Genomic DNA, 144179 nt, shown 5'->3' with positions numbered 1-144179 from the left:
ACCTAGTTTCAGTAGTATACAAGTTCTCTATCCCATACATCTCTGTCCCTGTCCCTTAATATTTATATTAGCTCAGATTACATCCTTATATATGCTAAGCCCATTAATGGAGATTTAAAATGTTATTTTACACATTTGCCTGTTAAATCATATGATAGGGAAAAAGCAGTAAAAACCAAAGAATTTTTATATGTACCTACGTTGTTACCTTTGCCAATGTTCTTTATTTCTCTTATGGCTTTGAGTTACTATTGAGTAACTTTTATTTTACTAATTATTTAATTTGAGCTAAGGCTCGTTTCTATTGACCATAAATTGCCAATCCTAGTGGAAACTTACGCGTGTCAGGTGAAAAAGCTGTTCTCATGGAGTTCACCTCATGTTTGGAAGAGTAGAATTCTAAAATCACTGTGATTATTTCCCCAGTTCCTAGCCCTATGCTGGAATTCATTACCTCATCAAGTGGCCAAACCTCATGTTAGCTTCCACATTGCGGCACAAGGGTGATGGTAATTTATAGTTCCAGATGGAAAACGTTAGAGTTACAAAAGCTGGTGGACATCACTGTTCATGTAATACTCAAATCAAGAATCTGATTCCGGGGAGGAAATAATCTTGATAATTCTATCCTTATAAACACAAGTATTGGATGGGAAAATAACACATATAATGTTTAAAATTTAAAACTAGCTATATTCTTTGCAAATTTAAAATTGATGATGTGTACTCAACTGTATTTGAAGAGGTATGTTTATGTTATTTTTCTTCAGTTAATGTGTACATACCAAAGAATAATTTCTAGCTATTGTTTTATATAAATTATCTCCCCTTATTTAAATATTTACATTAAAAATAATTAGGTAGGTAATAATATCTATAGTTCTCCTGTATAAACTTTCTTCTCATTTAATATTCATAACAATCCTGAGAAAGAGGTGATGTACCCATTTCACACTTGTCAAAAAGTGCTCAGAGAGGTTAATTAACTTTCCCAAGGTTAATCAGATGGTAAGCAGCTGGATTAAAACCTAAATCCCAAAAGTCCTGATCATGGTAAACACTTGATGCTGCCTCTGACTTACATAGTTATTATTCAAGGAGTGAGAAATATTTGTTTTATGCCCTTAAGATATTCTGCTTCTTAAAAACACACATTTTGGAATCTAATAAATAAAATAAGCTTCAAACATTGCTTTCAATAAAATGCTTATATAAACAATGTAGGAAATGCAAAAGTGCAACCTCATAAAAAAGCTCATTTCCAGATCCAATCTATTTGCTGTCCCCAATATTAATCATTGTAGAACTAGCTCAAAGGAAGAAGTAAATCCAAAATACATATCTGCAATCTGTTCTGGAGTTTTTAATACCACGCATAAGGTAGTACAGGTGCTGGTTTGATAATGACTTTGCTCCCTACCAAGATATGAGAGGTTGTTGAGAAACCAGTTCAGGCAGTTCAAAGTGGGAGCCTGTGATAGGAGTAGGGAATCAGAGGGAACTATCATAGATGTCAGTGGTGCAATGGGAAAATAAAGGGAGGTGAAGAGCAGAAGGAGGAATGAAGGAGGGATTTTTTTTCTAGCATCTAATGGGTGAAAGGTATTAAATCAGAAGACCGCATAAAATTGCCTTTCATTTTCTCTCACACTAACTGGGGATTTCAAATCCAAAGTAATTCGCAGCACTTTTATTGTACAGCAGTGGTTTCTAAACCCGGCTGCCCCACATTAATATCTGGAGAGTAAATGCTAAAAAAATACTAATTCCCAGGCTCTACTTCTAGATATTTGATTCAGTCCAGTTGGGGACAGTGCAAAGAAATCTGCTTCCTGGATTATTTTAATAGTGGCCATTCCACATATATTTGATCTTTTTTTTTCCCCCTGATGGTCTGGGAAAGTTAACATCTGTGTTTTTAATATTCTGGGGACTGAGAAAGCAATCATTTTACTATCCCAGGATACTGTGCTTTATGGTCTATCACCAGAGAACTGTGCCCAAACTTTATTGTGGAAGTAGGGTAAAACTGAGGCACTGTTTCCATGTCAAAGTAACATCTTAATTGCCTGTACATGTAATGACTAAACACTTTTGGTTTAATTAAATTAATCAAATTTGCCGAATATTGTGGCAAACAATATTGATTACAACCAATAGACATTTCTCTTTTTCTACTGTGTTAATAATCCTTCAGTTTTGTTAGTTACATGGTGATAATGTTCTGTGGGAATTTAGGTGTGGGAATTGATCCATGAACTAACTAATCATGTAAACCAGTTAGGATGATATCATTCCCTTTTGTCAATGGTTAGTTTGCAGTTGGACACCTGACCCATTCCTGGCCAGTGGAAATAAAGGAAAACAATCAGCATTTCTGAAACAATTGTTCCTCCATGGTTAAAAAAACAGGGATCTGTGAGTAAAGCCAATCTCTCCCTTACCTGCTTTTATATGTTCTGTGAGTTTTATGATGCTGGTAATTTGTGATGTTTAGAATTACTGCAACCATGTTGACATCATGGAGGATGATGTAGACAGAGCATTGAGGGTACAAAGAAGAAGGATGTAAGGCGTTTGATCCCTGGGCACATTATACAGCCTGTGTGGCAAGGCTGCATCTGCCTGTCTCTGAACCTTCTATCATGACAAATAACATATGTTATCATTGTTCAAGTCACTTTCAGTCAGGTAGTATTGTCTTGCAGCCTATAACACACTGATTTACTCCTTTCCCTTTCCAGCAAGATATTTTTACTTAATTCTTGTTCAGAATTTCAATGCTACAGGGTACAGCTCAAATCACTGCCATAGCACGAGTTCCTTTGGTTCTTAAGTACTGCAGCATTATCACACTCACCTTACAGTGTATTTCCCCCAAGGGTCTCAACACTTCCAGTGGATGACTTCAGCAAAGATTATTTACATTTTCTTCAAGAGGACTAGATTTTTCAAAGTAAGAGTCCTGGTGCTTTCCATATGTGTTGATTAAAATGAGCAGTCACCTAAGATGAGGTTATTAAAAACAGCAAGAATTGTAGCATCGAAGGAAAGGCCAACAGTAGGGAGCACCACAAAATTAAAATTACAACTTAACCAAGCTGTGCTGTCAAAATCCAGTGATTTCTGTCTCTTAGCTCCAGTGTGGAAAAGTGAGGAGGCTAAGGTGAAAAATATTCTTTCTGGAGTCTGGAGACTAAAAGAGGCAAAGCAATTCCTGGCTTGAGGAAATTAGTTCAGTTCAGCAGGAACTTTATGCAAGCTGCTGGGGTGGCAAGAGAGAGAAAGAGCAGATAGCTGATTAAGATGATCCATCATTCCTGCACTTGACATCACTGTCTTGGAAAAGACCAAGAGTGCAGGGCTAGTAAAATTCAAGGCAGACATACAGCCAGCTCTGAAACAATACCAGCCTATGTGGAAATCTAGGTACAAATCATCCCAGGGTTTCAGTTGCCTTCCAAATTAGAGGAAATAAGAGGACTGAATTAATAGGGTCATAGAGGGGATTAAATGCAATCACTTAAATAAGTGTGCAACAAATGTTACATATTTAAAACAAAACAAAGCAAAAATATATGCATATTTCTCTAGAGTTGTATGTAGGGTAAGACGATGATAATTTGGGTCTCAGAAATTATTGAATAATCAATCATTTGATTTTTAAAAGGAATGATGACCAGTTTCTGATTTGATCATCATGCTTACTTCAGTAAAGAGAAAAAACATATTCAGAAAATAACTATAGTAAGTCAATTTGTTAATTGAAACTATTAGAGAAAATCTAGTGTAATTAAAGTACAAGGAGATATTAGGCTTATGGTATTTTTCTAAAACTGTAGGGCATCCAAATATTTCTAATTGTTATTCTGATAGTTAAATATTTGACAGACACCATCCTTAAAGCAGTGATTAATTTTGCCCACCCAGAGGACATTTGGCAATATCTGGAGAAATTTCAACATTTTAGTTTGTCACCATTGGGGGTTACCTCTTGCATGCGGTGGGTAGAGACCAGAGAAGCTACTAAACACCATTCATTGCACAAGGCAGATACACTCCTCCCACCCCCAAAGCATCATCCATCCCAAAATATCAATATTGCCAAGTTTAAGAAACCCTGCCCTGAAGTGATCCAATTTGTTTTTAAAAAGAAGTATTACTGTATGTTTTGTGTATTCATGTGGAAGGATAAAGGCTTGTGGAAAACATAAATACTCTTTCTGTAGGCAAGCAGTGGGAAAGAGGAGAAAAAAGGAGTTTTGCTAATCATTAAGTGTTGTCTGTACTCCAAAGCCTATTACTTACATAAGAGAATTTATTTCCTGAGTAGTTAATTACATTGACTAAATCTATGGGGTTTACCTGGCAGATTCAGGAGTAAAATCCAGAATTTAGAGCTCTTAAATCAATTCATATTCCCTGGAATCATCTGTTAAATATCAGTATCAGGATTAACTATTTTTGATCCATTGGAGTTATGGCAGATACATTCAACTTTTAAATATATCCTATCATATGGAATAATATTTCATATTTATGAATATTCTACAATTGAGCCACTCTTGGATTTACAGGCTTATGAAACAAGCATATCATTGAAAACATAACGTATCTCTGCCTTTATGTGATTTCTCCTGAGCAAACATAACAAAGGGTGGTGTACTACTATGAACACAAACAAAAATCACATCTTGACTGTGTTTGCAATTATGGTCACTCTGTAAGAGAGAAGGCATTTTCTTTAACTCTGTAAGTCCAACTCAGTGGCAAAATTAATCACTAGAGGAAATATAACCATGACCTTATTAAAAGTAAGTAAGTGTCTGCATTTGCCAGGGCTGCTGGAAGATACAACACACTGGTTGACTTAAACAACAGGAATTTAGTGTTTCACAGCTTTGGAGGCTAGGAGTCCAAAATCAAAGTGTCGGCAAGTCCACGGCTTTCCATGGCTTTTTCCAAGGTCACATGATGAGCTCTCGCTCTCTTTCTGTCCCCTCCTCTGATTCTTACTTCTGTGCCCAATTTCCTTTGCTTATAAGGAATTCAGCCATATTTAAGGCCCACCCTACTCAATTGGGCACACCTTAATTAAAAACATCTTCAAAGGTCCTATTTACAAATGGGTTCATACCAGCAGGACCAAGGATTAGGACTTGAACATGTCTTTGTGGGAGACATGTTTCAATCCCTGTATTACTCAGTGTTCTCCAGAGAAACAGAACTGATATTTATTGAGAAATTTGTTACAGGAATTCACTCACAAGACCATGGGGATTTGGAAGTCCAAATTCTGTAGGGCAGGCTACAAGTTGAAAACTCAGTGAAGGTGAATTCGCCAGGAGAAGTGGCCTGGCTGAAACAGACATAGAAAGTCTTCTTTATGACTGCTACAATCCTCAGTTCTGGTTTCAGGCCTCCAACTGCTTGAATGAGGATATTCCTCTTATTGCTGAAGGCAATCTCCTTTGTTGATTGTGGATGCAATCATCTGTAGATGCAATCAAAAGGTTATAGATACAAATCCACCTCTGAAATACCCTCACAGTAACACTCAGGCCACTGCTTGCTTGCCCAAATAACTGGAGTCCATAACCTAGCCAAGTTGATGCATATGATTAACCGTTTAAAAAAGCAACAGTATGTACTTTTAAGGTATGTTGTTTCAAACTGTACAAGATAGTAAGAAGTACTCCCCACATTGAGATGCATCCTGACAAATTCAAGCCTCTTGAACTGCAGTGAAACAATGCCTTCCTCTAAACTCTTTTCCTCATGTCTTTTCCTCATGTACCACAGCAAAGAATTGCAGGACTAGAGCTGGTGATCTCACAGCATCTCGGTGAGCACATGTTTCTCATTGGCTCCCAGGGGCTACGGTCTGCTGAGTCTGTAGGAAATTGGAAACAAGCATTCAATTTGGGTCTTCCTTTCCCAATCTGTCAGCAAAAATTGCAAAACCAGGCAAAGCTACAGAAGCAAAGTTATGTCTTCATTCTTGAATGCCCACAGATTTGACTACCCATTAACTCCCTTGTGAGCTTCCCATAATTGCAATATTCAAACATGGAATAATATTGATGTTTTGAAAGAGAATCAAGCATTGAATGAGTGGCAGGCACAGAAAATCTCTAGAATTTCTTCCATGCTTGACATTTTTAATCAATGTTTTATGCTACTTATTTTTCATTTTATATGAGGGGAAACAAATATCACTAGCAAAAATGAATAGGAATTACCAAAAAAAAGAGTACCTTAACCTGTTCTTATATAAAATTTGTGATTAATGTGAATTTTCTAATTGCTTTTATGAGAATACATTGTACTTTTGTCCTGATTTCTCTTAAGATATTAATAAAGGAAAATTTTTTCCTGTCTGGCTAAAATTATAAATATATATAAATCCACTTTTAATATTATTTCCCCATTATTATTTAAAGTTTGGTGCTTTGACTAGGCAGAATAATGGCCCACCAAACATGTCCATCTCTAGTCAACTGTACTTGTAAATATTTTACATTAAATGGCAAAGGGGAATTAAAGTTGCAGATACAATTAAGTTTGCTAATCAACAGACCTTAAAATGGGGAAATTATCCTGAATTATCCAGGACAGTTCAATGTAATCACAAGGATCCTTAAATGTGGAAATTGTTGCAGAAGAAACAGAGGGAGATTTGAGGACAGAGGAAGTCAGAGTAGGGCAATGTAAGAAAAACACAACCAGCTATTGCAGGCTATGAAGACGAAAGAGAGCCATGGACCAAAGAATGCCGGCAGCCTCTAGGAGCTGAAAGGACAAGAAAATGATTCTCCCCTAGAACCTTGCTTTTGGTGCAGTGAGCCCAATTTCAGAATTCTGACCTCCAGAATTATAAGAGAGTACATTTGTACTATTTTCATCTACTAAGTTTATGGTAATTTTTTATAGTAGCAATAGGAAACCAACACAGTGCTAAATGAAAGCCTCAGTCCTGTTGTATCACTCTTATATTTTTGGTGCAAGTTAAATGTGACTCAAGATAACTTAGGCAGTCCCTCATAAGGGGAAATGTGGTTCAGCCTCAGGACTGACTGGAATCATGGATTCAAACACTGAGGTGTTTTTCTCTCCATCTCAAGTCTCTGCTTCTCTCTGTGCTGTCTTCATTATCTCCACACCTGGAGGCATGACCACAGGAAGAAAGCAGATCCCAGACACAAAGCATTTCCAAAAATAATTTACAATTGAAAAAAGAAAATACCCCAGATAAGTGCCCATTGGGCCTATTATGGTCCCTTGTACAGACAGTATGTATATCATGTTTGTAGGCCTCCAATAAAAGAAGGATGGAGTAGGGGGGCAGTGGGGATATTTCCCTAAGAGGATGTGTTTGTTAAATATAACAAGGGGGAAGGGTGCTAGCAAATAAAAGTAGAATCTACTACATGGAGCTTCATGAATCCTCAGTATACAGAATAAAAAAAAGATCAATACTGCAATTCCAAATTATAGCAATGTTGGTAGGAAGTCAAGTGATTATATAAACTGTTGGAATAAGAAAAGAAATATATGTGGGTTCCAGAAACTGAAATTGTCTTTAAAAATTGATTTAAGTGTTGAAGGAAATGGAAGTAATTAGAAAGTCAAGGTTTAACACTAAGCTTTGGGCTATTATGAGTATTGTGTTTTGAGGTACTTCTTATAATGAGTAGCTAGTGTTTTGGAAACATTAGGTTACCAAGATTTAGTGTCATCTGGTATGGAAATGATTGCAATGGAGATGTAATTTAGACAGCCTCATGTGCCCCATTCCATTTCTTTGCCCAAATGAATTTCATTAGATCTGTATTTGGTTACCCTCAGAGAGTTATCATTACTTTTTTTTTTTTTTTTTTTTTTTTAATTGTGTGAGCTGTTCCTATGATTAAGGTCTTCTAAGAAGAGTAGTCTGGCACATTTAAAAGTTTTGTTTTTCAAGATCATATTTTGAAGAGTTTTTTTCTTGACAGCTGTTCGACTTATCTGCCAAACAGGCCCCAGGGTGTTGTGCCTTTTTAGTGTTTGAAGGTTTATCTTGGAGACAGGTAGAGAAAGACAATCTTAGTAGATTTTCAAGGTTGCTTTAAGGCTCTTTGGCAATTACTCTTAACTGATACAACTTTGAACTACAAAGAGAATTATACAAGCCCCATTTACTGACGATGAGTATTTCTATAGGATTCCCTGTAGAATAATCATTTTGTTAAAACCTTTATAAAAACATGATACATTACATTCTTTATTCAAATGTCTGAATATGCTCAGTACACTAGATATAAAATAATTCCCTTTAGAAATTTTAAGTGTTTTATATGGAATTATTGTTGAGAAGCAAACTTGTTCCATGTCTTCAGCATAAATCAGTGTTTATGACTATGAAGTATATATTCAGTTTGCTCATTTTCAAAGAGAAAATACTGCTTTATTATTTACAACAATATATTTCAATTTGAAGTTTGATTTATAATTTTATATTAGCCCTCCTATATCTATAGAGTACTATAGTTTTTACCTGAATTTTGACTTTCTTTTATGTTGTAAAATTAATAATGAAATTCAGAATTTTAAAAAATGTTGTTAAAATTTGCTTGAAAAAAAAAAAAAAATATATATATATATATATATGTATGCAAAGTCCACTTGAGGGACTGGGGAAAAATGTAGAAATACTAAACTTCCCCACCTGCAGAATTCCTGATATTCTTGCAAGCATTAGAGACTCCCAATTTAATAAGTCAATAAAACAAAATAAAGTCTCAGGGGCTAAAAGACTGAAAACAGATTTGAGAGGTCCTTCTGGAGGTTATTCTTATGCATTATAAAGATATTCCTTTATAGTTTCTAGTGTATTAGAATAGCAAGAAGGAAATACCTGAATATGTTAAACTGTAATCCAGTAGACTTGATTCTCGATGATGATTGTATAACTATATAGCTTTTATCGTGTGACCATGTGATTGTGAAAACCTTGTGACTGACACTCCCTTTATCCAGTGTATGGGCAGATGAGTAAAAAAACAAAGACAAAAAATATGTATAAATAATAGGGACAGATAAGGGGTATGGGATATTTTGGATGTTTTTTTTTTTATTTTTATTTTGTTCTTTATTTTGGAGTAATAAAAGTGTTCTAAAATTGATTGTGGCAATGAATGCACAGTGAGCCACTGATTGTATACTTTGGATGGATTATATGGTGTGTGAATATATATCAATAAAATTACATTAAAAAAACAAGATCTGCTTGAAAAACATATATATTCTAGTAATCACACTATGAAGAGTCTAGATATATTTTTGAATCTTTTAAAAATACAATATATGTTTTAAAGTCAGTATACTGCTAAATTTAAATCCGAGAGCTTTTCAGGGAATTTTATTTTAAGGGATATATTTCACAATCTAAGTTGATACTGCTGTAGTAAGAACAAATGAAGAAAAACATGAGATTTTTCTTTTCTTCAATAATATTGCAAAGAAGTACACTTTAGATATAAGTAGAGAAATTTGCCATAGAAGTTTATTATTTTATTTAAGGTCATTTCGTAGATACATATGAGTAATTTGCTCAGAATTACTGTGTATACAGAACCTGTGTCAATTTGGTGAACGACTCACCAAGTAAGTGGTAAACAGTATGCTTTGACCTACAGGAATTATAGATGTGGTTAATTGAACTCTGGGTCCGCAAGAATAAAGTAGATATAGAGCATACTAAAGTATTATTTTATCTATATAGCAGGAAAATCTAAAGTCCTATTGAATAGAAAACAGAATTAAATTATTCTCTTCTTTAAAAGTTCAAATTGAAAGCCCAGAACTTTCTTCCAGTTTCCAGATTTAAGGAAATTTATAGACAAGTTAATTAAAGGCTAATTTGATTTCCTTAAGGGGTACTTCTCAAAATGTGGTCCTTTGTCCAGCAACATCAGCATCATCACCCAAGAACTTGCTAGAGATGCAAATTCTTGGGACATATCAAAGAGCTGCTACATCAGAAACTCAGGGGGTTGACCCAGATATCTGTTTTTTTAAAAGCCCTCCAGGTGATCCTGATGTATGTTACAGTTTCAGAACCATGGATCTCAGAGAAGAACCTCCAAACTCTATCTACCATGATCTACAAATTATAGATTTTTTTACGAGCTCCAAAGAAAACTGTACCCATTTATCAGGATGATGGTATACCAGGAAATGGATATTCTCACCTTTTTTTTTTTTTTTTTTTTGAGATATTTAGATATCGATTTTAAAAGAACTTGGGTTCTTGGTAACCAAATATCACCCACTGGTCAGGATGGGAAATTATGGAGGTTAGATAAGAAATGATGTTTTCTTCCAAAAACCCTTTCTGGTTCTTGAGGGCTTGAAGAAAAATTTAAATTAGACATACTTGTCAAGTGGTATAATCTATACTTTGGTTCCTTGACCCATTATGTGAGGGCTAGAATTGCTGAAAGGGCCAAGTGGAAACCCCTGGAATGGCCCATCCATACCAAAAAAGTAAACCAAAGCAATACCACATCTTTGGAAATTTGTAGAGATTTGTAATATCTTAAAAGACTTTAGAGATGCAGAAATGATGTTCTTATCACACCCCCTTTTACAATATCTTTATGGTACAATTACAGGTGGTAACTGCAATTGCAGCTGAGGCCAGAGAAGTGGTGTCTTTGCTAAAGTAAATCAACACAGTCCCTGGCAACTGGTATCTGTTTGGACCCAGCAAATTCATTTTCTCAATCCCAAGCAAAAAGGATGTCACAAGCAGTTGCAAGGATAGAAGGATATAAATGACAGGGACAGAAATCCAATTTCCAACTTCAGTGTCTTTCCCATAACTAATTTAACTCCCCTTTTGCCTGCCATTATATATTCTTCTAGGATCTTTAATATTTAGACATCTTACATTACATCACACTGGCCTAATATATTAATGGCATCATACCATTGGATCCAGTGAGCAGGGAGTAGGTGGTACTCTAGACACCTAAGTAAGATGCATTTGCTAGCTAAAGTGTCAAAGATAGACCATGAAGAACATTCTGGAGCTGATCACAACTGAATGAATTTTCTGTGGTTTTAATGGTGAAGAATATTGAATATTCTTTTTGAATAGAAGACAAGATGCCCTGTTGCTAAGAAAAGGGACCCAGTACTTGCTGGGGACAAAACAAGTATATTTTTACATTTAGGTCTCCATTTACTAAAATCAACTGGATCTTTATGGCTGGTATCAGTAAGATACTGGAAGTAAAATTATCTCTTCCCTTCTCTTTTTACTTCAGGTAACTTCTCTAGCATCAGTTGTTTCCCCTTTATGGCTTCTATTCCCACCAGACAAGGCTGCCAGAATTCTTGCTCCTTTCAGTTGACCCAGGCTCCTGGCATACAGAAACACCATTATCTATGCTTGTCTTTCAAGAAAAGGCTCAGGTAGTGGACTCTGGCTGTTGGATAATTTTACCAACACTGGAGCATTCAGATTATCCATAAACTATTTAATGCAACCATTCCCTCTGTTAACAATGTGGTTTCCATTTTCCTAGTTAGACCGCAAGAGATAGAGATCTTGAGGAGAATTGGCATTTCCCTTTAAAGTAACAGCTTCAGGTAAAGTCATTACAGATTTTCAGACAAGGAGAGCCTAACCTGCAAACTGAGACAGAGACAGTAAGAGGGATTGGGGACCATTTAATGTCCATGGGGTAAGCTTCTTTGAGCTATTGCCTATGACTGCTGCTTTTATTATGGTAATAGTTGTTTGAGGGTTCATGTATTCCTCTTGTCTTGGACAGGAATTAATATATAATGCTTTGCCATTCAAAAACTGATTTTTTAATAAAAATTGAATGTCTGAAGAATATATATTATGAACATGTATGCATATTTTATATTTATACTAACAGAAATTATGTCTTAGTTCATTTGTCTTATCAACATAAGAAATATTTTCAATGTTTTGTAGGAATCATTTCGTTTAAAATAAGAACACAACCTGCTCGCACTACAATTGGCACAAACACTTATTCTGATATTTTTTTGTCTTCTGTATGTAATGGAGACAGCAATTGTTCTATAGAATCATATCCCCTTCCATAGCAAAGAATAATCCAGGGACTATGTTATCTAGCCCACTCCACTCCTCACTCTTGCCTCTTGTGTGGCCTTATAAGTAGTTCTTGGCAAAGGAATGTTAAACAGAAGTGATAGGCACCATTCCTGTCCAAAGTTTATAAGAAATGGTTTATACATTCTTTGTTCTCTTTTCCCCATTCTTCTAGCTGGAATGTTTGAGTGAAGAGGCTCTATCTAGGGGATTTGGAGCTACCAGAAAGAAAGAGCTCCAGTACCTTACTCGTTGTATGGAGAAAAATCAGCCCACAACCAGGAACACTGGCACCTAAAATTGCAACAGAAAGAAGCTTTCAACTCCCATGGAATTGGTCACTGCAGATGTTATCATGAAGGATATTGTGACAAGAGGAAACCTACAAAGTATGGAACCCAGTGCCATAGAGAATGATGGAGATCCTGAGGTTATTCAAGGGAATTCCTACTCTAACAAGGTAGAAGTTCTTCACAATGTCTGGCCAGCAGTTCATTATTGTCAGGGAGCAGTGCTTGCTGTGTGTCTTTTATTTTCTCTGTGTTTAATGTAGGATATTTTTTTTGAGGTTTTCCTGTTCCTGGTTCACCATTGCATATTGTAGAAGTTGGGTAAGGGGCAGCTCATTCATCATAAAGTGAATAAGTTTTCACATCATGATGTATCAAATGTGGACATGAATGATGTGCTCCAGTTGAGTTACTGGACTTTGAGATACATGCAGTGCCTGGTAAGGACTTTGGGTTTTCTCCTTTGAGGAAGGGAGAGAATATAGGGAGGTCATGTCAGAGAGTTTCAGTCAATAGGATTTTGTTAGAAGTTTTAGATTTAGATAAAAGCCTTCCCACACAAAATTATCTAAATTCTCTCTCCTTTCTCCAGTTGGATATTGACTCTCAGTGCTTTTGGCAGCTGTGTCCCTGAATTTTTGTAACAGTCACCCTACCTTTCCTTTTATGACAACCAATAGCTACAAGGGGCTTCTATATGAGAGAGTAATAACTTTTATTTCATCAATCCCCTGGAATGTGGAGATTCATTAGAGTAGCTAGCATATCTTCATTATAACACTCATTTTTGTCCATCACCCTCTATTACCAGTATAAAAGTAGTGTTCTGGGACCAAATTTAATGATTTCCTGAATGTTGCCTATTTTTAGAGTTTTCACTAAAAATCATTGATCAAATTTTATATTCTTCAATGTGATTTTTTGAGACTAATGATTACTTTATGTGATGAAAAATGTAAAGAGGGTAGAAAACTTAGATAGAAAAGAGAAATAGCTAAAGAAGCAGGTAAGAAGCCCTGTCAAAGTCTGGCGGTTCCTTAGAAAATTAGATATCGAGTTACCCTTCGATTCAACAATTTCACTTTTCGGTATGTACCAAGAAGATCTGAAAGCAGTGACAAGAACAGATATTTGCTCACCAATGTTTGTAGCGGCATTATTCACAATTGTCAAGAGATGAAAACAATCCAAATGTCCTTCAACAGATGAGCGGATAAACAAAATGTGGTATATACACACAATGGAATACTAACCAGTAGTAAGAAGAAAAAAAGGTCGTGAAACATATGACAACATGGATGAACCTTGAAGACTTAAGCTGAGTGAAATAAGCCAGACACAAAAAGAGAGATATTGTATATTACCACTACTGTGAACTCAGTGAAAAATGTTAAATAAATGTTTTATATTGTAGAACGTAGGGGATCTAGAGATAGACAGCAACTAGTGAAGGGGGAACGATAATCTAATAAGAAAAGATAAGCTATTGAGGGTAATCTTAATGTTGTGGGAATGCTCAGGAATGATTATGGTTTGTAAATTTTCTTGCATATGGTAGGAACATGTTGGAAGCAATGTAATAATTTTAAGTTATTTGTTTTTCTTATTCCTTTGTTTTGTTTTGTTTGAGATTTTTAAAAAAAATTTGATAAGTAAAGGTAAAAACAAAACAGAAGTTCTGCCAAAGAATTCTGTTTTTCTTTCGGGTCTATGTGGCTACTAGCTACCCACTATTTCAGTAACAGAGAAAATCCACTCTTATCACCTCACTGTAGAAGTTTTCCTTCCACCATAATGTATTTGACAGGAGAAAAATGACTAGATCTGAGGTAGTAGCTGTCTACACTGGGTCTGCCTAGCCATCAGAAAAGGCAAAGTAGTGCATGCATGGATCTCATGTAAATAGATAAACAGAATAGGTTTAAGAATATGCTCCATATGTCTTTCTTGGTGCCTCTATCCTTCCAAACTCTGGCATTCAGCTTGCCATAGTAATATCACAAGACAAAAATTCATTGGTGACAATGCTTTAGAGAAATAGTCTGCCTTTTTTTTGCTAGAGTTAATTTTATCCTTCAGTTAAACATATATTAGATTATCTTCAGTACTCCCTCTATCAATATTTTGGACCCCCTAGAACTTGCACCTGAAATTCTCACTGTTAGAGAGCCATTTTTTCTCACTGAGAAAAAAATAATAAAAATGAGTCTCATATTAAATTGAATCCTGTTTCCCACAAATATTGAAGTACTAAATTCCAGTCCTGTGAGTATAAACTCACTTATAAATAGGAACTCTGAAGACATTCAGAGGTCCTATTTGGGTAAGGCCAAATTGAATCAGGGTGGGTCTGGCTGATGTTCTTATAAGTAGAAGAAATTTGGACATAGTTAGCCAGTAGAGGCCAGAGAAGGAGAGAGAGAGAGAACACCATGTGATGGATGGCAGAGAATTAGCCACCATCAGAAAGCGATAGACTTCAGAGAATACATGGCCTGCTGATACCCTGATGTTGAACTTCTAGGCTCCAAAATCGAGATAATAAATTCCTGTTGTTTGAGCCAACCAGTTTTGTGGTATTTGTCATAATGGCCCTGGCAAACTAAGACAAATTCGAAATTCTTGCCTCTACCTGTAATGCAAGAACCCCACCTTGTTATATTTTCTCAATTATTTCTGGGAGGCTTCATGATGTCTGATCTTTGATCAAAAATGCCAAGTCTTCTCATAGTTGAAGCCCTGATTTTCCTTATCTCTTCTTTCTCCCATTTCTTTTACCATTACCTGAGCAACTTGCAAGTTTTGCTGGGTGTCACCACCCCCACCCCCAGACTTTCCCTCTATGGGACATTGCTAATGATGCTGCAACTGCTGGGCTATAATCACTGCAGTATTACAACAGTGCCCTATCATCTAGAGAGACTCAGTGTGCAGAAACACAGTGTGGTTCACATGGAAGTAAGAAGGATGTCACATTAATCAATGTACATATTAAGTTTTCCAAAGGAAAGCTCAGTATATTGGCATGTGCTCCCAAGTGCTTAGAGGGGCTTTAGAGAAACATTTCTTCAAATATTTATTTATATTCACCTTTTCTCCCAATCAGGTGATCCATATTTAAAGAAAAACAATATCTTTATTTTCTTTACCTTGGTATTATACCAAAATATTGCTTAACTCATATGTTTTTAGTCAAGTAAAATGTTTATGGAATGCATCACTCCTCTGTCATAGTACCATGTGTTATAGATTATATTTTTGATTTTGCAGATCAATAATTCCAAGCTAGAGAAGTGATCTGATTTGCCTAGATTAGAATCTGTCTGAGTTGCAAAATAATGGCATGACTTAGTGGCAGAAAAAAAGTAGAATGCAAGGCATCTGCATCCATGTTTACTAGTCTGTATCTCCAGAAAGCTTATTTAAAAAGCTATTTAGGCAGTGGCTGTAAAAAAGCATATTTCAAAGGTTACTTCTTTCAGTGATCTTGTTTCTTCCTCTCAAAATTAATGCAAATAAATGTAGTATAACAATTTCTGTCTTTTCTCTGCAAGGAACAGAATGTTGTTAGAATGATTACAGCATCAATTTCTGTTCAGAGAGTATATGTCAATGGAAAGGCATTCACACACAGGATAGATTCTCTGGAGGTGAGGTTGACACATCAAAGAACAGATGAAGTAGAAACTGCCTAAATCAAAGAGTTTCATGTTTTTACAGAATGGGGTATTTTTTATTCTCTATGTATTGTGTTTTGACATAAATGTTTATTATAACTATAATATTTCAAACATTCCTATTCACCACTAGTAACTGTGGTTGAATGATAAGGATTTTGATATTTATTATGTATCTACAATTTAAATGTTTGAAGGTTTATGCTAAAGAAATTCTCCATCCTTTGTTTTGCTCTGAACAAACTAAATTTAGGTGATTCAGTTCTAAATAGAAAGAACTAATAGCTAATGTTAGACACTGCTAAAATTCTGCCTTCCCACATATAAGCTTATCATCAATGATGAAACTCATTTAAATTTAGAAAATCTTATAATAACACCAATAAATTCTTAGCTTCTCAGAGGCACAATCAATTCACCTTGTTAACTTTTCCTAACATCAGCAGTAAACTCCAATAAGATTCTATTTTCTTTCCAGTAAACTAAAGGGAAATAGTTCTTCCAGTTTTATTCATAGATGTTGGACAACCACAAAATAATTGACTCCTAGAAGTTATAAATTACATGTGTAATACACAAAACAGCTAAAAATCAAAATTAAATAAAAAAGTGAATAAGACTAAGCCACAGCTCTTCAGACTTCATATTTGCATCGTTTCAGTGGAAAGAATTGTGAAAAACAGACAGGTTGCCATGGAGATGTTTGTGGAGTGTGTGTGCCATAGGTAGAATTGAAGGATTCCTAAGCATTCTGCTCAGAATTTGGAGTTACATCAGTAACCACCTCCACCCTCATGAGGGGATCATAAAAAATTGCTATGTAATATGATCTTCTAATGTTCAGTGAAATCATATCTAAGGGGATATTTTCTATGTTAATTAAAGTGATATTAAACCTTATTTTTCTAGTCATATAATGCAAAGGCAGTGATATGCAAAGTACATTTCTACCTTCTGTTCAAGTTCTATGTGTAGCTGGCTTATGCTTCCAACAATAATCTAAGCCTTTTACGGCAAGGCCTTGCTCTCAGTGAGCTTCATATCTTGTACAGTATCCACGAAATTCCTATTTCTAAGTAAATTTCTTTTCGACGGAAAATTGTAAGCACTGTTTAGCTGCAAGCTGATGATCTTGAAAAATAATGGCCTGTGCCACAAATTTTCATGGCAAATTATGAAAGACATATTAAGTTGTATTTATTCAGTCCAAGGTGCACCTTAATTAATAATAATTAAGACCTGCATCTATATGGAGTGATGTGGTATAGAATGGGCCACATGTTCCCAGATAGACTAACAGGAAAAATTATAAAATGCATGACCTGCTGAGCAAAAACTGTTAATCACATTTTACATGTTTTATGAGAATATTATTTTATATTTTTTGCAACTCAGATGAATATCATGTTAGTTGAAGAGAAGCAGTTTCAGACATGCATACACAGGAAGCACAGCTTTTTTTAGATCAGCACAACCCATTTTGTTTTGTTTTGTTTTCTCTCTCAATGAGGAATGTTCCTCCTTGCCTTCTTTTATATCTCAGCATAAAAATCTCCTCTGAGATCTAACTTAAGACCCTATCTGTGGTAGTTTGGAGCCTTTACGTAGCCCAGAAAAGGCCGTGCTTTCTTAATCCTTCCTTGTGGGGTCAGACCTATTGTGAGCGGGACCTTTTGATTAGGTTGTTTCAATTGAGATGTGACCCAGCCCCTTCAAGGTGGCTCTTAATCCTTTACTGAAGTCCTTTATGAGAGGATAAAAGGCAAAAACACTGATAGAGAGAGAGAGAGTGCCCTCAGAGAGAAACATCCTGGAGGTGCTAAGAGGGAACCTACAGCTGCTCAGAGAGAATGGCACTGGAATCAGAAACTTTAACAGTGAAACCCAAGATCAAAGGACCAGCAGGCACCAGCCATATTCCCTGCTATCTGACACAGGAACCCTGGATGCCAACAGCCTCTCTTCAAAGAAGGTATCCTCTTGTTGATGCCTTAATTTGGACGTTTTCATGGCCTTAGAATTGTAACGTAACTTAATAAATACCCATTGTTAAAAGCCAACCCATTTCTGCTGTATTGCATTACATCAGCTTTAGCAAACTGAAACACTATCTAAAGTAACTATATTACTTGGTTTTCTTTAAAGTGCTTGTAAAAACCTAAAATCATCACATACATTTGGCCTGCTCACTTTTTCTGCCTTTTCAACTCTGAAGATAATGGCAATTTCTTTCTTTTATCCTTATATTCCCAGTGTCTAACACAATGGCAGGCATGAAATAAGTACTCAACAAATATTTCTTGAATAAATGAATATTGTCAGTTTGTCATGTTGTTATTCCTACATTGCAATGTTTGGTTTTGGCGGTTTGCTTCTCCTAGATTTCCTCCAGAAGCTCTTTATCTTATATTCATTATCTTCAGCTCAGACCAAACTACTTTTTCTCACTCCCCTTTCATTTCTCCCCCACTATTTTTTTCGCAAGACTGCCACCGCTTCAGTGCTGCTGACCAGGGTTAATTGCCTTTCTCAACTTCAAATGACCTAGAACTCAAATGATTTATATGTAGTAGAGAAGAGGGTCATTTGTTTTTATTTGGAAGAATGAAACATATACAAAAACTAAATTCTTATATGATGGAGAATGTAGATAATTGACTTTTTAACATATAACTCTGCTCTCTGCATGTTTTCGAAAGATTTCTTTACTTTCACAAAAACTGAGCCAATGGCTACCAGTTTCCATTGAACGTTTGATTATCATAACTCAGTATTGAATTATCTATATTTTACCAAAACATGGTAAAATAATGAATAGATAATTGCATGTGATTTCCATGCCAAAATATCAAGTTGTTTATTGTTGCTATAGTGCCCTAATTCTTTCAATAACAAATGCGTATTTTATGACTTTCATTGTATTGCCTCTTTCTGCTCAGTAAGATGCAATATGCATGTCTAGTTATCTTCAACTAATTGCTGGGTAGTTCTTGGGTTGTCTCCATACTTTTCATATATATGTGTATATATACCACATTGTCATTCATGTTCACACAAGGGAACTGTGATGAAGGTACAGCATATGATTCCATCCATGATTTTAAATATAAGACATCCAGTGTTCTGGTTTGCTAATGCTGCAATTATGCAAAATACCAGAAATGGATTAGCTTTTATAAAGGCCATGAAAATGTCCAAATTAAGGTATCAACACAAGTTACCTCCACCGAAGGAAGGCCAATGGCTTCTAGAAAACCTCTGTTAGCTGGGAAGGCACGTGGTGGGTGTCTGCGGATCCCAGGTTGTGTTCCAGCGCCTCTCTCAGCTCCTGTGTGTTCTTCAAAATGTTGCTCTTGAGGTGTTTGTTCTCTCGTAGTTCTCAGGAGCAAAATGTCAGCAAAAGTCTGCTTTCAAAGGCCATCTCCAAAATGTCTCTCTAAGCTACAGCTACTCTCCAAAATGTCCCTCTCAGCTACTCTCTGGTCCTTCTGTTTGTGAGCGCTTTTATAGGACTCCAGAGATTAAATCGAGACCCATGCTGAATGGGTGGGGCCACACCTCCATGGAAATAATTCAATCAAATGTTTCACCCACAGTTAAGTGGGACACATCTCCATGGGAACAACTTAATCTAAAGATTCCAACCTAATCAACACTAATACCTCTGCCCCCCAAAAATTGCATTAAAGAACATGGCATTTTGGGGGACATAATATATTCAAACCAGCACATCCAGGTTGTCTTTACCTGATAACTGAATACTCACTGAAGAGTGAAAAAAATTAATCAATCCTTCTAGTAATTGGCTTATCTGAAAATAAATAAATACTTGAATTTTTTCATTATTTCTTACTTATTTTGTGGGCACTGTCTTCCTAAGTTATATACTTGTTCATATTACATATTCATTCACATATACTTATATTTACCAGTCCCTTTTCCTACTCTGTATATGGGAGAAAGGAAAACATCAGTCAGAGCTTTATGTTGTTGATGTATTTCTACCATAAGAATATCCTTTAAGTTTCCATAGTTAATATTTCTTATTTGGAATCATCCTGCACTCCCACCTCTACTTTAATTTTAATTTTTTCTCCAGTTTTTAACTTAATCCTTCCCCAGTTCTCTTTCCTTCTCTCCAAAGACATGCAGTGATGAGTAAATTTAATTATGAAACTACCAAACTCTTAAAACTTAATGACTATATATTACCCTTAAGAATAGGCAGTAACCTGCCTTTTTTGAAAATGAGCTCATATACAAGACCTTGGTAATCATTTATTTACCTTAACTGCATTCAAAACACCAAGAAGGCTGGCCTTGACATGAAAAAATCATTGATTTGAGTATGTTGGAAAATGTTGCTTTTTAAAATTACAGATTTTGTTCAAATAAAGAACTCCAGTATATTTGAATTTAATACTAAAGAAAATAAATCCCTGATTTACTAAACAAGAAGAAAAAAATGCTTAAATCACTTGAGAACTCTTAAAACCACCTAATGATTAAAGGTTTCAGAGATATGCAATATGCTGTCCTTTGGAAGAAATAGGCTTTCAGCCTTTGCTTATATTTTGAGCACTTCATAACATGCAACTACGCTGTATTTTTCGGGTCTGTGCTGCATATGACCTCTCTAAAGTTAATCAACTTGAAATGCTTTGGCAAGGATAATTAAAATTATAGGCTGTGCTTTTATTAACATTTCTGTTCACCAATAATTTTTTTTTCCATTTCTTCACATCTTAGTGTAAGTTAATACATCAAAACCAACTTCGTAAGGCTGGAATTGTGACAAGTTACATGGTAGTTTACTTTCAAGTCTCGAAGCATTTTAGATTTTAAATCCTATTTCATAAGTGCAACTGATAAGGTCAACCACCATCAAACAGAGAACAGAAATGTCAGCATGGGCTAAATCTAACAATTTGCTCATTATTCACTGTCAAGAACTACATTATGAACTTTTAATGATAATTCCTAATGAGACACCCCCAAAAAAGAGAAAATGAAATAATTACAATAAATGAGACCGGTCTAAGTGACTGAGTGATGCATTTCACCTCTATGGCTTAATGATTTTTTTAAAATAACATATATAAGTTTTAAAATAACCCATTTATAATGATGTCCATGACCCTTGTAATTTCTATCTTTTATAATCTATATACTTCTTTATGTCACTATTTTCTAGGTCAAGATGAGTTAGTCCAAATATAACAAGTATAATGCTAAGTTTAAAAATAAGAAACTCTTATTGAAAACAGTTATTTCTTTATTAAATTTGCTTATTTTTCAAATTTTCTGCTGCTTTTCAACTCTCTATAACCTTTCACTTAATGCTGCTGATTCTTGGATGTTCCAGGGGTCACACCTGTTCTTAAAGAGATGTGGAAGGGAGAGGGTTGCGATTTGAGAGAAACACGTGGATGAACTTTGCTGTAAATGATTGTATATATTGCTGAGTCTTTTCACCTGCTGCCCGAAAGCCCTCTCTGTTGTCAGCAGCCCTCTTGCTGCCCCTTGGGTTAAGATTCTTCCTTACAGCGAAATAACAGCAGACAGCTCTACCTACTGTAAGAAGAACACTGAGCAGGTTCTTTTTCTTTTTTTTTTTTTTTTTGCTTTCCATGAAAATCTCAATAATGAAAAGACAAACATAAGGAAGGAGTTTTGTTATAGAATGGTAAATAAACATTGAAGCAAAGCATATGTTACTAGGGGTAGGTTACCTAGGATTTATATTTGAATCTGCTTGATGTAGGAAGGAGTACAACCTTCAGACAATTACTTATTCTATTGAGATACATTATCTTTATCTATCTATCTATCTATCTATCTATCTATATATATATATATATAAAGGTTTGACTAGATGATATGTTATTTTCTATCCAACTGTTTTAAATAATGATACATTATTTTCTATGACATTGCAATCTGTATGAACTCATTTGCTTCTAGGTGATTCTCTCAGATCTACTTCATCTCACCTTCCCCAAAACATATGATTGACTTTGCCATTATAAGGAGGATGAATAGAATAATACTGTTAGAGAATCAGAGGCTAGAAGTTTATAAAAGAAAGAAGTAGTTATGAATTAATTATATGTACATAAACAGATCCTGGGAAGCCAGAACATGCCACCTGCCTACATGATGGTAGCATCTAACTAATAACAATCTTACACTGCCTAAAGTTGTCTGCTCTGCTCTAGTAATCTGCTTGACGTTACATCAATTAGATAGGCATTCGAGTTAACAAAACTTTATTTAAGCACATTCTGAAAAACGGTTGTAATACTATATGGGGAAGAATGTTTAGCATAACTGTTTGCTTGACTTCAAGAGATGGGTGGTTCAAAGGGTAAGAATAATGGATTTACCACCAACTAAAGTTTGCCAAATATGTATAATGTGCCATGTATTGGACAATGTATTTTGCAAATATCATTTCACTGAAAAACAGTACTATTCAGAGAGTGGAAACAATTATCTCCATTTTACAGGTGGTTAAACTGAAGATAAGTATATTTATAAAATTTGCCCATGGTTACACAGAGCCAATAAATAATATATACAGGCTTCAAATAAAAGTTTAAGTGTAAACCCCATGCTCTTAACTGCTATGAGATATTAAAGTTTCCCAAAAGGAAGGGTTGAGGATTGAAGGTAGTTTGGGCAATTTCATAACCCTTTCCTTAAGCTGTCTATAATTTTTGAACTTGAATTCTGTGATTTTATCTTAATATTTTATTTAAAAAGTTCACATCATTAAAACTCTTTTTAAATATACTTTAATTGACATCTCTATTAACTTACTTTTGCTGCCATAGCAGATTACCAAAAACTGGTGGCTTAAAACAACTCATATTTATTATCTCACATTTCTGAAGGCCGGAAGTCAAACACAATCTTACTTGGCTAAAGTCAAGGTGCCCTCCTTTCTGGAGGCTCCAAGGAAGAATTTCTTCCCTTGCCTTTTCTATGTTCTAGGGGCTGCTAGCATTCTTTGGCTGGTGGCCCCTTCCTCCACCTGCAAAGCTAGCTGCAATAGATTAAACCCATCTCATATCACATCAATCCAACCTACACTTCTGCCTCCTGCTTATACTTTTAAGGATACTTGTGATTACATTAAGCCCTTTGGATAATCCAGAATAATCTCCCTATTTTAGGATCAGTTGATTAGCAACCTTAAATTCATCTGCAGCCATAAATATTCTTTGTCATAAAACCTAACTTTCATAGGTTCTAGTGATTAGGACATGGCCATTTTAGGGGGTCGTCATTCTGCCTATCACAATGCCTAATATTATATTTTAGAACAGTCTCTGACTATGTTGAACTGCCATGACTGTATCTCTCAATAAGGTTTTTATCAACATTGAGATTATTCCCTTAGAATAGCTTTCTTAAAAATTACACATACATACACCACATTTTATACTAGTTTCCTGCCACACATTTCCCTTTTCTTGATTTCATAATTTTGTTTCATGGGTTAATCATTGGAATATGTCTTCAACTTTTATCTTTAAAATTTTATTTTTAAGGTATATTTCAGGATCCTGCACATCTATGAATATACTTCAGTTGCTTTTACAAATGAAAAATTGTGTATATAATCCTTGGTTGCAATTATTCCCTATTGAATTTTGTTAAGAATGCCATTTTTTCTTGTCATAAAGTATGTTCATTATAGATATCTGAGGCTAGCTTAATAGACTAGTATAAGTTCTTCTTTGATGTAGGTTTAGAGAATTTACACACATATGCACACATGCACACACACACACGTGATCAACAGAATGCTTTTCACCCAAAGGTGTCAGTGTCCTAAGCTGTAACCTGTGAATGTTAAGTTACATGGAAAAGGTGACTTTGCAGATATGACTAAGGTTATGGACTTAAAATAGGGAGAGTATTCTGAATTATTTGAGTGGGCCCAAACTAATCCCATGAACCCTTACAAGCCAAGAATTTTCTCCAGCTGAAGTGAAAGTGACAGAGCAGAGGAGAAGTCAGAGAGATTAGAAGAGTGGCAGGAACTAAAGCCACCATTGCTGGGGGGCACCACATGGAAATCATGAAAAGAATGTGAGCAGCCTCTAGGAACAAAGATGGTGCTAGCCACAGGGAGCTGAATTTGGCTAATGACCTGAATGTGCTTGGAAGATGGTTCTTCCCAGAGCCTCTAGTAAGGCATACATCCTGCTAATCATTTGACTTCATCCTTGTGAGAACATAGCATTGGACTTAGACTTTGACCTGTAGAACTGTGAGACAATAAACGTGTGTTGTTTTGAGCCCCTAAATTTGTGTTAGTTTGTTTCAATAGCAAGAGAAAACCAAGTAGCATAGTTTTCTTATATTGTAGCCATTTAGTAATAAGTAAACATATATTGAAATTATCAAAAATGCTTTTTTACCAATCAATTTGGCAAAAATAAAATGTTCAGTCTCATGTGGGGTTAACAAGGACACTTTCGCATGCAGCTTGTTAAAATATTAATTGGTAGTAACTGAGGACAGCAATTTGGCATAATATGTAAAAATGAAAATTCACATACCATTTGATTCTGTAATTCCATTTATATAAATATATCTTATAAATATACACACACTTAAAGCATAAATGTGTACAAGAATGTGTGCCCATTTCAGAAGAATTTGTGAGGAAGAATAGTAGAGTGTGCATGAATGCTGTTTAACATTGTACATCCACACAATGGAATATCAGGCAGCAACGTTCATAATAAGGTGTATTTATATTGGCTTCCATAAAGCAATCTCAAAAATGGATTTTTTAAGTGAGAATAAGTTGCTGATGAGTGTTATTTCACAGTCCTATTTTTATATATCATTTACCACAATGCATAGAAATTTTTTAGATGATATCTAAAAGCAGGTCAGCTTGAGTATCTCTTGTCAGGAGGATATGGACAATGTGGAATCTGGGCTGAAAGGGAGACATTTTTTACTGTAATTATTTTATATTCAAAATATATTGATAATTCAAATGAATTTTACCATGTGCATGTAGCACTCTTTAAATCACTAAGGAGTAATAGAAATCCTTTCAGGATCTGTCTAGGTATGGATCATTTCTTATTGCTATTACCTGGAATAGGATCATCACAAAAATGTACAAGCACAGTTAATTTTGTTTTAGTCTGTGAAATTATTATTTTTCTACTCATTGTTTCTTTGCTTATTGCTTTTTTCCCTTTTTTTTCATATGTGTTTCTTACTCAGGAACACTTTTAATTCTAAAACTAGACCTTCTTTATTATATTTATTGTTTTCTCCTGTAGTAGTTCTTATTATTTTTACTTTTCCTTTCTATTAGTGCGAGGCTCTCAGATATGTACTCTACCTTGGATAATTCTGTTTGCTTTTACTTCAGTTTTCTTATGGTCTCTCCTAATTGTATCCATGTTTCCTTTTTTTCATATCATCCATTTAAAAATATATATTAGCCCATATTTGCCTTGGAAAAAAAATTCTTTTTGCTTTCTTTCATACAATCCATGTTTCTTGTACATTATAAAAATTCATTTCTAAAATCTCTAAAAATAACTTTTCAAAAGCTTCTTTTTGTTAGGCTTGGAATGATGCTATCAACTCTTCTGTTTTGCAATATTTTTTTTTTGATGTACATGTGCTATTGTATTTTTTCCTCCATATATACATTTTAGACTAGTGTTTGATCAGAATGAACAAGTGCTCCACGACAGCAAGCGTTTTGTTATAACTGGTCTCATGTTCTGCCCACTGGCACTGGTGTGGATCAAATTCCCTTCTTATTTACATTTTGGATGACAACTTAATGTACGCCATTCATATGCTAATAATTTACAATTTACATTAGTATAGTTTTGCTCTAAGGATGTGGATGCAATATTAGAATAAGTTAATTTTTAATCATTAACTGTCCATTCTTTTAAAAAATATCATAAATATGTATTTTTCTACCAAGTACAATATATGGCATATTCTATTATAAACTCCTTATTTTCAGTTAAAATATGGCTTACACATTTTAAAATGCACATTGTTATTCTTCTACAATATTCATTTTTTCCTACTTTCCTGCATTATGTCCCTACTTTTAAATATACCTCATATTTCTAACCAACTTATTATTTTTGATTATGTAAACAGTCCCTAATTTTTGCTATTCTAATTATATTGTGATAAATAACATTGAAAATTTTTCTTTATATCTCTTTGTTTCCTTGAAATAGAGGTATTGAGTAAAAATTTATTAAATTTTCCATTTTTTTCCTGCTTATAATAAAACTGCCTTCCAGAAATTTTGCAATGATTTATATTCTCATAGGAAGTTTGAATAAAGCTGTTTTCTTGTGGTAAGGTTTCCTGTCTCCCACATCGTTGATGCAAACATACCTGAGTGTTAATACACACACTGAATATATGTGCGAGGATATGGGAGATACCACATAATCCTATTTCTACACAAACTCAAAGTCGTAAACATCCAACAGGGTCGTTGGATAATAAAGATCTTGAAAAAGTGATACCAGTAGCAGGTTCCTTCTGATAGGTGTTGTTTTAATGTGTAAAGCACTGAGGCAGGAACAGTAGATTAACTTACTAATAAATAGAGTTGGTAATGGGAGAGTTCCCTGTTAATAAAACATTAATGTCCTTTTAATAAGGTTTTATTTCTAATGGAATCAAATTTAGAAAATGTGCTATAAACTATAAGACTAAATGGGAAATGCATTATATGCAAAATGTTAAGTGACTGATTATTTGTGGTAGAATTTGGAGAAAATTTATTTTCCTTCTTGGTGTTTATGTTTTCCATATTTTATAGAAAAAATATATACACATACATCTCATATAATAGCATCAAAGAAAAATATTTTAAACAACATAAACATACCCAACAAATGCCAGTCCAGTAATCTGTATTCACACAGTTAAACTGAGTTCAGATAATAGATTCTATTTAGATGTGGATAACATGGATGGGCAATTTATGGTGTTTTTTCATTCTGGTTTCATAACACTACTTTGATAATGTCATTTGACATTTTCTCTCCATGTGTTTTCAAAGGCATGTTAGGTTAAAGTTGATAGATGTTCACAGGTGTTGCTAACCACCCACTGTTCTGAAACATGTACTTCTGATTCCCAATGGCAAATTGATTTGGGTTTTTGAATTATGTACAACATAAATCTCCCCCCAAAGTAGAATGTGTCCTATTAAAAAGAAAACTAATTATGGGATATTGCTCGTTTTCCTGAATTGCCAACTTTTGGTTTCAGAATCAACACAACTATAGTAGTCAGGTGGAATCCATTCAGGCTTTTATTTGTCCCCTGCAATAATAACTCAAAGATTTATTTAACTCCATATCTCACTAACAAAGTAAAAATATTTGTTGTAAATGTTGTAAATGTTTGAAGCTGTTATGTACCCCAGAAAACACCATGCTCTTTCAATCCATTCTTGTTGGTGCAGACCTATGGAGGTGGGACTTTTGATTAGGTTGTTTCAATTGAGATGTGACCCACCCAATCCAAGGTGGGTCTTAATCCCTTATTGGAGTCTTTTATGAGGGGATAAAGGACAAAAAAATAAAAAGCTGAGACCAGAGAGAGAAAAACACCTAGAGAAGCTTAGAGGAAAGCCCCAAGAGGAACTGAGAGAGCCACTGAAGCCAGGAGAAGAAAGCAACAAAACCGAAGAGAGAAGGACTAGTAGCCACCAGCCATGTGCCTTACTATCTTACAGAGGAATTCTGGATGCCAGCGGACTTTCTTCAAAGAAGTTATCCTGTTGTTGATGCCTTAACTGGGACATTTTCATGGCCTTAGAACTTTAAGTTTACAAACTAATAATCCCCATTGTAAAAGCCAACCTGTTTCTGGTGTATCGCATTCCAGCAGCTTTAGTAAACCAAAACAAATTCATAGATCCATACCAGGGAATGAAAAGTAATATATATATATTTATCCTGCAAATTAAAATTAAAGATTTGGTTGGATTTGACATTAATTTTCAATTAATCTTTACAAACACTCATGAAAGGCATTTATCTAAGGGATGTGTCTTCTTTTTCTTTCTGGTCCATTTCAATTTCTCTTCTTTGTTTCAGTACTGTTAATCTTGTGTTCTTGTACAACACTAATGAGATCTGAGGTATCACCTCCCTGTATGAATATTCTTATTCATTCATTGCAATTCTAGATTTCTACATCTATTATTGCTTAAAATTCACTTTGAGTTTTTCATCTTCAGATATTATTCTCCTAGGAGAATTAACTTCCTTCCAATGTGTGTCTCATAATGCCTGCCTCTAGTAACTTATTATTAGGAACGTGTTTTCTCTCTACATTATCCTGAAGCTTCTTGCACATCTCTGAATTTGAGTTTTCTCTAGCTGCTGGTTCCTACTCTGCAAGTATTTTTTTTTTATTTTTATTTTTTTGTTTTTTAGAGAAGTTGTGGGTTGATAGAACAATCATGCATTATACACTGGATTACCATACACCACCTCACCACCAATATCTAGCACTGATGTAGAATATTTTTTATAATTTATGATAGTATGTTTTTGTAATTGTTATACTTAATTAAATTACATGGTTTAACTAAGGGTTTAATGTTTGTGTAGTATACTACCATGGATTTTAAAAAATGTTTGTTCTGTTAACATAAATACACTCAAATATTTCCCCTTTTAATCATAATGAGATATACATCTTAAGGCTAATTGCATTCATAATATCATGTGACCATAACCACTATCTATTACCAAATAATTTCCATCATTCAGAATAGGAACCTGGTATATTTCAAGCCTTAACTTCCCATTCCCTATTGCCAGTCAGTCCTCTGGTAATATCTGTTCTAGATTTTGTCTCTATGAGTTTGCTTATTCTAATTATTTCATGTCACTCAGTTCATATAATATTTGTCAATTTAGTCTGATTTATTATACTCAACATGATGTCTTCAAGGTCCCACTATTCTTTTTCTGTTCTTTTTTTTTTTCTTTTTTTTCCTACCTGTATTTTTGAGCTGGGAATAGTCTTGCAAACCCTTCTCTTTTTAGAAAGAATAGTAACTGTGTTGAAAATCAATCCTTTTCTTTTGCTAAAATATGGTCATCATGACCCTACATTGTGAAACAATTATGCTTCTTGACTATCTGTTGCAGTTTAAAATTAAAAGGCCATGTGCATTATCAGGGCTGCTTTACAATTTTGCCAGTTGTGCACTATCTTCTTAGGGCTATTCATAATATAGACCTCATTGATTGGGATACTTTTTGTGAAAAATTTTTGGTCATGACAGGACAATATTTTGTTGCAACAAACTTAACAAATTATGACAGTGTTCTCATAGATAGACACGTCTTAAGGAAGAGACACCTTTTTAAAATTTGAATGAAGGGTCATATGAGCTAGCATTGGCCCACATAACAGGAAATCTGGGAATAACATTCATTCAAATATCTTTAAGCAAACAGTACACCAAAGTGGTTAAAGCATGTTCTTTGGGGTCAGAAAGACCTGATTCAGATCCTGATTTCTTCACCAGTTAACTGTGTGACTTGGGCAAGTTATTTAAACTTTAAGAAAGTTGATTTCCTCATCTAGAAAAATTGGAATGGATAATGAAATTTTTGTAAGTTGGATATGATATTGCTCTTGAAATATGAGAATAACTGGTAAAAATGGGCAATGAGTAAATGCCACTGGGTCAACGAACTGAGGGAATGAGAGAATTGACTATCTTGAATTTTTATTGCATGCAATTGTATTTAAATAAATAAATCAGTAAATAATTTAAAAATGATACTATATTTAGAGTGCTATTCAAAGTGTCTAGTACATGGTAAGAACACAATAACTCTTAATATTAGTTACACATTTGTGGTGGTCTGGAACATTGACCCAAATAACCAGAGCTGGTGGATGATCAGAGGAATATGATTCAATAGTGGGACTAAGGGCAGGAGTCAGCATCATAGGCTTTGGATGCAAAACATCCTACAGAATGAGCTTTTATGAATATAGGAAGAGTCCTCTGTTTCCTTCAAGCAGAAGATGCAGGTGTTCTATGCAGGATGTTGAAAAAATTGTTCTCAGAAGAGTACCTAGCAAAAGATACATTCTATGACATTCAGATGAGGGGTGCCCGCTTAAAAAAAATCCAAGGAATTGCTGAATCAGAATATTCCCCTCTGGTGTATTCTCAAATGAATTTTGTAACTCTTCCTGGATGTGACCATAACACACCATTGAAAAGATATCGGCAAGAAGGAGTACTAGAAGGGAACAGTACAGGGGCTTACCTCAGGTAAATTCTTTTAAGTAGAGATATTATGTGAGGAGCTCTAATCTTTTGGTGCCCAGGAGAAAAAAGTACAGAATACATCTAGCAAAGGATATTTTAAACTCAGAATACCCACGAAGTTCTTGAAGCTGAATAGCTGATTGCGAGCAGCTGTGGAAATCTGGAAACAGAAATTGGATGAGGCTTAGCGTGAATGTGGCTACTGTGTACAAAACCAGGTCTCTCAAGAGATTTCTTTGTTTTAAATTTTTAGTGCTTGTAACGCTGTGTACTTTTCTATCCTGTTTTCTCAAAAGTTTCCATGGACCATCGAAGAGGGGGTGGATCCAGGGAGAAATATTCAGTCAGAGCCCAATGTGGGTCTAAGGAACCTTTTAGAACTGGATGTGTGAATGTCTGTGTGGCAAGTTGGGTTCTCCAGAAGCAGATACTGAGATGAATTTGGAGGCCAAACTTTTATTAAGAACTGTACCTGTGAAAACCGGAATAGAAAGAATGAGTTGAGGGAGAGGTCAAACTATGATGCATCTCTGACTGGCAAAGCTTTGGCCAGCCAATTAGGGAGCCGTGAAGTGAGCACTACCCAACAAAGTTGTCCCAAGTTGGGCTGAAATGGCCTGGCCTTTATATCCCGCCTTGCTCAGACCTCGGGCAATGTGTCTCTCTGCCTCTGAGATAGATCCCAAGAAGGTGAAAACTGGAGACTGTCTTTTGATCACATTCCTACAGCTGAGCAGTTAAGTCTTTCCTTGAGACGTGATCTATGCAGGACATCTCCATGTCCACCACTCTTACACAAGCATTCTAAAATGGCTTTGATAGACAAAAACTCAGCCAAATGCTGGACTTCTAAAAATCTTTACTCTTTGTTCATATTTTAATTCTCCAGTGCATCGGAAAACTTATTCATTTTCTTTAGTAAACCCAACAAAGTGTTCATAATAGCAGTATATGTCTAGCAGGTTTATATGATCTATGTTTTCATTCCAATATTTAGACAGAGACTTTAGAATGTTTCTTTATTTCTCGTAATACTATAGTATTTATTTTGCCATTTTTCATTTATTCCTCTAATTAAATAGATATATAAATTTTTTGAACTCACACTTTTCCAAATGATACTAGGAAGGGTGATACTCTCTATAACATCCTTGTTTTCTTCATATATATTTTAAGGACAAACTGAATTTGCTATATTGGAAAGAATCTAATATTATAGAAATATGGTAAATAAGTCTAGAAAATAAGTGTTATGGATATGAAAATCTAAAAGTAAACTACAAAAATTCTATATGCTGTTTTAAATTTTAAGGAATAGTTTTCTAAATAATATGTGAAGGGCTTATTTCTCAAACTGAAGACTTCTTTCCCTAAAAAAAAAATTATTTTATCTCTTAATAAACAGACGTTTTCACCTAACACATGGACAGGTGATATCCTCAGTTTAGCATGTGTAGTATACTTAAGAAAAAAAGAAAAGAAAAAGATTATTGACTGTAGTGATGTTGACAGCTTTTTCCTTGACTTCTTCAATTGCAGTTTTTGACAGTCCCTTGACCATTCTAAACCTTGATGAGACCCTTCAGTCAGGAGCTTTACAGGAGTAGGCAAGCATGAAATTAATTTTCCAATGTGAAGTAGTTACAGATGCCAGAAGATTACATAACTCTGTAATGCTGGTAAATCCCTAAATTAGTTCTTTAGCTTCTTGGTTGTTTTATTTTTTCTTACTGCACTTCTGGTTTAACTGGATGAATTCCTTCAGTTTATGGTTTCTTATACAGAAAGAGTGGATTACATATCTTCCGAACAAGGAATCTATTTTTTATTGTTTTGTGCGTCTGTCTGTTTTAATTTTCTGGATACAATCTTTCTTGTTATGGCCTAGTTTATCCAGGCATGCCCTCATTTTTAATATTACTAAGAAATTTTGTCCATTTGTGCATTTAAAAGTGTTCTAATCCTTTGGTTATGATGCTGAGGACAAAGTAGCATGTACAGTTGATAGCCCTCTAACTGTAATCCTATTCTAAGGAATGCAAATTCTCACCTCTGTAAAATCTTGGAAGATTTCATGGAGGTTTTTGTAATATGCTGTATAGGTTTCTCACTTACAGCTAAAAATATTGGGCTGACTACATTAACGTGAAATTTTTGATAATATAACCATTTGGAATGTAACTTTTAAAGACTTTGCAGTGATTTAAATACAGTTCTTCATTACAATTATTGACAAGGAATTGTTATTATTTTAAATGAATCCCATTCCATCATCAAGAATAGTGGGGTTTTGTTTTGTTTTGTATGTGTAAGCAGAGAATTTGCCAGTGGTTCTTGGCTATAGTGATTAAATTGGGGGTTATTTGTCAAGCTTCTTATTGCAAACTTCCTCTCCGCTCCTGATTTACATAATATCGTCTGCAAAACCCTGACAGAAATTTTGTGTAATGTAGTGCATCATAGATTGGACATTTGAACTAAGTTGGGAATATCAATGCCTTTTCCCTAAAAATTTATAACAAATCACCCCTTCTACCATTTTAAAACACTTCAACAACTCTTGTTAGAATTCAAGTAAATGGAGCCTAGGAGATAAATGGCAACCCAGTCCAAGTCCATCTCACAAGGGTACAGATGGGCTATGGGCCCATCCTATGTTCATTAACCTTGTCCCTTAGTATGCAATTGGGATGGATCTACTTAGCAGTTGTCAGAACTTTCATATTGATCCCTTGGTCTGTGGAATAAGAGCACAATGGAAAATCCAAATAAAACCTTAAAACTACATTCCTCTACTCAAGTCAAGGTAATAAGTTGAAAGCAACATCACATCCAGGTAGATGGTAGAGATTAGTGCCATCCCCAAAGATTTATAGATGTAATGTTAATGGTCTCCATCATATCCTAGTTCACTAACCTCAGTCCAGAAAAAATAGCAGCAGATGGTTGTGGAGTAACATAAACAACCATATTGTAGTCCCAACTGCAATTGCTGTGCCGAATATAGTGTCTTTAGTAGAACAATTCAATAGTGTCTAGCACCTGGTGTGCCCTCTATCACCATAACTCCTAGTGACAGAATTAGGCAATTTGTAATTCCCATCTACAATATTAGGATTTGCTGGGCTAGAATTCCTAGTTCCCATGGAGGATACTTATACCAGAAGACACATTAAGACTTCAAATAGATGTAAAATTATGGCTGCCACCTGAATTCTAATGTTGATCTTGTTTACTTTGCCCTTCATCACCATCTGTTGTCAGACTGTGGTCATGGTAATTGCCCATTTGGTTATCACCAAGCATGGAAGTACCACAAGTTAACTAGTGAATCTCTGATTTTCAGGCACACTTCTTTCTCAGATTACGTAGTAACAACCTATCTTCTAATGATGACCAGTGAGTCTTCCGCAATGAGAGAATTCAATTTGCTGGATTTAGTCCAATCAGTTGTAGACTTTTAAGGGAGAAGAGAGAGAACCTTTTCCTCTTCAGCCAGCCAGTGTCTCCTGGGGAGTTCATTGAAGACCTTCATCAGAGTTGCAAGTTTGCTGCCTGCCCTATGGAGTTTGGACTCGTGCATCCTGCCCTACAGTATCTGGACTTGTGCATCCCCACAGTTGTGTGGGACACTTTTATAAAATCTTGTATTTACTCCTGTTAGTGCTGTTTCCCTAGAGAACCCTAACTAATACACTTAGTATCTCTTTATATGAATATAGTGCTATAGTATTATATAATATGTAAGTGATAATATAATTCAGTTATATACAATAATATATAAGTATTACACATACATATCATGTATAATTAAGTACAAATCACATATATAAGTAATTACATAAAAATATATATATAATTATACCTAATGTGTAATAATCACAAAATATTATGCATAATGTCAGATCATTCTATATGTTATATATCCCTAATATAATTCTTTAACCAAAGAAAGCAAGTTAAGTATTTTATATGTTGCTATTTTAATTATATAAACATGTACATATATTCCTAAATATGTAAAAATTCTTATTCCTATGATTATATATATTTAAAATTCCTAATTCCTAATTTTAATATTTAAGAAGAGAGTATAAGTACTTTTTTTAATGTATTTTCCTTGAGCAACATCCTGACTAGTTTATTGCGCATGACAGGTCCTTAATAAACCTTTGTTAATGAACTGAAGTCTAATCTCCAAACATGCTAGTGTCTTCATTCCTGTCAATCTAATGAATTTATAGCAGCAGCTGTCTAAAAGGGCAGGTTAATGATTGTTGCTGAAATAAGCCAGATTCTGTTACAGCTGAATGTGTTAGTTAGTTTAAGTGAAGAGGAATGTTGGATGTCAGTTTAGGATACAGGAAAAAAGCTGAGAACCCACTGGATTTCATAAATCTTGTTTTCTAACATGCAGGAGACGAAAACACCACCACATAAAAGACAAACCTGGGATGCCAAAGGCGATTTCCGATATCAAGCTGTTTCCCAATGTTGAAAGTGGAAAATGTGTCAATCCCTTATAACTTTATTTTGGTCATTCAGTTAATTTGGCAATAATCACAAGTTTAACCTCAAGACTGTTTTCATATCAGTGTTTTTCTTCTAGAATTCTGAATTTGAAAATTAATTTAATAGTTTTCATCAGTGTATTCTTGATAAAGCAAAAATAATAATAAATAAAAAGCAATAACTACTTCTTTTACCAAAAATTCTTTTTAAAAAAGTAATTGCTTTTAAAAAAAGAAAAGGAAGAGAGGCAATAGGAAAATGAATTTATGCATGTAAAGTCATATAGGTCTATAAAAATCATAGGCAAAATGGTCTAGACACTAGCAAGGAATTTCTAAGTGAATATAAGGAAATAACTGTTTCTAGTTACAGGTGTTGAAAAGTTTGCATGTGCCAGAAACTTTGTGGCTCATAAAACATGCATTAGGTTATACTGAGTTTCCTTAAAAATGAACAAAACAAAAAAAAACAACATCCAAACAACTCTGAGTTAGACAGTGATCCCATTTTACAAATTCAATCAACCAAGATCACACAGTCAGTGAGTGGTGGGGTTCTTATTCAAACCCAGGTCTTTCTAATCCAGAACCTGGACTCTAAAACACTGTTTTTATTGTGTCACTGTGAAGAGATGAACAAATGCACAGATTACCTTATATGTCATTGTGTCTTTATGCAGTGAGGAGTAGAGTCCACCTCTCTGTGATTGAAGAAAATGCATGCACAATAGACTTGTAGCCTCAGCTGCTACCAAAATGAGACTGTAGGGCCTGTTGCAAGTCAGCCGTGATACCTATGCAGAGGTATATAAACCAAATGCCCTTATTGGTTTCCCATACAGAGAATAAATGGGCAGATCAGACTATACTCCCTGACACATTGGGATGACATGCTGCATAGCTCTTTCTCCTGGAAGCAAGTTTAAATGGAAGGCAAAATATATTCACATTAGGGGGTCTAATGACTCATTTTATGCACCATCTTTAGTGAATCCAGCTCTCCTTGGAGTCCAGCATGCAGTGTTTCTGAAACCTTAATGCTCATTAATATCAACTGCTACCATGCATGTAGACTGCTCTGCGAGTTATCCCCCACTTGACAGAAAAGCACTTTTATTAGACAGTTCTTTCATTCCTTCATGAATTAACAAATACTAATTAAGAACGTTACATATATTGTGCCCAGGCATTGTTCCAGGAATTAGGGATGGAACAATGAACAAAACAATGTCCTTTTCTTCTTAGAGTTTACATTCAAGGGGAAAGAGAGAAGACTGGTAGGGAATGAAATTAAAGAAATAGCCAGAGGCTGGTTGGGATTTCATTGGAACTGTGATGGTAGGCCTTGGCGGCTTTCAGCAGGAAAATGATCAGACTTTGCATATAATATAAAAGGATTATCTTGGCTGTTGTATGACATGGACATGCACTCCTCTCTCTGTGGTTAGGTTAGTCTGCATGGCCCCAGATTAACAGCTCCCCAGAGCCCTGCTGCACTGCCATTATATTACAGCATGCTAAATAAACAAAGATTATCTTCAAGATTATGACACATATTACATACACTCCAATACATATACACCAGTGTTAAACATGCACTGAAATTTGGGGACTATGTTCTCAAAGATAGGCATAGGCTAGTCCAGAGCCTATTTGCAATACTAACAAGAAAGCTTATACCTTTGAAGATACTGCAGATTTCACGTACTAATTTTGGAAAGAAGTGTCATAAGAAGCAAAGGTGATAACCTGAATCCAAAGATAAGGACTTTTCTTCTGTATTATTTCAATGCCTCTCCAATTCCTTTGCTATCTGCCACTATGTTGGCCATTCGTGAACAGTGCATAGTACAAAGGAGGTGTTCGATAAATGTTTTTTAAATAGTAGAATAAATATTGACAATGAATCAACCTGCAATTAAATACTGAATGTTCTCTATCTGTAAGGCAATATGCTAAGTCTTAAGGGTGATGCATGTCAAAAGAAGACATGCTTCCTCTGTTCAAATAGCTTGTAATTTAATTTGGTTTGAGATTAATCACATGACTATTAACCTGATTGTGCCAGTTTGAATATATTGTGTCCCCCAAATGCCATTATCTTTGATGTAATCTTTTGTGGGCAGACATTATCAGTGTTGATTAGATTGTAATTCTTTGAGTGTCTCTTTGGAATGTGCCCCACCCAGCTATGGGTGATGACCCTGATTGGATAATTTCCATGGAGGTGTTGCTCCGCCCATTCAGGGTGGGTCTAAGTTGATCACTGGAGCCATATAAATGAGCTGACATAACAGAAGGAACTCAGTGCATCTGTGAGTGATGTTTTGAAGAGGAGCTACAGCCAAGAGGGACACTTTGAAGAAAGCACAGGAGCTGCAGATGAGAGACAGTTTGAAAACAGCTGTTGAAATCAGACTCTTGCTCCGGAGAAGCTGAGAGAGGACAAATATCCCAAGTGCAACTAAGAGTGACATTTTTGAGGAACTGCAACCTAGAGAGGAACATCATTGGAGAAAGCCATTTTGAAACCAGAACTTTGGAGCAGATGCCAGCCACATGCCTTCCCATCTAACAGAGGTTTTCTGGACACCATTGGCCATCCTCCAGTGAAGGTACCCGACTGCTGATGTGTTAACTTGGACACTTTGTGGCCTGAAGACTGTAACTGTGTAACCAAATATACCCCTTTTTATAAAAGCCAATCCATCTCTGGTGTCTTGCATTCCAGCAACATTAGCACACTAGAACACTGATGTTAGTAAGAATTAGCACTTGCTAAATGTTCATTCTGTACCAGATTGTATACTGTGTGCCTTAGACATATTTTCTCCTTTAATCCTTGCAGCAAACCAAAGAGGATGCTAATATTATGATTGCCATTGTGCAAATAAAGAAACTGAGTCTTGGAGAGTTTAAATAATTTGACTAAGGTCCCAGGACTGGAAAATGAACCCACATAGTCTGACCTGACATCTAATCATAGGTAGCAATTTTTCTAAGCAATTAGTGATGCCAAGCTCTGTTATAAGTCTTTAGAAAAGGAAGAGCCATGAGGAGAAACTTTATGAAGTCGGCACACAAAGCAATATACAAAAGAGGAAGGAAGTCATGCCAGAAGCACACTATCAGTGCTAAAGTTGAAATAGTTTGCAACTGCAAGGCTTGTGGAAAAGAACATAAAAAATCAACTGCAGCTTTAAAATTCCAGTTAGGTTTTGGGTATCTGTATGGTGTGTATCATTCTATGTATATGATTATAATTTCATTACTTAATTTTGGTTTTTAAATCAGACATGTAGCTTGTATAATTAAAATTTGCATGTATAAGTTATTGTAGCTGATATAATTTCATGGATTCATCTCTTTTCAATAATTACTTTTTTTTTTTTTTTTTCCTAACAAAAGGACGTTTAATGCCAGGAAATTAGAAAGATCCTGAAATGTAAATCATCTTTGCATCCATTGGAAAAAGTGAACATGTGGGAAATGAGGAGTGGGGAAGAGAGGAAAGGTAGAAGTGGAAAGGAGAGAGGAGTAAAGAGAGAAAAAGATAGAGATGAAGCAGCAGGAGTTGGAGAAAAGGGACTGGGGAGAACTAAATTTTCAAGTTTTATTGTCAGGAAAACAGTTGCTAAAAAGGGTGTTCTGTATTAATACCAGTTCAAGCAATGTAATTATTTTAGATGAAACTGGTCCTGCCATGATCTCTTTTATAGCATATTATATCAACACAGAAAATGCGGTCAATGAATATTGTTGTTGTTTTTAATTCTTCAGCTGAACCCCAAGGCTCTTCTCATTGTGTGCCACTCAGGAAGACTTGTCTTCTTGCTGCCTCTCTCTTTTCCCTTTTCTCTCCCTACTCTTTTCACTATGCCTTCCAATCTCCTACAGAGCACAGAGAATAAGCCCAATATATTGCATGCTGTGAGGACTTTAAATGACAAGATAAATGCCAAGAAAGTATACCAGCATTGGCAGGGTATTTCCAGATCTCAGGGTTTAAATGCTTTAACCTTTAGATGCAAGTAGCTTCTTGTCTCTGATTGGCATGTGTTCTTTAGTCTTGTTGGTTTCTTCCAGGTTTTTTTTAGCAAGCACTTTATATTTTTCCTTAAAAATACAGATGGTATTATTTAGTACATCTCCCCTTCTTTTAATACATATTTTTTTTTTAAATGGAGCTAGATTACAAAAAAGATAGCATTGAAAAGAGTAGGCCTACCAGTAGCTATTCATAACTGGAATTCATCCTTATTGCTTTCTGACTTTCAATATATCTATTTACACTTACCTTAATTTGCTATTTACCAAAATTTACTGTATAATTTACAAAATGCATTTTGCTGCTAATAATAGATATCAGACACAAATGTTCAAATGCAACCTGATTTATTCTCTCTCATAAAAGAACCCCAGAGGCAGTAGTAAGGGGTGGTTTTGTGGTTCTGTGCAATCAGCGAGGTCCGAGTCTTCTTCTACATTTCAGCTCCGTCATCTATAATGTATGGCTTTATCTACAAGTTTACAGATGGCTACCACAGTTCCTTCTAGGATTTGGGTTTCCAGAAAGGAGACAGGAGGAAAGGGAGAGCAGCATAAAGAGACCCATGCCAGAATGCCTGTCCCACATTTTATTAAGGAACTTTGCCAGATATACCACTCAGCTTGCATCTCATTGGCAAGAATTAGCCATAATGTCACACCAACATGTAAGAGAAACTTGAAAATGTTATCTTTTTCCTGGGTGCATTGCTCCTCTGAATGATATTAGGATTCTGTTACTAAGGAGGAAAAGCAGAATGGAAATAGTGCTGGCAACTGCCAGTCTCTGACACAATGACATAAACCTTAATCCTTATTCTGGATTCATAAAGTTGAAAGTGACTTTAGAGGCATCTTTGATGAATTCTCTGATATGAGAGATGAAACCATTTTCTTGTTAACATTTAATAAGTGATAACTATGTGACAGAAATTATGCTAGTTGCTTAGGATTTTGTGTGTAATATCGTATACCATGTCTTCACCATGTCTATGAGGAGAGCTTCTCCACTTACAAGCTGTTATCTTATTTTAAGACATAACACTAAGCCTCCATCTCCACACAGAGTCATGGAGATAGTAAATATAGAATCATAGACATTGTTATCCATGAGCCTTTGAGCTCCATGTGAATAAGGATTGTGCAGTCCTATATATACCATGCTGAGGACAATGGTGATGGGAGGTGCCTAATTAAAATTCTTGATTAATAAATCTAAGGTCAGACTGCTGGGGTGATTTGAAATGATTATATCTGACTCCAGAGGCTGAACTTTGAATCATACTGCATTGTCTTACTTATTATTTGGCAAAATGTCTTGGTTTTCTTCTTATTTATTCATCACTTTGTGTTTTTTCTGTAGTACCTAACTAGTCTATTTGAAAATCTCATGGTGTTAGAATAGTTTTTAATGCAAGTGACAGAAACCAATTCAAATAAGCTTAAATCAAAAGGGTAATATATTGCAAGGACCCTGTGGTTTGTCAAGGAATCCAAGAATATCAGTTTGTTTGCACCTCAGAAACAACTAGAAAAAAAACTATTCCATAGAGTCAGCACTTTTTGATCCATACATCTGCTCCTCTCTATGCACCTATATCTTCCCCTCTCTCATTCTGCATTTTGTCATTTTATGCTTTGCTGGCCTGCAAAACAGAAGACAACACATCTGTCAGCACCTAAGTTTTGTATCTCATATCTCAGCAATTCGAAAGAAGCAAACTCCTATGGTTACATTTTCAAAGTTTTCAGAGAAGGATTCTGAATGTCAAAGACTGGGTCAATGTCTCCCTCTTTAAAAATTTGAGATGAAGGCAGTGTGATAGTTTTATGTGCCAACTAGGCTAGAGGAGAGTTCCCAGTTATTCAATCAAATACTAATCTAGGTGTTGCTGCAAAGATAATCTGTAGGTGTCATTAAAGCCCCAAATCAATTACCTTTAAGCTTCAGAGATCACCTAGATAATTTGAATGCACCTGATTCAGTCAGCTGAAAAACAATACAGAGGTTTTCCTGAAGAAGACGAAATTCTACCTGTGGCAGCAACTTCAGCTCTTGCCAAAGAGTTACAGAATGCCTTTCCTGATGACCTATGAATTTTGGACTTGGCTTGCCAGCCTTCACAGTCATGTAAGGCAATTCCTTGCAATAAATCTATTAATATATATCTCCTACTTGTTCTGCTTCTCTACTTGTACCCTGACAGATGCAGGGACAGAGTCACATTTCACGAAATGCACTTCTTATTGGGAACCAAATTGTAGAAGGGAGCAGAGAGAAATTTGAAAAGAAGTCAAATAGTGGGAGTTTGAAGAGATAAAACTAGGCACCTGGTCTATAGGTTCTTATTATGGCATCTGTACTGAGCCTGCAGTCAACATTCATGGTGCTTCATACTGTGTAGAAAATTCTGAATACATGCTGTGATCTTTTTAACTATATTTGCACTGTCTATCCTTTTTTCCTTCCTACCAGATTCTCAAATTCTTCACATTATTTTTTAATGTAGCAGAGTAAGGATGAGATTACAAAGATTTTTAAAAAACCTCAAATCTTGGCTCACCCTTATTTTTCATTCTCATAATCTCAGAATTTTGAGATTTCTAGCTGATCATTTAAAACGCTATTGCAGTCTTTATAATACCTAGGGACATACTCCAAAGAACTGAGTTATTTTTTAAAATATTTAAGTTTTGACTACATGTCCTCCTAAATCTACATTGTCTGTATTTTTGACTCTGGGCATTGCAATATACACTGTAACCATTCACCCGTTATTTTCTAAGCTTTTTCCTCTTCATGTATTTCTTTTTTCTTTACTTTTGTTGGAATAAAATAGCTGCTGAATTGTCCATTAACTTTTCTTAGCAACTGCACTTCCATTAAACAAAAAAGTCTAAGCTAGCTCAAGGCAAAACAAGCAGAGTTTGCCAGTGTTTTCAGCAGCTCCATTACATAACAAACAGGGAAAGAAAATTAAACTTAAAAAAAATTAAAGGACTTGCAAAATAAAGACTTTTGCAGGAATAAAGGAATATGCTTTTCTGAAATAATGAGTTTGGTTTACTAATACAACTCTGCCTTATAATTAAACATCAATGAGACAATTAGTATAATAATGCTTTTGAAGAATATATCTTTAGGAAAATGACTAAAAAGAATGAGATAAGAGAGTGAAAGAAGACTTAGCAGAAAGCAAGCAAAGGAAGCAAAATAAGCAAAAAAACAGAAACCTTAAATTCTTTCCACATATCTGTTCCTATTTTTAAAAAGTTTGGAGAGAAAAAAATTCTTGAAATAGTAATATTCAATCTTTTGCAACTAATTGCTTAATGCAGGTTTTCTCACAATACACTATCTGATTCACAGGTACCATTTTGAATGTTATCTTCTCAAACAGCAATTTTGTCATTTGGAAGCTAATTTCAAATAGACTAGAATGTCTCCTCCACATTCAGTCAAAAATAACATAATGGCAAATAATGAATAGAAGGAAGGAAGAGAGGAAGGAAAGAAGGAAGGAAGGAAGAAGGGGAGGGGAGGGGAGAGAAAGAAGAGGAATAATGGAGAAGGAAGGAAGAAAAGATGAAAAGAAGGATGAAGGGAGAGAAGGATGGAGGAAGAAAGGAAGGAAGGAAGGAAGGTTGGTTGCAGATTCTAAGTATTTAGGTCATGTGCTCTGTTTGAATTTAATTTGTATCTTCTATAATCATACATGTTTCATCAACTTCAATATAGTAATATCTCTCTTGGAAAATGAATCTAAAGAAATAATAAAAGATTGAAAAATATACAACCTTTAAGATGGTCATTACTGCAGCCTCATTTTGAATACAGAAAATTTGGAAGAAAATTGATTAAGAATCAGGGAACCCAATTTAATAAGTCAAGCCCTAGATCTTGGAGCTTGCCTTTATGAACCTATTCCTCCAAAGGAGAAGCCAAGCATACTTAGAATTATGCCTGAGCCACCCCCAGGAAACTTCTGTTGCTTAGATGTGGCTTCTCTCTTAGTCAGCTCAGCAAATAAAATTACTACCCTCCCCACTATGTGGGATTTGACTCCAAGGGATGACATCGTGGGATTGAGAATGCCTTCTTGACCAAAAGGGGGAAAAGAAATGAACCAAAATAGAGCTTGAGTGGCTGAAAGATTTCAAATAGAGTTGAGAGGTCATTCTGGAGGTTATTCTTATGCATTACAGATATTCCTTTGTGGTTTTTAGTATATTGGAATAGCTAGAAGAAAATACCTGAAACTGTTGAACTGTAATCTTGTAGCCTTGATTCTTAAAAATGATTGTGTAACTATATAGCTTACACTGTGTGACTGTGTGATTGTGAAAACCTTGAGGCTCACACTCCCTTTATCCAGTGTAAGAACAGATGAGTCGAAAAATGTGGACAAAAGTAAATGAATATAGGGAGTATGGGGGGTTGGAGTGTTTTAGGTGTTCTTTTTAATTTTAATTTTTTTTTTATTTGGGAGTAACAAATTGTTCTAAAATTGATTGTGGTGATGAATTACAGCTATATGATGATACTCTGAACCATTGATTGTATACTTTGGATGCATTACATGGTATGTGAATATATCTCAATAAAATTGCATTACAAAAAGGATTAGGGAACAGTTATAAATTGTAGAGCCCAAGTTCAGTGAAATATGTCCTTATTAAAGTGATTATTATAAGTAGTATGTCAGACAATATTATGGTAAGTTGAGTGGAAAACTCGGAAAACAAAATAAACTTCTATCATACTTGCAATTATTAAAAATGCAGTATGAATATGGAAATGAATATAAGGGGACATGAACTTATAACAACTGGCATGTTTGAGTAGTGGAAAAGTGTATAACATTTCAAAATTTTCTTTTTTACAATAAATGAAAATAAAGAAGTTTTAACTCACTTTTTTTTTCAAAATTTTAATTTTTGGAAAATTATTGGTAACTCTTATGACATTTAGTTTTACAAATCTCTGTATTCTATATTTCTATTTCTCCTTCACTTTATTCACATCTTTTCATCTCCTGTCTCACTGTCAGTATCTCTAGTTTGATTTTTTTATTTTACTGATTTTTGGACTCTCTGATTCAGTAACTATATCAACTACTATTTTGTAACACGCAATCTTTATATCCAAAGGTTATTATCAGGGAAGGAAGAAAAAGGCTGGAATGAAGGGAAAGAGAGAGAGAGAGAGAGAGAGAAAAAAAAAGAATGAGAATACTATGATACAGTCTCTTGAAAGCACAAAATTGAATTAAGATGGACACAATCCCTGTCCAAAATGAGGTGTTGATCTCTTAGAGAAGATAAACATGAAAAGATGCTTACTTAGAGTAGATTAGCACTGTGAAAAATTGTAATAAATAAGTAAATAAATATAATTTTACATATTCTATATAATTAATATATTGTATATGGTACACATTTTATATCACTATATATCTATAGTAAGTACACATAATCTAGTTTGGGGCTCAGAGAAAGCATCCACAAATATCTGACATTTAAGCTCAGTTATAAAGGATATATGGAGATTATCCAAGTTAGCAAAAGAAAATGAATTAAAGGCGAAAGGAAATCTCTGGTGTGGCAGAGATATAAAAAGAAAAAAGAAAAGGCAACCAAATGAGGTCTTTCGGAGCTTAGCAAATATGACAGTGGTCAGGACATGGGCATAAGGGAGACTGTTCTAAGATAATGCCAGATACTTTGGCACAGTTCCGCATGACACAGTAAGAAATTAAGATAGTTAACGTAAGACCAAGGAAGACCACTGAAATATTCTGTGCAAGACAATAACAACAGACTGGACTCAGATATTAAAAGGACTGTGTCTGTTTGTAGAGAATGACCTGGAGGTGAGGCGGAGTGAATGTGCAGAGACCAAGTAGAAGGATACTGCAGAAGATGCATTAGAAATCATAATGGCTTGGACTGGGGTGCTGCCCGGAAGTTAGAGAGAAGTTTGTTATTCAAGGAAATTGCTGAGGTAGAGTTCTTATAACTTTGTGATTGATGTGAAAGCAAAGGAAATAGGGCCAAAATTGAGAAACTTTAACATTTTGGTTAATAACCATAAATCAAGTGAGGAGACTGGAAGCTGTGGAAGAGCTATAGAAATAAATGTTTTTAAAGGTAATCCTGTCAGATAAGTGAAGGGAACATATAAAGAAGAAGAGTTGTGTATAACCCAGGTGCTTCTGCCCACAGCTTCCCTCTGAAAGGATGACTCCAGCTAACTTACAGAGTGCTAGCAAAGTTTGCTCTCATGTTACTTGCTTTGTCTTTAGAGACCTATAGTTGCAGGACATTGGAGTCTCTTCCTTCCCTTCTCCTGCCACAGGATTGCTCATGAGCCTCTCCTCATAGGAATACATGGTACTAACTTCAGTGGAGGTAGAAAGGGCATAGGGTACACAAGGCCTCTCTCTCCTTGGCTGCCCTCTGCCAGTTGTTCTCCAAGAGAACAGTATTCCAGAAGCAGAGTTCTGTGCAGAAGGACCAGGGCAATGTCAAATGGGAGTTCAAACACAGGGGGAAAGAAAAAAGCTTGAAGTTCTAGTTAATTTGGACTTGGACTTGCGTAGCACTGGAGAAATGCCTTACACTTAAGCTTTAGGATTTTGTGTGACCCCAGGAAGGCTTTCTCCAGCAGACCTGGCTCTTCCAGCTTGCATATCCATTCACGGGTAGACCTCCTTCGTTTTGTTCTTCAGTGCTTCAGCCTCATCTCTTCTCCCACATGAAAAGACCTCCTTTGAATTCTCTCTGCCCCTTTCTGCAGGCTTCAAATTGGGAAGGTGCTCTAGTCCATGAGTACAAGCAAGAACACCTCCTCCCTTTCTAGTTTATTTTCCTGATTGTAAAGAAGTCAGGGCCTATTGTTTCACTTACTACATATCCCACTGAGAAGCATGTCTCTAAAAGATAGCAATTTCCCTTAGAGAAAACACATACTGTATCCATTCTAAATAAATAATAATTTTATTAATAGTCCCCAGTCCTTCTATTTTAAAATTTATTTGTCCACATTTATGGCTGAGGATAATTAGGTTATTTTCTGCTACTTTGGGTCTAAAGACCTCTCAAAAAATAATTGAAAACACTTCATGACTACATTTTGTTGTTTTTGGTGTCCTCTCACATTATAATTTTTTTAAAGTCTTCCTTTATTAGAAATAAAGACTAATGAAACGTTGCTGAGTTATTGATACTGATAGGACTAAATTGTTTTCATTAAATGGATCCTGTTAAACTGACTTGGAGCTATTTTGGTGGTGTCTTATGGTAGATGCTAGGCTTGAGTGGATTGGGAGTAAATATGAGATGAGCAGGAGGAAACAGGGATTAGAGACAGTATATAAAAAAATTGGCTGTGAAGAGGAGGAAAGAGTTAGAATGGTTACTGGCTAGTGTAAGCTCAATTCAAGAATTTTTAATTTTAAAGTAGAAGTCATATTCTATATATATCATGATGAGAAATATAAAATGCATAGGAAGAGATAATGATAAAAAATTGAGATAATTAAAAGACTAGAGATGCAGAAAAAAAATAGAAGAGGAAGGGATTCAGAGCACAAATGGAAAGATTGCCTTGATAGGAAGAAAAACACAATCTTTACAGTCTTTAAAATAAGTGTTAAAATAAAGATGATGGAGACTTCACAGAGAGGTTTGGATAATCTGGACCAGGAATTTAAAACAATTTTTGTTTTATGTCTTTTATTTTCATGGTGAGATATAGCCTAATATCAAATACCGATAATGGATACAATTTTAAAAGTCATTGCAGATATTATTCAAGTATTGGAAAAATCCAGTAGGATATTGAGGGATTACTGAGGGTCAGTTTGAGATTGATGAGTGTGAATGCTTAGGTTTAAATTCTGTCAGATTTTGTGAGATTCTACAGCAGCCCTCAGCTACTCTATGCCATGCAGAGAAAATGTATTGATTACTAATGTTAGCAAAGGAGTGAGTTTGATCTGTGCCAACAACTAAATATAAATTCTGCTCTATCACGTTTTACTTCAAAAAATATACATTGACTAGGAATCTGAAGCATGAATCCTTGAAGATATGTCTAGTCACAGATATTGTCCGGATAATGATGAATCTGTATATGTCAATATAGCCCAGGTAACAGATTACCTTTTCCTAAAAAATGATCGTGTCCCCAAAAAGATACATTCAAGTCCTAAACAATGCGACCTTATTGTAAGTGGGATCTTTGAAGATGTTATTAGTTAAGATGAAGTTGAATTGGATTAGGTAGGGCCTAATCCAATATGTCTGTTGTCCTCAAAATGACAGGTAATTTGGGCACATAAAGAGCGAGAGGGACAGGGAGAGAGACACGTGTGATGCAGCAGAGATTGAGTTATGCTGCCTCTAGCCAAGGAACACCACGGATTTCTCGCCACCCGTCAAGTGCCAGGAGAGAGGTATGGAATAGAGTCTCCCCTTTAAGAAGAAGCATGGCACTGCTGACACCTTTTTTTGGAGTGTTCAATTCTAGAACTATGAGATAATAAATTTCCTTTGTTAAAGGAATCTATCTAGTCTGTGGTGCTTTGTTACAGCAGCCCAGCAAACTAAGACGATGATATGTATCTTTCAAAATAAGGTAAAATATATGTTTGGTTGATGAGACTTAACACTGATACCATCTCTTGAGAACCTCTTTGTGACCACGGAAAGTGCCCGCCATTGTGGTTTCTCCATATACATTCTGCATACCTTATTATGGAACTCATCATAACATATTATAATTACCTTTATCTTTGCTCCACTTACTATTTGAGAGTGCATTTCTTAATCAGGAAACTCTTCTTCCATTTCTGTATCCTTAGTACATACTGCAGGACCTAGTTTTTCAAGAAATGCTTGTCCAATATGTGCTTGTTATGGATTGAATCACATTCCCCACAAAGACATGTTTAAGTTCTAACCCCGGGTCCTGTGGATGCAAATCCATTGTAAATAGATTTGAAGGTGAGGACAAATTGAATCAGGGTGGACCTTAATCTAATATGACTGACTCCTTATAAGCAAGGACATTTCAACACAGTTGGAGGAGACAGACCTAGAGGCCGATGACCATGTGACGAGACATGCGGTCGGGGTTACTGCTTCTAGGGGGAGTGGCGGCCGGTAGCCGAGCCCTCAGCTCTCGGGGCTGCTTAAAGGGTACCGGCGGCGGGGGCTCTTTCCCGGAGGCGAGGGCGAGGCGGAGGACGTTGGCCAGAGTCCTCGGCGAGAGGCGTGCAAGGAGGGCGGCGATAAGGACAAAAACACTCTTCATCCAGTAGGGGTATGCGCCAAAGAGATTTATTCAGGGGTGATTACAGGTTATATAGGCTGGTAAGAGGGGCAGGGCTGGAAAGGAGGTGAAGTAGCCTAAAATGGCAATACTGAAGGAAGAGGGGCTAGGATTGGTTCTGAGAGGACACAGGAGCCGTTGCAGCGGGCGGGGGTTGTTCTGGCCACGGTGCATGCGCACTGGCGGTGGCAGGAGTGGCCTTGGCACCAGGGAGCGAGTGGGTAAGATAAGGAAGTGGGGAAAGGGCAGTTGGGAGAAAGGCGGTTTCCTCCGGCAAGCCTCCCCTGCCAGTGGCATTTTGGGTGAGGAAAAGGGAGCTGCCTTGACCTCGCTCCTCAGGCTCGGGGGGGCTGCAGAGGGCACTCACGCCCGTACCTACTACCCTCCCCAGGGGGTGATCAGGTCCCCTGGCCCAGGCCTGGCAAGCCGAGGTACAAGCTCAGTCCCCGCAGAGACAGACGGTGAGTCAGGGATTGTTGGCCAGCTACTGCGACAATGCACCAGACTTCAGAGAACATGTGGCCTGATTTTGGATTTCTGGCCTCCAAAACTGTGAAACAATAAATTCCTGTTTTTAAGCCATTAAGTCCGTGTTTGTTTAGCAGCCCTGGCAAACTAAGAGAACACTATTGTTGTCTACAATAGCGCTACAATAGTACTCTAAAATTTAAATTCCTAAATCAGAATTTTGTGGTTAAAATAGTATGTCCTTTCTTCTTTCTTGTAAAATATACTAATTGCCAAAAATTTAAATATAAATAATTTTATGTAGTGTTATATTATGAAACTACCATGCATGTAGGTAGATGTACTGCTTAATAATCTTTTCCCTTCTAGTATATCTTTTATAACTAAACATAAGTATGCACTATCATAAATAATTTAGAAAACAGTTATCAGTTTCACCCACTATGTCAGATTATTATAATGAATCTAAAGTAGTTTTTACAAATTATATTAATTTTAAGCTGGTCATGAAAATGCAAAATACTTTGACCTTATTCAGATAAGAAATATACAATTCTATATTTCCATAAAAGTAAGTAAGATACTGGCTCTATTTGTTCAACATGCCCACATGCAAATCATGTAGATTGACACATATTCCCAAAAGTTGAATCTCTGCAATTTTGTTCATATTCTTTTACTGGTATGTGTGTGTGTGTATGTGTTTGTGTAAGACAATAATTAACAAGGGAATATTGACAGAGTTTGATTTGTTGGAAGACAGACAGAAATACAGAAAAGAAACTACTTGTTTGCAGATGAGTTGTATTAAAATAAATATTTACCTCTGCCACAGAGCCACAATGTGTGCATTCTTTTTCTGCTTCTGCTTCTGCTTCTAGCCATCTTTCTAAAAATATTGCTTTAGAGGCGGCATATTTATTCTATATTTTGAGGAGAATAACCCTTATATAGGAAGCATATGTAAGACCCCTGCTTTGGGGTCTTCCTAAATAGAGAATTCTTGACTGTTAGTGATCTGTAAGGATCATTGCTCAGCAAAAACAATTTTAGACAGTGGGAAAATAAAAGTCATGCTTCCTTCCCTCCAGCAGACTTCATAGCTTTCACACTAACAGAAGGAAGGGGACTGCAGCTGCACCCCTCAGGCTAACTGTCATTATCTGGAAGTTCAGAAGGGTCATCTGGGAATGGTTTTGGGGCTAATCCCAAGAAATGGCAAGTGGATGTGCAGAAATTGACGCTAGTGGCTTATATGAGGTATCCTCTCTGCCAGAGAATTGCAGGGCTGCTTGAAAGAGAAATTACATGAGAGTATTTCTCAGAATATTCACAGCAAGTGACCTCAGAAACTAGAGACTGAAGAGGTATTGGTGGCAGTCGACAGGCACTTTAATCATACTCTCTGAGGATGAACACATACATTCATCTGAGGAATAGTAAGATTCCATAATTAAATGTTTTTAAAGAATTATATTATGGTGCGAAATATTTTCTACTTCTCACACATTTAATTGGTACTATTATATCTTTTGGCTCCTTTTCTTATTTTTGTTCTCAATCCACAGAACCTTGCTGACACCTTAATGTCAGAAAGGAACATAAATTTTTTCAGGAAAAATCATTTCAATTTATTTTATAGTTAATACAATGTTTTCAAATCAAAAAACAAATTTCAGAATATTTGAGTATATATACAGCTCATGCATCTATTAGAAGCTCAGTTGTGAGACAGTATTACAAATTGTTTTCTCCTGAAAACTGCAAAAGGTGTTGCAGTTTATTTTAGTTATAAAATTCTACAGTAAGGACAATGACCTTTAACAAAATTGTGATAATATAATGATCTGTACCTGTTTTGTCAAAATGTTTAATGTTACCTAATTGGCAGTAGGAAAGGAGATCAAAAAAGAAGAAAAATATGGAGTAGGCTTGTTTTTTTCTCTTTTTGATTTTGCTCGGAGTTTAACCAAGAAAATGTTTGGAAAGGAAAGCTCTTCTGGAAAAAAGGAATAGTTCCATAAATGTTTTCTAGAAGATTTCCTCTTGAATTAAATCCTACAATATTGTGAACCAGATTTCAATAATCCAGGATAATAATTTTATGAAAGAATGTTTTTTTCTAAAATCTGTATTTAAAACAATCTGCTCATATTGAAAATAGTTTATTAAGAGACAAAAGCATGTTGCTAATAAATAAGAAATGTAGCTATTAAAAGAGCAAGAGGAAAAAAAATAGCATAGTTATCATTTGGGCACTTATGGTGTACTAGACTTTAGGCTGTAACTTTAACATAAATTATTTCTTATTGTTATATTCTAGAAGAATAACCAGAGGAACTATTGTGAAATAATTTCCCAGAATCACATATATAATGTGTGAAGAATTGGAGATCTCAACCCCTTAAAGTTGGGCTTCCAAGTCAATTCCGCTACATATATATTTTTCCTTGGTTCTAAATGAACATTGTTTTCATTGAATAATTTATAAATAACATTTTCCAAACAATTAATTTGTTATGTACTTGTTTAGAGAACAAACAAAATCATAATAATACAATAATGATAAACTCTTAAAATCCCTGTTTGGCATATTTCCTCATTATCTGTTTTAGATATGATCTTTCCCTTATTGTGACACAATTGCCTTGTGTTTAAAATATAACAGAAAAAATTAATTTTAAAGATGTGTATTCTGAGTTCCTCCATAAAGTAAGTTCTTCTTAAGTTTGGATTTTTATCAGTTGAGCTTTGTGAAAGTGAAGGACATCAAAACTTCTATTTTAAGAATTGGGAAAACAATTCTCTACTTGAAATTATTTTTTCACCTTGTTCTTCAGCACAGTAGCTGCTTTTATTCATTATATTTTAATCATTTAACCTATTATATAATAAATCATTTATCAGCTTCTCATAACAAGAACCCTTCCCAAACTTTACTAATAATTGTTTTTAAAAATGACATGGGCTCCCCTTTTATTCATTTTTGGTCACTGGCTAAATCAGAATAATGCTTTATGTAATAGCTGTTGAATTTGTCAAAAAAATAACAATATCTATTACATTTTCTCTCACATGACAGATGTATTCCAAGAAAAATTATCTCTGCTTAGAAAAACTACAAAATGAAGATAAATTATCTTATATTAAGTGCTTATGTTTTAAAGTAAGATTTAAAATTTTCTTGTGAACTTTTCCTGTATGCTTTGCATGTTGAAAAATTATTTTTCATATGCTTATCAAATATAGACAGAAAATATCATGTTAATTATAGCTGACAAATCCTTTGTAATCTCCATACACTAAAACTGGAAAGATCAGCTTATTACTTAATGTTTTTGCAGTTATATAGAAATAAACTGAATCTTAGCTTCCCATTTGGCCTTGACAGGTAATATGGCAACAATAAAAGTTTCTGGACTCCCTCTTTTCAACTCACGCTGTCATATGACATCACCTTCAGGTTCTAATTTCCCTTTTAGTTTGCTAACACTTTCAGAGCTACTGGCACATAAAGGTCTTATTCATATACTGCCTCTGTTATTACCAAAACTCATCTGCATCTCTATTCATTTGCCAAAGAAAATCTCTCCTACGTATAATAGCAATGCAGTTAATGAAATAATTGGGTTAAAATGTTACTCTAATGTTGTACAGTGTATTGACTTTTGCAGGCACTATAGCTTTTAGGGTATCATTTAGAATGTCATTTTTGAAGTGTACTGTTTTTTAGAACAAATCACATGACAAATTTTATGCATTTGGTATTTCTCCTTGACATTAGTACTATGCATATCTGTTCCCTTATATTTTTTGGTATTGAAAAAAAAAATAATCTTCCTCTCTTCTTAGGTAGAGCAGCAATCTGTTGCTGCGGCTAGAGCTCAAGCTTTGGAGTCACACAAAGCTGGTGATGGTGGGAAATTCATTACTTGTAGCCCCAGTTCCCTCATCTCTTCATGAAAGGTCTAATATCAACTAAAAGTATTTAGTGGAGGATTAAATGTGTTCATGTAAACTTGTTTCATAGAGCAAGTGTTTTCAGATTTAATCTTACTATATTTAATCTTCTATTTCTCTCCATACTTGTTACATAAATAATGAAAAATTGGCAATTTACATTATCCCTATATTTCAAGATGACAGCTTAAAGTTTATTGCAATTAAGAAACTTTGGTGTAGAATTTTAAGAACTGCTGCAGGAGAAAGAAAGCAGAATTCAAAGCCAAGTCTTAATTCTGCCAGTTATTGGTTTTGTGTCCTCTGTCAGGTCACATATCCTCTGAGTTTCAGTTTATTCAGTTTATAAAATGGGCATTATTTATAATAATTAATTTTATTATAGTAAAGTTTACATAGTTGAAATATGTAAAGTTCCTGGGATGTTAACCAGACACAGAGTATATGTACTAGAATATTAACTCTCCCTTTCTCTTAATTTTCCAGAATCTTGAAATGTGTCAGCATTGTAAATAATTTCTCCTCAGTATATGTCTGTATGTATCTGTATATTTTATTTTTTGTGCTTAAATTCAAAAAAGAAAGATGCCAGAAACATAGTGTGAGCTTAAAAACACTTTACATATTTTGGTAAAAGAGCTGATATGAAACTAATACTTACCTATACTGTGGCTGGACTAGGGCATTGCAAGCAGTCTAGCTGGAAGGAATATTTTATCACAGACATTGTTTAGAATTGCCGGCATGTAGTGATAATAACAAATACACACACTTTTATTCTGTTTTATTGTGTTTATATTCTCTAATGTGATGCACCCCTGTATTGCCTTCCTCTTCTGATAAACTGTTGACTGAACTGGTTGTTAATGGCTTTTGTCCAATCTGAATTGGTGGGTTCCTGTGGTTTCTTCTGATAGTCAATGGCAATGTTGTCCTGGGATCAAATACTGTTACGGTCATTCCTATTACCAAGAAAATATACATAAAATCAGATATTAGCATAATTATAAGAATACTGAGGAATCCAGGTGCTCTTCATATATCCTCCATATCTTTTAAGATGCTATATTTCTGATTCAATTGAATATAAGTAATATAAAAAAATGAGTATTTTTAACAGTAAGTAAGAATCGCAGAGAGAAAAGATTCTTATAAAAGCCCTTGATTCTTCAAACACAAAGAGTAATTCTTACCACTTTTCAACTTTTACCAACATCCAGACTATTAAATATACTCTAAAGGAGGACCTTTAGGTAGAAGATAAAAATGACTTTGAAAAGCTAGAATATGCATTTCTTTCTTTAATCAACTTCAAAGTTGCTCTTATGCCTTTCTGTCCAAATTCTCAAAAAAAAAAAAAAAAAAAAAAAAAAGCTTTGGTTTTCTTTGTCCACTTCTGTGTCTCCCATTCGCTATTCATTCTGTTGTAGCCTCTGGCTCATGCTACCAACAGTCAGTTGAAATTGCTAAAAATTATGAAGGTCATCTAGGAGTTCTTAATTCCCAAATCTAATGGACATCAGTGCCTTAGATATTACTGAAGCACTATTCTAATATTTCTGTGCTTCCTCATTTTTATTTATACTTTCTTTTATGAGCACCCTTTTCTCTTCCCACATCCTACATATTGGTGTTTTACAGAATTCCCTAGAGCCACAGCTCTCTTCACCTTAATATCACCCAATTTTGTGGCATCAGTGACCTTATGAATGTTGATTCTCAAGCCTGTTATTTTGAGATCAGAACTCGAGGAAAAACATTAAAGTCAAGATTTGAATATATGACCTTGAGTTTCCTTTACTTGACCTCTCCTCCTAGATGCCCTACAGGTACATTAAATTAAACATACTTCAAAGTGCTTAAACAGTCCTATATTTTCTGAGTTTATACTACTACTATCCATCTATTTTCAATCCTAGAAAGTTGGGTATTATTTTTAATCATCTTTCACCTTATATTTAATGAATAATACATGCCTAAGTTCCCTTTATTTGCATCTCTAGTTCAGCTGCCCAAGATCAAGCCTTTCCTCTTTATTATTAGATATAACTATTATAGACGACTCTTAGCTGGTTCTCCTATTTTTAGTCTTATTTCACTACCCCCTTTCTTCAGAGAGTCAACCTGAAATGCTATAGTCATCTTAGAAAATACATAATCATGTCATTCCATGTAGGTTTTAAGGTACATTTTCTAGCCTGTTCATGATATATAAAGTCACACTCTGTTCAATATCATATTTCTATTCTTCTATTTTGCCTGTTATGTAGAGTATTCATCTGATTTCCCTAAGATATCCTTGCCATTGTCAAGTCAAATGAAAACAAAAACATGGGTACTTACTGATTCCAAGGATTCAGTGGCTTTATTAAGACCAGCTGAGAAAATTTGAAAATATGATCATCCAGCAGCCAGGCTCCATGCTGCAATTCCATTGCTGCTTTTGCTACCATGCAACATTATATTTGCAAAAAAGGCAATTTCTGTATGATATTCTCTTTCACCTGTTGATATGACCAATGGGCATTGCTTCTAAAGTTTCAACAATAGTTTCTTAGACCAAAAAGGAGCTGTCTTTCCCCAGTGTTATCCTATACCACAGATATTTGTTATTAGCTCATAGTTCTGGGTTTCCAATGTAATAGCTTGTGAGCATGCATTAATACACACACACACACACACACACACATTTTCCCAAACACACGTCCACAGTGTTAGGATGTCTTGTTTAGAAATATTTCCAGCCCAAGACTTGCTGTGCTATGAACAAGCCACTTTCCCTGAAAATCAAGATCCATACCAAACCAAATCCATTATGATGATATCCTTATTGCAACATTTTGTGTATGAGTCATGATCTGATAATTTTAATAGGTGATTGCTAGGTTAGCAAATGTTGATAAGATAAAAATCAACCTAACGAGGAAAAACTTTCAATCTGATTATTTTGAATATCATAATTTTTCAGTGCAGAAATTTAACAGCTAATTTGAACACCTAGTGTTTACAAGGCACTGTACTAGGTACATGATAGATAAGGACAAAGTGGCCAGTACACAATTTCTACACCCAGAAATCTTACATAATAGTACACTAGAATATTAGTCAGGGTATCTAGTCTTTGATGCTGCCACATCATGTATGTGTTTCTCATTCATGTGACAATGAAGTAGACTGGTGGTCCAGTGTAGGTAAGCTCTTTTGTGCCGTGAGTTAATCCAGCACTCAGGGCTCTTGACTCTTGCAATCTCTTCTCCCTAAACTGTTGCTGTAATGTGTACATTCTAACTTGGCTCACCAGCAACAGTTCAAGCCTAAGGCTATAAGAAGCAGGTAAAATTAGGAGAACAAAAACCCAGTTGTTACAAAGAAAGGCCTACCCTTGAAACACTTGTCAAAGGCTTTATTTACACAGACATGCCTAGGTACAAGAGGAAAGTATTTATTTGTGCAGTCATGTACCAAAGAGAAACTAACACTGAAGAAAAAAAGGTGATATTGAATACAAGGTGGACACCAAGAGTTTTGGTCTGACTAACTGGAAAAATGGAATCTGTAATGAGTAATATGGAGATGGCAAACAGAGGAAGAAGATATTTTTATTGACGGTGAGGGGAAATTAAGAGTTTAGTTTCATATTTTAACTTGTAAAGGCCTACTGCACAAGTGGAGATGTCAAATAGGCCATTAGATAAATCTGAATCTGAAATTCAAAGAAGAGAAGACTTAAAGAAGGCAGGAGATGTAAATTTGTAACTCTGCAGGGTGTGGAAATGTACTTAAAACATGAGATTTAGTGATCTCTCAGGAAGTGAGTATAAGCCAAAACTCAGTGATTTCAAGAACATACACCTGCAGTATGCCAACATTTACATGCAGAGAAATGAAGAGAAAGAAACAAAGGAAATTAAGAAGTGGTCAGTCAGTGAGGTAAGAGCCACAGCAAAAAAAAAAGTAAAATGCTTGTAAGCCAAGGGAAGAAGGTGTTTCTGGCAAGAGAATGATCAACTATGTCAAATACTGCTGTGACTCAGAATGCAGAATGAGAACTGGGTCTTATATTTGGCAACTTAAAAATCATTGGTGACCTTGACGCCTTGACTAGTGATGTCTCAGTGTAGCCACAAAAGCCTGAGAGAGAAAGGGAGTAAGGGAAATGAAGTTACAGAGTGCATTTATGAAGTATATGACATGAAATTTTGCTGCAATGTAGGGAGAGAAATCAGGAGGTGCAGCTGCATGGGGAAATGCGATTGAAGGAAGTAATGTTTTTGTTTTATATTGTTTAATAACAGAAGAATAACAACATGGTTTTATTCTGTAAGGATAGATTTAGTAGCAAAGGAAAAATATAGTGATGCAAGACAATAAGGGGAAATTGTTAGAGTGATGACCTAAAAGCATAATCACTATATGGAATTTGATACATAAGTGAAAGGGTTAGATAGACAAGAAAACTGGTAGTTCATCAATGGTAACATGACAGAATGTAGGATATATACACATGGATGTAATTAGTAGAGTAGATAAAATTATGGGAGTGTATAGAGATTCTCTTCTGCTTTCTTCTAATCTGTCAGTGAAATAAAAAGTAAGGGTATTAATTGAGAGTAAATATTGGTGAAGAAATGTTGAATGTTTCAAGTCAGAAAGGAAACTATAAAGTAGTCATCAAGGAGAGTGAGAGCAAATGGTGAGAGAAATGTAATTATGATTGCAGCATAGCAATGAGGGTGTGCTTGACATTCATTAATTATGAATTTAAAATGAGAAGACTCAGCAAGATTTTGTGTTTTTCTTCAGCCACATTCAGCAAATCAGTATTGTGGTTCAGGCTCAGGGTTATAGATTGACTAGCAAATTGAATATAAAAAAACACGAGGTCTGCAAGGTAAGGAGCCTGCGTGCAGCAGAATGATTACAATGGTTGATCATGGAATTCAAGTAAGTTGTGGGGTGGGAAGGGGAGAGAGGATATGAGTGTAGCATGAGACAGTAAAATGTTGGAAATACTAATTGATGATTATCATGGTGGGTTAGAAGGATTGTTGTATTGGGGGTAAGATAGTGAGTAAGCTGCAAAAATAGAAAACAGTGCTTGGAATTGAGATTAGTTTAAGGAGAGGGTGATTGTTACTGATAATGAAAAGATCTAGGAAATACACCTGTGCCTGAGTGCCTGAAGTAGGTAGAGTACATGATCATGATATGAGACAGATCAAGAAAGTAAAGGCAATATATATGAAAGTACCAAAAGAGCAAAAACTATGCTTTCTCCATCACTAGATTCCAGAGGTCTATATCACTGCCTGCCAGATGTTAGGCAATAGAGAAATGTTTATTGAATGAATGAATGCAATGAATGGTGAAGTATAAGTACGCTAACTTGTACATTCAACAACTTCATATTGGCTTCTGAAGTGGGATGAAATGGAATAAAACTGAGGTGGTATACAACATTGTCATTAATATTTCTTTTTCTCCTATTAAAAAATAAATGCAAGTATACCTTTTTGTTGTTGTTCTGGTCAAGATACATGTATGTCATGTCATTCTCTGTACACATTTGCAATTCAACATTTCAAAAATAAATTAGTTAAATTAAAAAACACCAAGGGAATAGAAGAAGAGACTTGTAATATAGTTATCATTGAATTCCACATATAGTGTTAGACTATATTTTTATAACATCAAGAATAAACTCTTTGTACTCATAAAATAAAGCAGATATGATTAGGTTAATGGTGAAATATCATAATGAAAACTCAGAACCCAAAGACTGAAAGAGCTTCCAAAAAGAGGACTTTTCTAAGAGGAACCACATAATAATACAGAAATCTGAGGGAACAGGCACTGTGAGAAGAAATTTAATAATTACCTAATAGGTTAATTACTTAAAGGGTTTCCAAGAAGTTTGACTTATGCTCCATTCTCAAGATGCAGTAGAAAATCTGAGGAGATCAAAGTACACAGATACATTGAAAAGGGATTTAAGGATCTACTGGAGGCACTAAAACTGAATGCATTCAAACAAGTAATTTGATTTGCCTGCCAGGCAAATCAAACAAGTAATTTACAGATTATTTTAAAACTACAAAATTGCAGGGGAGGTTATGAAGAATAAACTTTTTAACTAATCCTTTAATATGGGAAGGAGAATGATACTCTCAAAGTAAATGTTACACAAAAAGAAAGGTAAATAAATGTGTTGTTTGAACACCTATTTTTATATCAGTAATTCAATATCAGCAAATAAAATCCAGCTTCTATGAAGGGATGTAGCACTGATTCATATAACCAGAATTGAGTCTGCCATGTGACCCCTTTAAGCTGTTCATACTGGTAAATCAATAGGCAAGAAAGGGGTTCTTGCACTGGTTGGGGTGATTGATCCTAATTATGAAGGAGAAATTGTGTTGCTTCTAGAAAATGAGGGGTATGGAGGAGAACGTTTGGCTTTCTGGAGTTCCTCTGGGTATTCCCATGTCCTGTGATTAAAGTCTATAGAAAATCCCATCAATCCAATAGAGTCAGGACAGCCAATGATCCAGAAACTTCAGGAATAAAGTTATGCATCACTCGACCAGACAAGAAACCACAACTAACTGAAGTGATGGCTGATGACAAAAGGAATAGTGAATGGGTAGTGGGAAAATACAGTACAAATACTGGTTACAACCTCATGACTAATTGCTCAAGTGAGGACTGTAATAGCTATGATTGTTTCACCCTTAATTCAATACTATATATATATATATATATATATAAAGCATTTTTCTCCCCCCCCATTCTATTATCAGCTAACATAAATTGTGTTAATAGTAACTAAGCCTAAAGCTCAATATTTAGTTTACAAAATATCAAAAAGGAAGTGTGACTAATCCTGAAGAAGAATGAATATAAACAATTACAAAGAAAATGACTTTGTAAATTCATTTGGGAAGAGGATTAATGTGTTTCCAGTTTTATGAGGAAGAGTGTATCAAGTTAGGAGGAAAAATGATTTTGGAACTTATGAACTATTAGTAAGAATTGTATGGGTTGTATGGATGACAAGAGATGAACCATCATGGCTTTGTGCTGTTTCAACTTAAAAAGTTTGTGTTGCCCAATCTGCATGCTGAACAAGGTAATGCTCTGTCTTCTTGTTTCAGCTCTCATATTGTAAAACAAGTACCTTCTCATAGACTGTTTACTGCCACATTATCCACATTTTTCTTCTTTTTGTTGAGATTTCACTGTTTAAAGTGGCCCCAGGTGTAGTGCTGAATTGCTGTGCAGTGATCCTAAGCTCCAGAAGTCTGTGATGTACCTTAGGGAGAAAATGTGCGTGTTAGATAAGCTTCATTCAGGTATAAGCTATATTGCTGTTGGCCATGGATTCAGTGTTAATGAACTAACATTTTATTTAGTGGGCTCCAATTTCCTGCTCCCCAATATGATTTATGATTAAACATGCTTAAATCTATGTTTAGAAGCATTGTTTAAGTGTTGCTCTAAAATGATCTGAAGGCAATGATACTGTTATTAGAGAGAGTTTAATAGGGGCATTCTCTGAAAGGCAGGTGAAACAAAAAACTTCCTAGGAAAACATTTTATGCAAATTTAAGGAGGAAGCAAAAATATGTGGTGACTCTAAATAGAAACACAATTATGTATTGATCAGTTGAGGATATGTGACCAGAGGCTCTCAAGAACATGAGCCTATATTTTTCCCAGGGTCAGTAGTCCACTATTGGCTAATTCAGTATTCATAGAACATAACTAACATGAATAACAAGAATTGACTGTATGTATGAAAGTTAGAAGGTAGATGTGAATAGCACCTAGGTTGAGCCTCAGGGGTCGATGAAGGAATAGACACAATTACAGCTCACGCACAGTGTTCTGGAGCTGCTGGCTTACCTTCTTGGTGGAAAGCAATCGCTGGGCTCCCACCTCTTCCACCATCTGTCAGATCTCCAGCTTCTTTGACTCCTGGGTTACATATGAGTTTATGCCTTTGGCAAATAGCACCAGTCTTTTCTGCAAATCACCATGATCATTGAAATTGGATGATTGGAGGTGTTGAGAGTCTAATATGGGTTCTTGTTCATCCTTATGTATTCCAGTTCATTCTGACAAGTCCCAAACTTTCTTTGTTCTCCTTTACTCTAAGTCTATATTTCCTTACCTACTGCTTGCCCTTTTTACTTCATACCCAGCACAAAATTCAGAAGCAACAGTTGTATATAAACTGTTTAACTGCTCCCACAATTGCCTAAGTCAAATCCTTATAATAAATACTTTATTATATACCATTCTTGGTGGTCTTTCTCTAATTGAATCCTGACTGATACAAATGCCTGCAAATTAATCAGTGTTTCCAAAATTTGTCTTACCTAGAGAATCCTGTCTTGTTTAAATATATAATTAATTTAAGGAATTTCTCCAGAAATTTTCAGTATTGTTTAATAATTTTAACATGTTATAAAATAAATAAATATTTTTACCAAAGTATCTTGTTTTAGAGTAGGAAATATTTTCCCCATTTAACAGAATACAATGTTATTTAACTTTATATATTAATTATATAAGAAAAAAGATTGGTCCCCAAATTTTAAAATGTCTTATTATATTAGGATTAGAGACAAAATTTGCACTAATTTGTACATTGAAATGTATCCAAAGTTGAAGTCAATAATAAAAGGACAAAATTTGGTTTCATGATCAACTGACTTACCTATTTTCATAAATTTAATTTATTTATTTGTTGGTTCTAGATTACTGATAAATGAAAGGGAATGTTCAGGCCCTTCTTGGCTACTTGAATTATAAATGGCAAAGTTTTCTTCCTAACATACAGAAACACTAAATAGTATGTAATACATACTAAATTTTCTAATTTTCAATTTTATTTTTGAAATATATGTATGTTAGAAAGTTATTTCTGAAACTTATATGAATTTTGACCAAATTAGCTAATTTAAAGGTTCAGTTAAAAATATAATGCAACTTTAAATAGCTAATATGTAATTTTATTTTGATCCTGGTATATTTTATGCTTTAGTATTTAACTAATAGCCAAGTTAACTAACTAAAGCCAAGTTAAAATCAAAAACCATTTAATATATAAATAGATGTTGTGGGTTGATCTCTAAGATTTGCTTCAAAATAATATGAGGTAGAGGGATGGCAAGATGGTGGCATAGAGAGGAGTGGAATTTAGTCAGTCCTCTGGAACAACTAATGAACAGCCAGGAACAATTAGTAAATAATTTGGAATAACTGCTGGGGGACAACCATGGCTGTCCACACATCATACACCAACCTTGATTGGGAAGAATGCCTGAGATTGCAGCATGAAATCTGTAAGTAAAGACTGTGGAACTGTGCTGGGAGCCCCCTACCCTCACAGCAGTCTTAGCTGCAAAACCTTGCTGTGGTAGAGAGCAGCACTCTCCCAGCAAGTGAATATAGCTCAATCGAGCTCCAACTGGGCTTTTATTAACAAATGTGGACAGCTGAACACAAGCTACAAACCCCCAACAAGCAGACAGAGGCTTTTAGTGATGACTTTCCTTAAAGAACCAGAAGACTCATTGGTGCTGGGAGGGGGGGCCCAGAAGACCAGGTGTTACCTCTGGCCAGTGAGGGAAACTGGGGGGGGGGGGCCATGTACTGGCTCTAAAATGGGGTTTTCTGTCCCTTTTCCCCTCTCTCAATCTGAGGGGCTCAGAGGAGAGAGCAGAGCCACAGTCATATTCAGTGGAGGGAGCCTCAGCCATTTTCAGTTTGCAGTGCTCTGAACCAGACAGGGGTGGAAACAACAAAATCAGAAAGACAATTCAAATGCAAATGATAACTCCCTAGGGGGGTGTATGTTTCCAAAGAGTAAGGAGGTGGGGCCCAGCTTTCCCTTAAGAGCCAGAGTCTGGGGGAAAAGAGCCAAAACAGAAACTGAAGCCAAAACACATCTCTTCACACCAGTTGGAGTGATAGGCTGACAGGTGCCACCTGCTGGGCAGGTTAGGAAAAGCGTAGCAACTGGAGACCTCACAGGAAAGTCTGTCATTCTTCTAATATACATTCTGAATATAACTCCATTCTGAGACCTGAACCCATGCTGGTCTAGGAAAATCTGACTGGGGTAACCAAGGAAACCAGATGCGTAGACACCATAAAAACTACAATCTATACTAGGAAAAACAAAGATATGGCCCAGTCAAAAGAACAAACTTACACCTCAATCAAGATGCAGTTGAGATATTGTTTCACTTTAATGAAACAATCTATTAAAGATTTTCAAAGAAATATGCTAAATCAAATAAAAAAATCAGTGAGTTCAGGGAAGATGAAACAAAAGAGATGAAGGCTATAAAGAAAACACTGGGCAAACATAAGGTAGAAGTCAAAAGTTTGAAAAAACAACTGGCAGTATATCTGGAAATGAAAGGCACAACACAAGAGATGAAAGACACATTGGAGACATACAACAGCAGACCTCAAGAGGCAGGAGAAAACACTCAGGAACTAGAGAACAAGACACCTGAGATCCTACACACAAAAGAAGAGATAGGGAAAAGAATGGAAAAATACGAGCAGTCTCAGGGAAATGAATGACAACATGAAATGCATGAATGTAAGTGTCACGTGTGTCCCAGAAGGAGAAGAGAAGGGAAAAGTGGCAGTAGCAATAATAGAGGAAATAATCAATGAAAATTTCCCATCTCTTATGAAAGACATAACGCTACAGATCCAAGAAGTGCAGCATACCCCAAACAGAATGTATCTGAATAGACCTATGCCAAGACACTTAATAATCAGATTATCAAACATCAAAGGCAAAGAGAGAATCCTGAAAGCAGTGAGAGAATAGCAATCCATCACATACAAAGGAAGCTTGATAAGACTATGTGTGGATTTCTCAGTAGAAACCATGGCAGCAAGAAGGAAGTGGTGTGATATATTTAAGATATTGAAAGAGAAAAACTGCCAACCAAGAATCCTATATCTGGCAAAACTGTCCTTCAAATATGAGGGAGAATTTAAAATATTCTCTGACAAATAGACAATGAGAGAGTTTGTGAACAAGATACCTGCAGTACAGGAAATACTAAAGGGAGCACTACAGACAAAAAGGAAGAGACAGAAGTGAAAGGTTTGGAACACAATTTTGGGTGATGGTAGCACAGCAATGTAAGTACACCGAACAAAGATGACTGTGAGTAGGTTGAAAGAGGAAGGTTAGGACCATGAGGGACACCAGAAGGAAAGAGGAAAGATAAAGACTGGAACTGTATAACTCAGTGAAGCCTAGAGTGCTCAACAATTGCAATAAAATGTACAAGTATGTTTTTACATGAGGGAGATCAAATGAATGTCAACCTTGCAAGGTGTTAAAAATAGGGTGGTATTGGGGGAAAATACAATTAATGCAAACTAGAGACTATAGTTAACAGAAATATTGTATTATTCTTCCTTCAATGTAACAAAGGCAACATACCAAAGCTAAATACCTTTAAGAGGGTTATGGGACTCTTGGCACTGGTGGTGTTATCTTACTCTTTTATTCTGCTTTAGGTTAACTCTATTTTCTTTTTGTTGCTTTTTAGCTGTCATGTGTTTTTTTCCTCTCTTTTTTTTTCTTCTGTCTCTCTACCTTCTTTGACTCTTCCTCCTTCTTTGTGGAAGAAATGAAGATGTCCTTATATAAATAGTGGTGATGGTGGTGAATACATAAATATATGGCTATACAGGGAACCATCAATTGTTTACTTGGGATGGAAAGTATGGTGGGTGAACAAAACCATCTTTAAAAATAACAGATTGATGAAGAAATCTTGAGGGCACTACATCGAGTGAAATAAGTTAGAAACATAAGGACAAATATTGCATGGTCTCACTGATATGAACTAATTATAATATGTAAACTCATAGACATGAAATATAAGTTAACAGGATATAAAATGAGCCTAAAGAATGGGGAGCAGTTGCTTATCATGAGCAGAATGTTCAACTAGATTGAACCTAATTGTTTGGAAGTGAACAGAGATGATGGTAGCACATTATTGTGAGAATAGCTAACAGTGCTCAATGGTGTGTGAATGTGGTGGAAAGGGGAATCTTAGAGTAATGTATGTCACCAGAAGGAAAGTTGGAGGCAAAAAGATGGGAATGTATAAAACAGTGAATCTTGTGGTGGACAATTCCCATGATTAACTATACAAATATTAGAAGTCTCTTTCATGAACTAGAGCAAATGTATGACACTATAACTAGAAGTTAATAAAAGAGGGATATCAAGGGGGAAAATATATACCTATCGCAAACTGTGTACTACAGTTAGTAGTATTTTAACATTCTCTCATCAGTAGTAACAAATATACTATACCAATACTATGAGTCAATAATTGAGGGATGTGGTTAGGTGTATGGGAGGATTTGAGATTTCTTTTTTTTGTCTTTATTTCTTCTCTGAAGTAATGAAAATGTTCTAAAAATTGAAGAAAAATAATTGTGGTGATCGATGTACAGGTGTATGATGGTACCATGGGCAATTGATTGCGCACTTTGGATCTTTAGATAATTGTATGGTATGTGAACAATCTCAATAAAATTAAATTAAAAAAATAATATGAGGTAGCTAAGAGAAACATGATTAGGTAAAGATTGATAAATGTTGAAACTTCTTGATGGGTACATGGATAATTATCATAGTAATTTCTCTAGTTTTATAGGTAAAGGTAATTTTTCATAACAAAATTTAAAAACAAATTGAATAGTACTCAAAACAAATAAAGGTGACCAATGTTCTCTTATTCTCTTATATTAAATAAATTTAGGTATTGAAAACTGTATATCATCTGCAACAATAAGTCTTTGACATTCTTAAATCAATAGTAATGGATGAACCAGCCATCTATTGGGAAATGCTAAATTAAGGAAACAGAAGGGCTAGATTTTTGTTTGCATGGAATATTTTATTGCCCCATATTTTCATTTTAATTGTAATTAACCTTAATTCAGTTTTATAGATATACCTTACAATCATTCATTTATTTATTCATCCAGTAATTAATTGTCTACATAACGAATGCAGGCATTATGCCATTTAATTAGCTAACTAATAATTAATTTAAATGATTGGATTGTGAGGTGCTACAGACACACTGAAAAGAAAGGCAGAAATGTAGGCCACCACACACCATTTAACATTCATATACCATATACCATCAAATACACAAACAGGTTTCAATTTTCTTAAACAGCTCTTTGGGAAGAGGAAACATCTTTATATACAATTCATTATGAAAACCCCCATATTACTTTATTTTGAGTAAGACAGTTCTATTAAGGGAAGATAGAGTTTCCCTAATACAATATCAGATAGTTTTTAAAGGTTATTGACAGAATTTATTTTTAAAAATCAAAGATATTTAACCTCAAAATCACATGTTGATTGTACTAAGCAAACTAATAAGATTGCATATATTTAAGCAAGAGTATCAGACTAACACTCTTACTAAGAACAACTATGAAAGCCAAGCAAAATACCCTTCCCTCAAAGAAGAGAGCAACCAAGGCTTCCAGAACTTGCAGGGTCAAGATATGAAAGATAAGTGCCTTGAGGTGGGTCCCACATGCCAGCTGTTTTTATCCATTATGGGTTTTGCTAATTTGCAAAGCCGCTAATGGTACCCAAATATAAGTAGGGACTTAAATTTTGGGGCAGTCACAGGCTACATGTACATGAGGAGTGACTTCAAGAAATCAAGAAGAAAGAAATTATCTAGAGGCTAAAACACAAAGTAGAGCAGACTCATTTGTTGGAATGACAAAATTTGGAGTTGAATACCTGTGCCAGTTTGAATGTATTCTGTCTCCCAGAAAAAGCCACAGTCTTCGATGCAATCTTGTGGGGGCAGACATATTGGTGTTGATTAGATTGGAATCCTTTGAGTGTTTCCATGGAGATGTGATTCAATCAACTATGGACAAGACCTTTGATTGGATAATTTCCATGGAGGTGTTACCCCACCCATTCAGGGTGGGTCTGAATTAAGTCACTGGAGCCATATAAATGAGCTGACAAACAGTAGGAGCTCAGAGCAACTGAGAATGACATTTTGAAGAGGAGCTGCAGCTAAGAGAGGACAAAATGCCCCAAGAGCAACATTTTGGAGAATGCCATTTTGAAACACAACCTAGGAGCAAGTGGATGCCAACCACGTGCCTTCCAAGCTAAGAGAGGTTTTCCAGATGCCAATGCCCATCCTTTAGTGAAGGAACCCCATTGTTGATGCTTTACCTTGGACACTTTATGGTCTTAAGACTGTAACTTTGTAACCAAATAAACCCCCATTATAAAAGCCAATCCATTTCTGGTGTTTTGCATAACAGCAGCATTAGCAAACTGGAACAGTGCCCATCAAGAAAGTGGAGCTTTGACAAATACCACAGGATTTCAGTGAGATCCCCGAAGTCCTCTGCTCTTGAACAAAAAAAGAAAAAGATTTGCTTTGACTAGATTAAGGTTGTCTGCCCATAGTCTGTATGTGCTAGAAGAAAACTAAATCCTCTCTGGGGAAGATAACTTCATCTAGCACTCAATTTTTTTTCATAGAAAAATGTTCCAACATTCAGTTAAAAATTATCAAACATGTGAGTATAAGTGATAAACCAAGAAGAAGAAAAAAATTTTAGAAACAAACCACAAGCCATATAGATATGGGTGTTGACAACAATAGACTTGAGAGTAAATATGATTAATACCTTTAAGAATATAAAGAAAACAGAGACTTTCATAAGAACCTATAATCAACTGAAATAGCTATTCTATGATTAAGAATTACAATAACTGTAATTAAGAATGAAATAGATTTTTAACACATCAGACAAATCAAAGAGAAAATGGATGAACTTGAAGATAGGACAGTAGAAAATAATCAGACGAAAGATTAGAGGGAAAACAAAGAAGGAAAATATAGAAAAGAATATAAAAAACATATGGTATATGCTGAAAAGTCTTAGCACGTATATAACTGGAATCCCAGAATAGGGAGAGAGAGACCACAGATGAAGTCATTTTGTCCAAGACTTTTCAAAAACTGATAGAGTCTATCAGTTTTTGAAGAAGCACTGTGAACACCAGGCAAGTTATAGAAAAAGAAATAATACCTAGGGCTTCCACTGAGTTAATATAAAGCACCAGAGGCAGAGAAAATCTTAAAAACTATGTACCTGGGATAATAAGACAAATAATTTTCAAAAAACTACCAATAAGGTCACCTGATTTACTAAAAAACAGAAAGGAAACCAGAAAACTGTGTAATCATTTATTTAAACCACAGACAGATAGTAACTACCAACCTAGAATTCTATATCCAAAAGAAACATGATTCAAAAATGAGGGCAAAATAAAAATATTTTCAGACAAAAATTGAGGTACCTTATATCAGGTTTTCAATAAAAGCAAAGTCAAAGTAATTGTGGTGGGCAGAATATGGTTCCCCAGATATGTCCATGTCCTAATCCCTGGAACCTATGAATAAATTATCATATATGTCAGAGGGCATTAAGCTAGCAGATGGAATTAAGGTTATTAACCAACTGACTTTAAAATAGGGAGATTATCCTGAATTATTCAGTGGGCCCAATGTTATCACACTGGTATTTAAGTATGGAAGAGGGAGGCAGAAATTGAGGTTGTAGCGATGCAACGTGAGATGATCCCAATAAGATGTTGCTGGTTTTAATGATGGAAGAAGGAGGCCAGGAGCCAAGGAATGCAGGGGCCCTCTAGAAGGCGAAAAAGGGAAGGAAATGGGTTCTTCCCGAGAGCTTCCAGAAAGGAACGCTGCTGACCCCTTGATTGTAACTCACTGAAACCCACTGATTGTAACACAGCCAGACCAACAGAACTATAAGATTATAGATTTCTCTTGTATTAAGTCACCTAATCTGTGGTAATTTGTTACAGCAGCCATAGAAAACTAATACAGAGATTTTTTTAGAGATACCCCCATATTATTTTTTTAAACAATATTAGTCACTTGACAAATTGATATTTTTAAAAATATTTTTAAATTAAAGGTATTTAACCCCACAAGTACTTGCTGATTATAATAAATACACTTGGAGGACTGCATATATTCATTCCAGAGGATCAGACAAAGGTTCTCATCAAGATCAACTAGAAAAGTGAAATAAAATATCCCCACAAAACAAGCAAACAAATTAAAAAATGGGAGCAACTAAGATTGGCAGGACTTACAGGGCTAAGATCTAAGATATATGAGAATAAATGACAAGCACGAGAGTAAATATGTAGATAAATATTAATAAGTATTAACTGTTTGAAACAATAACAATCCTATCCTCTTTAGTTCAAAATCCATATATATTGAAAATGTATGGAAAATTAGCAAACTAAAAATGTAGAGGGTAATTGAGGGTAAATGTTGTAAGTTCCCTTCATTTTCTAGAATGTGTAAATGCACTAATCTAAAGTTAGACATCATCTTTTGGTTAACCTTTAGAGATTAATGGAATAATATATTAATAAGAAACTAACAGAAAGGAAATTCAATAATAAGTAATATTTGAAAATTCATATAAAAGGTAAGATATGAGGAAAAATTGAACAGATAGTACAATTTTATAACAAGAAGTAAGATAATGGATTTAAACCCAAATTAATCATTAATTCCATTTAAAAGAACTCCATTTAAAAGACCAAGATTGTCAGACTTAAAAAACAAGAACAAACAAAAATATGCTGCTTATAAAAGGTACATTTTAACATAATGTCACAGAAAGACTGAAGTTTAAAAGATAGGTTAAAAAGAGATCACACAAACATTAAGAAAATGAAACTTGATATAGCTATGCTAACATCAGGCAAAGTAGTCATTAAGACAGAAATTATTACAAAAGGAGAGATGAAAATTTTGTAACTATTAAAGTGTTAACAGAAGATAACTTTGAAGTTGTGTGTAGCTAATAGCATAGCCTATAATATATAATGCAAATTATGAAAGAACTAAAAGGGGAAAATAACAAATCTACAAGAATAGAAAGATTTTCATACATCTCTGAGTACTAATAGAATGAGGAGATAAATACAGAAGATTTAAAAACAATCCTACCTGTAATAGTAAAATACATTTATTTTTCAAGTGGATATGAAAAGTTTGCCAAAATAGAATATGTGGCTGGTTGCACAGCAACTCTCAACAAATTTCAAGTGATTCAAATGCATTTGCTCCCTGACTGCAACTGAAATTAAATTAATAAAAAACCAAATAAGAGGACTGGCAAATAAACAAATATTTTGAAGTTAAACAATTCTCTTCTGTAAAACAATGGATCAAAGAAGAAATCCTACTGGAAATCATACAAATGTTTAGAGCTAAATCATAAAAAAATGTATGACATAAAACTCTTTGGATGCACCTAAAATTATGCTAAAAGGGAAATTCATAGCCTCAAATGCCTAAAAATCAATGATTTATTCTTACATCTCAAGAACCATCAAAAAAAAAAAAAAAACAAAAAAAAAAACACACACAGTAGATCAATTCCCAGATAGAAATGAAGGAAATACTAAAGATAAAGGAAGAAAAAACTTAATGAATAAGAAAGAAAACATACAACAGAGAAAACCAAAACAAAGATTTTAAAAATTAAGAAATACCTAACACAATCAAGAAAAAAAAGAGAAATATAACAATGTCAGGAATGAAAAATAGGATATCACTATACAGACTACAGATATAAAGTATTAAAAATGTTATTATAAGCAACTTTATTCCAACAAAGTTTGCAATTTTAATTAAATGTTCACATTCCTGAAAGCAAAATAACACCAGGAACAGAAAAGGGAATAGATAATATTCATATTCCATATTTATTAAATAAAGCAAATTCATAATTTAAAAACTCCCCAGAATCACACCCCCTTTATCTAGTGTATGGATGAGTAGAAAAATGGGGATAAAAACTAAAGGACAAATGGGGTGGGTGGGGGGATGATTTGGGTGTTCTTTTTTCACTTTTATTTTTTATTCTTGTTCTGGTTCTTTCTGATGTAAGGAAAATGTTCAGAGATAGATTGTGGTGATGAATGCAGAACTATGTTATCATACTGTGGACAGTGGATTGTATACCATGGATGATTGTATGGTGTGTGAATGTATTTCAATAAAACTGAAATTAATAAAAAAAAATGAAAAATGGGGTAGGATGGGGGAATGATTTGGGTGTTCTTTTTTACTTTTTTTTTATTATTTCTGATGTAAGGAAAATGTTCAAAAATAGATTGGGGTGATGAATGCACAACTATATGATGGTACTGTGAACAGTTGATCATACACCATGGATGATTGTATGGTATGTGAATATGTCTCAATAAAAACAAATTTAATTAAAAAAAAAAATGCTCCCCAGAACTAAACTATGAGCCCTGATGAAATCATTAGTGAGTTCTTCCAAATATTTGATTAAATACCAAACTTGCATAAACTTCTAGTTTATGCATATGTGTGCGTATCTACATCTATAGCTGTATATCTATATGTATATACCTAAACACTCACACATATATGTACACACTATGTGTGTGTGTGTGTATATGTATATGTAGGTATGCATATATGCATGTGTGTATTTAGAGAGAAAGGGTCAGAGAGAAACAGAGAGAGCCAGTATCTGTCTACATTTTAACATGCCTATTCTCTCCCAATTTATCAATGCAATCACAGTCAAATCTCAGAAGGGTTTGTGTGTGTGTGTGTGTGTGTGTAAATTGACAACTTTAAAACAAATACGTAAATCATGAAGGCCTCTAGGTAGCTAAAGCAAGGTTTGAGCATTAATGATGACATAAGCAAGATTTATTAGATGCTATATATATATATTTTTTAATGTTTGTCTTCTCATTTCTGGTTTATTTCACTCAGCATACTGTCCCTAATGTCCATTCACCTAGTTGCATACCTTACAACTTTATTTCTTCTTGTAGCAGCTCAATATTCCATTGTATGTATACACCACAGTTCTCCATATTAGAAGCCATATTAATTAAAACAGTGGGGTAGTGTGGCAAGAATAGGCAAACTGACCTTGAAAAAGATGTACATACATAAATTCATCTAATTTACTACAATGGTGCTACAGTTACAGGATGGGGAAAGATTGTCTTCGTAATAAATAATGCTGCAACAATTAACTACCCATTTCTAACACCTAGACCCCAACATATGATGTTATCCCCAGGCTTGTTCCTTTTTCTAACTGTAAACACTCCCTAGGTCAGTGTTTCATATTGTAGGTTACAGTCAACTAGGGAACAATGAAATCAAGTCAGTAGTTTACAAATAGCATCTAAAAAATAGAAAGAACATAATAAAAGAACTATCTAAATTCAGCTGTATCACTGGTAATAATTATTATTTTTGAAAATTTTGTCTAATTTATTTGAATGCACACATATGTAGATGAATATATATACATATTTCTCAAAAATATGTGTATATGAAAGAGGAAATTTACACAAATACTTATAGTGCATAAGGGCCTACACCAAAAAATATATTTTTTAGGAATCACAGTCAACATTTTTTTAAATTAAAAGCAGAAGTGATCTCACCTACTGTTGAAACTTTGACCTTATTCTAAAACTTCCCAAATGTGTATCTCCAACTCTAATCTTTTATGAAAGCTCTGAACTTGTATATCCTGGCTACTGGGTGGGCATTTCAATATCTTTTCCCCCGAGCAATCTCTTCCTCTTGTAAATTCTATTTCAATTGACAAGTGCCCCACAATCCACCCAGTCTCTAAAGATAAAATTCTGGAAGTTACATGAGACTGCTTTCTTCATCTTGATATCAAAAGGACTGAGTCTTGCCAGTTTAGTAAATACTTCACAAATCTCTTCCCACTTCTGTATTATTACAACAAGAGACCTTAGTTCCTGCTTTTTATTTTTGTTTGGTTACAGCAATAGCTTCTTGATCTCCTTATGTCTACTTTTATCCCCTTCACACTCTCCCCATCAAGAACTTTCAAAGCTAATAATTTAAAATATAAGTTAGCTATTAACTTCATACACATACTTACTTATAATGAAGTCCCTTCATTACATTTTTTAATAAACTTTGAATTTCTTTTGAAATCAATTATCCTTTTAGATAGAGTCATTTCTCCATCACCTCTCACTACTTTCTGATGGAAATTGATGTTCTAGAAACACCAAAGCAATTATAATTTCCTAAACAGACCTTGCTGTATCTTACCTTCATGCCTATGATCCTGTCACCCCATTTATCCAGAATAGCCTTACAGGACATAGGTATCATCCAGTACATCTACTGATTCTGTTACATTCAGTTCAGTCATCACTTCTCCAGGGTGATATCTGAAGATTTCTCTACCACCCCTTTCACATACCAACACCAACATCCACTGCTTTTAAGAGTTTGTATAAGGTACCTCTTGTTAGTATTTTCATCAAGCTCCATGTGTATTTTTATTATAATTCTTGCATATTATTTTATAATGTTCATGTAGCTCTTTCCCAGAGCATACTAGCAGTTTCTCAAAAATAAGACTTTTATGCTCTTGTTTTTCTATCTCCAGAATCTAGCTCAATGGTTGCGCATGAAGGTTGTGCAATAAATATTTGTTGCAGGTATTATTTGAAAAAAGTGAACAGATCTATGCCTTTCCAAAATGTGCTTTTCTCTAGGTCTAGGTTTACTATAGTGTGTGTTTGATACTTTGGGAGCAAGTTATTTTTATATTTTGATTAATTTTAAATAAACAAGACTTTGCTGCTCAATGAGTAACATTGCTTGTTTGCTTTATGTTCCTATTTCTGTACATTTCCTTCATGTTTCCAATCAATCTGTTCCATTTGCTTTTAGGCATGAATGAACACTACAATTATGTGTACTTTCTCTTCTCTCAATTTGAAATGTCCTTATACATCTTCATAGAAATATTTTATAATTATATTGTAATTTGGGCCTTTGAGTTCTAATGATAACAAACATATTAATCAACCTTGACAAAATTTATTACCAATGTAAGATTAGATCTTTATGTAAGGATGGAACACTTTGTACTTACCTTTTTTAAAGATTCAGCTTGATGGTTACACAAATGTCATATTTATCCACTCAAGATTGTGAACCATTGAGTAGCAAAATAATCTTTAATTATTCTATTAAGTGCATCTTTGTTGTATTGATTTGATTACTTTTTTTTCACTACAGTGTATATGGAACAGGCAACTTTTTGTCCAGCAACCAGTAAAACTGTCTCTATAACGTCATTTATTTAGATGATGTGTGAAAATTTCAATTACTCTAAATGCATGACCTGTGCACAGTTAGAGAACTGAAGCTAGAAATTTACTCCTACTTCTTTTTCTTAAAATTGTAGCTGAAATTATGTAGGCCCCTGGACTCACAGAACAAAAATAGTTAAGAATAATAATCAGAATCTGCTAAGAGAAAAATTTCCATGAGAGCTGGAGTACCTAAACTGGAGTATAAGCACCCTTATATATATTAAGTCTTCTATACAGAGATGGGAGAGTACTGCATTTATATGTATATACACGATTTTGCTTTTTCCAAGCTATTGTTTGCAATCATGCAGACATGGGTTGAATTTGTTTAACTTAGGGTCTCCTTCTCTCCAGGCTACTGTGTCCACCCAGGCTCTATTATGGTTGAAAGGTTAAAATAGTATTAATTTCTATTTTGAGGAGTTTTAATTAGCCTTTAGAATAAGAGGTAGAAGTCAAATCTTTCAGCAGTAGCAAAAACGTGCCCTGCTCAGTACCTTACACAGATGTTATCACTCATTTTCTGAAGTATGAACACATATATAGGATGAGAATCACTCTGCATTATTGAAAATTGCTTAGAAATTAGCACTATATCCACTCATTTATCTATTTCCACATACATTATCCTAGATTAAAACATCTTCATATTTAGACTAATCTAACTTTTTCCCTCTTTTCTGGAAAATCCCAACCCTGTTCACTGATTTTTAAATCACACTCATCCTTAAAATTTGAGCTCAAGTTACACCTCCTTAATGATGCCTCTGACTGAAGTTTACCCTCCATTTCTTTGGTATTAGTGCATAGTAGAACATGGTTTAGCAATTTATTGTCCTCTAACTTTAATATATGCAAACTCTGCCTCAACCCCCATCCCCCGTTAGACGGAAGGTTCTTTCAGATTACCAATAAGACCTTATTTTCCTGTTTAATTTCCCTCCCTCCTCATTCATATTTAATGAAGCAGATGTGTATACACAAATGTATAATTCAATGTTGGAGGAGAGAAAAGGCAGAAAAATAGAGACAAATAATATAACTATCATCACCCTAAAGAGTATTAGCTCTGCACCCAAATGCCTCAATTATTATTTCAGCTCTGCCATGTGTTGGCTGCATTTCCTAGACCAAATTACCTAGCTTGCGTCTTAACTTCTTCATCCATAAAGTGAGGATAATTTGTAACCACTTCATACTTTATTTTGGGGGTTATGGAGTGTGAAGAATAAATGAATGCAAAAATCTGAAATAATGAGAATATTACATATTCAAATATTCAGTAAATGTTAACTGCTATATGTGTAAATATATGTATATACATACACAATAGTTAATAATATATAGAAACTTCATATCCTATATTGTGATCAGCATAATATTGTGTCATTCTTAGGCATTCTTTCAAGACTAGTTGAGGTATTTTGGAGATCTAGTCAGAGAATACACCAAATCATACCTGAGGAAATAAACCAGTCTTCTAGAAGAAGGAGTTATAGTATTTAGTATGGACTGGTAATAGTTCTCAAGGACAGAGATAAGGATGGTTTCAGAAAAAAAAAGCATGTGTCCTTTGGATCACCCACTGACTCAGCCTTTGGGTGCAGATGCCTGAGTCCTAAAGAGAAAGGAATGTGTCACCAACATGTATGTCTGAGATGTTGAGGAAAAGGCAAAGTGTCCTGTACCTGCCCTAAGACATTATAATGGGGATTATTACTGGCAAATAATGACATAGACACAATCACTTAAGATACAGCCAGACTGAGGAACAGCAAGTGAGGATACGGGTTTTCGTGGCAGTAGTCAAAGGGCAGTCATTTTGCAGTGTTTTAGGGACATTTCTGTTTTTACAGTGATTTCCTGGCATACTTTGTGAGTACTGGCAACATTCTGCCATAAGCAGCAGTAGTTATTAATGGCAGAACACAAATGGAGAAGGGGAAAACAATAGACAATAAAGAGCAATTCATTAGATATTCTATGACTTGCCCCCAAATTTTTAATGGCAGAACAAGGAAAAAAAAAACAAAAAACTCAGGCTTGCTTTCTTCCCATTTCTATTTTTACTGTGCTTGGCTTCCATGTTTGCCTAGATTTTTAACTCTCACTGATCATCAAAATCACTTGGAAGATATTTTTAAAATCTAGAGTCATGGGTCCTTGAAAATTTGGTTCAGTATTCTGAGGGAAGATGCCGGAAATTACTACTCTTGTAAATCTTCTGTCATCTCTGGAAGTCACTGAACTAGACTAGAAAGAATTCCTATTTAAACTTCTGTTATTCATTCAGCTTTGGAGTCAGCCACCCTAGGTGAGCATCCTGGTTCATTCATGTACTTAGCTGTATGGTCTTGGACAACTTAGCAGAATCTCATATTCTTCTTCTTTGAAAACATGGACTAAAACCTACTTTGCAGCAATGTTGTGAAGATAACAGATAATGTAAGATGTCATGCCATAGGTACTCAACAAATGGCATCTATTGTTATACCAATAACTATGTTATAAATATTAATTTAAAAGCTGTTTAAAATCACTTGATATGTAAGTCATCATATATGGCACATAAAATAATAACTTATTCTCTTGTAACATTTTAAAATATAATTAGTGCGCCAGTTTGGATGCAATATGTCCCCCAAAATGCGATGTTCTTTAATGCAGTATTGTGGGGGCAGACATATCAGTGTTGATTGGGTTGGAATACTTTGATTGAGTGTTTCCATGGAGATGTGATGCAATCAACTGTGAGTAAAATGTTTGATTGAATTATTTCCATGGAGATATGGACCCTGTCCATTCAGGGTGGGTCTTGATTAAATCACTGGAGTCCTGTAAAACAGTTCACAGGAAAAAGGAGCTCAGAGCAGCTGAGAGTGACATTTTGGAGACGGCCTCTGAAAGCAGAATTTTGCTGACACTTTGGAGATGCCAACCCATTGTTTTCTCCAGAGAAGCTAAGAGAGGACAAAACACCCCAAGAGCAACATTTTGAAGAATGCACAGGATGTGAGACAGGAGCTGGAACACAACCAAGATCCGCAGATGCCAGCCACATGCCTTCCCAGCTAACGGAGGTTTTCTGGACGCTATTGGCCTTCTTTCAGTGAAGGTATACTCATGTCGATGCCTTAATTTGGACATTTTCATGGCCTTCAGACTGTAAATTTGTAACCAAATAAACCCCTTTATAAAGGCCAATCCATTTCTGGTATTTTGCATTATGGCAGCATTAGCAAACTAGAACAGATTTTGGTACCAGTGAAGTGGGGTGCTGCTGAGTTTGCAAATGACAAACATGTTGAAACGGCTTTTTAAATGAATAAGAGAAAGATTCTGGAAGAATTGTGAGGAACTTGAAAGAAAAAGCCTAAATTGCTTTGAAGAGACTGTGGAAATATGGACCTAAAGATACTTCTGATGAGAACTTGAGCAGAAATGATGACTGTTTCATTCCCAACTAGAAGAAAGGCTATCCTTGTTTTAAAGTAGCAGAGAGTTTCACAAAATTGTGCCCTGGTGCTGAATGAAAGGCAGAATTTGAAAGTGATGAGCTGGGATACTTAGCTGAGGAATCTCCAGGCCACATGTGGAGGATGTAGTCTGGCTTCTCCTTGCAGCTTATAGTAAAATGTGAAAGGACAGAGATAAGCTGAGAAATGAACTCTTGGGTACAAAGAAACCAGAAACAGATAGTTTAGAAAATTCTGGGCTTCCAGAAAGTGAGACCCCAAAGGTTACAGCCCCACATGAGGATTTTACAAACATTTTAGTACAAGCCAGGATTGGAGATGGAGTTATCCAGAAAGGATTTGTGGAAAGTCCTATTGTCTGGTGGTTTTGACCCCTATAAACTGCATGCCAAGCCTACAAAATTTTTGTGAGATCTGTATAGACAGAACCACTGCTGGTCTGGACTGGAGGGGACAGAGAAGGGACAAATTAAAGGAATAATTTCTTCAAAGACAAAACCATGGAAATTTAGGTATGGAGTCAAGAGGTCTTGGGCAGGGAGAGCAGAGCAGCCCATGCATGTGGAAGGGGTGAGTTTGCCTCAGAAGCAGAGGGTGGGCCTTCCACCTAGATTCTCAGGAAGAATGCTGCCACCTCAGGCCCCAGAAAGGGTGGAGCACATTCCCCAGGGATTGGGAAGAGCCTGGTTGCCACCTTACTGTTCTGAAGGGGTTGAGCATGTGCCCTGTGGATGGAAGAGAGCCCAGGTGCTGCCCTGATGTTTGACGAGTGTAGGGCTGAGAAGGTGGTCTCCTCAATGTGTGGATATGTTGGAGGACTCACCCCAGCTTTTGGAGAGAAAAGGGCTGCTGCAAAGGCCCTTAGGAAGGGTTAGACTCTTGCCCTCTGAAGCCCCAAGGATGCAATGTTATTCTGTGAATGACTCTCAGACTGTCAAGTCTACTGAAGTTTGCCCTGCAGGTTTTAGGAACTGTTTTGTTTCTGTGGACCTTGTTTTCTTTTCAGTTTCTCCTTACAGCAGTGGGAATGTTTATCTTATGACTGTTCCTCCTTTGTATATGGACAGCAGATAACTTGTTTTAAGTTTCACAGATCCACAGCTAGAGGGGAATTTTGCTTTAGGACAAGACCACACATGTGACTGATTTTGATGGGATCTTGTACTTACCTATTGTTACTGAAATGATATAAGTTCTTGTGATATTGTGATGGGAGGAATGTATTTTGTATATTGAAAGATCAAGTCATTTTGGGGTCCAGGCAGTGGAATGTGCCAGTTTGGATGCATTATGTACCCCCAAACTCCATGCTCTTTAATGCAATCTTGTGGGGGCAGATGTATTGGTGTTGATTGGGTTGGAATCTTTTGATTGAGTGTTTCCATGGAGATGCAATGCAATCAACTGTGAGTGAAATGTTTGATTGAATTATTTCCATGGAGATATGGACCCCGCACATTCAGGGTAGGTCTTGCTTAAATCACTGGGGTCTTGTAAAAGAGTTCACAGAAAGAAGGAGCTGAGAGCAGTTGAGAGTGACATTTTGGAGAGCAGCTAAGAGAGACATTTTGGAGATGGCCTCTGAAAGCAGAATTTTGCTGACATTTTGGAGATACTAGCCCATTGTTTGCTCCAGAGATGCGAAGAGAGGACAAAACACCCAAAGAGCAACATTTTGAGGAATGCACAGGACCTGAGAGAGGAGCTGAAACAAAACCCGGGATCAGCAGATGCCAGCCATGTACCTTCTCAGCTAACAGAGGTTTTCTGGATGCTATTGGCCTTCCTTCGGTGAAGGTATACTCATGTTGGTGACTTAATGGACCTTTTCATGGCCTTCAGACTGTAAATTTGTAACCAGATAAACCCCCTTTATGCTGTATTTTGTATGACAGCAGCATTAGCAAACCAAAACAGTTAGATAGGTATATATTATTTCAACCTACAAGAAATTATGACAAAAAACAATGCCCAAATTAATGAGATTTTGCTGAACTGATATGCTTTCCATGCTATGTGATTCATAAAAATTAATTAAATAACTAAATAAAATACTTTCACAGGTAAATTACTTAGTGAATTTAACTAAATACTAAGGAAGTGTTGATATCTGCTTTTTTAATTCAAAGAACAGCCTATCTAGTGATTTTTACAATTTCCTGATTATTTTTGTTTGATTTGTTTCTTTTGTTTTGTTTTTTGTGTACTTAGACAATTAAATCCAAATAGATTTCCAGTATAGATAAGTTAAATCTATGAACTGGCCAATTGATTTTCCATTCTCAATAGCAAATTTTGAATGAGTAATAAAATCTAAGTGACTCAGAGTCCCAGTTTACAAAATTCTATAAATTTATTACAAAATATATTTTATTATTTCTATGTTGTATGATTATTCCAAATTATATGATTTGCCACTTACCTTTTAAAATATTCTAATATGAATAGATTGTGTAGTTATGAAATTGAGTTTGATTATGAAAAAGTGAATATGTAATATGAGATTTAATCCAGTTCTATATCTTCCAGTAACCCAAAATAAGGAGAAAGTACTAGATAGTTGTGATATTGGAATTCTCTATTCTTCTCTGAAGAAATTTACAGAAAACTAGGCAATGCCTCAATTACTTTTACTATCTTGCAAGCTAGCCAGCTAGATATAATCTATGTGTGTTTTACAAAACAAAAATTTTATTTTTAATATTCTCTAGTAATGATATAAATAGATTAACTGTATCTCTATTGTATTCTATTTATACCACTCATAAAGAATGATACAAAATGGCACTTTGGTTTGTTTTGTAAAACATGAACATACATTCAGGCTTACATACGTATGTATGTAAGCATATATTTTTTAATATAGTAACCATTAAATATCAAAAAAATGACATGTACATCTTAATCTTGTTTTTGAAGATATAAATACAAATATTTTTCTTTAAAATTAAGGGTTTACATAAATGTTTAAAATATATTTATTATGGAGGTTTTTATATTCTTAACAATTCTTCATGGCCATAATTCACAATGTTCATGGCCAAGATTAAAAATGTAATCATGATATTGTGAATCAACAGATACTATCCTAATGTTGAATCATACTCAAAAATTCATTTAATTACAAAGACTCCAAAAATATAATTAATAATTTATTTGAGAGACATTGTTAAATTTCTAATGTATCAAATATCAAAACAACACATAATGGAATTGCTACAGTTACACTGAATCAGTTTGACATTCAAATTATGAAAAGGTGGAAATGTGTGTCTGATCATGAATGGTGACACAGGAGCAAAGAAAAGAAGTAAAACAAACATAATACTTGTCTTCAAGGTGACTTCAATAGAATGGAAAAATCAGTACCTAATTTAATAGAAGGTAGAAAAAATTATTATCATACTACATGCCAGTTATAAGGGGTTAGAGTTATTCATTTGGATAAGCAACTAGAAGAAGCCTTCATACAGAGATGGCATTTGAGTTCAACCTTAGAAAATAATAGGTTGTGAATAAATAGGAAAAGGAGGAAAAGAAAGAGTATTAGAAAAGAACCAAATCAGAGAAAATACATATGCCCTTGTTTTTAGAGAATGGAAATTTAGTATCTGATTGAAGCATAACACAGGTTTGGGGATAAAATGGGAAATAATGGAAAGGTGGAGTTGCCATAGCATATTCCAGAGGGCCTTGTATGTAAATTTAAGGAGTTTGGTCTTTAATACTCACAACGCAGTTGTGAAGAGAGTGATGATTTAATCTAAATTTTAATTTTAGGATAACAAGTAGTCATAATATGAAGAAAAATAAAGTTGATGTTGAGTGAACAACTAAACCACAACTAAGAAGGGATTACAAAATCCTGATAGGGACAATGGAATATGGTGGAAGAAAGGGAATAAAGAAATATTCCAAATTATTTTTTAAGTAGAGGTTAAAGAAAACAGAGAGGACTGAGATTACTAACTTGAGTTATTGGAGGATATGACAAAAAATAAAATATTATTTTAAGAAAATCAAAATCAATTTAAGAATTCTATGAAATAGTATGCTTTCCTCACAAATCCACTAACAATTACTGTTTAAAGAATTTAATTTTATGTGAGAAATTTCTTTAGATTATCCAAACCTGTATGAAATTTAACAATTAGCAATCTAAGCATGGTGATTTCATTTGAAGGAAAGAGAGACATACAGAGATATGTTTACATAACACATAAAATACCACCCTCAATGTCAAATCCTTTAAATAGAATTGTGACATTTTCCCACCTCAAAATTATTAACTTGCAGGTGTAATATGAGAAGGCATGATTCAGGTTAATATGTTTAAAAACTTTCTTATCTTTTTGTTTGTTCAATGGTCATATTTTCAGGCAAATTCCCTCATGGAAAATGAGGAGTTATGTGTGATATTCATTGTGGATTCCTATAAACGTTTCAAAGGTAGAAAAATGTTCATTACATATTAAATGCAAACAAGTAAAATGGACCTTGGATAGTGGTGAATGAGAATAAAAGCAATTCATAGAAAAAAAACACAATCAATTTTAATCTTCAATCCTTCTGTATTAAAAATTTAACCAGCCATCTTAATTTTAGCTAAGGTCCCTCTCTTTCAGTGTGTCCTCAGACACAGATGCCATCAAAATATCAAATGGCAAAACACTTGCAACTGTTTGAAGAAGCTGAGAACAAAGCTGCTTATTCAAAACTAATTTATAAAGTGGATAATCCACTCAAGGATGATAAGGAAGCAAAGTCAATGAATTTTTTACAAATTCTTAACATAATGGCAATTTCAGAATATGAAATGTTTCAAAAATACTAAAACAATACTGTGTGATGGTAGTACGATACTATAAGTGTAATTAACAAAGCTGAGTGTGAGTATGGTTGAAAACACTAAGGCTAGTGTCCTGTATGACACCAGAAGGCAAGCTAGAGGATAAAAACTGGGACTGTGTAACAGCGAAAACTAGAGTGGACAATGATGGTAGTTAATTGCATAAGTATAAGAAAGTTTTCACATGAACGAGAACAATAGATGTACTACTACAAGGTGTTAAGAAAGGGAAAAGTACATGGAAAAAATACAATTAATGCAAACTAAGTTCTGTAGTTAACAGTAATATTTTAATATTCTTCCATCAGTTGTAACAAAGGTACCAGACAACTGTGGAGTGTCAACAATAGTGGGGTATATGGGAATGTTTAATATTTTACTTGATTTTTCTGTAATCTTACAACTTCTCTAATCAAAAAGATAATAATTTTTTTAAAATATGCTAAGTGAAAGAAGTCAGACACAAAGCACTGCATATTTTATGATACCGTTTATGTAAAACATAAATATAAATAAATCTGTAGATACAGAATTAGATTAGTGATTATGTAGGGCTAGGGAAGGATAAAGGGATTGAGAGGTGACTGCAAAAGGGCATGAGATTTTTCTTTCTGGAGTAATCAAAATGTCCTAAAATTGTTTGTGGTGATGAACACACAACTCTGATTATACCAAGAGCCACTGATTGTGCATTTTGGATGGATTGTATGGTATATGAATATATCTCAATAAAACTGCTTTAAAAAATCTTCAGGTACAGAAATATTCACATGGGGATTCATCTTGAAAAGTGTAGCATTTTTATAATAGCTATGACTTGCCAAGAGCCTGCCATGTGCCCAGCGATGCACCAGGCCCTTAATATATCATTGCTTTAATCCTCACAATTTTCTAATAGAGGTTAATATTAAGAATTCTGTATTCTAAATAGAAAGCTGAGGCCCAGCAAGCATCATTAGTTAATTAAAGGATACACAGCTGGGACATGGAGAAGTCAGGAGTCTAATCTGGAAATGTCTGCTTCAGCTCTTTCAGACTTGTGCTACCTTATTCCTCAAGATACAATTCAGTATAGCATATTGCATGTACTTACAGTAGATTTCATCTTTAAATCCAGGAGTTTTCCTCTGACAGGTGCAATATCTGTTGATTATGTACAACTTCTCCTTTTATTTTGATTCTCCGCTAATTATTCAGCAAGTCCAGTAACATCACCTTTACATGGCTACAATTAAATTTGGAATCAGTGCCACAAGATTCAAGTTAATTGTCAGAGAAACATCTTTCTCTGTTATCTCTCTATTTAATCCTAATAAAGAATCAAAATGAATACAATTCCTACAACATTAACTCTAATTTGGGCCTCCAAGAATTTTTCATTTCAAGATCTTCGTAATTGTGTCCTCTCAGCCACAGTGATACATTTTTAAGAGATGAATACAAACTCGGTTACCAGTATACTTAGACAGTTATATTTTAGTGTGGCGTGCCCGGTATCTGTTCTTGCCTGTCATCAGTATTGATTGGCAGGGTTTAAAGACAGTTAACATGAACTAGAGCTCTGAGAATGGACTGTGTGTGCTAAAGACATGGTTTCTTATAACTTCTTTGCAGAGACTTTTAAGCACCTACTTTACTCTTATCTGGCTCTTTGATTTATCTATGATGCATTCCTCCATTTATATGAAATTTAGAGATTGATCTATCTATTAAATTTCAGAAGGAAGTAAAAGCAGTTCATCATTTTTCTTCTGCTCAAAAGTGTTAGATCTACTTTAAGATCATTTTCCATTTCTCTTGGCCCCTTTTAAGTTGTTTTTAGGCAAGAACAATGAATTGCCTGACAGAAAAAGGTTTCACCTGCACTTCCAAACTTCCACTGCATGATAAAAGGATTTTATGCAGTTTTTATGCAGCCCTTTATGCCTGCTGGCAGGCAACCCAGACAGGCAAGGGCTAGACATCACTCTTATTTCACAGATGACACAAAACCATAACTGAACCAGGGAAAGAGAGTTAAGGCTGAGAACTCCAACTCACTTAATTAAGAAGGGACATGGCTTACATTTGTCTTTTCATCTTTGATCAAAATTTCAGGGTCTCTATAAACCAACTTTCCAAAAGGAGAATTGGTCCAGAAGATGACTCCGACAAGTAAGAGACGTGTTGGAAAACTGAGACTCATACTGTATAAACTGAGCTTGGCTGAACCCTGGAGTCTTTATGCTATGTGAGAGAAGGCAGATGCAAAACATCCTATATTGTAGGATTCAAATTGTACAGGATAGGCAAATCCATAATGACTGAAAGGAGATCAGTGGCTGCCAGGAACTACAGAGAGGGCAGAATGGGGAATGAATGCTAAGGAGTACTGGTGTCTTTTTGGATCGATGAAAATTTTCTTGAATTAGATAATGGTGATGGTTGGAGAACTTTGGGAATATACTAAAACTGACTGAATTGTACACTCTAAAAGGCTGAATTCTGTGATATACAAATTATATTTCAGTTTTAAAATGAGCTCACAGTCATTTTGACAACATTAGGGGCTAACAAATCCGGGTGAGAGGGAATAGATATTTAACTGATGCCAGGAAGTCTGTTTAATAAAAGAGCAAATGCAGAAAGATTATTATTTCCAGGCACTCGAAATACCCTTATACTAACTGTAAAGTAAAATCTTTCAGTTAGTAAGCAAGTCATGAAGTCCTAGAGTTTTCAAATGTTTCCTTTTATAGTAACCAGGAGACCCTTTGAAACGTAGATGTCCCTAAACCCTGTCCTAAAGTGGTGCAGAAATAACCTTCACAGGACACCCATAAAAAATAGTCATAGTAGAGACTAAAAAATAGGAAAACAAACTAGAGCAGTGTCAAAATGCTAATATATTATTTATTTTAATTTTACTTTCTAATATGAAAACATATTTCATTGACTTAATATTATTTCTGAGGTGGAAAATTCTGTGACAAACAAAGCATACCTTTCTTTCTTTCCTTTTCTTTTGTTTCCTTTTGGGAAAAAAAAGGTACTCTCAGAAGCTTTGTTATGATGAAATGACACATTAAAATTGCTTTGTAGAAAACAAAATCATTAAGTTTATATGTTAGTTTTATAGCTATTTAGACATACTGTGGTTAAGTACAATGATTATTCAAAAGCAATTGCATTTATGGATTGCTCAAAACTTGATTTTTTTCCTCTAACACATTCAAATGCAGCTGAAAACACAGTGAAATTTTGGCAATGTAAAGAATCTGGCCAAAAATGTATATCATTCATACAAATTCTTTTAGCATACATTACTCAGTTGAAAAGAAAAATTCAAAGCATCTTATTTTCTGCACCTGCATTCTACACAAGTTGGACTGCACATGAAAATAAATGTTTTACATTTTGATTTTCAGTTACTTACTGTTATTGCTAAACTATTCCTTTAATAAATTAAAGTGGCAATGTGATTCTGTACCACGTAGTTAACATTTTAAAACTAATAGAAAACAAACTGAAGAGAAAAGCTTTAAAGAGGAATAGGAATATTTTAAAACTTGAAAATTTGAAAATAGTTACATGTACCTGTTTCTAGGCCCATATTAGACACCATGTTTTTTTCTACACAATATTAAGTAAGTCCTGATATATGCAACAACGTGGATGAACCTTGAAGACATGTTGAATGAAATAAGACAGACAAAAGGAAAAATAGTGTATGATCTCACTGATTTAAAGCAATTAGAATAAGCAAATTCATAGAGTCAGAATCTAGAATGTAGGCTACCAGGGGATAGGGTGGTGATAGGGAATGGGAAATTGAGGCTTAAAATGTGTAGGGTTTGTAGGTGGAATGATGGAAATATTTGGTAATGGATGGCGGTGATGGTAGCACAGCATATCTTAATACTGATTAAAAGGGGCAATGACAGATTGTATATATGGTAACAGAATAGAATACATATCTTAATATGATTAAAAGGGGCAATGACAGATCGTATATATGGTAACAGAATAAAAATTTTAAAAAGCAAAATCCATGGAACTATACTACACAGTGAAACTTAAGCTAAACCATGGATTTTAATAGTACAATTATAAAAATGTGCTGTCATCAATTGTAGTAAATCTTCCACATCCATGCAAGTTGTTTTTGGTGGTGTGGTATATGGGAATCCTGTGTTTTATGCATGATTGTTCTGTAAACTCACAACTTCTCTGTTAAAAAAAAATGTATATATATGTCAAGTAATCCTCTCATCATACCCACAACTCATTAATAAATGAATGAATGAATGAATGAATAACCTGAAGTATAAAGCAGTTACATTCTTCCCTGGGCAAACAATTCAATAACTGCATGTTAATAAGTTAACATTTTAATGAGATTAGACTATATGACATTTTGAATGCATCCCACTCTGCAATACAACTCTGATCAGACACATACACACACATATGCATACAGAGTTAAAAATAAGAAACAAAAAAGCTGTCAAATCTGATTCTCTCCATCTGATTGGGCAAATATTGGTAAAGAAAATTTTGTAAAGTTTGGCATTTTAAAATTATTACCATAGCTATTTTTTAATCACTGTAATGACACATTTAAATTCTCTGATTGTCCAAGGTGAACTCTTATATACAATTTATTTAATATATACAAAGTTTTGAAATATACAGTTTACTCTAGCATAGTGATACAAAACAGCATGTATCACCATGGGCGCAAGAAATTTTCACAGTGGGCTATCATCAAATCCATTTACTTCAGGGGAGAGAGTATTAGAGGCCACATTGTTACCATAATTTCTTGTGAAGGGGACAATATGGTAGGGTAATATGCCATTCCTTAATGGGAATGACAGTAGTATTGTGCAGATTTTATTCATCAAATAAAGGAAAATGGCATTTTTCCAAAAAGAAATTCATTACATTGCAACTATACTTCTGTTTGGAAGCATAGATGGGTAACATATGTGAATTCTGAATATATATGTATATTCTTTCTTAATGTCAATTGAATATGGTAAGTTAAGGTGCTCAACTTAGTATAAATAAAATGTCTTCTAGAATTTTAAAACACTAACGACAGATCCCCCTCTTAACCCGTATAAATTTTTCTAGTTATTAAAATAAAGTTTGGGTTTGTGTGTGATTTAACACAACGCTTTTATTATTGTCTTTAGAATTGTAGCATGATAACGCTTTCTTTAAAGGCCCAGTGGAATATACACACTCTACATATCCATAGGCAATTCCTTTTTTGTTCCCCACCATTAGGAAAACTACTTACGTTATAACTTTTTGAAGTATTTTTTCTATGACAGCCAATCCAGATAAAAAAATGTTTTGGTATGGAAATTTCATACCAAAATAATGATATATATAGCAGATTTGCCATGATCTAAAATAACAACAAACAACAAAAACAAATGTTTATGTCTATGTTTTGTTTTGCTTTTTCCCTCCAGTGACTGAATTACTGAGGACTATGATTACAAGGTGCAACCTTTTTTATCGAAGGGTAACTGAGATATGGTGAGGAAAAAAATTTCCCAATTTATCGGCTCTTTCTCTATCGAGGAGCCACCTCTACTTGTTCCTCTGCCACGTAAATCACAGCAGGTAAGGGCTGCAGGTGGAAGAACTGCCAGTGATGAAGTCGTCCATGCTGAGATGAGCTAAGGCATCAGTGCATTTAATGATGGGCCTAAGTAGGCCTTTTCCCTAAATTTATGAGAAATAAATCCAGGAGTTCCTTATAAAATAAATTTTGGTAGATTATAATGAAATTACATCTGTTTAATTCTCTTAATTGTCTATTTAAACATAATTTTGCAAACATGCAGTCGATGTCTAGGTATAAATATGTTAATGCTTATCCAACAAAATGGAAATTTTAAATTCAGTCATATATCTATAATTTTGTTAGCTACAAGGGTATGGAGAAATATTACATTTACTCATTGTCCTTGAACTGGGCAGCTCTTGACTACCTAACAGACGTGAGATCAGTCCTAATACTGTTCTCATATCTTCTCTGAGAGAATGAACAGAGTCATGCAAATGCCAGGGGGACAGAATTGGTATGGAGTCTTGGTGTCCTTGCTATTGTTTCTGCATCAGAATACTAACAATCTATGAAACTGCTTTTATAAGAAGAAGCCCATGTTTGAATAAAATCCAGGGAAAGAGGAGGAAGCAACACCTCTTTGACCACTGCACTCCTATCCAATGCCTTCTTTTTGACTGTAATATCTCATAAACAGGTTGGGATGATACAAATAAGCAGTTCTTAATAGCTATGCAAATATATTTTTCCTACTGAACATTGAAAATGTCTGTCTTGAATCCTTGATTAGATGCCAGGGTGCAGAGGCCATGTGTGAGATTGATACATCATCCCAGGTTACTTGCCTTGTGATTCTGATTCAGCTGGGTTTGGCTTTGGCACAGGGATTTGGGAAATGCTACTTCTAAAGCAGTGAATCTCAACCTTTGTTTCTTTTTTTTAAAAAAAATCCATGTCCAGACTCTCACTTCTGGCCAATTAAATCATTATCTCTGTGAAGGTAAAGTCTGGAATTAAATATATATTTTAAAGTTTGCAGATGATTTGTAGGCACGTTAAAATCTGTAGGCATAGCAGCACAGGTTTCACAAAGAACTTGTTGGAAAGAAAACTATTAGGTCAACTTAAAAAATTCTGGAAGTGAGACCCAGCATTCCATGTTTTATCAAGCTCTCTACAGGTGATTCTGTTCCATACTAAAGTTTGAGAATCTCAGATATAGACTAGAACATGAAAGAGGGACTGATGCAAATATTGGCATTAAAATTTAACACAGTGGTTTTAAAAAATGAGGGAGATTGATAGAGAATTGCTAAGTTCATTTTTAAAAATTTGCACAGAAGAATTATGTCTAGACATAAATATAAATAACTAGGAACAGGTCCTTCTGGGACCCTCCCCCATTTATAAAGTTTGACAACACTGCCCTGAAGAGCCTAGTGTAGAAAAAAGAGAAGAGTAAGATAAATTGCAAATTGAAAATTTATATGATCTTTTTCACATATGTAAGTTTTCCATAATCATTATTGTATCCTCAAATTCACCTGGAATATTAACAGAAAATATCACACACATTTTATGGACCAGTTAGGAAACTGAGGTTTTAGGTAAAATTACTTGCTTAAAACTTCATGGCTAAGAATAAGCGAGCCAGTGCTTTTGACTTTAAATCTGGGGTACCAATGTCTACATTTAATAAAAAAGTGGAAGGAAACAACAATTTTTCTTGATAAGTATAACCATAAGGAATTTTATCCTTTATATGCGTGTGAGTATGTGTGTGCCATTATATTCCCAACTGTTACATAAAAGGAAACTGAGCTTTTACAAAAAGCCCAGAGTAATAATTAAAACAATCAAATCCAAGATTCTCTAAAAAGATTATGAATAGATTGCAGATTGCTTGAAAGCAGAATTTAATCGAGCGAATTCAGAGTGGATTTAATAGACAGAAACTTCACTAGTCTTAATTATATGTACGGGTGTAGTTAAAAGCCTATAATAAAGTGGAATTATTTTGTTTTGTTTTTAGAAGACTGAGGTACATATCTTGCCATGTTTCATAACAAGTATTTATCTTAAAATTTATATATGACCCACCTTGTAACTTTTCTCTCCCTAAAAACTATCTGTATCTGAAATTTTTTTTTGACAAAAAAAGAAGTTATTCAAAACTCAGTGGGTTCCCCGAATTGTTTATCTACATTTGAGTGTCTACATGTGAGTAAATGATATATGGTCTACTTCCTCAGGTACCACCACTCCAGACCCATGAAAAATGTAAATCCAATTTATTTTAATTACTTAGAAATAGAGCATTTTATTTCAAATATATGAACCAGGTTAAAAAGTAAATGGACAGTAAGGACCATACAGTATTCATCCCGCTATTCACATAGTACCTTGCATATATTACATGTTTCATTAATTTTTTTTATTTAATTCTGTTGCCCATTCTGATGTCTATAGAATTTTCTTGGAAGAAACTGAAATCAGATTCAATAGAAATGTGTGTCTATTACATGCGTGATACCGCGCTAGGGCTTGCAGGGGAAAATAGGACCTTGGTATTCACAGGTTTGTCACTAAGGGAGGGGAGTGGGGCTCAGTTACTTACTTCTGCCAAATCAAATGTCTCAAAAGTATCTGTTGAATTCACTGACATGGAGATCACTGGTGACCTTAGGAAAAGTCATTTCTGTAGATCAGTGGGAGGAAATTAAGGAGAAATAGGAAGTTGAAGAATTAAAGACAACAAGCATAAAAATTATCTCAAGAAATTTTGCTGTAGAGGAAAAGTTGCATATGGTGGAGGGGTGAACAAAATAGACTAAAAGAGTGTTTCTTTTATAATAAAAGAGAATCATGTTTGAAAGGAGAAAAGGCTGAAGATGCAGATAGGATGGACATCATCACGGTTCTTGAAGGAGTGGCACAGTAGGGAAATTAGTTCATGGTGGAGGTAGACTGGAGAAAGTCTTTTCTTTTTTGGAAGGAAGAATTTTCAAAATAATTTTCTCATAAATACTATCATAACATTTCTATATGAAATTCTGCTGGAACTATAGTGTCTTATGTAGTTTTACTTCATTTTTAAATTAAAAAAAAAAAAAAAAAGAACCAGGCATTGACTCTGGAGACTTAGTACACAGCTACCTGGATCTATCTGGCCAGGCTCCCCAGAGAGGTCACTCCCTGGTTGTATTGCAGAGGCCTTCTGTATTACAGAGTTGTCCCCAGAAGCACCAACGTGCATGAGATTTGAGCGGGAAAACAGCATCATACCATGGATGTGAGTTCCAAGTTGGCATCGGGTGACCAGAAAGAGAGCCCCTAACACATTTCTTTACCTCCTCATCATGTCAATGTTTTAAGACAAAAAATAAATGTAGTGGGCTTTATAACTTTTGAAATACAAAATCTGTTTGGTTTTGTAATTTATTTTCTTAACTGCTTGGAAAGTTGTTTACCTCCAGCCATTTTTTGCAGCCAAATAAGAGATAACCAATTAGACATTGTACATATATTTGTTGTAAGACTGGAAAAATGTTGTCCAGGTGTAAAACTGAATATGAAATGGTTTACTTTCAAGTACACAAATGCCCTCTGAGAAATATGACGGTACCAGTGGAGAAGGATCTTTACACTGAGGAGAAGCTGAAAGAAGGAGGAAGACATAACACAAAAGAAATGGAGAAGATGAAAAATGATTTTAAAATGTCATTTGAAGAAGAGATGATATAGAATAAATGAAAAAAAGTTGAGTAGAAATAAGTGAATAGAAAGTATTTGAGAGGGTTTGTGAGACTAGGAATGCAAAAGAGAAAGATCAAGAGAGATTGAAGAGGAATGAAATTAATTTTACAATACTGGGGGAATGGGGAAATAAATGTAAAAAGAAAAATGGGAGAGTGAGGCCTGAGTAATCTTCGGCTATGGCAATAATGTGATGCAGGTAACATCACAACTGCCAAAGAGCCAAGGTAAGGTTGTTCATGTGTCAATCTTTCTACAAATTATAAAATAATCTATAATTACAATTTCAAACTTTATATCTGATCTAGGATGTTCTTGTTTTTATCCCTTATTTCCACTGCTTTTCTCATTTCTCATCCCACTTGTAAAATGCTAGGAAATACTTTTCCAAGGGAAAAAAAATTCTAAGTTTCTTTTCTTATGTTTCTGTTGTCCAAATTCTCAAGGTTCTTATCATTGGTGTTGATCTATCAGTAGAAAATGAATTTAATCACATGCCAGACTAAGTCCAATCTCTAGTTTCTCCAGGAAGTTAATATATATACAATTAACAGGAAGAAATTATATGTTGTGCTGATTTTTCCTGTTGTCTTCTGTGGGAATTAGACCCAACGTGGGTTGTGACATTTCATAGATATCTCAAGAACATAAAACATTCATTCAATGCTCTGCGGTTGTAGAGGAAAGAATCAGTGACAGATTTGATCCTACTGGCTCTGACTGGATTACCTGTAATACTCAAAACTCATATTGAAGATGCTGAATGTTCCAGAGGGTTCTCTGACATCACTAGTCAAGTTACAAAATCCCTTTAGATACAGTGAACCAATCTATGAATTTCCTGACATGTTGAACATAATTCAAAGTAGCTTCCATTTCACTGCTATCTCTCTGGAAACTGCCAAAATAATAAAAATCTAACAGCCATCTAAGTTATTTTGTTATCTATTTGCTTTGGCTAATAAAAAATTACAAATCCATGTATTTATATAGTATTCTCTCTAATTTTTAGATGCAGTTGCAACACCATAAAAGGGTGAAGTAGATTGGAAAATGTTTGGAGAATCCTGTACACTTTCCCTCTCACTTGGGAATATTTTCATCTACATAATGCATGATAGCAGCAGGTGCTTGCAAGATACAAATTCACGCATACACACACCAAAAATATAAAAAATGCAAATTTATATTGTTGCTAAATAATTGATAGTTACATTTGGAATGCAGTACATAGAGCAGCAGCAGATATGAGTTTTTGCAAAATTAAAGGCTTTTAGACTAGAATTATATTCTGGTATTCAGATTGTTGATGGAGTTTTAGATTGGGTACAGGGGAGAGTTGACTGTACTTGTGATTTTGAGACTACAAACCTGTTATTTCTCATCTGCTCAAGTGAAAATCATAACATTGTACTGAAGTTGAGAATTAAATTCTTCAGTTCATTTGAGTTCACCTCCCTCTTGAAGCTTATTGTCCTCTCTCCTTTTACATTATAGCACATGACTAACTTATCCACTCACAATTGCACTTGAAACAAATTTAAATTTTAGCAGTAACATTTATTTTAAAGATAGGTGAAGATCTGATTCTAGTTGACATTTTCCAGGCTGAAAGTTTGTTAATAATAAGAATTTTATGGTAGTAGAATAATCATATATTGTAAATTATATGAAAAAAGCCATTTGATGACTATATTTGTGTGCATATTTTATTCCTTATGTAACCTAACCACATTTGTAGTCTTATTGCATATATATATATATATGTATATATATGTATATTAATAAGGATAATTTGATTTTTTAAAAGCTTTAGCATTTTACCAATATTTTTCATAACGTATTTGCTCTTAATTTGAGGATCCTGCCTCCTATATTATTACCTTATGTTAAAAATCTCTTTTCAGAAATAAAATTTTTAAAGAAAATAACAGCATATAAAAGTTAAATCATGTTCTCACCATATAATTCATAGGAAACTAAATTTCAGATATATGACTCTTTACAATAACAAGATAACTTGAAAATCATAGTTAAACTTTATGGTGAATGATGGCAAAATCATCATAAGACCAGTGTCTTCCTATAGCTCTGAGTGTTCTTACATAGTGTATCTATCTGGTAATCATAGTTAACAGCTTATGCTATTCATGGTTTTTATTGATATTCATTCTTCATTCCTTGCATATACATTCATGTCTGTGTGTATATTTATGATGAAATGTCCTTCACAGAATGTATATTCTTCTACAAATCACTCATGAAATATAAAATCAATGAGAGAAACTTGTGTGTCACGTTTATCCTGATTTAGATGCTCATTAGTATATTTTATTTTATCTTGCCAATATTGCAGAATCTAGAAATACTGAGTTATTCTGGGAGACATTTCTCAGTGGTGTCTTATGTTCTGTTGACATTCAATCTCTAATAAATTCTTCCACATCTTTTTTATGCTTTAATAATTTTTTTTGTTTTGTTTTGCTTTAATTCCCCTACAGTGTCAAGTGGCACACAAGGTAGCCAGATCTTCTGGTATCTTTTCTGTCAGTTAATGTTGTCTACAGTGTGAATCCCATGATTTTCCTGGCAAAAGCTGAGAAAACAATGTCAGTCATGTCATGCAGCAAAGTCTTTGAATTTCCCTCGTATCATCACTTCTTCTGATGTCACGCCTCTGGGCTACTAATTTATACTACTCAGCTCTGATAATGTTGCCAAATACTGGTAAGGAAATAGGTATATTTGTTACTGAACAACTGTCACCCTGCCTAAATCTATTTATTTGGAAAGGAGCAATTTCCATAGCACCAGTAATTAACACACACAAAAAAGGTTCTTTTCTACTGTTGTTGTTTTGGGCATGGCACCACTAGTTTGATGTTTGCAACAGGTGAGCAATGCTAGTGGAAGAAACATCTTGTGCATGCCTATAAAGGTTATTATAAACAGCTACAGGAGGTAGGATGGGGGGACCAGAAAATTATTCTTTATTTTAGCTTAATTTGTCCCTTTTAAGAGTCTTCTTTTCATAGTCATCTTGTCTAAAACTATGCTGAAAGTTCATTTTCCTGGTAAGGTCCTACAGAATTACAGCGACTTCTGAAGATTTAGAATTGTAAGAGCAATATCAAACAAACACATTTTTTAAAAAAATAGAGAATTACTGAAATGCTAGGAAAAAAACTACTTAAGGTAGTTAATTTCCCCAAAAGGGAACAGTTTTTTTCCTCCTGTTTTCTCAGTTTAAACAATACTTTACTGCGATATAATTTTCCCAATTAGTTGCAATATTGTTTGCATGCTTGTTTTGGTTCATTTCCACTGTTGTTGTTTTGAGCCTGGCACCACCAGTTTGATGTTTGCAAGAAGTATATCTGATTACAGATTTAAAGAGCAACATAAAGCAACATGGAAAGGTCAAACATGTTTAAGCAGGAAAGTATTAATTTCAATGCATAGTCTTCCTGCAATCTTTCTTTTGGCAATGGTGCTCAGATTTAACAGGTGAGGGAATTTTCCTTATTTGATGTATACCTTTATCGATAAATGTCTTAGCACAAGAAGGCACTTATTTCCTTATTTATTCAATCATATATAAATATATGATAAATAACATAAATACAATAAATTCATAAAACACATAAGCATTTCTGGTAGGAAAGGGAAATAATTAATTGATCTACATTAAGACAGTGTGATTCTGAGCAAAATAAAACAACAGCATAACAAACAAAAGCACCTATGTTTCTTTTCCTCTTTCCTGATACCAATGAGTACAGTTTTAACTTTAAGTAGGCCTGATATCAAATTAGTTTCAAGAACACATTTGACGTCTGTCGACTGATACCCTTCTTTGGGGAAGACAAGATCCTGTGAAATTTTCATCCATTAATTTAAACTATAGCTATATCTATACCCACACATATGTGTACACACACAACACACACACACACACACACACACACACACACATACATCAGAAAAAGAGAAGGAGGGAGTGAGGGAGAGTCTATGCGTCTATTTTGTGTTAGTTGTTGGTGCTATAGAGATGAATAAAACAGTCATATTCTCTTCTCCTAAAACTGTGTGTGCATTCATTCCCTGCAGATTCCAAGAGTGTTCTCCACTAGGACAGTGAACTCTCTGTAAGGGTTCCTTACTCCCTTGCTCTAAATCCTGTTGCATTTTAGAGACATGCATTCCATTTTGTCAGATCCAGTATTTTCCCTTACAGTCTACAGAACTATAATTAAAAAGTAGTGTATCCATTCCCTAGCGTACCTTATTTATAAATATAGAGAAATGATAGGAAATCTGTAGTGAAGAATTCATTTGTAAATGTTTTGAATAGGAAAGACCATCCACTTACATTTGTTCACATGTCACATTATATTGGAAGGGAAGAATAAAGACTCTTTGTCCTGGCCATTACATTTATTGATAAATGTCTTAGCACAGGAAGGCACTTATTAAATACAGTAATGGAAAGTGTGAGGGAGGCCCAAAAATATGTCTTATTTTCTGTCTTACTATATTATATTTAGCCAAGAAAATTGAATGGAAGACTGGAAGTGTGTGTATCAGAGTAAGGAAAATGTACAATCTACCTTGTAACCACTGACAACCACTTTTATGATTTTCCAAGTTTGATGTATAATGTCACAATAAACTGTAAAGGAAACTGTTCCTTGGCATTTTTAAGCCTCATTTTCTCTGTGATGGCAAATGCTAATGGCACTTGCAATTTAGCTTAACTATTAACGCTATCAGTCCAAATGGAAGTTGTATTCCAATTTGAACAGAAATCCATGCATCTCCTAATACTAAAGTTATTCCATCCTTATTTAAAAATCTTAAATTGCACCATTTTCATCAGCAACATATGGCTGTAAAGCAGTTTTCACAGCAGTCTCTTTTACCACGTATCAATCAACATGATTAGTCCTGCCAAATACTCAAAAGTAAGAAATAAAAGAGCAAAAATAAGACAGACCTGTCAGGTATAACTTGCAGATCAAATGATTTTGAAACCTCTGTATTAGTGATCATTGTAGTAAGGAATATTTAAAGAAAAGTAGACTTGAAGCCAAAAAATTTATAAAAACTTTAAAGAAAGCTCTTTCATTTTCTCAAAGCCTTTTTCCACAGAAATTCAAATAGGCGGTGATAAGCTGCTAAACTTCCAGTTCTAATAATACAGACAGTGCATGAAAGATTGGCCATAAAACATTTTTAAATGGAAAACAGATAAGTAAACTGTCCAAAACATTTTTTTTCTACATTTGGTCTCATAAAATGTAATTACTCTTTAATTTACATGACAAAATGAGTTTATTTTCCAACTTGTAAAGATAATAAATGATTTCTGTAAATAAAACAATGTTCTTATGGCTGTTTTAGATAATTATTTTACAGTTACTTCAGATTTCTTCCTTAGTCCTGTAGTACTTAATCAATAATGCTGAAGTAATTTAGTACTGTAATACTTTGCTGTTTGTTTTTCCTGGAAGGTTTTATTTTTAGTTCATCGGTAGATAATTTTTGGCATAATGCCTAAAAATCTAGTATAATATTAGAATACACATTGTTTATCAATCTCAGATGAGGTGATGAAGAAGAATGAACTAGAGTATTCTTCCTAAAGGAAAGAACTCCGTAGCCAAGACAAAGAGTCTTTATTCTTCCCTTCCAATATAATGTGACATGTGAACAAATGTAAGTGGATGGTCTTTCCTATTCAAAACATTTACAAATGAATTCTTCACTATAGATTTCCTATCATTTCTCTATATTTACAAATAAGGTACACTAGAGAATGGATACACTACTTTTTCATTATAGTTCTGTAGACTGTAAGGGAAAATACTGGATCTGACGAAATGGAATGCATGTTATATTGAGATCCTGGACATGGAGCTGGATATAAAAACTGAATGAGACTAAGTTATCTCCCAGGGTGATTGGAATGAGCATTTTTGAAAGTATATACAAAAAGCTAAGAAATATAGCTGTTGAGTGGCCAAGGGGGTGAACAGTAGAAAGCATTTTCATTGAGCCCCACTGATATTCCTTCCTTTCCCAACTACATATCCTCCTTTACTGTAGATGCTATGTGAGTTCTGAATAGTATAAGATTATAATGGTTACCTCATCTTCCTGGCCATTCATTGCTCCAGGAACCAAAGCATAAATCAATTAGCACGCAACATTCTTACAGGGAAAGGAATGGGAACAATTCAAGCCCCAGTAAGAGTTTACCACTGGCTTCCTGTAGAAATTTAAAAAATTTAAAATCTAGGGATCAGTACTCTCTTTTCTGCTGAATAAAAATTTTACTGCTCCCAGAAATCTTTCTAAACCTACCATGGCTGTCAAAGGTTGACAGAGTGGAACTCTGGAAAAAATGTGAATAAATTGTGGTACTACTGTGCTACTGAAACAACCCACCCCAATTTCCATGCTGGCTTGTAACCTCTCAGTTATGTGATTAAACATATATTAATGTTGGTTAAGGCAATTTAGTTTGGATTTTATATTCCTCACAGCTGAAAGCATATTAAATGATACATCATCTCCAGGTTTGATTGAATGTTACTTTGATGTTGATTCAATGATTGATTCAGTCTTTGCACAGTTAACTGTCTACTATCTCAGTAAGGATTAGAATAGGCTGCAAATAAAAATGTCTTAAACAAGATATATGTTTATTTCTTGCATTAACACACTCCAGAGGTAAGTAGCCCAGAGGTGGTTACTGGCTCTGCTCCAAGAATTCCTCAGGAAAACAAGGGATTTCCTGGTCAGGTTTCTGCCACCCAAAGAGTTTGTCCACCAACCTTATGTTCCAAAATAGGGCATCCACATCCCAAGAAGTGGCATGGAGGAGGGAATAAAAAGAAGGCCTAAATGTCTGTACCAACCCTTTCTTAAAGAAGGTTCCTGGAAAGTGCCAAACAACAACTCATTGTACATCCCATCTGACCTGAACCTAGCCACACAGCTTTACCTTACTTCTTAAAAAGTTGTGTTTATTTTGGATCAGAGGTATAATTATGGAAAAGTGAGAGTATAGATATTGGGAACAACTGACAATCTCTGCCACTACCATTATTCGCCAGAAATTGTGTTAGCTACTAGACATTACCAAAATAAATTGATTTTATAACTTTTGTTCAAGACAGTTCAGATCATTAAGGGAATCTGTGCACATAAAGTATAAAAATATGTCTAATTGCTACGCAGTATCACATGCACTCTTTTACACAGCAAAATGAATTTTAGATGAATTGTTGATTCCATCATCATTGCCTTCCTGTGATATGCCAAGATGGATGAGTATACTGTCACTGTGTCTGTGACAGTCCTGTCAAGGAAATAAAAATCAATCCAAGTTGTTCAAACAGCTGAATGGTTACACAGGTGGTAGAGGACTGAAAGATTAAAAAAAAAAAAAAAAAAAAAGCTGGAAGAGACTGAAGAGAAGCAGTCAAAAGGAAAAAGAGATGATACCAATAAACAGAAGCTGCTAATGCCCCTGGGTTGGAAGCCACCAGTCTACATCAGCTACTACATGCAAGCAGAGGCTGTAGAATGCTCTCTGGATTCTCTAATTAGATGTCATTTTGATCAGCACTGAAACTATAAGAAAAGGTGCTGAAGTCCAATAATACTTCACTGCCACCACTGCTCCAGTGAATGCTAGCAACTGACAACAACTGCTCTTGCAGAAGCAAGAAGCTGCTCTTTTCTTTGCACCTTCCGATCTCACAACAATGCCTCCTCTTGGCAGAAGCTAATAGAAAGCCAGCTGGCAAAACATGTCAGAAATGTGCTTTGTAGGTTTCCAGTTCCCTACAATAAACAGCAGATCAGAGGAGAACAGAAATGAAGGCCAGGAATAAATGGACAAAAGATAGAACAAAGACCAAAATGTGAGCTGAAGAAGATTAACCATGTAAATGGAAGCTCAGGATTGATGTTATTGGCTCCTGGATATGCCTGATGTTTGCCTATTTTCCCAGTGAATGCATTGTAGGTTCTTCTGTCTGGAAACTTTATAGTAACCTTTATTACTAGATTCCATTTTTTTTACTTTCGTTAATTAGTGACTACCAAGTACATAGGTCATACAGACTTGTGAAACACATGCATACAATTAGACTAAACTCTTGCATAATTCTCTTGAGAGTTGAAATGACCTAAAATTAAATTGTGTTTGTAAATGAAATTCTTTTACTTCATATAAGATTACTCACATTGGAGTAAGCACATTTTCTTCATTTTAATCTATCCATTTATCTAAAATATGCATATATATATTAATATATACACACTGTATTAGTTAGGATAGTGTGTGTGTGTGCATGTGTGTATGCATGCATGCACATGTGCTGACAAGCAATACCAAAATCTCAGCACTTAAACTCAAAGGTTTATTTCTTCTCCTTATGCCTGCTGAGATCCAGATATCTTTCTAGACTACACTAGTATCAGTGTTCCAGAGGCAAAATTCATGATCTAGGCATCTCAGATCTCAATGATTCCTCCTTCACTTCAAAACAAATCCATTTTAGACTTTGCAGCAAGGAATAATATATGTGGTAAGTCGCACATGGGCTTTTCTATGCCCATCCCTGGAAGGGATACATTACTTCTAGTCACAAATTACATGGCCCACTTAAATATAATGGGGGGTGTGGTGGAAATGGGAAGATCCTGAATCTTCAACACATTGTTGTCAATAAAAGTTACATATCCTAGGAATATAAAGAAGCAAATAAATACATTATGTGATAAAATGTTATTGGGGAGGGAGACCACTGGTAGTTGGGAAAAACCTCCCTGAAGCTGTAACACTTGAACTCAGACCCAGAAAAAGAAAGGTTAGCATTTGACATTTACTGAGTATTGATTCAGGCACAGATTCTGAAACTTTATGTTAAATTATGGATTTTTTTAACTGGTAGAGATGCCAATAATTTCAGTCCAGAAGATAAGATAACTCAAGATTATGAATTTATTGCCTACTAGGACATAAATCAGTTTTGTATACAAACCAGAAATTTTATTTCTATTTTTTTCTAAATGCCTAGTAATAAGCAGATCTTCAAACATTCTTTTTAATCAGTTTTACAACACTGTTGGTACCTTCATAAATGAATTTTTGAAGTTTCTCATACATGTTTGTATTTAAACAGGAGTCATTTTTAAAATTTAGTTTTGAAAATTATGCTTTAATTAGATGGCCACAAAAGGAACAAACAGAATAAAATATTCACGAGAAATTTGAAAATAATTTTAATGCAAGAGACATGTTTTATTAGTCATTTCGTGTTGAATGATGTTATAGTATTTCACACAATATGGTACTAAAGGATACTCATTCTTGAATCCAAAAGATTTACCATATATTAGGTTAAAAGTATCTATTTGATTCAGTGTTTAATTTAATATATAGACGAAGTTTTATTTCACATTACAAATGAAGTTATTTTTAAAATTATAGGAAAAAATTACTATTTGATCAATGAAGTTAAATGTTCATTCCCAACCATTATCCAAATAAATAAATAAAAAAGTGACTGTAAGAAACAAACAAGCAAACAAAATGTAGAAACTAAAATAGAAATAGGAGAGGGTGGGGCAAGATGGCAGTGTAGGGAGGATTGAAATTTAGTTAGTCCTTTAGAGCAGCTAGTAAATAGCCAGCAACAGTCTAGAGCAACTGTTTGGGGGGCACCCATGACTGGACAAACATCATGTACCTGTCTGGAATGGGCCAAGATGACAGGATAGAACTGTAAGTAAAGTTCCCAGACTGCAGAGCTAGTGCCCTTCCCCCACTGGCATGGCAGACCGAGTCAGAACACTTCCCTATGAGGAAAAAAAGTCTCTACTAGGAACAAGTTGAGGTAGTTCAACCAAGCTCCAATTGCAGTTTTAATAAACAAGTTTAGACTACTGAATACAAGCTATAAGCACAGATAAGCCCAGGGCAAGTAGGAAAGTTACCATGAGGTCTCTCTTGGCAGAGAGGAGGTGGGGCTGATGGAAGAAAAATAAAATAGAATAAAATAAATGAATAAAACCAGAGGCTTTTGGAGTCAGCAGAGCTCAGAATACTGAAAAAGAAAAGAGGCACATAGGCCTGGGTACCAGCTCTGGCTCTTGACAGGTGAAGACTGGGGGCATGGGACTGGTTCTAAAAAGGGGATTTTTTTCTTTAATTTTTTTTTCCTTTAAAAAAAAACTATTCTAAGCAACTCAGTAGAGAAAGCCTCAGGCATTTTCAATTGTCAGCACTGACCCAGGCAAGGGTGGAGTTAAGATAGGTCTGAAAGACAAAGTAAGGAGTCAAATGAAGCAGATAATTCCTTAAAGAGTGTATCGTTCCCTCAAAAAGGGGGGGCTGTCGCTGGGCCCAGCTCAAGTGGCAGTCCTCCTTCAGAGAACTTAGACCACAGGGATGGGTAAAAAAAAACAGAAACAGCTTAACCTTGCTTTCTACCTCCACTGCCTTTGTCTCAACCATGCCCCTGGAAAAAACAATATCTGATGAGAATTAAAGGTACCACACCTCTTTATGCCTTTGGGGAGGTGAGGGCTGTCAAGCACCACCTGCTGGACAGGATAGGAAAAGCACAGTCTAGAGGCCTCACTGGAAAGTCTGAAAACATGCTGGGTCTCATTTTCAGGAAAACGTAATACTGATTAGAACCTCCTCTTGAATCCTAGGCCAGTCTGATCTGGAAAAATCTTATCTGGGTAGACTGTCCTAAAAAAAGAAAATATTCCATGTAAGCAGGGCAAGAACAAAAATAACAAAAGCTGAAAAATTCTGATCAATTAAACAGAAACTATGCTAGAGGTCAAGAATAAGTTGAACTGAACACCAAAGAAGAGATAGAGAATAAAGCCAACCAACAAGAAAACCCTATATAAAAGAGTGAACATGACATCTAAAATAAACTAAACAAGAAAACCAGCTGCACAGACACCAACAAAAAATTACAAGTCACACTAGGAAAAATGAACATAATGGCTCAATCAAAGGAAGAAACTTGCATCACAAGTGAGATACAGGATTCAAATAACTAATTAAAGATGTTCAAACAAATATGCTAAATCAATTCAAAAATCAAATCAATGAGTTGAGGGAAGATATTGCAAAAGAGATGAAGGATATAAAGAAGATATTGGGCAAACATAAGGAAGAACTCAAAAGTATGAAAAGACAAATGGCAGAACTTTTAGGAATGAAAGGCACATAAAAGAGATGAAAAACACCATGGAGGCTTACAAAAGCAGATTTTAAGAGGCAGAAGAGAAGATTAGTGAACTATAGGACATGACATCTGAAATCCTATACACAAAAGAACAGATAGAGAAAAGAATGGGGGGAAAAAATGAGCAGGGTATCGGGAACTGAATCACAACATGAAGCACATGAATATACATGTCATGGATGTCCCAGAAGGAGAAGAGGAGGAAAATGGGGCAGAAAGAATAACAGAAGAAATAATCACTGAAAATTTCCTGTCACTTAGGAAAGACATAAAATTACAGAACCAAGAAGCACAGCATACCCCAAAAAGAATAGGTCTGAATAGATTTACTCCAAGGCACTTACTAGTCAATTGTCATATGTCAAAAACAAAGAAAGATTTCTTAAAGCAGTAATAGAAAAGCAACCAATAACATACAAGGGAACCTCAATAAGGCTATGTGCAGATATCTCTCACCATGGAGGTGAGAAGGCAGTGGTGTGATATATTTAAGATACTGAAGGAGAAAAACTGCCAACCAAGAATTTGATATCCAGCAAAACTGTCCTTCAAAAATGAGGTAGAGTTTTAAATATTTTCAAACAGACACTGAGAGAGTTTGTGAACAAGAGACCTGCTCTAGAAGAAATACTAAAGGGAGCACTACAGGCAGATAGGAAAGACAGGAAAGACAGGTTTAGAGAAGAGTGTAGAAATGAAGACTATCTGCAAGGTTTAAAAGAGAGAGAGAGAAAATTACTAATATGAACTAACATCAATGAGTGAACTTTGAAAGTTATAGTTGAGAACACAGCTTATCAGGAGATAGAAAGAGAGAAGAGGTTGGGCATTTGATGCTGAAGGAGTAAAGAATGTTCAATAGGACTAATTGTAAACATTCAGAAATGAATAGTATAATACTACCTGATAGTAGCATAATATTGTAAGTTCACTGAAAAAAACTGAGTGTGAGTATGGTTGAAAGAGGAAGGCTACAGTCATGTATGACACCAGAAGGAAAGATAGAGAATACAGACTAGGACTGTAAAACTTAGTGAAACTTAGAGTGGAAAATGATGGTGATTAAATGTACAGACATAAAAATGTTTTTACATAAAGGAGAACAAATGAATGTCAACATTGCAAAGTATTGAAAATGGGATGGTATATGGAAAAATAAAATTAATGCAAATTGGTCTATAGTTAACAGCAACATTGTAATACACTTCCATAAAATGTAACAATGCAATATACAGAAGGTAAATGTCAATAAGTGGGGATATAAGGGAGGGGCATGGGATTCTTGGTGTTATTGTTGTTGTTTCTCCTTTTTATTTTATTTTACTTTTTTTATTTTTTATTCAACTTTTTTTTTTTTTTGCTCTTCTTTCTTTGCAGAAGAAATGTAAGTGTCCTCATATAGCTTATGGTGGTGAATGCATATTTATGCTATTATACCAGGAACCATTGATTATTTACTAAGGATGGATTGTATGGTGTGTGAATAAAACTGTTTAAAAAATAAACAGAAAGATACAAGTGCAAGGGAACATGTTGAGAGAGGGATGTACCTTTCACTGTTGGTAGGAAAGTAGAGTGGTGCAGCCCATCAGGAGGGCAGTGTGATGGTTCCACAGAAGGCTAAGTATAGGGTTGTCATGTGACACTGCAACCTCATTATTAGGTATATACTTTGAAGAACTGAAAGCAGGGACACGAATGGTCATTTGCACACTGGTGTTTATGGCAGCAGTATTCACAATTTGCAATGGGTGGAGGTGGCCTAAGTGTACACTGACTGATGAAAGGAATTGTGAACCATGGTGTATACATACAATGGAATATTGTGCAGCTGCGGAAGGAAAGAAGTTGTGAGGCATGCAACTAGGTTAATGAGCCTTGAGGACAAGTGAAATAAGCCAGAAACAGAAAAACAAATGTTATAACACCTCACTAATATGGACTAAATAAAATGTGCAAGATCTGAGAATTGAGAGAACATAGTTTATCAGGGGAAGGCTTATTGTAAAGGTTCCGAAGATTGTAAGGTGTTATAGCAGTCACATCTATTCCTGAATTGTTACAGTTATTTCTAAATTCTGAGATGCTGAGCTTTGTGTATAACCTGGTCTTTCCTTGGACCTTTAGGTAGGTATCTGTGTGACACCAGAGACTCAGAGCTAGAGTTCTGCAGCTATGAAAGTCAGCATTATCCCACATAGCAACTGTTTAAAAAGCTGAAAAAGAAATCAGAATTCAATTAGAGATATGAATGAAGCAGATCTGGTTAGGATGAAGGCAAATCAGACTAAATGGTAAAGGATGACATTGACTGTGTTTTAAAACTTCAACTTCCATGTGAGCCCAAAGGAAGAGATGCTTATTTCATACAAAATTTATATTTTCTGTGGCACACTATCCAATTTAACTCGTATGGTCAGTTTATTTGAACACCATAATTACAAGGACACTTCAATAGGGATTTAGATCTTGTTGATTTTTATAGGTAAGTATGATGCCCCAATACATTCCAGAGTAATTTGGGGAGAGGATAAAAAGGATTTGCAGGGCTCCCTTGGTGGACTGGTAAATATGTGGATATATTAAACTTCCCCACCTGGGGAATCCCTGATACTCTCACAAGCATCGGGGACTACCAATTTAATAAGAAAAGCCCTTGATCTTGGGGCTTACCCTTATGAAAGGTGTTCCTGCAAAGTAGAAGCTAAGCCTATTTAGAATTATGCCAAAGAGTCGCCCCCAAAGAATTTCTTTTGTTGCTCAGATGTGACCTCTCTCTCTAAATCAACTCTGCTTGTAAACTCACTGCCCTCCCTCCTATGTGGGACATGACTCCCAGGGATGACCCTGGCCATGGTATTATGGGATTGAGAAAGCCTTCTTGGACCAAAAGAGGGAAGAGAAGTGAAACAAAGTTTCAGTGGCTAAGACACTTCAAACAGAGACAAGAGTTCATTCTGGAGGTTATTCTTATGCATTATATAGATATCCCTTTTTAGTTTTTAGTGTGTTAGAATAGCTAGAAGGAAATCCCTGAAACTGTTGAACTGCAATCCAGTAGCCTTGATTCTTGAAGATGACTGTATAACTATATAGCTTATATGGTAGGGCTGTTTAATTGCAAAAACCTTGCAACAGACACTCCCTTTATCCAGTGTATGGACAAATGAGTAAGAAAATGAAGCCAAAAAATAAATAAATAATAAGAGGGGGTAAGGGCTATGAGATGTTTTGGGTGCTCTTTTATATTTTTGTTTTTATTCTTATTTTTATACTTTTTTTGGAGTAATGAAAATGTTCAAAAATTGATTGTGGTGATGAATGCACACATACATGACATTGTCTTGAACCACTTATTGCACACTTTGGATGGTTATCTGGTATATGTCAATAAAATTGCATTAAAAAACAGTAATAGGAGACTGCACCAGGATGTCATGTGGTCATATGTGCCTGCCCCCTTTCCTGCCCCAAATTAGATAAAGCAGAAAAAGGGGAAAAAAGAATACATAACCATACTAGTGATTATATTGGGATAAGAGTTTTATGAAATCTTTGCAAGAATGCTACAATATTAAAAAAAAAATCCCCACAGCTGAGGAAATACAATATATTGTAAAAGACTGTCAAATACCAAAAAGAATGAAAAATGTCCTCTGAAACATATATTATGGTAACATGTTGAGCTTCAAGGAAAATGGGAAAATATGAAAAGCTTTTAGAAAATAAGACAAATTGCCCTCAAAGGAATAAAAATGAAACAGTTGTCAATCTTCTCATTACCAACTCTGAATTACTGGAGAAATGTTTTCAAAATTTTTGAAGGAAAATTATTTGGAATTTAGAATTGTACTCTGAATCAAAGTTTAAAAATGGGAGAACAAAAATAAACCTTTTGAGCAAACAATTACTCAGAAGATTTACCTCCCACACATTGTTCTCTGTAGAAAATTACTATAGAATACAATCCATACAATGTGCCAAAAATCTTAAAATTGAAAGCTTCATTAAAACAGTAATAAGTGTTGGTATTAAAGAAATAATCAGAAACTTGCATAAAGATAACTGTAAATAGATATTCTCAGTATAATTCATATCAAAGTAATTGGATCAATATCTAATAATAATAATAAATATTAATTGCTTGATTATCTACCAGGCATTGTGCTTTTACAAGTATTGTTTTATGCAGCCCTGAAAATTCTGTGAAATAGGTACTATTTTACACCTGTGTTTTTAGATGAATAAACTGAGATTTGTTGTAGTTAAATTGGAGAAATAGAATTTAAACACAGGGAACCCAACATCAGTATCCTTGTAATTAATGTGTTATAATGTGGTTATTAAAGAAAAAGAGAAAGTATTGAATATCCATAATATCAAATAAAACACAACACTTAATCATTGGTGGAGGCCCTGTAGATGACATTATGAATGGCTCCAGATTTTTAAAAAATAATAAATGAAATAAAACAATATACTAAAAAGTAATGGATTATTTACAAATATTTATATGGATATACCATACAGTATTAAGTCTATTATATAATGATATATTATATATTTTATAAATGCTAGTATACACATTAGAAGGAGGGAGAAAAATAAAAAAGAACCTGAGAATTTGTGACTATAACTGAATTACATAAAGAGACTTTAAACTAGAATCCATATTAACAAATAGGCAATATTTATTGATTGCTTAATTTAGCCCCAATGCTTATGCTTTCCTAAAAGGATATTATCTGGCTAATGGAATGTAAGAAGCAGTGATATATCACATTCAACCAGAAGCTTGAAGAGCCATTGCATGGTTTTGCCATTGTTCATTATACCCTCAGACACAAAACTGGCATATTCCAATCATGCTCCTCTTTCAGTCTTGGTCTGGGAATAAAGAAGGAAACAGAACAGAACCACAGAACAGGGCATAAATATGTTTGGGAAATAAATCCTTGTTAGACTAAGCCAGGGAGCTTTAGGGAGATACTGTATCTTTTAACAGCAGACAAACCTCACAAAAATCTAGCTGATGCAAGTCCATGTTCTAACTACAAAGAAAGCATAGTGAAAAGGGTTATAACAAATCCTGAAATAGCTCATGAATAGTGCTATGAAATCAGAAAGAAGGAAGCAATTCCCCTTGGCTCCAGGTATAGGGGTGTTTGAAGCATGGACTAAGGAGAGTTTGTCAGGGAAGGATTACAGGGGATGTTATATTTAGATAACATTGAAAAATTGTCTTCTGTAAGTTTATTTAATTCTTCCCTCTTGTAGAATCAATGAATATATTACAAACAGTGTTTCTTTTTCTACTTTTCTTATTTTACATGTGTCTTCAACCCATCCTGCAATAATTTCTCTCTTGTCTAATCTATGCTTATAAACAGCATGTCCAAGTTTGAATCTTGGCTTAAATACTTTTTCTCTTCTAGAGCTTCCTGACCATCACTAATGAAACTGATCTCTTCATTTTCAGAATTCTTAGAGCACTGATACATGTAGCACTCAGTCAATTTAGCATTTTGCCTAGATAGATTTTCTTTATATATATTAGTTAACCATCCACAGACATTTTAAGTTTTGAGAATGTGGAGTCAAGGGTTAGTTCTGGTTGTATCATGAATTCATAGCTGCCAAACAACTCCTGCTGGTTTCCAGGGGGAGCTTCTTCTCTTCTACTACTTCACCTACCTATGAAAACCAATGCTAATACAGGTCAGGGTTTGACAAATATTTTCTGTAAAGTGCCAAAAGCAAATATTTCAGTCATTACAGGCCAAACAGTCTCAGTACATGTACTGAACTCTGCCACTGTAGCACAAAGTCATCAACAAGAGGATACCTTCACTGAAGGGTGGCCAATGGCTTCTGGAACACCTCTGTCAGCTGAGAAGGCACATAGCTGGCATCTGCTGGTCCTTTGATCCTGGGCTGTGTTTCAAAATGGCTTTCTCCAAAATGTCTCCAGGCTTCTGTCTTAGCTCCTATCTCTCAGCTCCTGTGCATCCTTGCTCCTTTCTCCCAGGGCATTTCTTTCTAAGCATCTTGGGGTCCTCTCTTAGCTTCTCCAAGCAAACTCTGGACTTCATCTCTTAGCTTAGCATCTCCAAATGTCCTTCTGTTTGCATCTCCAAGTATCTCTAAGCATCAGTGTCTGTGTTAGCTCTTGAGCTCTCTTAAGTACTACATTGAACTAATCAAGGCCCACCCTGAATGGGTGGTGTGCACACCAACATGGAAATAATTTAATCAAAGGTCTCATCCACAGTTGAGTGAGCCACATCTCCATGGAAACATTCAAATCAAAAGGTTCCACCCAACAAGAGTGGGTTAAAAGATCCTGGCTCTTCTGGGGTCCATAACAGTTCCAAATCAGCACAGTCTACTTCCTTTCTGTTTTCAGCTTTAAAGGTTACTTTATTCCTTATGGAAGGAATATAAAAACTTAGATGTAACAAGACACTCACTGAAATTGGAGAAGGTTGCTTGGAGATTTCAAAATTTAAAATCATAGCTTCTCAACAAATAGCTACATTTATATTGACATACCTTATAAAGATTTTAATTGATTAACTTAATGTAATTCTACCATATCAGAATAGTATTCAGACATGATATACTTTCAGACTATCAATATATTTGACAGTTTCTCATTATATTTTATGGCAAGATATGTATGCTAATTATAATACAGTTAATTTGGTTTATATCTGCTTGAAAAATTATATCTCAGGAATGTTCACAAATAATAGTTTCAAACTAGGTTTAGGACATATTGGTAAGTATCTTGGGTGGTATGTTATGAAGATCCACCTTTGTACCTATTCTCATCAGCATTTTTATTAATTACTGCAATAAAGTTAATATGGTGATTGATGACACAAGTCAGTGAGAGCAGGGAAACATAATTCATAAACTTGATGAGTGTCAATTTTCAGATAGGCTGAACTAGGAGGAAAAGAATGCCCCCCACCCCCACACCAAAAAAAAAAAAAAAATGCAGGTACACACCTATAGGCACCCATGTGTTCACACATGGATACATCTTCATATGTTTTACGGTTAAGTTATATTCTCAATTTAGCTATCCAAGATATAAAATCACAATGGAAATGAGCTGCCCTTTGTGGGAAACAGATGTAGCCAGAGTCCCTAATTAAGGGAGGCAGTTGCCTGTTAACACACTGTAGGAACAAGGTAGTCTAGTTGGGTAAGGAAAAGTCAGTTTATGCTATGATTTTGGTATTGTATGCTTGGGACTTACACTGCCATTTTGGAGAATCTTAAATTAGCATTGATGTGCTGTTCTTAAGGCAATGTATGGAAGTTTTGAACTGAATTCTGCATCAGCAAGGCCACAACCTTTTCTTGAAGGAGAAAGCATAGAAAGTGCCCAGATTATAATATATCACTGCCTTCAGATTTGCTAAGAAATGTATCTCTTCCTATAATAACATAACTAGATTTCAGAAAGCCTTGATGGAAAATATGAAATAAAATAAAAAATCTAAAATGGAACATCTGAGTTTAGACGTAAAAGTACAGCAACAAACATTATCAGATGGGTGGGTAGACAGGGTTAACCTTGGTTTAGTGAAAGTTCGGATCACATATGTCCAATTGTATTTTAATTGTTCACTAGCTCACTGTGAGCCTATAATATTAAATGATGCCTGCAAAATTTAAGCCTAAATAAATGAATTTACTAACCAAAGAGTTAACTGTGAAACCCTTGCTGTTCCCTGCACTACACTTTATTTAGAATAGCCATGAACCTGAGTAATAACAAGATCAAAAACTACATCAGGAAAGGAATGTAGAAATATAGTTTAGAAAAGTAAATATAATAAACATCTTCAAATATGTGATGGACTTCCAGACGGAAGAAAGCAAACTTATTTCATAGTGTACCAGAGTGAAGGAAAAGGACAAATGATGTGAACGCTGATTTTTATCAGTCCAAGAGAGGAGACTGACTTGAATTACAATACCTTAATAAATATAGACTATGTGACAGGAAAAACCCAAGGTGACTATTCAAATAAAGTTTGGATAAATACATTTGAAAGATTTTATACAAGGGATTAAAATAATACAATTATGTCTCAAAATCATGACCAAATCTTTCTGGGAATGAGAAACAGATTATCAAATGTATGTCAGAGCTCTATGAAACAATTCTATCTTTATGGTGCAATGGAGCAGTGACCAGGAAATAGATCAATAGTGACATTAAGGTCTAACTTCTCCAACACACATGCTTTGGTCTATTTTGCAAATACAACCAATATTATACCTTACAGGTAGCTAAGAGGTCATGGCTGCCCATTAGATTCACCTGGGAAATTTCAACACTTATCAATGAGCAGGTCCTACACCTAGATATTTTGATTAAGTGCTTGAGAATGAGCCATATTTTGATTAAGTGTTTGAGAATGCTTTTTCAAAGCATCCAGATAATTATAACATGCACCCAGGCCTGATAGCCACTGAAGTGGTCTCTTTCCTAATGAAGGGAGTGAATGGCAATATCAATATCACTGGGTAGATTATATGCAGTTTTCAGTATCTCTCAGAAAAGAAAAAAATTCTCATTTATTCATATATTACAGAAACACTGAGTCCTATTGCTAAGATAAAAGGAAAGCTTAAGCCACTTGCCCATCCATTTAATAATGGAGAAAAGACAATTAACTACAAGACAATGTGAACGTAAAATAAAAGAAGCAGGACATGAAATCAGAAAGATGAAGGTGCAAGGTGCAAATTATAATCTGGAAGTACAAGCATTTTACAGTTGGGGGTTTACATTAGAAGAGTGAGAAAATAGTAGGAGAGAGGTGTGGACTGACAATCAGCTTGGGAAGAATCTCCTATACTACGCCCAAGAATTTGCATCTTTTCTTAGGAAAAAAAAATGTGTGCACATTTGAGACAAAGAAGCAGCTTACTCTTCCTGCCCTTTTCCACTCACTCCTCTTTTTCCAAAACATAAGCGTGTAGGAGGAGTTTTTAATTTTTGGCATGAACTAAGTAATTTTTAAACACTTCACATTCAAATTGGAAATTTCTTTTATGGTCTGCATCTCAAGAGAGAAGGCAATACATTTTGCTATTGTCTGAAAGTGGCTAGAACTAGGGCCTGAGATTTTGTGAATATGTACAATGGGTATGTAAAATCAGGAGAGATGGAACTTTGCACCATCTTGACCTCAGAAAAGATCATTTAATCTACCAGCTATTGGATGTCACAAAGGAAAAGATCCTGTGACCAAGTTATTGATAGAGTTTAGTTATATTAAGATATCAGCTTAAGGGCCTAATCTAATAGTTATTTATGTATGTGTTTAATGTTAGTTATTGATATTAACTATATTATTATTATATTATAGCTAACACTTAAAGGTCTATAATGCTTGCTGCATGTCATTCATTTTTCTCTTAAACCATGGACAAAGAAAATAATACACAGTATGCACAATTTTAAAAAAATAAATTATGTATTTAATAGATTATTTTAATCACTCTTTACTCTCAGTATACATTAAAATTACAGTGGTAAATACAAGAAGAACTAAGTAACATACACATACATAAAAATTCTTAAGGGTAGAATAAAAATAACCCTAGAAATAGGCCACATTCTGTGTTCAAATGAGGCCATGGTCTCAATTGAAATTTCTGTAAAATGCATGTAACATATTTTTAATCTTTGGCATCCCTTGTTTGTATTTGTGTGAGAATGTGCACATGAATAACAGTGATTTAATAAGATTATGCAGGCATAGGGCAAGAAGTTGGGCTTCTTGGCATGTTTTGGCAGAATGACTTCAGTAATTTTTAAGTTATAAGTGAGCAAAAAAGAATACTTTTTAACTTTGTAAAACATTTGGATTTTCATAACTCTATATAATCCAAAATAACAGCAGTTATAAACTTTATACTTGGCAACCTTAACATTCTTATTTCAAACTGAAAAAAAGCTTATGTTGTGAAGTCTATGGAAATGTAATCATCTGCAGTCTATTTTCAACACAGGCAGAAGAGGAGTCTGGTTTAAGAACATATTTAGCTATGCAATTAAAACCCTTTCAAATAGATATTCTAATTTGTTTAGCAATATAGCTGAAATGAGATATGAGTTAATAATTTCTAAATTAATACATTTATTAATTTACTCCTATGCTAGCTAACTACATCACCTCAGAAAAATTCAGTTGAATGACATCCCATAAATTTTTGGCAATTTTTAATCCACTTTTTGGAAACTATAATAAAATAATAAGAAAATTATTGGTGACATGCTCCTACTTACTCTGGTGTTTAAAGAGACATTGTGTATATATGTGTGTATATATATATGTATATATGTATGTATATATATAGATATATATATTTATTTATTTATTTAAATCTATTATAGAAAGATGTTAGTGGATACTCTAACAAAAGCCACATTATTACTGGTTTGTGAAAAGGTAAAACTGAAACAAAACAAAGAAACAAAGTGAAGTTTTTTTTTTTTAAATCATGAACATTCATTCTAAAGGCTTTCAGATTGTGCAATTAATTAGTAGTGTCCATATACTATAATGGTATTTTAGATCAAGCCTTATTTTCACAGGTCCAAAGAAATTTCTCAAAAACTGTTGTTAACATGGGTTTTCAATTTAAATATACTTTGGAAAAATTTTACTACACAGAGGTTTCTGACCTTGTTATAAACACAGTCTGCCTCACAGATGGATGGCACTTATCACCTGTTTACCACTGCTACAACAAGGTAATAAGAGAGATTTATCTCTGCCATAACTATGAACTGATTACAAACAGAGAATTTTAAACATTATCAGATGGCAGAGGGATGTTTTGTGATTTTTTTCCCTTGACTAATTCCTACAAAATGTTGCATGTAATCCATTTCTCCCAGATGAGGAATGGACTTAACTCCTGTGACGAGTTATTGTAGCTTAATTTTCTACAGAAAGAAAACCTAAATTCGTTTTTTAACTTACATTGTTAATTGAAAAAGAAAGCATTCCCTGTTTGTGTTCTACCATTATTTCAAACCCATATAGTTTTAAATAATCATCAGGGACTGAATATTTACCCAAAAATTTCCAAATTCTTATTGTTAGAATATTGCACATGGCCAAAAACTGTCTTCCTCAAGAAATAGTTCCTTATCAGAGGTCTGTCTGTTTCCAAGAATTATGTCAGGCCTATTCTCTGTAAAATTTGCAATAGCATGGCCACCTGTAGGATCAGACAGAGAATATAAATGCTCTGAGTTGCATTCCAATCACAATTAATTTAACCATAGTCATGTTACTTTGGAATATTTTCCAATCAATGATTTCTTTTCATTTGTAACAGATTTTAAGGCCTATATATCATTCATACTAGTTGGAGCAAGAAGCTTTAAAAATAATACTTCATATTTTTCTTTCACACTACATCACATTAAAATTATTACACATAGAAAAAATAAACCTCTTCAATACAGGTAGCTATTTAGGTTCAGTTCATGTTCAGAAAAAAAATTCCCTTCCCTGACTCAAGTGACAGTTTTGAAATTGAGGTTTTTGTAAGCAAGAATTGCCCTTTATGGCAACTCTGTGTTTAAAGCATTAGTGGTACACTAATTAGCCTCCATCCTGGCTATTGATGGAAAGAATACAAAATTTGTGCTAGTATTCATGATGGTGCAATTTGAAGCTGATGAAGTCAATGCAAATGTCATGTATGGGATTTTTCAGAGAGAGAGTAGGGGGTGGGGATAGTGACAGAGTGTTCTTCCATGAAAGGAGTGTTTGTGCGGGCTGCTAAAATGAACTACTTGTTGAGCTTGGCTGGCTCAAATCCACAACTTTTAGACCTCACATGTTCTTAGCATCCCTTTGTTTGGTATACTATACTGTATTTTTACTGGGTATGAAGATTTCTGACATCCTTCAAGCATCCAAAAACACAGTGATGTTGTTTTTGTTATTTATAGAATCTGGCAGTATGTGATATATTTGCAAGAGATGTGTTAAACGCCATACAATTAAGGGTATGTGGGTGTATTATAGATGCAAGCATGGAATCAGAAGATATTTTCTGCCCTGGTCATGTTTACCTTTTGTCTTAAATACATTTGTGTTTGTGTTAATTTCATGCATGCTGCTCATTAGTTTTTGTTTTCTATATCTTCTCAATGTATAGTGTGTCAATGCTTATAGGTAATAATATGGTAAAATTTAAGTATTTTTATCAGAATTTTTGAAAGGTCATTTGCCTGTTTTACCCACTCGCAGAGAATTATACAAGAATATCAAGCAAATCATTATGCACCCTCAATTTAGCTCCAGAGTAAAGTAGAATTGGGCTAATGATTTAATTAAAAGTGTATGTATATGTGTGCATTTATGAAAAAATATATATGATGGCTGTGGCGTAAGGGAAGAAAACTTTCTTTACTGTTTTGCCACTATGTGAAGTGTAGTGGTTTTTACAGGGGTATGAGTTTACCAGGTTTTAACTCAAAAAGGTGATGCTATTGGATAATGAAAAACACACAAGAAATGTAGAAAAAATAGAGCCAAGCCAAGGCTAGAAATACATTTTAGAGATTAAACCAGAGATAAAGTATTTCTAAGATGCTAATTTTAAGCTGGTAATGATAAAATTTCAAAAGCAATAGAAATATTTTGTCAGACAAATATGGGTCAATTTTGAATTGTTAAAGACCTACTGAAACAGGTAAAAGTTTTGGGAATGTGTAAATAATTTTGTTTGATCATTTAGAATCAATTATTTTACTAAAAGTACAGAAATGCTTAGAATTTTTAAAGGTTAGGGATTATAGTATTCTAAAGGTATTTTAATATGATAGTTCATTAATTCTTATATCATATAAACACTAACTAATAAAAGAAGTATACAAAATAATTCATTTCTTTTCATTTGGAAAAATAATAGAGATTTACAAAACTAATTATTGAATAATATTGTATTATAATATATACAGATATAGTACTTTAATGAATGATACAATTTATTATTTTAAGTTCAATAATATTAAAGAAGTGATGAAGTGATGAACAAAATTGCCAAATTTTCATTAAAACATTTACTAAAGTTAACACTATAATATTTCCCTCAAGTCATTCAAAATAAAAACAAACTACAGAGTGATTCTCAAACTTTACCATGTATTAGAATCACCTGGAAATTTTGTTAAAACACAGACTACTAGGCGTCATCTCGGTTTCTGATTCAGTAGGTCTGGGGTGGGGCCTGAGAATATGCATTTCTCAAAAGCTTTCAAGTGATGCCAATGCTTCTGATTTGAACACCATACTTTGAAATAAATGGACTCATAAACAAGTGCACATGTCCCAGCATACATACTGGGTAAAAATGTAAAGCCAAATTAACTTTCTATTATTTTCACTTGTTTCTTAAACAGTGTAAACTAAGTGAGGTACAAACATTAAGTGACTTTATTTATCCCTTAATCCAATCATGGGTAAATTCTATAACTTTCTGCTCACTGAGAAATATGAAAAAGGCAGACAAGTTTAATCCATTTAAAATCTCTAATCTCACATTCAATTTAATGCTTATCTTCTCCTCTGCATCTCTTTGTCAAACTAAGTCAGGCTTGACTCATAGACATAGTAACCTGCAAGGGATAGATAGTGTGGTCTGCACTCACAATCATCCTTTCCTCCCATTTTTGAATTCTTCTGTTCTCCACTGCTGTTAAGATAAAGAAATAGAAAGGAAGAAGGGTCACCAGCTGAGGCTAGGTTGGTATTGGTGTCCTCTGTACCAAAAGTCTGAAGGCTGGCTATCCCATTGCATAACTGGATGAGCCTCCCAACTGAAGATCCCTCTGGCTTGCCTTCTTCTAACCCTTCTTCAGCAACTGCCCCCTGGTCTTTTGTTCATTTGGCAGCAAAGCTAGCCTTCTCGTTTGAGACCAGCAGTATGTCTCAGACTTAATCACTGTGGTGGTTTGAAGCTGTTTGTACCTCAGAAAGAAATGTTCTTAAACTCAATCCATTCCTGAAGATATGAACCCATTGTAAGTAGGAACTTTTGATGAAGTTACTTCAGTTAAGGTGTGGCCCACCTCAAGCAGAATGGGTGTTAATCCTATCACTGGAGTCATTTATAAGCAGAATGAAATTTAGACAGATAGAAAGCTGCAGAGGTGCAGAGGGAGCAGCCAGAAGCTCAACAGCAACAGAACCTAGAAGACAAGGGAGAGACCAGGAGACACCACTATGTGCATTGCCATGTGACAAGCTAAGGATCAAGGATCGCTGGCAGCTAGCCCCAGGATGCCACAGTCTTTGGGAAGAAAGCATCACCTTGATGACACCTTGATTTGGACCTTCTTTTAGCCTCAAAACCATAAGAAAACAAATTGTTATTGTTTAAGCTGAACTACTGTATGGTATTTGCTTGAGCAGCCCAGGAATCTAAAACAACCACCCACTATAAATACAATGGAAAATTCATGCACCTTGCCAATAAAACATTAGTTATGCTTGCTGCCCCACCCTACACCATTTTTTCTAACTGGATAGTTTGATGCAGGAGCAGACCTTCAATAGTGGAATAAGGGAAAAACTATATCTCTCTGAGTGATTTTGTTGGAAAAGTTCACCCATGAGTTAAAATGGAGCATTCAGAAACTGAATTAGAATCGGGGTAGCTTAGCCAGTTCAGCCTCTTTTATTAAGTTCATAAGAGTGAGTGTGGCCTCCAACTATTTCATGCTTGATCCCTTCCAGTCCCCAAGTTTGTATCTCACTAGCCAATTGAGGACAATGTTAAAAGTGCCATTAAGCATTCTCCTGTGTTACTAAAAGAATGTGATAAAAAAATCAACCTCAGAGCCCTGTTGAGAACAAATGAAGATCTAATTCAATTTCCCAGAAAATCTTAGTAGAGGAATTGGAACAAGTTCATGAGATCATAAGAACATGTCACAATTCATGTAGAATCAAAAAGAAAATTCAGTGATGGTAGTAGTCCATTTAGATAAAGGCAAAATTCAGTATATTTTTTCAGTGAGGTAGTTTGTGTGATAGAAATAAGTGAAAATGTTAAATAGACATATGGAAACAGCCTGGTGTTAATTGATGTAATAGAATTTGTAGACACTGGACAATGGCTCTAAGTAGAATTAGTAACTGGCTAACTCAGCCTATATCTGATATTTTCAAATCCTATTTCTTTCAGTTACAAGCTGCAAGTGAATCTTTAAATTATTTTAACTATTTGTGATGGTTAGTTTCATGTGTCAGCTTGGCCAAGCGATGGTGCCCAGGTGATTGGTCAAGCAAGCACTGGCCTAACCATTATTGTAAGGACATTTGTGGCTGGTCAATTGACTGCAGCTGTGACTGATTACATCAATGATGGGCATGTCTTCCACAATGAGCAAATTCAATCAGCTGGATTCAATCCAATCAGTTGAAGACTTTTAAGGGAGACAGATAGTGGACCTTCACTTCTTCTTCAGCTAGCCAGAGAAGCGTTTCCTGAGTAGTTCATTGGAGTTGCCACTTCGTTGCCTGAGTCGTTCATTGAACATCATTGGATTTGCAGGTTACTGCCTGCCCTACAGAATTTGGACTCATGCATACCCACAGCTGTGTGAGACATTTTTATAAAATCTTATATTCATAGATATCTTTTGTTGATTCCATTTCCCTAGAGAACCCCAAACTACTACACTATTCATCCCATTTTCCAATATATGAAATGGGACTAATACCTTTCTCTTATGACAGGTATGATAATTAGGTGAGATAATATATATGAAGTACTTGTGCAGTCCCAAGGTAAGTACAAGTACAGTCCAGCAGGATCTCATGGAAGTCAATTGAGAACATGGTTAAAGTATTAACCCTGAATATTAAAATAATAGGAAATTTCACAAGTTCTCAAATATTAGGAAAGGAGGACTCAGAATTAGTGTGTGTAAGAATCACCTGGGAGGATTGTTAAAATGTAGATATCTTTATTGCAAGAGGAGACAAAAATAGATTTTAAAAAATCTATTCTGGGTTATTCTTTAAATCGTATTTTTAAAAATTCAGGAGAGTGGTTGATGCTGATTAGTGGAATATACTGAGAGAATAGAATAGAAGCTTGAAACAGGACTAGAGATGAATGTTACTGAAAATAGTCTTAGCATGAGGGCTATTTAACATCACAATTGAAGTGCACTTTCCCATGTACTTGTTATCCTATTTTTTTGTTTAGAAATATTTTGATCCATGCTCTATTTTTCCACTGCCTGATCTATTGGAGTTAATGGATAATGAAGAGGTATTGTAACTGTTGGTATTATATAGTCTGGATGAGCTATATATATATTCTGAATCTAGTTTTTTGTTTCCTGGATTCTACTGAATTTATGCTTTTCAGACAGTGAACCAAGGCATGTTCTAGCAACAGTGTGAAAAAAACCTAAAGTAAAAATTTTTTTCTATGTCCCAGTCACCTTCTTTCAAGATAACCAAACTCATTAATTGGATCTAATTTATGGGGTTATGTTAAAGAAATATAACAAAATCCACTTCTACCAATCTTGTAAAAGGATGATTTTAACTTACGGTTATTTTTAAAATCATGCATTTAATCAGAGGTAGGTTAAAGAAATCTAATTATTAATACAATCAGTAAACTTCAGGCAATTATTTGCTCCTTATTTAATTCTGTCTGAAAACTTAAATGGGACAAATGATTTCAGGAAAAGGTAATTGTTTAAGAATCTTAAACTGTACCTTAGGAGGTAATTCCACGTGAGAAATTCCAAGTTTCCCTGTTGATTGTATACATTCCATCTGAAGATCATCTACTTTCTCTGACAAAATCATCATAAGATCATAAGAACTGACATTTATTTAATACTTTTCTGAATGTGAAATTTTACCCTATTAGCAAATAACAAGTTGCCCTATCAGAGTTTCATATTTCTTATGCCAAGGAAGAACACAAGATCTGGGTCAGAGACAGAGTTAATCATTCACAGCAAAAAGAACATCAAGAACAAACCTTATCATGGTTCCCTAAACTCCGTTTCTCACAGAATAACACCACTACCACCTGCCACCATAGGAGAGGAATCCTGAATTTTAGGAGATTCTGACTTTAAATGGCTGTTTGTGACCTGCCCATCCTCCTTTCTAGAGAGATGGCTATTGCTCATTATCCTGGAAGGTAAGCCCATGTCTCAGGGCAAGGGAAAGGTAGGTCTTTATCTTTAAATATTCTAAGATGACTCCAAATCTCTCAAAAGGGATACACCATCTCTAATGTCCAATTCAAACATGTCCTTTGCTTAGAAGTCAAGGGACAGTACAGAAACACAAGAAATCCATAGAGAATTATCTCTCAGCAATGAAGAGCATAACAACATGCTTCCTAATTTTAACTACTATGAAGGTCATTTTATTTTTCTTTTTCCATGTTACATGTAAAGAAAATAACAAGAAATAGCACATAAGTATTTGACACAAAATCATAGAGTAGAACACTCCTCATTTCATCTTGATTCCCTGTGACCTTCCAACAGCCTCTCCACCCAAGTCTCAGATACCGTGTTCTTCACACACAGAAACTGAGAGATGGAGGTGATGGACTGAAAACATGATTACATTGTGAAGAGCTTCAATAGGTAAACCTCAAGCGGATTGCCATTGTCAAGATCTGGTTCTCTGCTTTGTTGTCCCAGAAAATTAATCTTGTCAGAGACCAGGCATATCCAGGCCTTAGGACACTGACCCTAATAATGCCAATGTATTAATACGGAATGGGAAATAACTACCAAAAGAAATGGAGAAAAGAGAATTTCTAACCATCGAGGCCTTAAGCCTAAGCCACTCTGACAACAGTCCAGGAATTTTTCCACTACTTAAGAACTCTCATTACCCCATAGGTTGTCTCCCTGGGAAAGGTACATAAATCCAAAGGATAAATGAGACTTTTACTGTATCCTCCCCCAACGGATCAAGCAGTGGCTACATTGCAGAACTAAATGGCTTCTTAAAAAGATGTATTTATCATATGCCAGAGCAAAAAATAAAGATTTCTCTGTGGAGCACAAACTATTTTCTAAGGCCTCCCCAAACTGATTTTAACCAAAGAAAGTAATGTGAAATGCTAGGCTAGGGTGTCCCTATTCACATAAATCTCCTTCAAGTGAACTATTTCCAAAATATCAGAGGCTACTGCTTTGTCCAATATGTGGTGAGATTCCTAGTACCTTACATTCCTAGTTTTCTTTTCTGATCAAGGACTTATAGAAATATGATCAAGACAAGGCCTTTTTTTTTTAAGTCTGTTTCAGGAAAATATATACTAACTGAGGTGCTTTTTTCCCCTTGTATTTGATGACCCTTTCAAAATTAGGCCTTGAGGTACAGGAATGACACCTTCCTGAGAAGAAATTATAGAGGGGAGAATTCTTAAAATACTGAGCCTGCAAATTAAAAACAAATAAATAAATAATAGCTGCTGTATAGCTTTAAAGTTGAAAGTTACAGGAAGTTGAACCGTTACTCCCTGTCCATGTAATCGTCTGATCTATGAATAGAGAGGTTGGGAAGGTTTGGGTTGATACGGAGATAAAATAAGGTAGATATGAGACTCTAACTGGTTTTCTAGGGCCTAGTATTTTGGGTGAATGAAGTGGATAGTACAACTCTCCTTAATTTTGAAGAAATGATTTCAAAGAAGAACAGCAAAAACTTCAGGTTGATGCATTCTTCTGGGTCATCATGGTGTTATTGTATATCTAAGCCTCAGAGGGCAAAAAACAACCTAATAAAATCCCTGCCATTCCTCAGTAGTGTAGCAAAGCACAGACACATTATGGGTAAGCTAATCTCAGCGTTTCTTTCCTGTAAGAGAACTCATGGTTTGTGCAAGTGTCATTCGACTCTTTTTAATTTTTCTGTGGAAATTAGGTCTCAGGGAACCGGTGCATGAAAATCCTGATCCTCTAGCTTCAGCTACTGCTGTGAGTAATAAAGTCCTTCACTTCTGATCTGCAAGTCTCATGTCTTCTCTCAGTATCAATGAAACTGTTGCAGGCTACTTGTCATTGGAAGTGGGTAAAATTTCAAAATTTCTACAGCTCTTAATAGTAACCTGAAGTGGATTGTGCTAACTTAAAATGCATACTATAATCCAGAGAGCAACCACTAAGACATTAACTGAAAATATGTTAACATATCAACTAGAAAGTTAGCCAACACAAAAACCAGGAGGAAGAAGGAATAAAGGATAAAAAGACACATGATAAATATAAAAAATAAATAGCAAAATTGAAGACATGAATCCAACCACACAGATCATTATATTAGATGTGACTTGGCTAACCACTCACTCAAAATGCAAAATAAAAAAGCAAGATTTAACACATGCTATCTACAAGCAACACATTTAGAATCAAATGCATTGATTGGTTGAAAGTTAGAGGATGATGCAGATATACCACGCAAAACAGTGATCATAAAATAATGGCAGCAGCTATATTAATATCAAACAAAATAGGATTTAAGATAAGGTATTGTATTAGAGACAAAGGATGACATTTGCTAATGATAAAATCATCCATATATCAGGAAGGAAAAATGATTATGAATATACATGCACCTAACAGAAATGCCTCAAAATACATGAAGCAAATACTGACAGAATTTAAAACAGATATAGACAATTGAATAATTATAGTTGAAATGTGCAACTATAATTCATAATTGCTAGACCAACTATACAAAAAAATCAGCATGGTTATAGAAGACTTGTCCAATACTATCAACCAGTTTGATCTATCATTATAGAAGACACTACACAAAAGCAGAATGCATATTCTTATGCATATTCTTAAATGCATATGAAGTATTCTCTAGAATAAAACATATGCTATGTAATAAAGACAGATTCAAACTCAAAAGAGTTGAAATAATTGAAATATTATTCTCTCAAAATAAGATAATCAAATTATAAAAATAAAAGAATCAATTTAGGAAATCTTCAAATATTTGGAAATTAAACAAAACAGTTCTAAATTAGGTCAGGAGTCAAAGGAAAAAATGAAAGGGAAATTAGTAAATAATTGAACTGAAAGTAAACAAAAACAAAACATATCATAATTTATGGAGACAGATAAATAATACCTAGAGAGAAATGCATAAATTTTAATGTCTCTACTGAAAAAGATTTTAGGTCTCCAATTAATAATAAAAGCTTCCATCTTAAGAAAATAGCCAAAAAATAACAAATTAAACTGAAAGTAAACAGAAGGAATGAAAAAATAAACATCTAAGCAGATTTCAGAATATCAATAAACAAAATCAATAAAACCAAAAGATGATTCTTTGAAAAGATCACTAAAACTGGCAAACTTTTAGCTAGAATTACCAAGGAAGACAAGGAGAATACAAAAATTATCAAAACAGAGAATAAAAAAAGACAATGCTATTGACCCTACAGAAATTAAAAGAATTATAAGGAAATATTATAAAAAATTTATTCCAGGAAATTAAGCAATTTAGATGAAATGAATAAATTCCTAGAAAAACACTAAATACCAAAATTGACTCAAGAAGAAACAGAATAGAAATATAATGAGTAAAGAAATGGAATTAGCAGTAATAACAAAAAATTAAAAATAAACTCTCATGTAGAAAGTTCCAGGCCTTTATGGCTTTTCTGGGAGGTTTATCAAATATTTAAAGAATAAATAATGCTAACCTTAAGCAAACTCCTTTAGAAATAGAGAAGGCAGGAACATTTCTAAACTCTTTTTGTGAAGACAGTATTCCCCAGATATCAAAGCCAGATAAAGATAACACAAAAGTACTGAAACTGCATGAACACAGATACAAAATGTGTGAAAAGTGTATCTATCAGAACCAATTGGAATTTTTCCAAGAATGCAAGGTTGCCTCAACATTGGAAAATTAATAAAGTAAGACACCATATTAATAGAACATAGGACAAAAAAAAAAAAAAAAAAAAAAAGAGGATCATAGCATAGATACAGGAAAAGTATCTGGCAAAACCCTAGTCATCTGATAAAACTCACAATAAACGAGCAGTAGAAGGGAAATTACTCAGCTTAGTAAAAGCATTTACAAAAAAAACTACACCTAATAGCATACCTAATGGTCAAAGACTGATTCAAAGATCAAGAACAAGCAAAAATGTTCACTCTTGCTACTTCTATTCAAATATTGCAATGAGGATTCTAGCCAGAGAATTAAAACAATAAAAAGAAATAAGGCATCCAGGTTTGAAAGGAAGACATAAAACTGTCTTTATTTGCAGATGGCATAATCTTATACTTAGAAAATCCTAAGGGGTTTAAGAAAATCCTAAAAGAGTTCTAGAATTAAGAAATACATCTAGCAAGGTAACAGGATACAAGATCAATAAAATAAATTAACATATTAGTAAAAATCAATACAAAACAAAATTTAGATTATTCCAAATGGCGTAAAAATACTTCAGAACAAGTTTAACAAAGAATACAAAACTTATTTCAAATCCAAGAATTATGATCAGTGACACTAAAACTCCCATACCTAATATCCTTTGGTACCACACAAGATGCAAATCCCATTGGTTTTCTATCTTCTCTTGCTCTGTACCCCATACTTATTATTATTTCCTCTTCCTTAACCTAAATTTCACCACTCTGATATTCCCCAGATGTTTTTGGGGTGCCCTAAGAAGTCACTATTTTGTGGTAAACAGACTTCTCTATATCGTGAACCACTTCACTAAAGGATCTTTAAGCTCCTCACCTTCATTAAACATGAATTTTTCCCTGATGGTGCTGCTTCCTGTGCATCCTGTCAAGTAAAGTCTCCTCTTACACATTCCAGATATTCCTTGCTTCCTGCCACTTCCACACTATTGTTTTTTTCTCCCTTTTTTAAAAACCACAATTCTTTGAGGCTTTATGCCTTGTCAAAATTCACCCTTCTTTCATTGAAAATAATTCATTCCACTTTTTTTCATTGATCATACTGACTACAACATCTACTTGACATTTAGCAAGTTCCTTGATCCCGTTACCACCAGCAAAGTTCCACTGTGGCACAGCAGTTCAACTTCCCCTTCCATAGTTATACCTGGTTTTGTTATTTTTATACAGCGCTGTTCTTTACTATAAAATATTTATTCAAACTTTTCCATCTTTGATCTTAACCCACTATTGTTCTCTCACTGTAACTTTCACTTCACAAATTGTTTAACCTCATCAGAACTTCTATTCCTTTGATCTTTTTTTTTCCCTATTATCCTTTCTTCCATATTCAGTTCAGTCCCCAGATTCCATTATTTCCACCACTTTCTTGCCATAAACTATTTTCATACCACTCCTTTAACATTTATTGACAGAGAAAAATAATGCAACTTTACAGATCAGTGCCATTATATATATCCATATTCTGCAATATTACCCAGGCTTTCTACAATGCCAAGCAATCCTTCCATACTTCTATTCTCCAGAGAAATTATATAGAACATTATCTTTCACTCTCCTGATTCCAAACAAATATTCTTTCCTTTGAATTCATGAAGCAAATATAAATGATCAAATTTCTTCCACCAATATGCAAAGTTATCATCTTTTTTTTTTAAGCATTGCCCTTTATAACAATAATAAATCTCTCTCTTCAGGTATCTTCATCTGCTGATTAACTTTTCTTTGTCTCCTGTCTTCAGTCTCATATTTTTCTTGGCCCCTTACATTGACTACTTGAATATACTCAGATTTTTCTTTTCTTTAACACACACTCCCTGGATAGCATGACCTCCCTCTGCTATAAAACCCATGTCTTTTCTCCCCTACACAAAATCCTTGAATTTACCTGAATTAATGCTTGCATTAATTGTCTCCCTTTCCCATCCATGACACAACCTTGTAATATTTTGCTTCTTTGGTAAAAAAAAAAAAAAAAAAACTCCTAATTGCTCTGAAATTGCAAATTTATTCTTGCTTAAGCACATATTAAATATTCATACCTAAATAGATCATTTGAAGATATTTAATCCCATTGACCATTTCTCTTCATGAAGACTCTGTTTCTCTGTGTGCTGGTTTGGATGTATTATGTCCCCCAATATGTCATGGTCTTTGGTGGATTCTTGTGGGCGCAGATGTATTGGTGTTGATTAGGTTGGAATCTTTGATTGAGTGGTTCCGTGGAGATGTGACCCACTTAACTATGAGTGACACCATTGATTAGGGTGTGACCTCTTGATTGAATGTTTCCATGGAAATGTGGCCCCACCCATTCAGCGCGGGTTTACTTAGTTTACTTAGTAAATTAGTTTACTGGGGCCTTATAAGAGCTCAAACAGAAGGAGCTCAGTGCTGTAGCCAAGGCTGCCATTGAAAGCAGACTTCTGCTAGCCCAGAGTTTGCCTGGGAGAAACTAAGAGAACACTCCCAGATGCCTAGAGAGGAACATCCTGGGAGAAAGCCATTTCGAAACAAGAATCCTGGAGCAGAACCCAGCCATGTGCCTGTGCCTTCCCAACTAACAGAGTTTTCCGGACACCATTCATGTTCTTCAGTGAAAGTAGCCTATTGTTGATGCCTTTGTTTGGACACTTTTATGGCCTTAGGACTATAACTTTGTAGCCAAATAAACCTCCTTTATAAAAGCCAATCCATTTCTGGTATTTTGCATGACGGTAGCATAGCATGCTACTAGAGCTCCCTGGTTCTTTCTTCCTTTCTGGCCAGTAGTTTTTGGTTTCGTATTCAAACTCTATCATCTCTTTCTGTTTCTGAATTACTTTTGTTGTTCAAGGTTATATTCTTTGCCCTCTTCCCTTCCTTCCCCTGATTTTTCTCATTTGATGTATTATTACTATTCTAATCAAGCCACCTTATTCACTTCTTACTCCTTTTTCTAATAGCAAATGACCCTACTTCTGATGCACATGTAAAAATCAAAGATCAGTATATATTTCCCCTGGTGTCTTGTAGTCTAATTTACACATTTATATACATTTGTCATTTCTCGTGTATTTAAAGTTTCATGAAAGAGATGGCATCCTCCAGTCCAGAGCTTATTCCTTTCTCTGTGTTTTGGGTACCACCCCTCCTACTTTCCCAGAAATTCTACTCCATCAATCATATCCATTTTCTTTTTAATCCTATATTTATCCTCCATTGGTATTACCACTTCAAGTTAGTCTCTCATGTCATTTTCAGAAATCCTATGTCTACTTTGTACCTCATTTTGTTGACCACCCGATGTATCTTGTCTAATTCATAGCTATATTTCGAAGCCAGATTTAACTTGCCTGTTCATTCTTCAACTTTCAGTTACACATAGAATCACAGAAGTCTTGTTTACACTTGCATCACGTCACTAAATTTATATTCACCAAGACTGATTTCACTTGAAAACTTGGCAGCCTCTGGCAGGCCAGGTCTTGAATAGTTCTCTCACTTGCATTTGGTAACAGGACCTTCTAGTGGTTCTTCTACCATTCACATAATTCTTCCTCAGTCTCTTTTACAAACTTCTCCACATTAGCAATTAAATATTAGTGATCTCAAGATTTTGTTCAGTCTTGTGCTCTTTTCACCTTATCTAGACGCCCCAGTACATGTCATCCGTATTAGAAGCAATAACTGCCACATTTACTGTTGATTCCTCCCAAACTTGTGCTACATTTAGTATCCTTACTTAAACTGCCTACTGAATATAATTATGGCATGGCCTACAGACATTTCAAATATAGCATGTCTCAAGCTATTGTTTTTCCCCTAAAACATGCTCCAAATTTTGCCTCTATCTAGGTCAAAAGCACCATTACAGAGCTACAGAGTCATTCTTAATTCTCACTTCTATATGATTAGTTTTTTAATATGGAGGGAGCATTCTATATGCACCAATCTCTCTAGTGATTTTTACAGTACTACTGTGAGATATATTAATATGTATTGTACATATGTTATATATGTAATATATATAATAAACTTATGAATTATATATATTGCTTTGATGAACTTTACTGACTAATGGATAGCATTAATGTGTTTTATGTCAAAAATATCTTAAAAGAACATATAAAATATTCATAATTAATACCCACAGTTTAGTGAATGCCTACTATAACCCAGATATTATATATTTTATTTTATTTCCAAATAAATGTTAAATCATTATTATCTTCACTTTTTAGCTGGTGGAAAACTTGATAAGAAGAACCTTAAATAAATTTCCTAAATTTGAAAATGAATAATAATAATTTAGTTTCCAAAATCAAGTCTATCTTACTCCCAAGTTTACAATCCTTTCTCTTTGACACTCTGCCTTCCTAAGTTGTTGCAAAGCTGTGAGAAATGGTAGTGCATGTTGTCATTGAAAGTTCTGAGATGACATTTTAGAAAATGACAAAGAATTAATGGATTTCTAGAGTACAACTTTTCTCTGAAAAAATTGATGCAATTCCTTTTTTGGGTTAGAAATAATCTAATAAATAATGCTGTAAAACATTCATCCTCCTTATCACTTCTTTTTAAAAGTCAATTATGGAATTATGAAAATTATGGAATTCATATAGTAATGACAACATATATGTGAAATGGTGAAGTTGTAGCTTACCTTAGTTTTTGATGAAGGAATGAAAACTTTTTTATAATTATGATTTATTTAGGAAGTAATGGCTATGCTTCACAAGAAATTAACAGTAGCAGACCATATCAAGGCAACTGCTGTTAAAGTTTTTGTGATATATTAATAATAAGAAAACTTGGACATGATAGAAATCTACTATGGATTAAATCCACTCCTATCAGTTTTTAAAAGTGAAGGGAGGGACTCAGAGATTTCTGATGGCATTTCCTATGATATGATTTTTGAATTCTCTAAAGGCTCTTAGATTTTGCAAATAATATACATATATATAGAGAGAAATTTTATTCTTTAAATTGGTGGGTTAAAATTTGGGCATTAAGCATAAGTTCTAAAAGAATTCTATTCACATATTGTCATTGTTATATATTACCTTCTATATATGCTGCAAATCAAAGGCTCTTTCTTATCTTGGTCTCTTAAAAGCAGTACATTACAAATGGTTCACAAAAATATCATTTAGCTGTATCAGTCTATGCTTATGAATGGCAGTAGCTAAGGAGAATTTAGTGTGGCTTTATACTGCACTCAGTTTTCTATTGCTAGCAAAGAATTACACAATACACTTCTAGAAAATCCTCCAAATTAGGTTAGATAAAATGCTTAATCTGAAGTTAATACCCAGAATTAGAAAACCCATCAAGAATATAGACATATGTTCATCTGTGCAAATAAGGAACTAGGAATCTTACAAGGTACCTAAGACTTGACATTCTTCTGGTGGTATTTAAGCCTATTTCTCACTTTAAAAAACAAAAATGACTAATATGTCTGCCACTATGGAATATTTTAGACTCAATTATGTCCTGTGCCCACACGACATTCACATACCACCCACCAAACCACCCCTTCACCATACCCCTCAACCCCAAGATCATTCCTCTTGCCAGCTTAGTTTTAGTTGTGCTAAAATGGATTAAAATATATATGTATATATATCAAAACATAAATATTCAAAGCAACCTAAATATGTAATGTTAGATCTTCATCCTACAAAGAGATTGAGGCATATAATAAATGAAATATACCTCCATATTTCAAAATATGTTAATATAAATTAAAGTATTTTAAGAATATTGATACACACCAGTTATGAATTAAAAATTATTTAAGTCACCTTCATGTGTGCAAGATTCATATGAGAGAACATGTTTACTGTTTAAAGTAGAACACAAATGTTCCATTTTCACTTAGCATATATTTGATAAAGGTAAAGTTTTCAATTATAGGTAAACTATAACTAATTTAACTTCTTTATTCATAAACAAAAGGTACTTATTTGGAAAAATGGAACCTTAATCCATTAGTTATCGTGGTCTTCCTTTAGCAGGTAATGTGTTAATATTCCTTGAACAGATCAACTTCAAAGACACTTTTCATGTTCAAATTATTTATTGCACATTACCATGCATTTAACTATCCATCTGATTCTCCTTTCCTTCCTGTACTCTCTTATGTGGTCTCCCTGCTTTGAGCAATAATCAAGCCTTATATGCTCTGTCAGAATGAGGTGATGATTTAGACCTTCCTCCCTCTTTTATCCTCAAGATATTTACATTCTAACTCAACAACTCATTTCCCCCAGCTTTTGAGCTCAGTTACTTCTATCTCAAAAATTCCATTTTTCTGTTTATATTCACATTCTCTTAGAACCCTCCTTAAAACTCTTGTCCAACTCTTGATGAATTTTTCTTCCAAGAAACGTAAATTTGAACTTGACTGAAAAAAAATTTTAATTTGAACTTGACTGAAAAAAAATCTGAATTAAATATCCTCTTCAATGTGTGTTTTTTCTCTCTGAAGGAAACTAATCTGGACCAAACATAGAAAACAATTCAGCAATCTTTTCCAATCACCTGAAGTGATATCAGATTTTGAAAGAAGGCTGCCAATGCCAGAATCAAGTAACCATTATTTATGTCAAATTAATTCTTCAATAAACAAAATAAGGGAATAAAATTCAGTCAAGATGAAAAGCGTGATAAGACAAATAGACTTGGAGAAATCCTTTTCAATAAATATCAAATATAACTAATCTTGGTATCTACTTGAGCACTGAACTCAAATAAAACAAATATCTACAGTGGTTTAAAATTCCCTTATTTTTCAAAAACATAAGAGAATGTTTTCTTATATTTTGATAAGGCTGATTTAATTATTCATATACTACATAAATAGTGCATCTGCAAATGAATAGATTTTCACGTAAATTACATGAAGCAATTAAAGATAAGTAAAGCATGAAACAACTTGCAAATTCATTATCTATAGTCCTAGATATGCTTATATGCCTCTTATTCCCTATTGGTTTGAAATAATATAAAATGCCGTTAATAATTATAAAAAGGGGCACATGTATATTAATCTACTTAATTTATTTCAAAGTCACACACCTTTCATTAAATATCAAGAATTTAATCCATGACAAATATATTTTACTTATAATTAAGGGTAGATAAAGGTAATGTAGTAAAGATGATTTCATATGATTTGAACAAAAATCCTTTTATGAATGAACAAATTGTCCTTCAATGCCATGACTTGTAACTGTAGCATCATCTGATGATTTGATAGCCACTTGTGAAAATTATAGTTCTCTCAATTTTCCTTTGTTGGTAATAATTATCTATGACACAGAACAATCTAATGAACCTCCTTATTTTTAATTCAAAAGCACTCTGTTCTAGTTTGCTAATGCTGCCAGAATGCAAAACACCAGAAATGAATTGGCTTTTATAAAGGGGGTTTATTTGGAATGGTTTTCTAAATGGATAAGGGGGAGATTCTGGAAGAATTGTGAGAAGCTTGATAGAAAAGGCCTAAACTGCTTTGAAGAGACTGTTTGTGGAAATATAGACTCTAAAGATACTTCTGATGAGGCCTTGAGCAGAAATGATGAATGTGTTGTGGCAAACTGGAAGGCAATCCTTGTTTTAAAGTGGCAGAGAAATTTGGCAAAATTGAGTCTTGGTGTTGGATGGAAGGCAGAATTTGAAAGCGATGACCTGTAATATTTAGCTGATGAGATCTCCAAGCAAAATATAGAAGTAAACTGGCTTTTACCTGCAGCTTATAGTAAAATGTGAGAAGACCGAGATAAGCTGAGAAATGAACTCTTGGTTTCAAAGAAACCAAAAATTGATGGCCTGAGAAACTCTGGGCTTCCAAGGGGTGAAACCCCTGAAGCTACAGCCCAACGTGAGGATATAACCGAATATGGAACCCAGCCAACATTTCAGTACAAGACAAGATTGGAGAAGGATCTAAGCAGAAAGAATTTGTGGAAAGTCCTATTGTCTGATGGCTTTGACCCCTGTGTGCTTCATGTGAAGCCAACAGAATTTTTTGTGAGCTCTTTACAGACAGAGCTGCTGCTGGTTGGGACTTGAGGAGACAGACAAGGAACAAATTGAAGGAAAAATTTCTTCAAAGACAGAGCCATGGAAGTTGAGGTCTGGAGTCAAGAGGTCTCAGGCTGGGAGAGCGGAGTGGTCCACACACATGGAAGGGGTGAGTTTGCCCCAGAGGTCATGGGTGGGCCTTCCACCTACAGGTTCCCAAAAGGTGTTGCCACCTCAGGCCTCAAAGAGGGTGGAGCACATTCCCAGGGAACTGGGGAGAGCCTGGCCACCACCCCACTGGACCCCAGAAAAACATATTCTTTCCAAATATAAAATACATTCATACCATCAGAACGTCACAAAAACAAATCATTTCAGTAACAATAGTTAAGTACAAGATCCCATCAAAATCAATTATAGGCATGGTCGGTCCTGAGGCATAATTCTCCTCTAGCTGTGGATCTGTGAACTTAGAACAAGTTATGTGCTTCCAATATACAGAGGAGGAACACTCATAGGATAAACTTTCCCAGTGTCATAAGGAGAAACAGTAAGGAAAACAGGGTTAAGAGGACAAAAACTGTTCCTAAAACCCACAGGACAAACTCCATTAGGTTTCAAAGTATGAGAGTCATTTACAGAACCACGTTGCATCCTTGGTGCTTGAGAGAGCAGGAGTCTAACCCTTCCTAAGGGCCTTTTTGGCAGCCCTTTTCTCTCCAAATGCTGGGGTGAGTGCTCCAACATATCCACACACTGGGGAGACCATCTTCTTGGCCCAACCCTTCTCAAACATCTGGGCAGCACCCGGATTGTCTTCCATCTCTGGGGTACACACTTTATGGCCTTAAGACCGTACCTGTGTAACCAAATAAACCCCCTTTATAAAAGCCAATCCATTTCTGGTGTTTTGCATTCTGGCAGCATTAGGTTACACAATTACTGTCTTAAGGTCATAAAGTGTCCAAGGTAACACATTGACAATTGGGTAACTTCACTGGAGGATGGACAATGACATCTGGAAAACCTCTGTTAGCTGGGAAGGCACCTGGCTGGAGTTTTCTCCAAGTTCTCATTTCAAGATGGCTTTCTCCCAAGACCTTCCTCTCTTGGCCACAGCTCCTCTTCAAAATGTCACTCTCAGTTGCTCTTGGGGAGTTTGTCCTCCCTTAGCTTCTCCGGAGCAAGAGTCTGCTTTCAACGGCCATCTTCAAACTGTCTCTCATCTGCAGCTACTCTCTCAGCTTCTGCGCATTCTTCAAAGTGTCCTCCTGGTTGGGGCAAGCTCACTTCTTCTGTATGAGCTTATATAGTGCTCCAGTAATCAAGGCCCGTGCTGAATGGGTGAGGCCACACCTCCAGGGAAATTATCTCATCAGAGTTATCACCTACAGTTGGGTGGGTCACATCTCCATGGAAACACTCAAAGGATTCCAATCTAATCAGCACTAAAATGTCTGCCCCACAAGATTGCATCAAAGAATATGGCTTTTTCTGGGGGACATAATACATTCAAACCAGCACACACTCCAATCAGTTGTCTACTCTAAACTAAATCACATTATATTTCTGAAAGGAGTGGCTAATATGATGCAATATTGTGTGATCACAAAACATCTCATACTTCCATAATTAGACTTTTCAGGACTTATTATTTATTTATAATGGCCATTATTGATCAATTCTTAAGTAATTTTTCTCCTTCAATGTACATTTCCCTGAGAGCAGAAAATCTATTCGTTTGTGTTATGTCTGCACCATTAGTACCTGGCATGCTTAATGAAGTAAAGTCAGTAAGAAAAATGACCACAACATTAAAACATGGAAAAAAGGAGTCTTGGCAACAAACTGTTGGAAATACACTAAAACAGATTACCCATAAATTGATCTTTGAAAACAAAAACGCAAAAACGTTTCTGTGACCATCCTATGTGTGTGTTTAAGCATTACAAATTTTTTATAGTAACATTAAAATTAGTAATATTAGCAAATACTTAAAACATTTTCTCAATTAATTCTTAACTGCTTTCATAAAACTAACCATTCCCAAGACACCAAGGTAAAAAAATCTACATCACACATGATAGAAGACTTTTTTTTTTCTTTTCATTTAACTGTTTACATAGTATTGTTCTAAGTGGTCATTGTCTTTATACCAGATATTTAAAAAGAACTAATTGGAAAAGACATGAATCGTACAGTTATTAAAAAGCACAATATTGTCTTATTAAATTATTGTATCCATTCAAACTGTTCTTTCCTCCTCTTCACTGAAAAAAGTCACCTTGAACTTCTGATCATCATGCTATTGATTCAGCATTCTTCCAAATGTAATAATTCAAGGCCTCTTGATTATTATAATTTTAACACTTAAGCCTTCCTTAGATTTGAGAAATTATTTTTAATAGTATTATAAATACATAATTCAAAAGTCATAAGTTCTTGTCCCCAGATTTTATACAGTTTAATCTGAATTCTAAACACATTAGTCAGAGTGTCTCATGTATCTACTGAACCCCTAATAATTATTTAGAGTTATAGCCCCAAACGAGGCCTCCAAAAAAAACTTTGATTAGACAACTTATCTTACATATTTATTGTTCTAATTCACAGAAAGAACTAAATTTTGACTTACCTCACACAAGCTCTCAAGATCCCCAAACTGTCCTAGTACTGGCTTCAGTTTTACCCTAGATATCCCTGTTTGGCAGATTAAAGACATATGCAATAGTAGTTTTGAAGCTCAAGTGGTTTCACGCAGTGTTATTGCAATATTAATGTAAGGAAAGTATGTAATAAAGGCTGAACAGAATCTTCATCCATCAAATTACTGGCCTGGTCAGAAAGAGAATATTGATGCTGGAAATATCCTCCAGCACTGGTGACCTCTATAAAAACCATGCTGTTAATTTTGGTGAACAATTTTACTCAAAAGTGCCCTTAATTTAACAGAATACACAATATTCTGTGTTAAATGAATGAAAATTATGTGATATTTTCTATATTGCAGGCCGTATGGTAATTTCTGGAAATACAAATGGGAGAAAGGTAGACATAGATTCTATTTTAATTCCACTGAAAATGTAGCAGAAAAGACCAACCTTCCGTTCTAGTCAAAAACCTCTGATATAATGTCTTTTGGTGCAGTGATGAGAATATGCAGATTTAAAGCCAAGTTTTGCAAGTTTCATTTTAGTCTGCCAGCCCTCAAACACGTATTTGGAAGAAAATATGTTAGAATGGTGAGAAAATTGCTCATTTTCAAACTCGAATTAGCATGGCTTTTTCTGCATAAAAAGAAAACTAAAGAATTGACAAGTTCCCCAAATTGTTTGGCTAAATTAAAGCTAATTTTAAAGTTTCATTTAAATTATATGAGTAATTCATTGTATCACTGAGGCAGTTTAAATTTCCTTAATGACTTATATTTGTGGACAGGTGGATGAATAAGACGATCATGTAAAAAGGATCTGGCATGGCAACAGACTTATGCACAACATTGAAGAGTAGAAGAAAATATAGCAATGTCTTCAAAATTCTGATGCAAATATATACCTAATTTAGTCTTTAATGAAGTGTGAAGATAGAATAAAAACTTCAAATATGAAAATTTTCCAAAAAAAAGAAATCCTCCCATAGTCCTTTCTCAGGAGCTAATGGAGAATGTGGTCTCATAAAACAAGAGAATAAAGAAAGAAAGTTGTAGAACCAAGGGGGGAAAGCAATCCAAAAGAGGAAAAAGGTAAAGATGATTCCCAAGATTGATAAAGGGATGTCCTAGGGTAAGAGCTAAGCAATAAACTTACAGGGCAGTTCAGATTAGACCAAAAAGAAGAAGGAATTCAGGATAAATATCTCTGTCTCTAGGACATAAATCCACCTGATGTTACCCGACTTCATTCTCTGTATGGAAAGAAAAATTGAAATTCTTTTGTGAATGAATTCAAATTGATTTTTAAAAAACAAGCCAAAAACTTAGATTACAAATTCTAGAATAAATGCTTTATAAGAAAGGAAACAACCATGCCACACCAACAAAAGTTATATATTTATGACAATTAAAACATGAATATTGATTTCACCAATTAAAAATGTTTATGCACTTGTGCCTGTGTGCATGTGCATAAGGATGAGGGTAATAAATTAGTGTGACTAATTGCTAATTTTTAATTCTAAGATTTAATAGATTATGTCTAAAATTGAAGAAGCAGGAGATAACAGAGTAGGTTTGTTGGTGAAATAAATGGGTATAAATACTTGAAAAAAAATAATAGTTGCAGTATATAATGCTAGGATAGAAAGGGTCCAAAAGAAGACTGCAACTTTGTTATGAGCATTATAGTATTATGTCTTTAATACACAATGGTTTAATTGATAAAATGGAAAAATATATTAAATTAAAGCAAATGGTTCTTTATAGTTTTAAATTTAAGTTTTGGAGAAAATACACTTTTAAATTCTTAGGAAAAGCTCTCAAATAAACAAAATTGAAATAATGCATTCCTTGGCAGATATTGCATTATAATTTATGCCAGAAATATAGAGAATGAAATGGTCTAATTTTCCAAGCTACAGGCTACAACAAGGCAATACTCAATGACTGTGGAAGAAATGAATTCCCATAAGAACATTCTAATGAGGCTCCAGGCTTGATCAGAGAAATAGTTCTTGGTTTGCAAGTTGGGCAGAGGGAGGGAAGACTAGATTTTTGCCTGAATGTTTGTGACAATGTGTCCCACTTACTCTGTATTTAGGCAAAATTCTCCATAAACCTGTCTTGATAAGCCCTTTGTAAGGTCGCAGGTAGAGGGTAGAAGATGGGATGAGGGAAAAGGGGAAAAATCTCTTCCAGTGACTAAGGTGCAGAGCTGGAAGTAGAAAATTCTAGGTGATTTCTTTTCTCTCTTAGAAAATTAAGAAAGAGGGGATGGTTAAGTGATGAAGAATTAACTTGTTTGCTTTATTCCAGCCAACTTTTACAAAGAAAGAAAAAATAATTTTTACAGGACGGTGCTATAAATGTTTTTGTATGTCAGTGTATGCTTTATATGTTCATTTCTTATATAAAGAGCAATGTATTCTCCGATATCTGATTTACTCCATGGATTTAAAAAAACTAAAAATATAAAATGTTATATTAGATTCATCAGTTTTTATGCAGTTTTGATTAAAGGTAACAGACTAAACTGTTACTTTGCCTCTTAAATAGGTCTTAGGGGAAAAAAAACTCATCAGAAATCTCATTGGAAATAAACTGTTAAAATCTGTTACTGACTTCTGCCACCCATGCAATTGCTTATACAACATGGCGATGAAAACAAATGAGAAAATAAAATACAAAATCTGACAGTCTTTCAGGAAACTGGGAGACTAGGAGCGGTAATGTGGCATACATATGTCATAACTTTTCACAGTTTACATAATAACAGTTGACAATGTAGTTTCCTCAGTTTATTTCCCTTAATCCAAGCCACAATCTTAACCTAAAGTAGATATTATTTTTTCACTAGTTTGTTTTCTTCTCATGAGGAAAGTGAGGCTCAAGAGGTTTACATAATATTCTCAGGAGCACAGAATTCATGTCAAGACCTCATGAGGTCAAGCTAGTTAGTGGTCAAACAAGTAGTGACATACAGCCTGCATTTTAATAGAAGCAATATTCTGGCAAAACAGGTCATGCATTTTGAACAACTAAAACATATATTAAAAAAGGATATTAAAAAACATATATAAAAATGCTTGTTTAAGCTAATTGGGGGCTTTCTTGTGATACAAGAATATCATTTAATCTTTAATATAAATCCTATTTCCACATATAAAAGTTGCTTTAAAAAGCAATATTACTACTTAATATATTATACAACTCTTATAGGGTTGGAATATCATGAACTGGCACATCAGTTGAATCAGTGTTATTCCTAAGCTGCAAATGAGATTCACCAAGGAGAAAACATGCAGTTCCAAAATGAGTATGTTACTTTATGCCACATGATTTTGTTTTAAGGGATATATATAGAAAATAAATAAAAAAGACTACAAAGCAGATGCTATAAGTAATACTGGAGTGGCAATATGACATATAAATAGAAATACAATATACACATGGTAAAACAAAATTTCGAATTCTGCGATGTTCCTATGAAAATCATGGGGTGGGAGTGGGGTGGTTACGGTTTAGAAAGCAAACAAAGAGGAGTGTAATAGTCCACAAAAGGATCCGCATTTTGAGTAAAATGGCATTGGATCACTAGGCCATGATTAAATAATATTTCCCCTTGACCAACTAATCCTAAGAAACATAGGAAAAGTAACTGTGAAAGATCAGAAAATACAATTTTAAAATCCATAAAAGTAAGTAGGACTTAGTCTCTCTGAAATCCAACTGATTTATAAAGTCTATAGAAATTTTAAAAAGTTGTATGAGTGCATGTACAGTCAAATATATCAAAGGAATTGGAATAGAGAGACCAGACATGTCCCTAAAACCATATCTCTATCTGTGTCTATATCTATATCTATATCTGTATCTATATCTATAACTAAGAATTTGACAAAAATAATGTGTGTCATAAGACACACCCCTGTCGTAACCTAAAAAGCTACTTCCAATACATCAAATATTTCTAAAATTAATATAAACTACATTCAACTTAAAATTTCTTTGTAAAATTTGGAGGTTTTGAGAGTCCAAATATGAAGCTGATTTTGTCCCCTCTGCATTAGAAATTCCTCAGTTGTACATGTTGGAATGAGTACACAAGGATAATACTGAACAGATGTAATTATTCTGAGAATACAATAAAATGTATGTGGTTTAGAATTTTTATATATATTTGAAACATGCTTTCATATTTTTTTTGAGGTAAATAGCCTGTAATTGAATATTTATGTGCATTAAAAACTATGTGCAGTAAATATTACGGACAATAAATCTATGTTTTACATCAAACATCGGGGGAGGAAACATAGCGACACATAGCCATGGTGGAAAGCAGAATCAATTCACCTCTCACAATGTGAAATTCAGGATCACAAAGGTCCCAAAGAAGGCTTGGTGGTAAAAACCAGAGTCTGTGTTCAGCTGTGGTTTTTGAAGTCTCTATAGAGATCTGTCTTGGAACAATTGGGTTTCAAGAAGTCCAGTGTGCTTGTGTCATAAAAACTAATCATTCCCTCCCCTTTAGATGTGACTTGTCCTTGAACATTTTCTTTTGGTATTAGAGCCAAAGACAATTATTTGAAATCCTTCTGGGCTTCTTAAGAAAAAGCTAGAAATGTCAAGTAGCTTGCTTCTTGTCCTAGTTTGCTAATGCTGCAGAATGCAAAACACCAGAGACGGATTGGCTTTTATAAAATGGAGGTTTATTTCGCTACACAGTTACAGTCTTAAGGCCACAAAACGTCCAAGGTAACACATCAGCAATCGGGTACCTTCACCAGAGGATGGCCAATGGTGTCCAGAAAACCTCTGCTAGCTAGGAAGGCAGCTGGCGTCTGCTCCAAAGCTCTGGCCTCAAAATGGCTTTCTCCCAGGACGTTCCTCTCTAGCAAGCTTGCTCCTCTTCAAAACATCATTCACAGCTGCACTCACTTTCCTCTCTCTGAGTCAGCTCATTTATATAGCTCCAGTGATCAAGGCCCACCCAGAATGGGCAGGGCCACACCTCCATGAGAACATCTCATCAAAATCATCACCCACAGCTGGGTGGGGCACATTCCAAGCAAATCTCTGCCCCACAAGACCACAAAGATAATGGCATTTGGGGGACACAATACATTCAAACCGGCACACTTCTGAAATACAAATTCTGATGAATTGATAGTGACTGGGAGAGTATGTCAAGAAGAATTCCTCAGGTAATTCTCTATACAGCTGAAAAAAAAACTGCAGTTATCAATTAGTCAGCATTCATGCTGCTTACTTGCCAACTCTTAGTCATATTTTTCTGAAACCTATAATATAGCCTCAGAGGCCTTAATACTTGAATAGCCAATATCATAGAAGCATAACCATATGACAAACGTAAGGGAAACCAAAGTTGTCTTTGCCTATGAATTGCAATTACACAGCATTTCTACCTTTTATAGTTTCAACAACGTAGGAACATAATACTTCTATTGTTATGCAAACATGTCTGGAGAGAGTTAACCCAGGAAGGCACTGGAATTATCCTTATACTAAATTTGTTTTGCATATGATTAGGCAGCCTCTTAGCAGAATTCAGTGGTAACAGTACCATGGACAGCTTTACCATGCCAGTTATGTGGAAGATAAGATTGATTAAGTAAGTAGTCAGTACAGATGAGAGCTGGGTAGCTCTGTGGGAAGAAGGAGACATTGGAAGGGAAGAGCATGTAAAGCTACCCAGCAGGTATAAGTCAAAGGGAAATTTTCCTTCAGGCTGACCTCAAATATTTGGACTGACATCAATGGAGCTCAACCATTTCTGGAACTCTTTTATCTCTAAAATAATAAATTGCATCTTTATACTATTTGCTCACAGTCTCCCAACATTATGATCCTCTCAAGATCTGTTTCTTTTAATATATCTATTCTTTTATCTTATTTTGACTTAGTTCTTTTGATCTCTCTTCTATCTCATTTTTTAGTACTCCCCTTCTTTTTCTCACTTGAATCCTTTGGCGTTTTGCTCTTCTGCTCCATTCACCCAGAAAAACTGCCTCTCTGGATTACATACTTGATATTAGTGATACCTGGTGCTAACCGGAGCCAGGGAAGTTCAGCAGCAATGTAGTCTTGTGATTGAATAACAAAATGTATACTACATTTTGTTAGTAAGCATCAGCAACATTTGAAAACGGTGATCTGCTGGAGGCTCACTACCCTTGACTTAGGAGATGTTAGGATATCTCTGGTTTCTGTCCTACCTGTAAGTCACCTTTGTTGTCTCTGGTATTCTCTTTAATGTTGGAAACTGCAGGGTTCTCTTATAGGTCTGTTATTCTTCTGACACTTCCCACCTTATGGCTCTGTCTTCTATTTTGTGACTTCAATTACTACCCTACAGAGGATTTACAAATCTATTCATATCTGGAAACTAAACTTTCCTCCACAAGTTTGTAATGGCTTAATTGGTTGTCACATGAAAACCTAAAAAACATGTTCAAAACAAAACTATTGTAATGTTCCAAAATCCCTTTGTCTTTTTCTGGAAATTTCATTGATCATCAACCCCCTGATTATTGCTTAAGCAAGAAAATGAAGGAATTATAAAGTCAGCCTCAATCTATATGTTAATAGGAAACACAGATTCAATAATGCTCCAAGCTGTATCCACAGCTCTTGGTATCTCCTCCATCCTGGCATTTTAAATGAATATATTGTAGATGTCTTGTTAATGAGTAAAGAAGGAAACCATTGACAAATAGACTCCCAGTAATGCAAATAGTGCCTGAAGTATAGTAAATGGTTACTTACTACTTGAATTGAAACAAATTGAAAACAAATTAATCTGACTACAACCTAATGGAAATAATAGTAATAGTAACATGGGTCTTTATTGTTGCATTATGTGCATTATTGTTGCATGCACTAATATTAATGAGAAATAAGTGAGTGTAACATTTACCGATTCTGAAATTAGACATATGAAATGATTTCAATCTTAACTTTCTTCTGAAATAAATATGAAATTGAAGTTTTTCCAAAAATGTGATCCATGCACTTCCAGAGAGTGGAATCTAAAGTAGTAGTTACAAAAAGTATATTTTATATAAAGTCAGTATTTTTTACATCTTCCAGAAACAGATATTCTCATAGAGGAAAAGGGTTGTACTTTTACTTTCATTGAAATCATTAATCTGAACCATTTTTAAAGCACTTAAATACATATAGTTGAGTGGATGGGTGAATGATAAAGTGAAATTACATAAAAATCTATTTCAGAAACAAAACACTTACTTTTGACTATTCACTAAACAGTCACTCAATAGTCACTCTTTCCTATAACATTCCTACATGTACATTAGGATCAAAATGAGCCTGGACCTGGCATCATGGTATTGAGAACATCTTCTTGACCTAAAAGGGGAAGCTAAATGAAACAAAATAATGTTTCAGTGGCTGAGAGATTTCAAATGGAGTCTAGAGATCACTGTAGTGGACGTTCTTATGTACTATATAGATATCCTTTTTTAGGTTTTAGTTTATTGGAATAGCTGGAAGTAAATACCTGAATCTATCAAACTGCAACCCAGTAGCCTTAATTCTTGAAGACAATTGCTTAACTATGTAACTTACATGGGGTGACAGTGTGATTGTGAAAATCCTGAGGATCGCACTCCCTTTATCCAGTGTATGGATGGATGAGTAGAAAAATGGGGACAAAAACTAAATGAAAAATAGGGTAGGATGGGAGGGGATGATTTGGGTGTTCTTTTTTACTTTTATCTTTTATTCTTATTTTTATTCTTTCTGGGTAAGGAAAATGTTCAAAAATAGATTGGGGTGATGAATGCATGACTATATGATGGTACTGTGAACAGTTGATTGTACACCATGGATGACTGTATGGTATGTGAATATATCTCAGTACAACTGAATTTAAAAAATCAAAATGAATAAACATGCATTTAATATCAAACAATTTTAGGGGATGATATATTGTGGTAGTTGAATTCTCTTTTTAACTCAAGGTTTATCAGGAAAAAGTTTTAGTCTTATTGCTTTTAAACTTTCTTCACAGTATTGATTTCTTATTTCACATAAGTAAAATAATTTAATTTGTATTTGCTAATGTAAGGTACTTATGAAATGTATTTCTTCTCATGCAACACAATGGAAAATAAATATACACAAAATGCCTGCCAGTCTTATGGAAGTTATTTCTTAGAAAAATTAAAAAATATATAGTTTTTATTTTCTGTAATTAATTTTTACTTCTAGAAAGGAAAAATACTCTCTTAATTGATGGATTCATTATTGATTCATTAATTACTCAAAATATTACTGCAGTAATATTTGGCAATCCCCATTTCTAAAATCTGTTATGTAAGTATAATTTATATCAACATAATACCAACAGTTATGTCAACTATTGACCAACTTATGCCCTCATGGCCTGACATGCTTGATGCCCATTTGGATCTCTAGCTAACTAAATTACCCTTTGCTAAATTAATTCCTGAAGCTTTATTACATAATATGACCTGAAAATGATTTTGAGTATTTTATAGAAAGGAAGAAAATATGTTGCACAAATTTCAATGTTGCTGTATATGTGCTACAAATATTTTGACCCAGTGTCATCTTCTTTTATCAAAATTGTCTTTGAAAACTCTGGGAAATTTCTGAAACTGGCAATCAACTCAGCTGTTATTCACTTTGCTAATAGATTCTTAATCGTGGGGCATATAGACTCAAATGGATGACAAAGGTCAAAAGGAATGTTTTATTAGTATAACCTGATTTATCAACTGATGATTCTTTGCTCTTAAGTCTTTAATTAAACATAAATCTCTTGACACTGATTATAAATCTCATCTCCCCTTGTTACCTGACGTTAGAAGGCAGCAGAGGGATGGAGAAAGAAATAGAGAAATAAAACACTACGGCTACTTAAAACTATATTAGTAATAAAGTAAGAACATCTTTTATTTAATTATTTAAAATAAGAATAAAATGACAGTAATTAATCTGTGGGTAATATATATAATGGTATTTTGGGGTATTATTTATTTCTTTTTAGTTTGGAATATATAACTTTGACCAATTTCTACTGAAAAAAATTAATCAAAGTAGTCATGGATATAAACATAGGTCCAGATATTTTAGGCCACATCTTACCTAAAAGTAACATCTTCAAGAGATCCTGTTTATAATCTAGACAGGAATATGTCTAAATTTGGGGTATATAACTCAAGCCCCCACACTTCCTCTATTTAAAATGTGTTGATTTTGATAGATACCACACAACTACCAGTGTTTAAATGACTGAACATCTAGTATTTGACTTATTTATTACAAATAGCTCCAAATTAATTTTTTTTCTTTCATTCCAGACTATATTTAATGGTATTTTTTTCTAATGTTGTAGACTCAAAACCTACCTTTAACTAAACCTTTTAATTATATTTTTTGCAAATTTTTATCATTCG

General features: G+C 34.6%; 1 long non-coding RNA gene across 5 annotated transcripts; it reads right to left on the bottom strand.

The window, feature by feature from the left end:
• Positions 1 to 53096: 53096 nt before the first annotated feature.
• Positions 53097 to 119997, bottom strand: LOC119507180. 5 transcript variants are annotated; one of them, XR_005211158.1, is made up of 6 exons: positions 119833 to 119997; positions 83520 to 83651; positions 60670 to 60789; positions 59942 to 60076; positions 58643 to 58715; positions 53097 to 53726 (listed from the first exon to the last, which is right to left on the bottom strand). It is a non-coding gene; the product is annotated as an uncharacterized LOC119507180 (long non-coding RNA). The 5 variants fall into 5 exon arrangements; XR_005211157.1 differs by lacking the exon at positions 83520 to 83651; XR_005211155.1 differs by lacking the exons at positions 60670 to 60789; positions 83520 to 83651 and adding an exon at positions 55108 to 55268.
• Between the last annotated feature and the right edge of the window lie 24182 nt (positions 119998 to 144179).

This window comes from Choloepus didactylus, chromosome 12, assembly GCF_015220235.1.
Source record: "Choloepus didactylus isolate mChoDid1 chromosome 12, mChoDid1.pri, whole genome shotgun sequence".
NCBI lineage: Eukaryota > Metazoa > Chordata > Mammalia > Pilosa > Megalonychidae > Choloepus > Choloepus didactylus.
Note: the sequence above shows the minus strand (reverse complement) of the source record. Positions and strands in the feature narration are given on the sequence as shown.